The sequence below is a fragment of the Falco biarmicus genome, chromosome 15 (assembly GCF_023638135.1).
Source record: "Falco biarmicus isolate bFalBia1 chromosome 15, bFalBia1.pri, whole genome shotgun sequence".
Taxonomy (NCBI): Eukaryota; Metazoa; Chordata; class Aves; order Falconiformes; family Falconidae; genus Falco; species Falco biarmicus.
In genome coordinates this window covers 18,400,218-18,522,113 of record NC_079302.1, presented here as the reverse complement: position 1 = coordinate 18,522,113, position 121,896 = coordinate 18,400,218, and the positions used below count along the sequence as shown (strand labels likewise).

Genomic DNA, 121,896 nt, shown 5'->3' with positions numbered 1-121,896 from the left:
CATTCAGATAAGCCAGGAGAGTTATTTTGTAAACTCCCGTAGCTACACTAGTGTAATTAGCCTGCTCTGCAGATACCAGCATAACCGTGATGTTCCAGCAATGCACAGCTGGAAGTGTTGGTCAACTACAAAATTTGAAGTGTTGGTCAACTACAGCAGCGTAGACCCCACATTATGCTGGCACAGCTCCCTCATATTGAAGATAATTATGGGGTGTAACAGAACTCGATCAGAAACTGTTCATACAACTGAGTGTTAGTAACCTTCCCATTGCGAGTGATTTCATGCAATGCTGCACTGCAGATCCCTTTATACTAGCCACGTACACCAGGCACACTTCCTCTCGCTGCAGCTTAAATGCAGGCTTTAACAAGTAAACATTCATTCTGAAGGTGCGAGTACTGTCGTAAAGAGCAACAAATAAAAAATATATTACTAAATAACATGGCAGAAGGAATTTTTTCAGAGACGAGAGGTAACACAGGACAGCAATTTGCGTGGGACATCTTGTTAATAGTCTCACCTAATCACAGCCTGTTGCAAAACACCAGATACTGTTCCAAAACAGTTCAAAGGAGTGCAAGAAATTAAACACCAATACTGCGCCTAGATTCTCTGTTCCTTGGAAACAGTTACATCGAAAAATAGATCTAGTTATATTTCCATTTACAGACTAACAGGACTGGATTGTAAAATTACAAGACATGATTCCTCCTCTCCCCTCTCCTTTTTTTTTCCCTCCTTTTTTAATTCTGTGATGTTTCTAATAGACCTGCTAGAAATATACGTTAAAAATACTCGTAGGGATTCTGCAAGACTTCGAAGGAAAAAAGACACAGGGGAGAACATGAGAACAGAGCTCCTATGCATACGTGCATTTTTATCACCTGTGTACAGACTTGAGAAAGCAGCTCAGAAAGGACGATCGTGATCTGAAGACAAAATCCAGACTGGAATAACTACGGATACCACTCAAACACTCAGCTGCAATGACAAGTTAAAAGAAGTGGGCAGCTGACAAGCAGCAGGCTACTGACGTTCAGCAGACATGTCCGTGACCTGCATAAATACACAAAAAATAGCAATAGTAAGTGCATTGTACGTAATTAAAAGATTTAGCAAATGCATAGAAAGTAATGCAGCGTTTTAAAAAGAAAGATTCCAAAGGTACTTTGCTGCTTACCCTGGAACATGAGATGCGTCATTATTTCAAACTTTCAGACCAGAACCTAGACTGTATATTCCTTTCTAACCGTAACTACTGAATGGCTGGAACAACAGCTTGTTTGTAAGACAACAGAGTAACAGGAAATTCATTCCCAGAAAAATTATACATCAGTAAGGCATGGTCTTGGGGGAGGAGGGGCGTGGTGGTGGTGTTTACATGCTTGGCTTGAGTTTGTTTTTTTTTTCTTACTCTTTTTAAGGCCTGAAGAATAATTTCAGCATTAAAGCTTAACACTGGAAATTAACTTTTGCTGCTGAAAGATACATGTTTAATCCTAACACAGACAGCATTATTTTCACATACTGAGGCCAACATCATGGGTAGTCAAAGAATATGTTTAATAAAAAATAATTAAACTTCCATTTGCTCTATAGAACATCATAGAAAGTAATTCAATAAATTACAAATGACTTTTTAAGACGCTTGTTCAACTACAGAAAGCAAATTCAGACTACACAGAACACAACTGGCAAATATTGCAAATGTCCAAAAAAAACCTGGACTAAGACTTGGATCATGAAGCCTGAAACAAGGGATAGAAATACAAGGCAATAACAGCTAAAGTTCTTTTAGTAACTACCAACACACACTTTTATCATCACCTTGGATATCCTTTTAATTTTAACTTCAGTATTAGTGTAATTCTACTGAGGTTTCCTTATAACCCTTAACTTTATACAACCGTATTTGCATATAGTTTAGCTGACAGTGGGACATTTTCTCCCCTTCTGGTTCAAACCGATTAAAAATAAACCCAATATATTATGTTCAAGTCTACACCAGCCTTCATTACTTGAAACTGTAATTGCCTTATTACATAGAAAGAATTACTAGAATGGTAACCAAACTCACTTGACCATAATTAGGAAAATACTTTATTTCATAAATCTGATATAAATTAGGTTTTAGCCACAAGATTTAGGATTTGTTTTGTGGGGTAAGGGTGGGAACGATGGTATTGTTGACATACTCCATCAGCAAACTAATTTAATTACTGTTTGTAAAACTTTGGCTATTTCATAGATGCATCCTAGTTAAATAAAAGTGCTATATTACAAAGGGCAAAATATTAAATAATACCTTTTTTTTTTTTTATGGTGAAGAATTGCTACCCCCTTCTCTTGGCAGTTTTTCATTTTTACTATTGCTAAGACACTGCGTGAAGGGCCAAAAATCAGAATACTATTTGGGAAAATACATAACCAGCACAATCCAAATGGTAGTTGTACAGTTGTGTAATTACATGTAATACTGCTTCTAATCATGGGGCTAGTTATTTTGCACATAGAAACTTATATTTCATTGGTAAAGTTCTTGATAAAAAAACAACACAGTTGTTTTACTGTACAAGCAAGCAACAGAACTATATCAAAATATACAGTTTTTGTTTTTTATTTTTAAATTTATCCCTTTGTAAAGCTTTTTCAATGACTTCTACTAGTACCTGTGTCTATTTTCTCTTAACACTTGCCTATTCTTGGACCGCAAACGATGTAACAGAGGTCAACTGAAGTCAGTCAGTTCAGAACTTCTGTAAATGTGGATCTGGGCCTTTGACTGTGTCAGAGTAATAGCAGCTTAAGAAGAAGGAGGAATCATATCGCACATCAAATCTTCGACAGATTTCATATAGTAAAGGGTTCTAAGGATTTGGACTCGAACAGATGCCTTATGCCCTGTTACTGTGGTTTCTAGGAATAATTTGTCTTCCTTACTATTCAAAGTGCTTTTTCTTCAGTGGGTAACTCAGCATAATATATGAAGTGACATCCCAATAATGATTTTGAGTAATATTTAATATTTAGTCAGATTTAAATCTGCGGAGAAGTTTAAACTCAAAAGGAGTTCGAAACTATCGGTACTTTATTTACCATTATTAACTGGTAACTCCAGGAGGTTTTATGACATAAAACACAAATAGAAATCTACACAAACAAAGCAAACAAACAATTTTTACATGAAGTATGCAGTGTTGAAAGGTCTTTTCAGTGGCACTTTATGACAGTTTGCCTCTTCTGAGTCTTGGGGAAACTACTCCTCATTTTGGGACTTTTAATTCTGCAGAGGGAGCCCAAAACTTTGCAAGGTGTAAACTAAATAGATCTACATGGTGCCAAGTAGCATGAGATAAGACAGTTTTTGCTTTAATTTCCCCCTTACTGCCGTCAAAGAGAACAGCTGTAATAAGGGGGGGGAAAAAAACAACCCAACAGTCATATCTCAAATAACTCAGATTTTAACATGATATACAGGATGTCTTTAGAAAACAAAACAAAACCTGAAAACAAGTAATAGAAACCAATGTAAACGTCCTAAACTAACTCAGCTGAGGTAACAGGTAGCCAGTTCAATTGGCTGATTGGGAAAAAATTTATCTTCTTTTAAACACACTTGTACCTGAATTGGAAACAGCAGTGCATCACAACACTAGAGCATTTTCATGTAATTAAAGCAATGGATGGTGATGTAGATTCTACAGCTTTCATGACATTCATTAGCTGCCCAAATTATTGCTGAGTTTTGATCTGTAAATTATAAGTGTCAAGGAGGCTGTAAAACTATATTCAAATTAAATCAATAATATGCATAAAGTATTCTGTGTTCACTGCAAATATATTAAATATACAGCTCTTACTTGAGCATTATTTTCATAAAATTAACCCCCCAACAAAATTATAATGCCTTTTGTTGTAATTTTACACCATTGTGTATTTGATAGTACATACAAGTTCAGAAACTTATGAACTTCAAGAAATATTACATGCAAAACGTCTCTGAAAGCAGTTTGCACTTCTAAACAAATACTGAAATGTTCGGTCAGTAAATCATTGATGCACTCAACACTGGGTTATTTACAATGAAATAATTAAAGAATAAATTCAAAATCAGTTTATAATTTAAGTGCAGAGTCTGGGGTCAGTCTTCATCACTAGAATCTGAATCCTCAGATGAAGACGATGTACTATCAGATCCAGATGAAGCATCTGCTTTCTCTGAACCCTCATCTGTGCTGTTTTCGTTGTGAGAGCTTGGCTCTGTTCCCCCTTTGTCTTCCTGATCTCTAACCCGAGAATTTTCCTCCTTTTCTTCTGTGGGCTTGGCTGAGCCCGTGTCATTGCTTTCACTGTTCTGTACATCAAAAATATTAGACTGAGACAAAGCTGGGATATGAAGATTAAGGCCTGGAGTGAGAAGCATCCCTGGGTAAAGTATGTTGGACAAAAGTAATGGATTAAGAGAGAGAGGATTGGCAGCTGCAGCAGCCGAGGATGTTGAAGGAGAACTTGAAACAGAGTTTTCACCACCAGTATCCGTATTTTGGTCTTCTGTCCTTTCTTTCTTTGTATCTGCCTCTTTCGAATCGCTTCCCTTTTTCTCCTCTGAAATTGATTCTGCAGACTTTGTTAGAAGTCCTCCCATGCCCAGCAAGTTTGGTAATCCAGCCATCCCTGACAGCAGCATGGGGAACATGGCAGCCATGTTCTTAGCTTCTCCTCCAGTAGTTAAGCCAGCTGGCATTCCCATTAACCCTGCTGTTACTTGCAGCGACTGCAGGTTTTGCAGGTTTTGTTGTAAGGCCTGAAGACCAGGCAGATCCACTCCTGGAAGCAATCCGTTAGCTAGCAGAGGGTTAACTGACACGCTTGCAGCGGTGGCAGCTGCTGCAGCTGCTGTTGCCTTAGCAATCTCGCTTTTGGGGCGCCTTCCTCTCCGGCTTACTTCTTCCCGCACAACAGGTCCAGTGAGAATACGGTCAAACATACCTTCTGGAAGAAATCCCTGCAAGAGACACATCGGGTATTTTTAGTATTTTGAGAGCTCAAAGATGGAGAAGTAAAAGCCAACGTAACACCCAAGTGTACAGTAATGGTGTCAAAGATTATTCTGGTATGTTAGCACAGCAGCTTCATCTCCAGACAGCTCACTGCAATTTGTGGTGACTCCATGCCATCACATCTGACATGTCTAAAGACCCATTTCCACAGCGAGGTCTACTCAGGTGTTCTCTCGCACCCTTTGCTAACTTGTCCTTAGAGGTTTGTTTGCAGATCAAGCCAAACACAGCTAATTATAGGAGCAATCTCAATTTAAAACATAAACCAGCATTGCTTTGCAATACTACCACATTCCAATCATTGGACAGCTTAATTAAAAAAATTAGTTATTTAATTTAAATAGAAATGTGTGATTGCACCTAGACCAACGAGCTCTAAGCCCTTTTTATTGTTGCTAGTGTCTGTTAAACATCCTCGTACCTCACCTCACCCATAAACTTGACAATAAATAGTAAAGACTCAAGCTGTATTAAAACGAAACTGAGAGCACTTCTTTTTAGGGCTTGCACAGTATTACTTCACCTCTGTAAGCCCTCCTACCTAACAATGAAGAAAGAGTTACAATGGACCTAATATTCCCTTTGAAACACATTGTCTTGAAAATTCCTCTTAAAAATGGCAATCTTAAGATTGCAACTATTACTTATCTCCATACTACACCAGCCTTTTTTTCTCCAGCAGCTCTCTCTAATTTAAACTAGTCTAACACAACTAGAGGAATTCAGAACTCTTGCTCTGTTCTTCTGTCCTGCGGGTAACGACTAAATTCTAAAAGTAATTCTGCTATTATTTACACCTTTAATCACTGCAGCCTAATCCTATTCCTAGTCACCTATTTTTCTAACAGAGTGTCCCACAAGGGTATTGGAGAGCCTGGCATTTGGAACTTCACAGAAAGATTACAAATTCTGCTGACAGTGAACTAGGGAAAAAAAAATTAACTTGGTCATTTCTTTGCTAGAGGCTGAAGTGTAGCGCAAATATAATATACTTCTGAGAAGTTAATAGCAGGTGAGGAAACAGACTTCACATGAACCTTGACAAAACCACCCTCATTTCTGTTAGACACAGGGAACGGAAGAGTAACTGGGTTATCCAGAAACCATTCTTCATTATACAACACAACTTTTTAAGGTTCAAAATATTGTCCTTATCTTCGAGGCAAACAGGGAAAGAACTCAGAACCATACACCATGCTTGAACCAGCCACACTTAAAAGGAAAGAGATAACGGCTATACAATAATTCCCATAATGAAAATGCATACCTGCTGTTTTGTTGGAACTGTGGACAAAGCCTATCAAAAAACTTCCTTCTTTTAAATGTAATGAAGTACAAAGCTCAGACAGAACAAACCCTCAAACTCCCTGAGTGCATTTGCAACTAGTAAGAAGCTGACTCGGGACTACCAGGGTCTGTAATACTCTGTTGGTATTCCATACAGAAGGAGCACATGGGCAACGCTAAAGTTGTAGTGGAGACTATTATCCTTGTTCCCTCCACTGGAATCTCAACACTACTTTTTAGTGAGAATCTTTAACAAATAGAAAACAGACGTTTTAAGTAGTAGAAAATAGCTATATTAATTTTTTATTTACGTTTTGATTGAGGATACCTATTTCTTCAAGGCGCACATTGAAAGTGAATTAATTCAGAAGTAAAATGAATATTTAAAATTGTATTTATCTTCCTAACTTAACTTTAAGAATAAGGAAGTATTCTGGGGGCTAATACCTTTCTTAAAAATCTTCAAGGCTACATTTATGAGATGAAAACGTCACAGTATTACAGCACCTTCAAACAAATCTCTAATTTGGGGTTGCCAGCCACTGTTCCTCCCTTGCTCCAACTCACAGCTGTGCCAGCAAACCAGCTTAGGGAACTGAGCTGGCAGAAAGAAAAGCTAACATTGACTCACATTCCACACTTAATGCAGTACCCGAAATGAAAAGTGTGCCTGTTGGCACGCCTTTTTTTTCCCCTGTTTGCCTTCTTTGTTTTTAAAATACATTTCATGTCATGGTTATCTCGTTCTGCAAATACTCACAGACTGTTTTACAACTTCTCCCCATTCAGGAGCCACTCCATACTCTGGATTTTCTTTCAAGAACCTGCACAAATCCTTGAGAGGGGGAGCAAATGCACCCCCCACCTGAGAAGAAAAAGATAGAAGTCAGGAAATACTTCTCATTCAGTAAGAAAAAAAGGCAACATTCATACCTCACACTTTCACTTTTGCCTTTTATGTAAAACAATACAAATAAAAGCCTCACTTTAAACTATCAATGAGTATGACACGGGTTTTGACCGATTCCCGGTGAAGTTATGTGAAATATTCTTTGGTTTGTTTTAAGTCTACTAAACTCACACTCATCTATTAAACTCACGCTTTGCAACTTTCGTATTAGACATTCCTACTAATGTTTAATATCAGAGTTTATGAAGACATGCAATGAATGGAAGAGCAACCACATGAATAGCTAACGGTGGTCCAGGTATTACCGAGAAGGTTGTAACCACAAACCTGTTAAAACTTTTCCTTTATCTACTACATCAGTCCTATCATCTCAGTCAACTTCTAAAAACACTTCTATTAAAAGGCTCTGCTTCTTCTGTGAAATTATTTCTTGTATTTTCTTTCACACAAAAAAGGCCAAGTTAAGATGGCTAAACAGCATGTCCTAATAAAATCATATAAGCAGGAGAGTAAGCTCTCCGGTTAGTCAGAAGTATTACTCAGATCCAGAAGGAAAGAAGAAATGGTAGAAAGAAGGAAGGAGAAAGAATTCCAGTTTCTGTTCAACCTTCTCTATAAACAGCAACTTAAACTCACATTTTCCAGGCTACTTTTGGTCCCCTCACCCCCTGCTACTAAATGTGTAACTGAACTAAAAAAGACAATGAGACAAAATGAGTTTTGTCTGGAAACTGGTTATAAATGGGAAAAATGAGATTAATAAAGTAACAGAGTCTCAACTATGGTGTAGAAATCTGTTAAGAGGAAAAAAGCCATCATGAAAACATAGGCTTTAACAGCAAGCACAGATCAAATCTCTCACTCCTTGATCATCAACTTTGAAAAGATTCCTCAGGGCATGGATTACTGTAGAGCAGCCGAGGGTCTGTGTTTCAAGAGACTGGCAGCCACACAGGTTGCTCTTCAGAGCTGCTGTATCAACGCACCGAGGAGATTAAAGACTCTCAAATTCTGCCTCACTCTCCTCTATGGATGCACAAAGCTTCTGACCTTAATACAGTAGCACACAAAAAAAATAATCCCGCTTTCCTTGCAACTGCTCTGTAACAGAAGGACAAGCTAGCAGTATCACAAGACAAAATGCTCCACAGGTTGACACAATACCTCAGAGACTCCCACCGGACTGCTGTTCTGGTACTACACTGACATTCAAAGAGACCATCCCACACACCTGTCCAAATTTATTCAATAAACAACAGTAACGTTCTGCATGCTTTCCTTGAGCACTGCCTTTTAGCTTTTCCCAAGGCCTATTCAAACGCATTATTCCATTCCCAAACTTTAGGCAATTTGAATTCGGCACCTTATCTCCCATCTTCCACTGTCGGGACATTAGAAAAGAATTCCCCTGTTACACTACTGTTTCGCCTAGCAATGTGATTTACAACAGACACATGCTGCTGAACCACGACAGTCAAATGTCAGAGAACTCAAAAAAGAAAAAAGCAAAACAATGCAGTAGACAGGATTTAAGCAATTCCAATGGACAAGGTTCTACGCAAAATATAATTTTCATCATGTCAGAAGTAGTAGTTGGAAGACGTACACATTATTTAGAACTTCTGAGAATGTTGCTACTTTGATCACAATGACATATATTTCAGTGCCCATGCCTCCATATTAGTGGCATAAATATTGCCAAATATTGAGTGTTCCATTTTATCTGAACATAAACCACAGGGTAAGTTTCTAGCTGTATCTTACATATTTTCATAGTTGCAAAACACTGACTAGAAGATTATTGTTTACTTTCTTGCTGGGTGCCAAAACCTTACAAATGTTTCATTTGTGCGCAGTGTTTTAGCATGGGCAGTAGACAGACAGCAAGGGTAGTTCTTCATTTTGGGGAACATCAGAATGGCAACAGCATTATGAATACCTTTCGGGCGTTTCTTCTGTTTATGAGCTGAACACGTTCTTCACCAGTCAAACTATTGACATCCAGTTTGTTAGGGTTTCGACAACGGTGTCTTTTTTGTTTGGGCCTCCCATCATGCAGCTGCATCCTCTGTTATGAAGGAATTAAAAAGCCAATTATCCTTCTGACATAACTGTTTTAAAAATGGCGAGATATCTGTGCAATCTCTTGAGTCAGGCATTCATCTGAAGTAATCTTTGATTTCAGAAATATTTCAGTAACAATACTAATCACAACCACAGAAGCAGCCCAGCAAAAAGCACGAAATCCTCCGATTCCTCTAGCCATTGCTTTGTTTTAATAATTTTACAGTTTTCAACAGCGCTATACTTTTTCCAGGTATTATTATTTATATCTTTTTGAATACAAATCCAAATACATTCTATGAGAAATGTTTTGCTATTTAGCTAAAGCAGAGCTGAAAGGAATACTCACAGGAATACAAGCTCCTGAATCTTCCACATAGCCGGGATGTTCTTTAAGCCACCTTTCTAAATCTTTTCTTTTGGGGGCATCATCACCTGCAAGCCTTGTTCCATCTTTTAGGTTAATAACAGGAACTGGACTCTCTGCATCAAGCATGCCTTGGGACTGCGTGTAAGTGAGTGCTGGGTTTATTCCTGCAGCAACTTGACAGGAGTTAATACCTGGGTTAACCTGGAGAAATTCAAAACATTTGACTAAGTTCTCCACAGAAAAATTATTTTGTGTACCATACAACGAGGGACACAGTCCTGCAGATCATTACGCACGCTCAGGGACTCAGTGAGACTACTCATGCCTTGGACAGCTCTCCAAGGCACTGTACAATCAGGTCCCGTAAGAAACGTATGGGGAAGGATGTCCTGAAGTGTTGCTAGGTCAAATATCAAGGTTTTAATAATACATTGTTAATTACAGTTAATCAAAGCCACAATTAAACTTACTTTTTAAAAACAGTTACCAGTATTGTATCTATCTGGTGTTTAGTAGAACTCCACCAGTTCTCATTTGTGTAGTCAAACTCTCAGTTAACAGTCTCGGAAAAAACCCAAACCCAACAGCATTTTTTGTTGTATGTTGACATCTAGTTATGCTCAGTTAGGGGATTAATAGTAATCTGGACCTTATTTTTGCATACAAAAATGTAACTTTACTTACATGATTAGGCTGTTTATTTCTATTTATGAAGAGGACATCAACTCCCTCCACATTCTTCCTCCTTCCTCTTCTCTTTTTGACTGCAGGCTGACTGTCAACTATGATTCCATTGGCACTGGCTGTTAAGTGACTGGAAGTACCTAATTAATGATGTAATAAAATCAGCGTCAGATGCTTGAGCTGTTTATAACAAGAAACACGTCTGGAAATAAAATTAACTAGAATACTGCAAGTGCATTTAATTTCTACATGTAAATACTAACAGAAATTGCCTATTGTTTTATGACTGGTTTAAACACTATTAATACCAAGACTCTGAAAGCGACTCTACTACGAAAGTTTCCTATTGCTGCCCCCTACCCACTCCAAAGAAATCTGTACAGGGAGGTAGAGCTGCTAAAAACCACTGACACCACACACACACGTGAAGGCAGACATCCTTAAATAAATGTTTATAACAAGACCTTAATGCTGTGCTGCAACAAGAAAGTACAAAATGCAAGTGACAGGTAGTACTTTTTTTTTTAAAAGGAGATTGTCTCCTCCACTTACATATGCAGTCTCAGTGAACTGCAGCCATTTAATCAGTAGCTGGCCTGAATCAAGCACCCAATTCTAATTATTTCAAATGTTTTAATAGAAATTTTAACAAAAAAATTTGCTTTAGGCTCCTTTTTATTTGCCAGTGTACACTTACTCTTACCTTTTGTGAAAATAAGCTACGCATTTTTGGCTGCCAGCCAAAAATTGGTTCTAGATCCTCTACTGTTTCTTTGCGTGAAATGCAGGAAAGAATACGAAGAGTGCGAATTGACACAGGCATCATCCAGAACTCTTCATCTTTACTTATTAACTAGCCACACTAAGTTCTGAGTTAAACTGATTACTGTCAGGGTACAGTGATGCACTTTACAATTAGGAACACCTTCTTGTAAAGATATTCATAATGTCTAACAGCATCATTCTAATAACATTACAATAACTGACACTGTCAGAGAGTATTCATGTGGTCCAAGCTCATGCCTCAACCGGTGCCCAGTTTGCTAACACACTGGGAGAGAATTCCCCCAGACTGCAGTTTAGAGCAAACAACACTGCAGACATCTCTTTCCACTGCCTATCCACGTATCTACAGAGGTCAACAGAAGAACCCAGAAGATAAGATTTCATACCAACCCTTAGGCCCCCAGATATTTTACGTACCTGATTTGGGAAGTGATTTTGGGAAGTTGACAAGGCTGGTTTCTGAAGCATTCTGGAGTTCACGTAGCCGAGCCAGGTATTGCTGCTGTCCGAGTGCACCTTCGTCACTTTCAAATGGCCTTTTCTGAGACAGTCCCTGCTTCTGAAAAGTCAATTTCAAACCACCTTCCTGTTAAATAAATGCCAGGGTTAGAAGAGTCTCTTCTGAAGCAGAAATATGTACTTCATCATCAGGATTCTCACATACAGTTACTCCAGAAGAGTTGAGGAAGGATGAAAACCTTGTATTAGACCTTAAAAAAAAGTCTTGCTTCTCCTCCCTGTAAAAAACAAAATCTGAACAGAAGTTCCATAGAATTGCTTCTATGAATGTAAACTTTGATTATCTACTATCCTAACTGAAAAATCCAGACACTGAACAGGTGCTTACCTCCCTAATCCAGTCCTAAAGAAATGCCAAACCCAAATACAAGTGGAAATTTTGATGTATTTTTACATGCTACAGGTTTCAAACTACAGATAAGAAAAATGTTGGAAGCTTCCAGCCTGCACTTACTACTGTAACTCTTTAAAAGGCCAAGAAATAAGAAAGTGCTTGCTGGATACAACAGGCCGAAACATTTAGAAAAGTGCCAACCACCAGAAATACCCTTTTTTACTAACCAGATTTCTTAGAAACAGCATGAAACAGGCTGTCTGAGGAAGCTCCACAATGGCAAAATTTCAATTCAGAGAGAGAAATAACAATGATTCCTTCCAGTGGCTTATGTAAATCGGAAAAACAAACAAAAAACCACCCCCCCAAAAACAAACCCAAACCCCAAACACTCAATGCCCAGAAGCAGCAGACCCAAATACCCACAAACAAGTGTGTGAAGGAAGTGAGAGTGAGAGCAGGCAGCCACTTGCAGGTAAAGCATGCCGCACACCGCAATCGCAATCAGGTCCTAGGGCAATAAAAATAAACATACGTCATTGATTTTCACTGTAAACTCCTTTTCTCGTACATGCTTCTTCACCTTTGACATCTGCGGTGACTGATCATATTCTTCTTTAACACCTGCAAGAGGGGGTGTCGGTGCAGCGGGCTCGCTGTAATCTGCAGCTGCACCAGGGCTATCCAGAAGTTTGGTTGTGTAGAAAGATGCCACCGTATTGCTGTCATAGCTCCTTCTTGCTGAAGGCCATTTACCTTTCAACACTGTTTGACAAATACTGTCAAGCCGATTAATCATAACTCGATCCTAAAAAACAGAAAGTATCTCTGTAAGAATAATGCTTACCAACACCATACACATTACATTTAAACATTATGTTCTAATTCTAAAAAGAAAAAACAGCATTTTTCATCACTGGACTTGGACTGAAAAGATTTCTAAGTTCCTAGATTTGTACCAATTCCTTGTAAGAGCTTGTGAAAGGCACCTCTGTAACTAATTTCACCACCTGTAAGCAAATATGCAATCTCTCTCATCTATACAGGGTCTGGGGCCCACAACCACTTGAAACACACTATCTCACTGATTTTTAAAGGAAAGATATATGTTAACTACCAAAGTAGTATCTGAGGGTCTGGCTTTGACTCACTGGTAGCAGGTTCTGAACCTGTGAGAAGCACCACAACATATCTGACAAACGTAATTGAGAAAACTAAATCTACAGACTGTTACTCATATCTTGTTTTAGCTTTCGAAGCCGTATTTTTCCTCATTCGCATTCTTTAGACACCAAACACAGATTTGACTTCACACACCTGCATGACACACAGATCTCAAGCCCCAATAAATTCAACTAAGTACAAGCAGACCCCAGAAACATTTTCTGGTAATTTCAGAGTGCTAAAATTACCTGTTCTCTAAGCAAATTTTTTTTTTTTTGGTCAAGTTCAAGACTCTTCCCTGTATTTAAAAAAGTCCAATTTTGCACACTCTGAATGTAATCTGTCACAATCTGCCAAGCACCTGTGACATCAAAGTTAGGCTCCCCTTCTCAAAATGAACATTCAAAAACTATGAAAAGTGGTATTTAGATTTAAACGCACCTTCCAGGAGCAAAGGTAAAAATAACCAAAAGCTCCTGAGGATCAGATCCTACATCTGTTTTCCCTGCTTCATCACCTGTTTTGTCTCCTGCACTGCCTTCTTTTTCAGACTTTCCTCAACTGCTTGACCTTGAAAATTTTCTTCGTTACAAGCTTGTGATGTGACTCAAATTTGCAAGCTGACTTGCAACTCATGCCTGTTCCCCAGAAGATTATGAAATTATTCTTTTATTAAAATACCAGTGTTCATTGCTTTATATAGCATATGCCTAGCAACACACTAAATACGCTAGAAAGATGCTAAAATTGCTTTAGAACTATTGCAAAAACCCAAGCATTTAAGAAATCTGTCACAAAAATTAACAGCATGTGGGTTTTCCTGCTCTTAAAAAAAGAAAAGTCATACACTACAATAAGCGTAACACTGACTATAAAAGCAAGTACATTTGTCAGACCCAGAAAATGCTGCAGTCAGTCTCATTCTCCTTATATGTCAGGAAAGAAAACTATCCAAAAATATATCACAGTTACAGTTTACGTAGTGAACAGACATCCCAGCAATTTACAATTTTTGCTTCATCTTGTTAGTTAAGCTAGTTAGCTGGAAGTGTGAGAGACTGCTCCACGGTCTTCCATGCCATGTCAGCCACAGACATTCAGATATGACTAAAGATCTTCAAAATGGTATTTCAAGCAAGATGAATTTCCAGTCACTCAGTGTTACTATCTTTTCAAAGTATGCTTTAGAATTTCACTAGTTCACATACGGAGCCATATAGTTAAGTTTTAACGTAAAAGTTGTATTACACCAGTGCTTCGGCCAGCCTACACATTCACATGACTCAGGATTCTGCAACGTACCTGAAGGAGTCCTACTACTACTGCAAAAAGTTTTGTAGTATTTAGCTAACTAATTTCTTGCTCTATTTAATTTTTTACATTCTTTTGTAGTACTGTAAACAATTCTTCTCATGGACTTAAGAACATCCAAATACCTGATAAATTGTCCCATCTTCATCTTAAATACGCTTCCTTTCATCTCCTATGTGACCATCCTCCCTTTTACATACCACTGATGTATAAAATGCTGTCGTCATTCTACTATAATTTACCATAAACGAAACTTCTTTTCCCAAGATTTCCCCACAACTCAGTGGTATAGGTTTAACATTTTTAATCGAGTACTAAAGTCACAGCCCACCTTCCCCTACAACTTTTGTTTTCATAGTAGTGATATAAACTTGCCTTTGGCCAGTAGGATGCAGCCAACATGTATCCACCTTGCAGGAGATAACTGGAATTTGGAGTCCCATTGTTCATCTGGAAACTGTCCTGCGTCTCATCTTGTGTTGTACTCAGAGAGGCTACACTCTCTTCATCATATGCTTTTATATGTGGGGTTCCTTCTGCTAAATAAAACCACCAAAATCATTTGATGTCACAAACAAAAAGTTAAAACACTCAATGTAAGAGGTTCAGGTGAACGAAACACACAGAACAATGTTCAGAGGAAGCCCAAACACAAAGTTACACTGAAGAATTCATCTGATGGGCTTTTCAGGATGACCGCTGATCCTTCTCTAGACATGTAAATTCCACATGTATTCCCTTCACTATTTCGAGAGCTTAACATGTCATTTAGCTATTTCCAAACAGACATGCTTCAGAGTAATCTGATAAGACAGTCCTTACTTAGGCTCACAAAGGAAATAAGTGAAACAACATGCACTAAAATCTAGAAGTAAACTGAAATTAAAGGTGCCCATCTCCAGAACATGGCAAATCTATTGGGATACTACTACAAAAAAACCACCCCATTTCATTTACTGGATGGAATGCTGGATATTCCACATCTTGAACACATGTCTGCATGAGATAATTTTTCGAAATTTTAATCACAGAGGACTTTCTCCTACTTTCCAATGTCTCCTTTGACTGTCTTACACTCATTATTATTTTACTTTTGCTTCCATCCAGACAACAATGTAAACTTCATTATGACACGGCGAGATAGTCTGAAACTAAAGAAAAACCAACAGAAAACCACCAAACCCCAGAACAAACAAACAAAACCACCCCACTCCCCACCCCCCAAAAAAAAACCCAAACAAAAAAGCCAACCCGAAAACCATAAAACCAAAAAGGTGCTGCCTGAAAAGGTAAACACTACATCAGCACAGCGCGTATGAGGGACAACCGTCCAGAACTCCAATTTGTCCTTAACAATCGGTGTTTATCAAGTCATCTGATATAATTTAACTCTCCCTTTAAAAGACTATTCAAATGGGAAAAATATGCCAAAGGTTCACATTAACTGTACAACATATGAAATAAAACCTGGGCTTAAAATTAATATACAGAAAAGGCTAAGAGTTTTGCGGCATTTACCCATCTCTTCAACACCAACTCAGCAAAACAGCCACAAAAAGAAAGGCTGAGTGATTTATGAGATTTTTGCAATCTGAGCATGGCACTAATACTTGCCTGATCAGACTCAGCTGGCAGAAATAAAGCCTAATGTTTGGACTTGTAGCACATGTTATAATAGCCACTGTTTAGATCTAAATATTTACGCCATATCAGCATTCCTTTTCTCTCACTGTTTTAATGTTTGCATACAGCTGTTTCCCTCTGAAAGTGTCCTTCCACTGCTACAGGCAGCAGCATCTTAATCGTTTTGTTTAAGTGGTGTTTTTACTTGCCCAGTAACCATTTCCCAGCATATTAAACCCTATGGTTTCTGTTTGCCATTTCCACAGACAAGAGAATTTATCTGATCAACACAGTGCCTTTTCCCCTGAGGTACTGGGAAAAAAAACAGGTTTTTCACTTGTGCTGTAACCCCACTGCCTAACTTCATCCTCCTCCTTTTCTTACTACCATTTGTTTTCACACAGTAAAGGTATCTTTTCGCATTTTGAGTTTCAATGGGGCAAGAGTAGGGGACGCTTCATAGTATCAATAAAGAACGTATTAAATAAAGAGTGACTGGCTTTGTAAAAATTTTACATCACTTCACTAATCAGAGATTTCTGCTTCTACTTCAAAGCTTTCAAAAGTGTCTCTTTTGTTTAGTCCTATGCTCTACAATTGCCTCAGTCTTTTCTAAGCAGGTACATATTATAAAGTGTTTGAAAATTTCCCGTGCAAGTACACTGCTCGGCCACCTCCAATTTATAAGAAAAAGCCGTCTGCATTACCCTATAGCTTGGACAGAAGGAAGCTTGCAGATTTTGTGAAAGCACAGTGAGGAAGCTACAATGACAGGTGAGCAAGAGTGGAAAAAACAGAGAAACCAGGAGAATCTCTGTATTTTGGAAGAAAAAGAAACAGTAGTAGGGAAAGCACACAGAGCACACATATCCAGGGAACATTAGCTATTCAACTCTCCTCCCACGCATGAACCACACGCACAAGTAGGCTTGCTCACGGAACTGGTCTACAAATTTTAAGTACCTCATCCAGGGCACTGATATGAAGGAAACAAAATGCTGTATCCCTGAAATTCCTCCAACTCACTTGAAGAATCAAGCAAATGTGTTTAATTACTTATGCTGGACTTAATACCCTTTTTTAAGACATTTTTCCATTAAGAATGAACTTTTTCAGTTTAAAAGTTACACTACAGAAACAAGACTACACACATACCACGTTTTTGTGCCTCCTCTTCATCACTATCACTCTCTTCAGACGATGATGACGACGACGATGACGACGATGATGATGATGATGATGAGGAGGAAGATGCTGAAGAACAAGATGAAGATGATGAAGAGCTAGAGCCTGACCGAGAGTGTGAACAAGATGAGGAAGATGAAGAGGATGAAGAAGATGACCTGGAAGAACAGGATGATCTATCTGAGTCAGAGTCTGAGTCCGAGCTAGAGTCAGATCCCCTTTTGCTGACTCTCTGTTTTTTGGAAGCTGGGTTTGGAGTCAGAGGCTCTGTCCTTGCTGCCACCATGCGCCTGTCCGTGTCAGTCTTCACGTTGGGTTTGTGGTCTGCATTTTGTATTGGTGTGCCATTTTTTGGACTCAGAGGTTCAGATTTCATTATTGTCTGTGTCTCCTCTGTAGACATAGATTCCTCTTCAGAAGACTGAGGGTCCTCTTTCAGATTTTCATTTTTAGTTTTCGTGTCCTCAAAAACATTCACTTTAGCATCTGACAATCTTGACTGAGGTGTAAGAGGAGAAGCAGATAATGCCATCTGGTACTGATGCAAGAGTGGAGTAGAAGTCCTTGAGAGTGCCACTTTGTTTTGATTATAGTTCCTCTGCGCAGACATAAATGAGAGTTCAGGATCACGAAGAATATGATAATCTGTCCTGCTAACTCCATGCTTAGCAGCTCCAATAAGTAAATCCCTGTCATGCGTCCCACACTCCCACCAAACAGGTAAGTCTGGGTTCGGCTGGCACAGTTTTAGACGTTCAAACAACTGTGGGTGTCTAAGAGCCTGTTCTCTCACTTTCCTTAGGAGCTCAATGCGGTACAAAGTCCGAGAAGCACGCTCCTCTGTAATTGGCTGGATAAAAATGTTTGGGTCTACAAGTTCTGTATTAAAAACAAAACAGAGATAAGAATCTGGCAAAAAAAAAAACAACAAAAAACCCTCACTGCAAATCAATACTAGAAATAGATGGCTTTAATCAGTTAATGCATGTCTCCCCATTACAAACTTTCAATTTTACACTTAGGATGTTTCCTTATTTCCTTGTGTCATGTCTGTCCGCCCCCCGCACCCCCCTTATTGTTTTTTGGAACACATGAAAAAAAACGCTTTCTCAAGACAAGCACTGGCAACAGAAATTACAGATAAAACTAGAAGTAAAACCATTTACACCCACCTTCTTTTGAGGGGAGACGACAGACTCTCCGGCACATTGACATAAACGCATACAAGTACTTCTCTAAGCTCTCATCAGTTTTCTTATGTAGCCGAGCCATTGCCCTGAATTTGGTCCAATCAAACCGTCCCCTTTCAGGATCAAACACCACTCCAAATGTGGACACAACTCTGTAAAAGTCAGCTTCTTCTCTTCTCGTCCATCTTGATCAACAAATAAGAAAAAATGGAAATGCTGTCACTTTCCTCACTATTTCATGCAGCTAGCCATTATTATTTCTTCAGTATTTTTTATATAAGGACATTGATCAAAAATGTCTATTTGCATGCTGCACGTACCTTTGCTGTCTTTCAATCTTAGCAGCCATCTTTGGATTCAGAGCAGCTTCTTCATACGGAGGCTGCATCATACTAGTTTGTATTGGGAACGCTGGCTGGATCTGCTGGGCCTGCCTATTTTTACTTGTTCGTTGATACGCTGTTATTAGGCGGCGAAGACGTGTTGTTAAGGCAGACTGAGTGGGCCAATAGATTTTGTCACCTTCCATCATTTGTCCATCTGTATTAAAACAAAGTTACAGGGCAAAGAAAGAAATTAACCATTGCTGGTGCCCTACGGTTCTACACTACGCAATCTATATACATTTTAGCTGAGTCAGGAGAATTGGAACAACTCAAAATAGAATGAATTAGCTTGGATTTAAAGTTTTCTGTATTTACCTCCATCTGCTATTACTAGATCACCTGGCGATGAAACATCATCCTGTAGAGAAATGAAAGTGAAGCAAAATTTAAAAAGTAGCCCGCTCCACAAGATTTAGGTTAAGCCTGCATCTTGCAGGCAATTTTTAAGTATGACAAAGGAACAAAGTAACATATATCTTGCAGGCAATTTATAAGTATGACAAAGGAACAAAGTAACATATATTTTAGACCAGTGGCTAACAAGGCACACAACAGAATTAGACAAAAATTCCTTCCCATTCCCCCTTACTCACACAACTGCAGAAACACATGGAATAAGTTCTATCAGTTTAGAGAAACATAGAAAAATGAAGTAATTTGCGTAACAAAAAGGTGGAAGTATTACATCCTAGTTGTGTTAAAAAGAGCTATTAACAGTTGCCTACTATACCTCTATGTCATCTTTAAACATTGCTGGTGCCGGTTTATATTCTGGATCTTCTACATCCCTGTTAAAATTTCAACACAAAAGAACCCATCTTAGTAATATTTTAAAGTCCTTACATTCATTTCAATCAACCAAAACTCATTTAAATTTAGATAGATATATTGTATTTCATTTTCTATTTGAAATGAGGGAAATATTTCATGGCAGCTTTGGTTTGAATACTGCCCCCCCCTCCCCCCACCCCAATTCATTCTCTCTTTAAAAGATGCTCTTTATGACACAGCTGCTAACCTCACTGATGAAGCAATGAATAAAAGCTGTTCTCCCTTTCAGCAGTTATCAGTGATATTCAAATCGATCTGCTGGGGTCACCACTGCTTAGGTACGCGAGACTAATACACTAAGCTGACCGACCTGAAATAAAGTTAAATAGGTCTGTAGTACTCCGCCTCTGAAGGCTTTTGCACTTCAGTGCCTAAGTAATATTTCTGATACAGCAATACAAGGTGAAAGTTCTTGTTAACAAGCTGCTGCCTTTTTCCTTTAACTGTGAAATCCAAAACTTCAACGGTTCTGGTACACTGTTCCTAACTCTCTTCCACTCTGTGGGAGTAAAATCAAAGTAGTATTCTTCACAATGACATCAAACTAGTAGAAAAACTAGTTGAGAAGACAATAAAGGACAACATACAAATTCAGTCTCGTTTACTTTAAGGCTAAGAAACATTCGTGCCCACTTTTAAGTGCTCATACCCATCCATGTAATCATTTGCTCTCTGTTCAGCAGCAACTGCTTTTTCATCTGGCTTGCCAACCCTCTCCAAGAAGCACAGCGCTGGGTCTGCTCTGATAGTGTTGTATTTTTCATAACCTATAAAGGAAAAAAAAAAGAAGTGGCATAAACTCAACTTTCAGAGTAAGCTATAAAAAAAAAAAAAAATTGAGTGTAGGGTTTTTATATTGAGGGGTGGGGAACATACATATGCAGTCATCCATATTACTCACCATGTTTAAAAACTCCAATTAGAAGGGATTTATCTGCATCTGCATCCCACCACTCAGCAGGAACTTCAGAATGATCTGGCTCAGGGACCCAAACATCAATTTCACTAAGGAAAATCACCAACAGCACACCAACATCAATAATATTCAGAGGAAGAAATAAATTTTTGTTTTCTTTTTGTACAGTTGTACTTTATGTGGGTTTTGTAAACTTCTCTCTTCCGAGTACACATATACAAAAGCAGCAATACAAAACACCCAGACAGCTTGGTATTTTGCATTTGACAGAGACCAGCAACAGGGAAAGAATACGAAAGCAGTACTAGCATAGAACATCCTTCCCCTCTCAGTAAACTGCCAACTGCTAGCGGTTTGTGATTGCAAAACTTAGCAAACCAAAGATTATCTGCTTTTGTGTTTAACAGCACTAGATGCACTGCTCTTCCACAAATGTTTATAACACTTTCTGAATCAAATTAAAACTTTCTATCCATCAGAAGCTCCTGCAGCAGTGAATTTCCAAATGGCAATACCACCATTACAAAAAAAAAGTAATTTAAAAAATGGAATATGCAGCACATTAACCAAAACTGTGCACAAAGAGGCAGGAAAAACCTGCCAACTGGAACGCAAAGTATATAATTCTATCTTTCACTTGCTTTTTCAGACTACTTGATTTAAATCGTTGTTACTTTATATAGCTAGACTCATAAACAGGAATCAGGACTTCCTCGTGTCAAGTCAATACAAAGTGCCTAGCAGAAAGTACACAAAAACATTTTTCTCACAGCATAATTATAAAAATAATTGGTTTTAATATCTCTTTTTTAGGTCTAGGAAGATTTCTGAACTTTCATTTAACAGTTTACATTTAAAACAAACAAGGTAAAAAAACCTCTATAGTTCACCTGGCATCAATTCCATCAAACACCTTTTGGAATTCATTACCAATGACTTCTTGTTTTAAGTAATACAGCATTCTTACTCGAAGCAAGACTCTAAACAAAAAGAAAAAAAAGAAATACAAGTATTAGCACTCAAAGTTTTCAATAGTTGCGTGTGGGTTTGTCTTTTGTAGTATCACAAAGCTTTCACATCATTTTCCCAAAACATATTTCCTTCAGTTATAAGAGGAGAACCTCCAGTTCAGGTCACCCTTTTATTGCAATCACTTTTACAAATTGTTTCATTGCAAAAATTCTTTCAAATCCAAGACACAGACCAAGGCCAGCAGAACACTCCTCCCTAGCTTCATAAAACACTGCTAAGAACAAACTGCTACTCCCCATTTCCTACTTGGAAGATTCCCTTAGAATGAATCGAGCGGGCTGACAATGAACACTTTCCCCTTTCCATTCCTTCTCACTTAGCATTTGGTGCACGACCCCAATGGCTTCTCCACGCTTTATCTCAATTCTTGACTATAGCCGTAGCAAGTTTTCAAAGAGAATATAACAAGTTTTGCTATTGAAAAATATTTCATGGAAACCAAGCTCATTCATGGCTGCGAGTGAGCTTTCAACAAACTAGTAGCTCAGATTCTCAGAAGCCTAGAAAGTGCGCCAGGTAAACAGCATGTTAAGACAGAGGGGCAACTACTTTAGTGCTTTCAGTTCCTTTCCGAAGTTATTAAAGAGCTGGCTGCTACAAGGCTCCCCAAACATGCTAGTAATATCTCTCACTCTTTCTCTGTACAGACACAAACACTGTTGCTTTCAAAATAACAACAGAATTATTTTAAATGTGAAATACTCTGTCCACCTCATCCACCTCCTGATACCCTGCAATCTATTTATTCTAAACAAGTTAACACCATTAAAACTTGTTCCTTCATGGGGCGACAGTATTTGTAAGTCTAAGACAACGAGGAATCAGAAGAAAGAAGTATCTTTACACAAACATTGAAAGACATTCACACTTCAGCTACCGCTTACTTGTTGCAATGGTGTTTTATGTGCTTTTTGTATCCTTCATCTTGTAACAGATGTTCCGGGTTGTACTTTCGAAGCCATTCCGCTTTGTGTATATCAAAAGTGCTAGCCTGGGTCTTCACTTTTTTTCCTTTTCTTCCTCTGGGCACAGGGGCTGATAAGCCTATATAATTTAAAATATATTACAGTAACAGCAATAGGGAGGTATAGATCTCCATGATACTTATAGTTCCTATAGCCTATACCAGTATTGTGACCTGCAGTGCAGAAAAAAAATGCTAGCACCACAGCTGCTGGATCTGAGGTTTTTTTCTCTTTTGTCTCTTAGAGCACCTCTAGAGTACATTTTACCAGCTAAGGACAAAGCAGGAGATGGGGGGCAAATAAAGTAGTGTGTGTTGTCACCTACTACGGAACACAATAGGTTCTTAAAAACTGAAATGAAAAGAAAGCTTACACAGAGTATACCAATGCATTTGGGTAAGCCATCCAATACAAAGAAAAGCAGAAAAAAATGTTTCTTCTCCCATCAACTGAATTGCTATCTGAAATAAGTTCCATTTATTTTAGAGTAAGACTCATTCAGAGAGAATTTTTAGCTGTTTTCACCCCAGTACCACATGTGTATGTTTATTAATCTATTTAACTGCAGAAACATGTAACGCCTTACCAAGGTGATTCTGTAACTCTCGTGTCTGCCCATCCTCTGTTGGGGTAATAAGATCCCATATAAAACTTTTTATTTTCTCATCCCCTCTGTAGTGAACAAGACAATAAGCTAATAGAGCTCGGCAAATTATCTCCACATCCTGTTCGTTCAATTGTCTCTTGAAGCGACCGTGTGATAAAATTTCTCTCCATCGGCCCCACCTAGTCCAAAGCGAAACACAAATCAGCACTTAGAAGTGAAACACTTGGGTAGCCTGTCGGTTTCTGTTATACAAGGGAACTTCTCTGTAAAATATTTAGAATTCCGATTTTTTCCTTCAGCTTATGTTAAGGAGTAGGAACATGAAAGTAACATTTGCAACAGAATTCCACCTATTTAAAATGAGAGTTTTAAACAAAACCTGCCTGTTGTAAGAAAAAAAAAACAACAAACCACACACACACACAAAAAAAAACAAACCCTGCATGATTGTTCAAGCTTCTAAGACACAAAACTGACAGGAACTCGTACTGATAAGCACACAGTCATTTATCTTATAAGGTGGGCAGAGAAATCCTAAGATTTTACTTCCAAACCAACATACCTGATTTAAGTATGCTTAAAATAACTGCTTAGATTTTTCAGTTCCTGTTTGCACCTCATCGAAGCGCAAGACGTTTTGCTATTATGAACATCAAGTCACCTACCAAGCCTTTATATCACATGTTTATTTAAAGTTTTGAGACTGCCTGCAGCACTTAGGGTAACAATTTTGAGAGACTACTGTAATGCCCTTGTTAAATGCCAGTCTCCCTTAAAGAAAGGTTTTCACCTCTCCCCTCTCAAGTGTTTCTTCAATTTGCAAGTTGTTAGAAAAATTTATACAGGGTGCACGATAAATTCATGTACATTCATCTTCTAATAAAATTCTATATACACACACCATGTTATTGCCAATATAGCTAAAAGTTATGCCATAAATATAATTTAATACATAAAAAAGTAAGTGTTTTGTAACAAACTTCCTAGAATCAAGAAGGATGTATACAATACCCATAGACCAGTAAGTTTTTTTCCACCCGAAAGCACTCGGTTCTTCCATATCCATTGGAGCGGTCACAAGGTCTGCGGAGTTTTGGTTTATCGTCACCCTCGCTCTCCACTTCAGACAACTCGGCCAGCTCATCTTTTGTAGCACTAAAGGGCCGTGTTTGTTTCCTAATTCTTGGAGTATCAATAACCAGGCTGTTCTGCAAAGTTTCAAACAAATCAGAGAAACAGTTGATAAATTTTTCTTAAAGTAGACTGCTTCAGTACAGAAACCACAATTTCTGTCTAATGTCATAGGTTTTTGTAAAGACATCACCGTAAACATCCATAAAGGAAGTAAAACATGGTATTTAAGGCAACAAAAAATGGGTTTCATACCATGACGCTAGTACAGTAGTTACAAATGGTATCGAATACCTCATCTGAGCTGAGTATTTACACAGACCACGCTGCAGTCTCTCTGAGTAAAAAAGGAGCACTAAAACCTTTTTAGAAATGAACGCCATGAATGTCTTCAAGCACAGGGGACAACTTCCAGCATTATAAAATTGATACCATTCGTAGTCAGCTATATTGCAGCTTCCAGCCCAGGATTTACAGACAGAGAAACAGGGCAATCAGAACAATTACACACTTTCAACCATTTCCAGGTCTTCGACAAATATCAAAGACCCCCAAACTCTTTTGGGACAGCAGGGAGCTAAGGAGTACTAAAGCTAACCGCAGGCTGATTACTCATGCACAAACCAACCAGCACAAAAAGCCTGATTTGTTGAAATATTCATCCAAAAAAGCACCAGAAATCCTAGACCTGCCATTTCAGAATTAAACAGCAAGCACATACTTGAAAAAACATGCATTAAAAAAAGAGAAGTACTTACTCTACCACTGAGAGCATCTATATCTATTTCTGCTTTTTTGGCCCATTTCTGCCAGAAGTTGGGATCATCTAGTGAAATATCAGTCCTGTTTCCAGATGCAACAAAACTAGCCTGTAATAAATAAAACAAAATATTACCATCATCATATATCAAAAGTTTCTAGAGTGAGTTTGAATGTCTCAGTGCTGTGAAGCCTGCATAACCTTATTTAATCAAAAATCTCCCCAGCAGCTGTTAAGACTTTAGAAGTTACAGTGCAAAGCAACTCAAAAGTTCTCCTCCCACTTCATTTTTTAAGATCAGATCCATAATATATCAAAAAAATCTAACGAACTTTAATGCCCTATCAGGAGAGAAGAACACTAAGCAGCAAGATTCTTTGGCTTCTAAGTCTGAATCTAAATTACTTGAATAGGAGAAAATAGAATCTTTTGAAGCAGCTTATCAGCATTTGGGGATTTCATCTCATGCAAAAGCACTCGCTTGAGGGAAATTTCAAAGGAGTGTGTAAACTACCAACAATCAAAGCTTGAGAGCATGGAATAAGCTTAATTTCAGATGGCATTTAAAAAACCCTGATACACTGCTTTTGGGAATAGTGTAAGTGCGTACAAAAACTTCTTACTCCTCCGATAAAAAAACAGTGATGATGACCTTTAAAAGTCTATTTCTTATTTAAACCACAATCAGCAAGATGAGGGCCTAAATTAATGTATAATTAAGTAATATTTATGAATATTATTTAAAATATAGTAATATACATTTATATTAAGATTTTCCTTTTTCTTTACCTTTTTTTTAATTGTCACAACTGCATTCATAAAGTACCCATGTTCCAAGCTCAGTTATACTGTTTGATGTTTAAAAAAAAATTACGAATCAATTTTTTAATTTACCTGAATTGCTATTTGTTCAGATTCATATTTGCACATACTTTGGAAATTAAGGAGTCCAAATGTTTTTGTTCTGTTCTGTTCACCCAATTTTCCAGCACAGCTTTTTGGCTGTTATGATATTACTGTTTATCTCTTACCCTCCAAAACTTAAGAGCACGTCGGTCTAATGTTATTCTACACTATTACTCCTAAGACCTTACACTAATCTCAGCATCTCTCTACATATGTATATATACACACACACATACACTCCACCCCATGCTATTTTAGGAACTTTCTTATTTTGCTTTTCAAACTCTTACCAAAAAGCTCAAAGTTCAAACTATAACCTATGTGTAGGCATTTTCAGAGTAAGCCTGACAATTTTTAATCTTACTGTTTTACATAAATCTTCCCCTACCTCCAATATATCTGAATATAAAGGATCTACAAACAAAGCTGTTTTAATGTTCTTGGTTAATGCAGTCCATTGTATGGCCTTTTCTAAAGCAGCACACACCTATCACTCATCTTTCCTCAAGCATGCTCTTTGCATCTGGCTTTTACACAATCTGTACATGCAAATCTGATTTTGCTATGTGCATGTTAATATAAACAGATGTAAGAACCTCAAAATGTACTTAACATACATACACATTAAACAAAAGTAAACATAACTTAAAAAAAAAAAAAACAAAAACCAAAAATGCATAAGCTTTACAACATTCAATTACATTCACAGCTCTATACTGTCAAAGAACAACTTGCTGCTTCTGCACCTTGGCAAATGTGGAGCCCCTTCCTTCGGATTCAATTGTGATAGTTTTAGTACGACGCTGCAAAATTTGGTCAATGTCTTCCTCACAGAATTTAGAGCCTTCATCTTCTTCATCCATAATGGCACCATATGCACCTCTTCGAAGCAAGTCTTCTATTTCTTTTTTGGAGAGTTGCTGGATCTGAGACAATAAAATAGGTTTCAGACATATAAGAAAATAAATCCGCCAAAGTCTTTTCTGTTTCTCTTTCCCTTTCCAATGTTTCTGCAACCTGTGCTTTATAATTAATAAGCTTAAAATCTAGATTATTAAAAGCTAAGAGAAAAGTCTAGTTGACTGTCAAAGTAATTTGTTACATGGTTACAGTAAACATTTTTACAAGTATGGGTCTTTTTTTTTTTTTTTTTTTTTGGCTGTTCTCAACACTACGATGAACATAGCTTAAAAAATTTACCTGTTAATAACAGACATAAATCTCACCTTATATTAAAGTAACACATGATATTAATATGAGAAGATACAAGGAAACAAAGGTAAACTTTACTCATTGTTTTAACTTTGACATTAACTATCTTGGACCTTAAACAGGCAAGAAACAGTGAAAGATTTATCAGAGCAACTGACTACATTTAAAATTATGTCAACTATATTGTTAGTCCACACGTAAAACGTAAGAGATGCAAACAACAGAAAAATGGCAGCTTCTGTAATTTAAAATAGTTCCCACACAATTACAAGAAGAAAAGGAAAGATATTTCAAGAAATAAGTTTACATACGCCACCGACACTGTTTTCTCTTCCACTCATACTCTGTAAGACAGCCTTATCCAGTCCCAGTTTCAGACTTGCTCTGTCAAACATCTCTCTCTCGTAGGAGTTTCGCGTTATCAGCCTGTAAACCTTCACTGCCTTGTTCTGACCAATCCTGTGACAACGGGCTTGAGCCTTTTGGAGAAAGGGAGAATGGCAATAAGAACTTCGACTTATCTAGGAGAGAGATACTATTCTTTCAAGAAAGTATTTCTGCGGTAGCGCAATCTGAAAAACCACCATATGAATTCAAAAGGAAGTCAAGTCATATTTAAGTCAACAGAAGCTATCAGGCATTCCACATTGCGAACAGTTTTCTAAAAACAGTATAGTAAGTCACGTACAGATGAATGACCTGTGCTGAACGCTACTAAATGGTATTTCTCTTGCAGCAACACTCAATACAAACACATGCTAGCTTGTAAGTTATCTGCTCTCCAGACACAAATGGTGAAGTAGTTGTGACTAGGACAAATTCCTACATTTGATTAAATCACCGTTTCTTAATACATATTAATCCTTTTCTATAATCTTACGTTTTAGCTAAACAGCTCTATTTCGATAAACTGTTAGTCACTATATGCAAAATCTAACCCCTACTTTCATAGCGCCTTCAAAATCTTCAGGGTTTTATCAACTCACTGACTTAGTTTTCCTGTGTTGTGCTTTTATAATGTAACAAATGTGAAAGAGAAAGTTAGAACCCAACCAAACCCAGATGACCTCTCCTATCCAAGCAGAAGGTATTCATCAAAAACCATTTACATAGCCGCCTTAAGAAAACCTGAACCTTTTAAAACCATGCATGTTCAGAACACAGACAATATTCACAGTGACCAAATTTATATCAACCAGGTTTTCCTTCTTAGGCCCCACTATTAAGCTCAAAGGAACTTACCTGCAGATCATTTTGAGGATTCCAGTCAGAATCAAAAATTATGCATGTATCTGCTGCAGTCAAATTAATGCCCAAACCACCAGCTCTGGTGCACAGAAGGAAGACAAAGCGATCGGAATCTGGTTTGCTGAACCGGTCTATTGCAGCTTGTCTGAGATTCCCTCGTACTCGCCCATCAATTCGTTCATATAAGTATCTGGAAATTGTCACAGATAAACACACATAAATAATTCTTTGTTTCTTTTATTTTGTAATTTAAAGGGGGATTAGAACAGCTCTGCTTGCATGTTTATTCTTTACAGTGAATAAAAGCGATACAAGCTAGCTTTGATTATCAGTGGATAACATAACGAGGAATCATGACAGAACTTGCACATCTGTAGCATTAATACGCATCAAGAAGTCCCAACACCAGCATTTTAAGACAAGTGCTTCTGAACTTGGTCCACTAAAGCAAGCACCTGATTAAACGTATCAGGAAACATGTATGACCCTGACACTTAGTTGCATTAAGACATGCCATAACCTTAAAGTCACATGCCATCGCGCTTGGATCGCTGCCTAAAGGTCACAGAAGCAGGACAGTGTACTTCTGTGTTATATACCAAATTGTCTGAATGTGTTCAGGGGTAATCAAGTAACCAGCAGAAAGCAGTACTTGGTGAGCTGTCACTGGACAAACTGCATATTGATTCTGTCAAGATTAAGAGAAATGGAACAAAAATTACATGACAGCACCTCTAACAGTCTATCAAGGCATCAATGAATACAGGGCTTCCTTAACTGAAACCAGCAAATTTAAAAGCCTGAAGTAAAACTGTCATTTCAGTTACCTTTGACAACTACAAAGACGCCTATGAAACTTCTGACTTCAGGTGAAATGCTTAAAAAGGGAACAGATACTTTTGTACATTGTAAATGGAGTAAGATGCTGAACGTGTACCTACTAGCCAAAAAGCCTCACAACAGTTTTTCTTCTAATCAGCAATAAAATGTCACAGCAGACAATCCACAGGACCACAGGCATTTTGGCAGGCAGCCATCTCCTACAGCCATGAATTCTCCTAAGTATTAAGTCTAATCACGTGTGCACTCTAACATTTCTAATCAAACAGTAGCATAGACCAAATTTCAGCTTCTATAGATTTCAGAAAATTCCACCTGTAGATATGATGCAGTGGTCTATGTGTCGTACAACATTATAGAATAAGGAGTACATGCCATACTGGATTATCAAGTCCTACTACCAAGTTAAAATTAGTCTATTAAAACAAAACATATAAACTGTTGAGCTCTTGGTTCAAATTGATAGCTTTACGAAACAAAGCACATCGAAACACGGAAGTCATATAAAATTATCACAGAAAGAGGTATTATGCTCTACTAACAATTTTCAATATATATTTCATTATCTATTGCAGGAAGGCTTGACATTTTTACTATTGTTTTTACATGTTAACTCCGTATTGCTATGTAGTTCACTGCTAGATATACAGTACGTACATTCCAATAAATCAACTACTAAAACCACCGGAACCATGCTTTTTTATAGTTTTTCAGGTTGAAAAACTACTGATTGTAACCAAGTTTAAGGTTAGATTTTTATGGGCTACGGCTTTACACACAGTATTTATTCACGTGCTTAAATAAGCTCTCCGTTTCCGTGGAGTCAACAGTATAATCAAAGGGTAATATTACGTGTGACAGCAAGAGCCAATCTAAGGAGCTGCTTTATGGCTGGCAGTTCAGTTCTGCTGCAAAATTCAAAGCAGTAATAATTCAGGAAAGATAGGAAGCACCTTTTTATTTTTACATTACCAAAAAACAAACCTCCAGTCGTTTACCACTTTGTATTTATATTCTGCTCGGATTAAGGAGCTGCATTTCCCCTGTCTGCTCTGAGTTGAACAGATGTAAATAAAGAACATGTTCTATGCTTCCCAGAGTTTTGATCAGCAATGCCAAGATTGAAGTTACTTGGTTTCTGACAGGCAAGTATAAAAAGTACGTACATACAAGAATGCAATAGAAGAAGCATCAAACTCAAGGCATGTGGTTTACTCAACCACCTCTCTTTAGTTGCTCTCTGAAGTTTTTCATTTGTTGGTGAATAAATGATAAGCTATCACACAACACAGCAAGTCACACAGTGATTAGCGGAAAAAAAAAGTAAATCCTCTCTTTGGTATGTTGTAATCATTAATCCTGCAATAACATTCAAAGATATGCCTACTGAGAACCATGTACTATCGGAGGCAGAATATGCAGTATCTTACCTTTTATGTATAAGGTAATCCTCCAAAATATCAAGGCAGCGCACCATTTGAGAGAAGATAAGGACCTTGTGGCCTCCTGCTTTCATTTTTGGAAGAAGTTTATCAATAAGAACCAATTTACCAGCAGACTGGATCATTGCTTGCAGATGGAAGTCAGGCGCACTTGGGCTGTAAGTTTCTTTAAACTCTCCAAGGATCTTCTCTTCAGCACCTGGCAAAGAATGTATTTCTGTACCTATAGGTCTATCTACGAAACACCTCCATACACATACAAGACTAAGTTACTAAAACCAGTGCCTAGACACTAAATATCCCCCATTAACCACTGCTGGAGACAGAACTGAATGCTGGATGGATTTAAAGTCTAGCAAGAACACTTCTTTCTATGATCTCTGAAAACAAGTTTTTTAGCAGAACACCACAGAAAAAAACACCTAGAATGAGCAGAACCCCCGCCCCCACCCCCAGAATTGAAACCCCAAAAATACTATTTCTCAAGTGTTGTTCAACAAAAACAACTAAGAAACTCTTGAGTCCTTTTGTGTCTGTTACTTTAAATGGGTTGTACAGTCTTAAAAACAGTGTTTTGAAAGCCTTTTCTGAAAGTCCCACTACAACTGAAATCATTGCAAAAACTTTACGAGCTTAAAGGGTATTTTCTTGCAAGCAGGAAAAAACATCCAAGTTAGTTATAGCTAAGTGAGAAAAGCAACGAAGAATGACACAGACCATATCACTTGCAAAAAGCATTCATTTAAAAAGTTAGCTCTAGAAGTTTTTCATACTGCTTTTAAAGAGATCTAATGTTTCCATGAGGTAATTGCTTCTGAACATCCTGTGAAATCCTACAAAACAACGATTTCATGCTTCAGGCCGCAATTATGCAACTGCCTCACAACTCTGCCTTACATCTATCCAAAAAATGCTTCCACCTAATCTGATCCCTGGAAAGTCTGATGAAAAGTTACATATTTTAACTAAAAGTACAGAAGTAGTTAAAAAGTAGTACAAGAATCAGTCTTTATAAGTTATTTACCTTTGATGAGATAAGGGTGATTACAACACTTCCTGAGTTCCATCATAGTGTTAACCAGATTGGGTACATTTGCTTGCCCTGCTCCTTTGGATAAGAAAGCAAAATTTTTCTCCAAAATTGCTCGATAATATTTCTTCTGAATATTAGTTAGTTCTACTTCAATTATAGTTTCCTCCTTAGGAGCCAGCTTTTTTTCTACATCTTCCTTTAATCGTCTGAGCATCATGGGTTTCAGGATAGCTTGTAGTTTCTGAACCTAAATGAAACACAACAGTTTGTTGCAACATGAAAAATTAATAGCGTAGTTCATTTAAAAATTTTTGAACGCTGGATCACTCATCATTTTTTTTCCTATAATTACATAAAATGTTTTCCAGGTGGGATACAGCCTTATTTTTAACCCCAAATTACTGAAGAATTTTTTCACGTACTCCAAAACAACAACAATAAAGGAGCTTTTTTACTAAGACTTGTGTTTACAAAGCCAGTAAATGCCACTTTTTATTATTCTCACTGTTTACCTGCCAAATTTAAAAAGCCAACCCCAAAAAAGTTAAAATTATTCTTTAACATAAAGTATCATATTTAAAAGACTTCTACTGCCTGTACAGTTTAGAGAAACTGCATGACTAAAGAACTCACAGGGGCTATGTGGGGTGTGAAGAGGAGGGTGGGGGGATTGATTAACTGTTACTATCCAAAACAAGGTTTTCCTTCAAGGAAGTTACTCTTACACACTGAAGCTCAAAGGGAACTTAGCATGCAATACCTGTTCCTCTGTTTTAAGGTCTCCAAATTCTTGCATGAACGTAGATTCAGCAGGAAAACGCAACGGTTCAAGAAAATGAAGGAGGCTAAATAATTCTTCTACTGTGTTCTGCAGCGGGGTACCTGTTAACAGCACTTTATGCTCCTGTAAAAGGAAACAAAACTCACATGACCTATGTGCACACATCCGCAAAAATCTGTGTTAGGTCTGAGCATCATAACCTGAAAGTACCAGTTCTGTGTGTCACTAAGCACACATGTAATACGGATGAACAGACTTATAAAAGAACAACAGTAAGTATCTTCTGCTAGCTTGTCTTTAAATTCTGGTCTTCCTGTATCTGTAATGAGGAAGTGACTGAACACTTCAACAATGACTGTAATATCCACACGTGTGAATTCACACATCCTCTCTATAGTGTGGAAAATATACAGTAGCCATGCATCAGAAAGCAAGTAAGACAATTTCAGAGAACACGTAGCAACAAGTGTATCAAAATAATAAAGAAATCAAAAAAACAATGCAAAACTAGTCATGGTGCATTTTGTATTAATGCACCAAAAGCATCAATATCCACGGTAGTATCCACTTTTTAAAAGCTTGCACTCTATCAAATGAAAGCTTAACTATGGGACTAGACAATAACTCTGTTTTAAATTCTGCTACTTGCTTGCTTTTATTGTAAAATAATTTGTTTAAAAAACTTTCCAGATTTTTAAAGATTAATTAGTGCACAAAAACTATTCTGGTGTAATAAATCAAATTTTAAATGAAATCGTCATCACAATCAAACTAAACTATAGACTAGTATCACCAAAAATAGATTCTGCTTGTAGCTGGAACTTGCCACGTTTTATTTAATCAACAACATACCAGCTATACATAAAATTGAAGAGACTATTAGGAATAGATACCTCCTGAGAAAGAATGCTCGAGAGGTCTTTTTTGGCAGGTAAAACAAATTTGTAATTTATTACCATATGGTACTTAACTAGAATCCAACACAAAGTGAAATATAGTTACTCACAAGGTTCATTAATTTTAGTCCTTCCAAGAGTTTGCAATTTTTGTTCTTCAGTCTGTGAGCTTCATCAATAATAACGCACCGCCATTCAATTGCATTTAACTCTGGACACCCACCAAGAATCATTTCAAAGGTTGTGATAATGGCTTGGAATCTGTAGGTACCTCGAACAATACGTCCCTAGAGATTAATCAACACAAAAAGATCTGTTACATTACCTTGAATCTACTCTATTAAAAGATATTGTTGCTGATATTTTATCCAGAGCCAGACGTCAGATTTTACATTACAAATGTGTTGGGATGACAAAACAATTTATTGTATCTCTATAACATCGTAACTGATACTAGTGAGTAACTACCCATAGCCACAAATCCAATACTGTCTAGCCAACAGTGAAATTTTAACCTCTTCTAAATTACAGATATAACTATCTAATAAAACTATTTCAAAAGGTACATGTAGATTGCATCACATTTTTAACTCTGGGAAAATCTGAAAGACTGACAGGAAAAACCCTACAGTCGATCAATCCAAACATACGATGGGAACATTTAGCACTTGTACAGTAACGCAGTAAAAATATCACCTGAGAATGAAGTGAACCCTTTTTGTACAGCTTACTCTACTCCGCTGGTCTGACAGAGAGAACGCGTAAGGCCTTCACTAAGGCAGTATACAGTAACTGACTAGAGAAACAAGATATCATTTTAATATTTAGCACTACTTAAAAAAGAAGTTTTTCGCCTTAATGATTTTGTAGAAGTACCATGACAGTCTAGAAATACTTTGTTGTTGCGGAGCATATAGAAAAGGCAAAAAACTCATTTTAAAAAAAGGCAGCGCTCAAGGTTTTTTCAAGTAATTTAATGTGAAGTATTCAGACAGAAAAGCACTGTACACGGACAAAGCTAGTTTACACGAAGAGAAGGAAATCGACAGCTACATAAAGGTAACATAAAGCTTAATCGGCTGTACTTTTGTTCTCACTGCTCTTCAAATTCAGGACCCAACAGCAACCATCTGTGTACACTTTAATCTCCGCATGAGTATCAGCGTCACTGCTATTCAACTACAAAATTACTCAGCATACCGAAACAACACAGAGCTTGCCGCAACCACTTTCATAAAATCTACTCAGTAAGCATATGTTAAAGACTCTTAATATGTACAAAGCCTAAAAACGCACATCACAGGATGTAAAATGATTTTCATTCAGACATACATACAGATAACGGAAAGTATACTTTTCATTACTACTACCTGAAACAGGTTTCGGGTAAGTTATTACAATCAAGTGACATTACACTACCTGGGAGTCCCTGAAGTACATTTCATACTGCTGAATCATCTGCCGGCTGATCATACTTCCATGATACACAACAACATTGAGGTCAGTCCACGTGCGAAATTCTCTTTCCCAGTTTGTTATAGTGGAAAGCGGAGCTATGATCAGAAAAGGCCCTCTTATACCAGCCAGGAGGATTTCATAGAGAAATGTAATTGACTGAATGGTTTTGCCAAGACCCATTTCATCCGCTAAAATGCAATTTCGTCTGAAAGTAAAATACAGTTCTTTATCAGCATCAAAAAAGTACAGACGCTAAAGCTGTTACTCAAACGCACAATTTATAAAAATGAACCTCAAATACACTCACAGAAAACAATAGTCAAAATTAAGGCCCTGTAAAAGATGCTTGCAAAAGCTCCTTGGTTATGGTGAAACAATGTACTCAGTACACAAAACCACAAGCTTTCAATCATGGTTTGCACTGGCTAAACCTGAGAATTACATGTTCCATGAGGAAAATATTCCAGAAATATTCTTTTGGAGCTACATCTGCCCTAATTAAAGGAATTCATCAGATTTCCTACATGTAACGCTCACCTTGACAAAACTGCTAGAAGTTAATGAAGATTCCTTAAAAGTCACAAAGTACCCCAGCTACACTCATGTAAAAGGAGTGCATTACAGCACCGCTGACCAGTTTCCCCTCATTTCCAAAACTGAAACAGACGCATATAACAAATCACTACATGGAGTACCGCTGGGCGCTCTCCCTTAGCCATACATTCCAGCCCTTGGGCTCTGTTTGCACAGGCGGTCACACAGCTACACAGTGCTTGACTGAGAATGCAAACAGTATTTTTGCAGATCGTGAAACTGTATGTGAAAATCATATGCTCACTGATGTAACCCCTATTAAGGACAGGCAACTGGTATTTTGGAAGTAAAGAAAGCAGGAAGATTCATGAATAGAAATCCAATTCAGATACAGCAAATAGATCATTCTGGAAAAAATATCTTTAGGATCATCACATTCCCGTTAATTCGCCATAGCACTGATGAACATAAGTTAACTTCAGCTTAGAATGTAGAAAACAGAATTATTTACTAGCCTTGTTTTTGAAGAGAGGTAACTTTATTTGAAATACATACTAATGCTAGAAATCATTTTCAAAGACTCAAGGTGTTTCCCAGTTGTTCCAAAAATTCTAAAAGCTTGCACTTTAGTGGAAATTGCTTTTTTGTTTTAATTTCCTCATAGCTATTGAATATTTCTTTTCAGTAAGGTTAGTTTTGTCCTTTTAAGATTTGTTTTTTGTTATTCTTGTGGATAAAAACATACTACTTGTATACCCAGAGAAATTTGTTTTTTCCAGTTACACCCTTTTAGCTATAAGCACAGAAGGTAAGATAAATTTAGTTTAAATAGTATTCATTCCCAGTAACAGTGATTCACTCCATATGGTTTAAAATTTTCATTAGAAAACATTCCATGCATATACCTATTGTACCAGTTGAACAGGAGCCAGTTAAGTCCTTCCAGTTGATATTCCCTGAGCTGATTGCCATTTTTATATTCCCTGGACTGTTCTATCTTCTTCCAGGAGTTTGGAGGTGGTCGGTCCTTTGAGGGAAAAATTAATACATGTGCAAGTTGGTACATGTCTTGTTTTTCTGAAACCTTTTAACCCACTATTTCCCGAGTGTAACAATTTAGATTTAGAATGTAAATATTCAACCTTAAAACTGGGAAGGTATCACTGTTAACATTACTTACTAATTACTAGTCTGTGGAAACTTGATTTTTTAATTTATTTGTATATTTATTTATATTTTTAAAATTAATTTAAGACTGTATTATAATAACAATTAAATGATTTGTAAAACTAAGAATACAAATAGTTTAGCACTGGTGATTTTAAACACTAATTCATTTATACAAGAAAGTTCAAGAATATAAAAAGTTTCACTTTGAAAGCTCTAGGAAAGCTGTCCTACAACCAGACTAAACCACGTACTGGGACTACTAAAATCCCCAGAGTCTTAAGTATATCTGGATGCTGATGCTATCCTCCTGAAGCCATTTGGGTAATCTGCACTGAATTACTGTGATCTTGCCCTTTCCCTTCAGCACTTGCAGAACCTGGTCACTGCTGATCACTTGATCTTACAGCCAATTCAAGAAGCATGCGGCAAGACTACAAAGAAGTAAGACTTGTGAGCGGTTTAGTTCCCTGAATCAATTTCACCAAGGGATCAGATGAAAGACAGTATCAGCAAGTGCAGGATCATGATACAAAGGACATGACAAAACACACTGTAACAGTATCAAGGCATATCATCTTAATGTCCCTAGCAAGCTAAAGGAAAGCTGAAAGGCTACCTATCACAAAAAACCAAACCAACCAAACAACACGCACACCACCCCACCACCCCCCACTTGCCAAGCCTGGAGACTAAACAGGCTAGACACGAGCTTAACAGGCAGCTTAACAGAGAAATCATGAAGTTTTTGGCTGATACTAGATAGGATTCCAGCAGAAAACATCTCTTATGGTTAGCTTTTGCATCCCAATGTGGACAAACTCGCACATTGAAGTATTTTTAGTAAGAGCTTTTCTGGTCAGCTATACATAGCGTCCCGTCCCCCCTCTGCATTTCTCAGTATTTATAAAAGCCTGCATTCACTCTAGACTCACATGGCCTTATCTGGTAACTCTGAATTTTAGATTTGAATTATACATCTCTGCATTGCCAACATCAGCATCACCTGACACCAGGTCCTTCAGCAGCAGCAGTAGCTGTCCCTCCCCAGCAGCTGTGGCTTCCCCCCCCTCACCCAAAGCAACCATCTGTCCACTCCCCCACACCAGGAGCAGCCATGCTCCTGCTCGCACGGCTGCAGTCAGCAAATACTTTCTTGCAGTTGCTGAAGCTTGGAACAAAAAATACTTGCTGCTGATGCTAAGATGACCGTCAGTTGTACAGCTGCACTTTAATCATCTTCTTCCTCTCAAAGCCAAACACGGTAACAGAGAGGTATAAAAGCCCTTTTTCCCACATGCCAAAATAGCAGGATTTTAAATAAATACTAGAGAAATGAACTTCATATCATATGAAGGTGTTAATTGTGACTACTGTCGTGATCTGTAGATGGAAAACCCATTAAAATAAAAACCAAAGCTTACAAATTAAAAGTTATGTAAAATAAGTAAGTTAGAAGAAGTGTTGTATTATACCACACAGGACACATGTCTTACTCTGACAATGACATTTAGGACTTTAAAATAGAACTAATTTTTTTTTCTCCTGCTCTGCGAGACAGAAGATTGATAATTTAAAGAGAAAACGCATTTCCTTATTACACGTGTTTTTCTTCCTTTCAGTTAGCCCTTTATGACAAGAAGAAAAATAAAAGCAGGAAGTAATTATGGAATCCGTTTGACAGATCTCATTTGCCAATTTCCTTCAGTGCTGAAGTACAAGACCTAACTCTGTTCTCTGTAAAAGGATGTTTATACTTTATTCTGTTTTCTCCTCGCCTTAATGGTGTTTAGATTCTGCGATAGCTAGTTTCAGTGCGTTCTCATCTTTCCGTTAGAAACTCAGAAAGTTAAAGCACTTCATATTTTTCTTAAGTATAAATTATTTCTTTTAAAGTAACAAATTAGATGAGAGTATTTATCTATGCCTACCTGAAAAAACATTATTCCTAGATAACAAGGCACACAGATCCTTTACAGTGAATGCCAATGAGCCTTATGTTTAACACAAGTTTAAAGTTGGGAAAATCAAATCCAATTTGCCAAGACAGACAAGTAAATTAGGTATAATTTTACCAATCTCCTTGAGTCAGGCCTGGAAGCTTGCAATTGTTCAAATTCTTCTATTTTTGCTTGATCTACATCTTCTTTCAGCTCCCACGTACTGTCTTCATATGGCAACGAACACCACTTTACTAAATAGTAAATAACAGGCTGCAGAAGAAAATTCTGAATGTTATCAGCTTTTAATTTAGTGTACAGACTGCTAATATGCCTTACTATTTGAGCAGCTAGCTCACATGAGAACTGGAAACAAAAGCACATTTCTCCTATCTTTTAAAACGTTTGGTGCAGATTCTTGCTGTCTACCTAACTTATCCTTGGCTTCTCATACTCTGCCATTTGTGGTAGGCCCCTGGAGTACTTTTTTTAATCCCACTTGCCCACAAGTACATCTTAGTTTTAGGAAAAATAAATTGCTACATTTGTGATGTTTGCGGAAACAGGGCGGGGAGGGTGGAAGTAACTGCAGCGGTTAACTACAGGGGTGCTACCCAGAACATTTGCTCCACTCTCCAAATCAGGTTACCTGACTCTACAACCAAGACCCTGAGAGAGTTCCTCAACAGGTCTGCTAGGCGACCTATAGAAAAATTTAGGAAAAGTCTCAAAAGATGGAACCAACGCAGATTACTGTAGAATCAGTAAATAAATATTTAAAAACCAAATAAAATGTCATCTTTCAAAAAGCTGGGGGCAAACCTTATGACATCACCACACTTCTTCAAAAGGCGTTATGACAAATCTGCTGCATACAATGAAAAGTAATTTTAACCCTCAACCCTGCTTTAGGAAGATTAAAGCAGAATTCACTGGGTAAGTCTGCTCATTTTGTTATCTAGAAAAACAGAGTAAGTATCATAGCTATTCCAACAGCCTTAATCAACTACTTTGTCAGCTCTCTGCCTGCTTCAGACTCTTTTTTGCATATTGGCAATTTATTTGCTTTTCTGTTTTTTTTTTTTAATTTATTTATTATTATTTTTATTTTCTAATGTCATGGGTTTGTTCTATAATAGCATTCCAGAAGAGGTACTTCAAGTTAAAAAAAAGTTTCGATAAATACAGAGGAAAAGGTCCACTTGTGGCTGTCAAAACACCTCTCAATCACTGGTTGCCTAAAGCCTAGGGACAGAGTTAGAGAGGAAGAGGCAGTCACCACTGCCCTGCCTTCAGCTGTGACCCCTTCTCACTGTCAGAGGTAAGGACAGTAGATGCAATCAGTCTCTTGTTGGAACTCACAAGGCAATTATCAGACCTCATATTTATGGTTAGTAACTACCTAAGCTTTCTCTATGATGACCTATTAATACTCATAATATAAGCCACTGAACTCTGATTTCTATTTCAAAATAGATGTCTAGCATAGGAAATAAGATCGTCATGTCCCATAAAAAAATGTTGCTGAAGCTTAAAATCATTAAGGCAGTACTCTGAAATCTGCTAAAATGATGATTACCAAACAGTGCTTGGAGATGTATCTTCTTGATTTGCTTTAAGATTTATTTACCTCACCAGTGTCCTTATCTTCACAAAGAGATACTTCTAATACCCGATCTACTTCAACATAGTCAGGATTAAAAGGTTCTTCTTCCATCTGCAATGCAAGATTAATAAAGTCAGTAAAGAGGCAAAAAAATGCTGGTATATGCTGACACTTGGTGTCATCGTAAACAAAATTAATTTGGCAGCTGGAAACTACTGAGGCTTTTGCACACATCTTAAAATCCCTCAACCCCCACAGCCTTTTTTAAAAAATTATTTATTTGGGGTTTTTTTTGGCAACAGGCACCAAAGAGGGATCTGACATGAGAATAGAAAATGCAGTCATTTAGGGATGAATTGCTGTTTTGGGAAAGCCATATAGTAGTGAAACTAGTGATACTAACATCATCTTTCCCTCCTTACCCCTTTGAAGTAGTTACCCAAACAATCCCAATTTTAAACCGTGCAGGTCAGGTTAGTTCAGCTACTCCAGAAGACTCGCTCTTAAAATTACATTAAACAACCAATCCCCTGCCATAATCAACCCCTCAACCCCCGACAGCTCATTCTTACTTCTCAACATTCAGTTGTTCTATTTAAAAGCAAACTATTAATCACAACTTTACAAGGAAAATAAAGCTTATTTAATTGTGTATCTCATACTCACATCTGCAAAAAAGTGAGCTCTTTGTGCTTGCCTTAGTTTGAATCGTTTTATTTTCTGCTGGATTCTTTTATCCTTTAAAAGCTGTTGTTCTGTGGCCCACTCACAGTGGAGGTAAGAGCTAAATTTACAAAGATTAACATTAACGTGCTAGTGAAAGCAAAAGCTTACTATTTTTAATATACAGTTAATCCAGTATATTTTATAAACCAGAATTTCACTCAAAAAGAACATTTTATCATTTAAGACAGAATTCACTATAAAGATCAAAGATTTATTCCTCAAAAAAATCGTCTCACAGCATCTAGTTAAGGCAGAATTTTTTGGCTAGGACCTCTATGGATTCACTGATTTCCTTTATGTGTCCTAACGAGAGAAACAAGTGTATTTAAAGTAAGCTTAAATAAATGAAGTTTTAATCAAGTTTAAAATCTGACACCTCTATCAGAAAATACCCAGAGATATGAAGTACCGAATATACACCGGAGCTAACTTTTTCATGTACTTCAGGTGAACATTTCTTGACAAGTACTGCTGAACTATACAGCTGAGCCCATTAAAAGATCAGTGAGGAGCGTCAGAGCCCATGGCAAAAAGGAACATGCCATCAGACTGGACTGGGAGAGAACACAGCAAGTCAAAGGAAGGAGGAAGCATGAGCACCGGTACCTACACCACCTGACTGCACCCCACGTGAGCCTTTCTGAAGTTAGACTGGTTTGACAGAAGTACATATTTCTTCCTCACACTCCCTTTTTAATATGTTTTCATCACTCTTTATGCTTTCTAAAGATATGGTAGAAAAAAAGAGCAGCTGCTGCTGGGTATTACTCATTCTCGGATGAAAAGACAGACTTTACCCTTTCAGAAAACAAGGGCTAAATGGTCTCCAGAAACATGTGAACCCAGAGTCTCAAAAAAACCCAACCCAAACCACCACATTTATTAGCAAGAATCTAATGAAATTACTCACATATGTAAAATTAGAAATGTACTGGCACTTTCAACATCAAGAAGCAGGTAGTGACAGAAAAATAGGTATGACATTTTAAATAGGAAAATATGGAAAAAGCTCTTCTTCGTTCTTTATTTCCTGCTTCAGATGTAAAAATAATTTCCATTGCTAAAAGTTTTGTTCTTTTTAAAATGGTACAGCTGACTCCTACATCAAGCTCTCCTCAATGTATGATCCTGTAAATCTAATTTAGGTTCACAAAATAGCTCTGATCTAAATTCATGAAATTATAACTAGCCTCAGACATGTAGCCGCTGCTGAATTTAATAAAATATATCTTCTCTAAAAATTCTGTTCTTTTGGCAATAACAGCTGTCAGTTTATTGGCCAGTGCTGGTTTCACAATACTGATAATTTTAAAGTTACTACTAACAACATAATGTAGATTCTTAGCAATTTTAAGATTAAATCTGTAAAGAAAAATTTCAAAAAGATGACAAAATCTGATTATAAGTCACCTTCAAACAATATCAAACTTTAGCACGTGCTTATGGTACTTATCATTTCAGTCAACACCTCCAATGAAACTTTTAATACTTACTAGTTCTTATATTTCACAAAGAACTCTTCTGTTTCTACTGTCATCCCAGCAGATATCTAGGAAAGGAAATTCACAGGAAACATCAAATAATAAATACAAATCCCTTTTTTCAAATAAGCAACTTCGATTCATGACAATCACTTACTTCTTTCTTTATTACCCTGGAGGATAAGATCTTGTCTACAATTGCTGCATCTTCTTCACTTGGATTTTCCTATAAATGCAGGAAAAGACTTCAGTCACACTAAATTCCCTCTCTTCAAAGTTATCAGGCTTAAAACGAGATGCCCTGGTTAACCCCAGCTTGGGTTAAACCACACAGAAGAAAACAGTATCATTATAAATTGTAGTAAATACCCTCTCTCCAAACTCATCAGGCTTAAAACCTTCAAACACCAGCAGCTGGTTAAAAGATCAACAATAAAGGCAAATTTGACCTCTACCAGCAGCACTCTTTTTTTAACAGTCTGGGAGTAAAATTTAAAATGCAGGTCTATATTCAGAGCGAAATACATGCAAAAGTACAGCAAGTCTGGCACTTCCAAAGAGCATCAGATGCAATGCTCACCTGCAAAACACACTTACAGAGCAATGGTGACTCTGATGCCTGCCAGACACAGACTCCCTGTGAATGCCCCGCTGAGTTGATGCGATACAGTGAACATACCCAGAATCTCGTTATACAGATAGGGAGAAATAAGAACTTTGGCAGATTGGTTAAAACAAACAAACAAACCCCAAAACCAAAACAAAGCAAAACCAACATATGTAGAACTCAATTCAACAGATTTACTCTGAACACAGCTAACAAACGTGCTGTGGAGTCAGGTAGACAAGGTCATGCTCGGGTATTCCAGCAGGGCTTAGGTGTGACACTGATAGGGGATTACTTGGCTCCACCGAGAGCGAAGCTGTGGTTCCAGAGATCAAGAGTCCATGTTTAAAAGGTTGCTTGCAATAAAAAAAATCACCTTTTCCCTCTTGTCTTGATTTGTTCCCAATCACACTATCTTTCTCCTTCCAACTTTGTCACCCTTCAAACTTCTCACGAACACTTTTTTTCCTGTTTCTTTCCTGCCACTTCGTTTACCTAGAATGGCTCAACAGCAAGTTTGAGTACCAGAGCTGGCACAAGTTAAATAGTGAAGTGCAAACCTGAAGGGGGGTAAAAAGGAATGAGTATCCTTTTTAAAAATCTCAGTAAGCAGAGACCCCCATAGGGTCATTTAATGTTATACTTCTGAAAGTCATCTTTTTATCAGCATACAGGTTTTCCATATGCCTACAGAGCGTAGTGCATTATTTGAGACATACCTAGCCTTAGCCTCATCCTTCAGCTAATGACTGTTTATAACAGAAAAGAAAACACAGTAGTAAGCAATTTCTTCCAGTTTTCAAGATCTTAGCAAGGTGTCACATTAAATGAACCGCGGCTTAGTAATAACAATGTATTCCTTCCAAATTAGGAGCTTTATTCACTGAACTCCATGAGAGAAATGAGAAGGTCCCACTACAGACCAAGCCAGTTTTCACTTACCACAAATAACTGTAAAGGCTGTTCAGCAGGTAAAGGGGCAGAATTCTTTTTGATTTTCACAGACACTTTAGCTTCTTCTTCCGACTGTTTTCCTTCTCCTTCTTCAGCATATTTTTTCCTTTTAACTTGACGATTTGATCTTCTCTTCTGCATGCAGGCGAATAAAACCAGAAGCGTCACCAAAAATTTCCTCTAACATGAACTGCAAGTGCTGGGAAACTATAAGCAACACTTACATGTAAAACCGAAGGCCAACGTTTGATAGAAAACATGAAGCATGTGAATCACAAAGGGACAGAAGTAGCCACATACTATTCTAGATAAATTAATTTCTTTTTTTCTGTTTCATATAAACATTTGCTACTTTTATTTTTAGAGTTTGAAAGCAAGCCTAGAACAATATTTTCAGGGTATAGAAGCAAAGCGGGCATATAACAGATCTCCCATAAGCATCAGTATTTCAACAGCAGTTCCATAATGCAATGTAACAGCAGTGTGTTACCATTCTATTAAAGATACAAAATATGCTGAAGCGTCTCTACTGTGCAACAGTCCTATAAATAAAAAAAATTATGAAGATTTTCATTAGATCCCATTGGTCAGATTGGTGATGAAGCCTGATTTGATGGCTAATAAAGCCTGTTGCTTTGTTAATGTATTTGTTTTCTCCTCCACCTTAATCAAGCTTGTTTAACAGCAGCGTTTGGCTTACTTTGTGGTTTCTCTCTCCCATCTTCCACTCCTGTTTCTGCAAGAATCTGAGGATAACAAGTTCCAGTTGCAGAAATAATGTTCAGTCTAAGAAAGTAATTCCTTCTCACTCACTGTTTAAGTTTCAAATACTTGGATTATTAAGATATTGCATATCCTTTCCACCCCTCAGTACCATTATACAGGACACTGCGTATTTAACCATAAGGTTAATTTGTAAATCCATTAGACAGATAATGACAGAAGAATCAAACTATTCAGCCAATATTTGAAAGCACTGCAATCTGCTTTAGAGAACAAAGATAAAATCACCTAAGTAAAATAGTCTCTATAAAATAAATTAATTATATTGAACAACACAGCAAGACGTATTTTTGTTTAGGAAAAGCCACTTAATACACTTACTGTGGTGCAATACACCACAGTAATGAGTTGGGAGAAGAAGAAGAAGAAGTTGTGAACAGAACAAACCCCAAAATCCTGCGGTCATTATATCTGCTCCGCTGAAACCAGTAAGTAACAGTAAGATTGCAGCACAGGAACTTTCTTCCTGACTGTTAACTTCAGCACTTGGTCTGGCTGGTATCTGGTAAAAGACCTAGCTATGCTGTAAGTATTTTAGTTAAGTATAGTAGAAACATTTTAAGTTTTTTAGTAAGGTAGAGTAGAAATACCACATACAGAGTAAAAAACAAAGGATAGGCATCACCATTCATCTGGAGAAGCTACATATATGAAACTACTCAAATGGATTTTCACAGTAACGTAGCCAGATTAGGTATTTTTCAGTAAAAAGTTGACTGTATGCAGGGTGGGGTGTTAGCATAAAAAGAAACTTCAGATTTAAACAGGCACATTAATGTGACATAGAATGTCACATTATAGTCAAGTCAACAGTTTGCTGACAAGGGGTAGATTTTATGTATTTATTTTTAAAGTGTCAGCTAATAGGAGCAATGCAAAATGATGTATGAATTCGGAAAAGAAGGATTAAGAACCACGCTAAAGTTTTACTCATAAGCATTGGTTGGATTTTTCAAAACCTAACGAGGCATTAATTGGCATTTTCAATCCTTCTCAGTGTGTCTTTTCTTAAAATACGAAGTGATGAACAAGACATCAACAGACACGTTCTCCGACATATAAATACATAACCCGAGTCGTCTGAAAAAAAACCAAAACCAACAAACTTCCCCTGAGCCTAGAAGAATGGTCATAAACAAATGCTCTAAGGCACAGAAGAAAGTAGCACCACACATTTTTCCTAGAAATAAATCAACGTATTTAAGGAAGACACTTACTGTGAAACTAAGCATACAAAATGAATTAGGGAACGAGAAAGACCTAAAATTGCCCTGCGGAGCTTAGAAATAGACACCTATTTGCAGTACGAAAAGAACATCACTAAAATGTTCAAAAACTAAAGAGAGAATGAACTCATGACTAATACAACTTTTGTCTTTCCTGTTACGCTTCTCCCAAACTCCTCTTAGACAGGGCAGTGCTGTGTCACGCTGCTGAAAGTTTTTCTAACCCGTGCCACCCCTTACTATCTCTGCTCTCTGTTCCCTTCACACCGGGATCATGCATTTTATGATACTCCCTGTTCTCCTCACACTAGAACTGAAGACGACCCTCGTCATGCTAAAAATCAAATATCAAAAAACCCAAAGACAATGAGAAAAAACAAAATACCTTTAAGTCTTTTGAACTATATCTGTTGGCCTACAAATCTATACCTATCTGATTACTGAACACTATTGATAAGTTACAGTACTTCAGAACCAGCAAAACTGCCATCACCTCCTTCAGCGTACTAAACGGACATTCTATACCAAGACAAATTCCCTGGGAAATAAATAATTTCACATTCCTTTCCAGGTAACCTTCATCTAAGACAAACTATCATTTAAGTTAATAAAAAGTCATTCTGAAAAATTGCTTCTGATCTTCCCCCCCCTCCCAGCATTATCACCAGTGAAATACTAAAGGTCAACTCAGTATCTCGTAACTGTTTTCTGACATTGTCATCAAATAAGGCAATTCATTTTTACTCAACACCACCTTATTTCAAATATTGATTCCATCTCTGTGGATGACACCGCCACAGGATAAAAACCTGTGCACTTCCAGCGTATAACCTTACTTTTAATGGAGTTTGCCCTAAAGTAAAGTTGTAATTCTGCTCCTAAGATACACATAAACAGGATATTATCTCTTATGAACAGTTCATACTTCTTTGCGGATAAGTTTTGTAAACAATTAGCTATGCTACTATTATACCAGGGCAATTATGAAAAAACTGCAGAAAGAGTTACAAGTGAGATACTCCTCGAGGGAATGATTCTACCACTTCATCTCTTGATCTGGCACTTCCTTCAGAAGTATTCCACACGCAACTAGAGCCTATCAGCATATTGATCATCGCTGCCTTCAAATCCAAGATTACACGAAACCAATTCTTTCAGTTTCTACAGAAGCAGAACCCAGAAAAAACAGGAAAGCTTGAAACAAGCCTTTTAAATGTTCTCAAAGAGCCAGTTTCACTGCTAAGTGCCCATACCATTAGGCAATCTTTGCATTTTCCTCGTAAAGTCAGCCCAAGTAAGGATCAGGTCTAACTCAAGGTCAGCTCAATAGATAAGCACCTGCAGTCTCAAATCTATGGAACTCTGCACTGAAATGGAACAGGTACCAGCGGGGCGTTGACGTCCCTTTACAGAAAGGGGACTCAACCTGTAGGATTTTCTGATTTTCAACTGGGAAAAGCTGCTGATAATGTACGATAATGAAAATGATAATACCTATGAGAGACAGACAGCAGTGAGAGAATAACTGTCACAGCGTCACAAGGAGTGTAACTACTTGGAGAGATGGGAAAAAAAGAGACCTGTAGAAGTAACAACACGTACAAATTTAAAAGGGAAAAATTCTGACTACTTACCTGTGAGTCTTCATCTTTCAATGGCCGCTGTGTAGTCTGCTTAGCATCAGACAATTCATCTGAAGATTCATTTTTTCTTTTCTGCTTCTTACCCAGTGTGATGATTAGCTTTCTGTTAGGGAAAAAACCCAACATCAAAGTAAATGCCGTATACTAGTCTACTTAATTTCAAGATTAAAAGTAATGCTGCATCGATTAGCAACTCCCATGTTTTTCTTAATACAAAACTCAGGAAGCACCGCTGACTGAAGAAGGAAAAATGTACCTCCGAACAAAAAGGTACAACTGTACAGTAGACAGTATTTTCTACTACCGCTACTGAGTTTCTCTACAGTGAAGCAGTTACCTTACTATTGCAAACTCCTCTGCATCATACGTATTTTAAATCTATACATGACTAAGACAGATGCAAAATCCAATATTTAACCGACAACGGTAAACTATACAAAATTAGCATAAATACCATGTGCAGATGATGACATTAAGTGATTTATCATAAAACCCCCACTATTATGAAATGTATCTTCTCTTATTTTTACATAAAAAAGTTAGCTATAGACAATGATCCAAAATCATTCAAAGCTGTCTGACATGCAAAATGTTTATGTTTAAATAAATCACTCAGTGGTAAAAATGCATGAATCCTTTTTGCCTCTAAAAGAAAGAAGTAAAGAAGCAGCTGTATTCAAACTCCAGTAGTTTTATCTGTAAGAAATCCTAGAACATCTCAGAATATGTTAAGAAACAATATTATCTTGGATAAATTCATTAAATTCTAATGAAAAAGCACCAATTATTTCGTTGTTCAGATTTAAAGGTCACGCTGTAAATCACAGTATCAAATCATTTGACTTGTTTTTAACTAAAGGGTGTCAAAATATTTATTTTTTCCTATTTGAAATGTGCCAAATACTCCTCTTTAAATATGTTTTCAGCGGCATCATTGCAGAATGATGACAAACTATCCAGTAAAATCCACAGATAAAGAGCTGTCCTAAAATATATATTTTGTATAGTATCAATCATCAAAACTGTGTAACAGAAAATAAGGTAACTGTTCCAGCATACAAGCCTCTTCTGCTATTTTACAGAACGCAAGACTTCACACAGACAATAAAACTTATTTTACATCCAATACATTGGCCACCTGAAAAACTGCTGATGAGAAGGTAGTGGTTGTAACACTTGTATCTCATTTGCTTGTCTTTGCAAGTGTCCCAAGTGAGAGAACTGTCACATATGTACCAGGTCCAAAGTAACAGACCGCACAGGAAATGAAAATCTTAAGAATTACCAAAACACTATGGATAGTTTAAGCAACATGGCTTACAAAGTATCACAGGCATATTTTAAGAAGCAATGAACTTTTTCATTGGTTTTTAGTATGTAATCACTAGGCACCTTCAGTGGAAAGGTAAAAAAAAAAAAAAAACCAAAAAAACAACCCACCAAAGAAACCAAAGAAAACATTTTCCACTGCTGTATTTTTCTAGTATGAACTGAATGACACTGACGAATGCATGTTGAAATTAAGCTGCAGTAAGCATAATCACAGATCTGCTTGTTCACAGAGCTGCTGACTGAGAAGAAAAGACTGGTCCTCAAGTCACTGCTTTTCATTAGGTGTTTTCAGCTTAATTATTACTTAGAAAACATGTTTATAATTGCAGAAAATAATTTCAACATGGAACACACTGGCTTTCCTACTGTCTTCAAGAGTAGTATGGGAGCTTTTTTCTCCTCACATTTCAACCTCTGATTTGGATTCTTTTTTCCTTCTTTAAGACTGTTGGATGCTAGGGTATTTGTCCAAGATAACTCTTCCTGGTGATGGACTTGGATAAAGCACTTTTCCCATTTTCATCTCACTTTGTTTCATAGAAATTAAGTGTTACATTAGCACTTGTCAGCTAATATGTCAAATTAGCTAATATATTCCAAAGTGATGCAGACAAGGCGCACTGTGATTGAACTTCTGAGCTTGTTAAATGGAACTGTAGATATAAAATTTAACATGGATTTAAAGGGAAAGCCAATAAAACTTTTGAGCGAGAATACCTTCGAAGACCAGCAAATTTGTGAAACAGCAGCTATCCCACAAAGATCCTGGTTTGCATCTTTTGAGTTTGGGGAAAATATTAAGAAGTATCATGTATGTTTTCCCTGCTCTTAAATTCTTCCCATTGCATCCACTTCTGGCCTTTGCTAAAGAGAGGATACTAGCCTAGATGAAACTCTGGTCTCAACTGGGTATGTGCTCTTCTAAACTTTATCCATATGTTATTAAGTGCAACAAGCTGTGCTGATCTCTACCCATCCCTTGCTGATCTTTTAATTGAAATAACTGGACATAGAGTATATTCAATCCAGTGAACTCACATACCATAATGTGTAAATAATTATTTTTTGACCACTAAGATTCCAAGTCTTCTCTGATATGGAGCAAAAGCATTAAAGGCCTGATGGATGTATGGTATGTAGAGATGATAGTGAATGTGATACACATATTGATTTTTAAATGAACAACAAGACTACTAACAACAAAGAAAAAAGGATAACTACACGTTCTTTCATTAAATAAGTGTTGAGATACAAGTCAAGCTGGAACAGGTCTCTGGAGGACATCTGGTCCCTACTCAAAGCCAACTTCAGAGTTCTTTTATGTTGCTCAGTCCAATCCAGTTCTTATTTCCAAGGCTGACACGTCCCTCGGAAACCCATTCCAAATTTTGATCCTCTTTGTGTAAAATGGCAGAATAAAATGTTTCACATAAATGCATGTTGCTATATTAAGCATTTATATCCATGCAACCACAGTTCAGCCTCATTTCATGCACTACTGCCTAATATTTTAGACTCAAGTTCCTTTTGGATTCAAAAAGCCCATGGCCACGACTATTTTACTATGAGTTGTAGTGGCATCCATCAAATAACAGAGGATTTTAAGGACATTCTGGTATAGAATATAGGTTTATTTTATGATTAGACTGCTCTCTAGTTACACCTTCCCCTGCACATGTTTTCCTCTTCTCCTCTGTAGTTGTAGTCCCTCCCTCGTGTTCAACTCCTGCTCTGCCCCTGCAGTCTTACACATAATGTTCGACTTCTCTGTCAGCTTTTGTGTCTTATCTTCATCTTGTGTTGCCTACTCCCTGTACTTCTCTTCACAAGCATCCTCCTGAATATTTTTTTTTTTAACATCTTCTCTACATGTTGCAGATCAGAATGTTTCCTCCTTTATACAGATACGGTGCCAATGTGAGGAATAAATGCACAGTTTCACTTCTTTCTGATCCAGTGCCCAGAATCACAATGCTCCTTGCTATCAAAGTTTCTGAACGACAGTATGGTGCTAAAGTCACGCGTTTTTATTAGTAAAAATGCAATCTGCTCATATTTTGGCCCAAAACCTCTAAAAAATCTGCTATGTGAAAACAATGATTTTCAGAAGCTTGTAAACTGGATCAGTTCTGTGAAAATTTTTCATTGAGAGCACAAGTTCTCTTGCCAGTTTATAAATTTCTGCATGAAAGCACGAAGATCCTTGGCTAAAATCCCTTTTCCACCCCGAAACAAACTGTTCTGAACAGAAACTATCTATTCTGTTTCTATGAAAAGGAAACGGCACACTGCAGACACAGAATAAATAGTATCACTAGACTCCATTCCAATTTCACCTTCTCTTGCCTTTTCAAATTTAAAATGCATCTTATTACATAACATCTAGAAATACTTTAATGATTAGACAGCATAAGATTCCTTATATATGTATTTCCTCCTAGAAGGAGAAACTAAAGATCTTGAGAAGCTTATACCAATGGAAAAAATTTAAAAGAAGCTGTCTTATGAGCCATTATTACTTCTGACCCTTAGCATAAGGCTCTTAACGTGGTTTAGATCCATAAAACTGCAAGACATTAAGTACCAGCAAGACCACCAGGAACCACTACTTGAGAAGCATTGCAACTTTTTCTTATAAATTAAGAACCACTAAGAATCTGCTCCCTTCCCACCCTTCCATTTGATAGCAGAGAATGTGATGGAAGAATTGTCAGTACTTTGAAGAGCTTTTAAATTCCAAAGAACGGTTTTCAAAACCTTCCAAATAGTAAACATGGGGAAGTATTAGAAAGTAAAGAAAACCAGCAAATATTTATTAGGCTTGTAAAGAAATAGTAAGTATTGTTGGCCTTCAATGCATGCCTTTAATAAATCATTTCACTTCAATTTTCCCAAAGCAGAGAAACACCAAATAACTAATTATTAGCGTCCAAAGCCCTCCCCTGAATATTTGAATTTGCAGTCAAAGCACTGTGTTATATTACTAGCAACGGTCATCAACAGCATTTGTACGCTTTTAGCACTAAAAACTTAGCTAAGTCTTATCTATTCGCAAAATACAAAGCCAATTATTTTCTTGACAACACAGCGTATCCTCTTGGAATGAGAGTTAAACTAGTGATATAAAAACTGTTGCTCTTATTCTTTCAGCATATATTTAATACATAATACTAACACACTAAAATTAGCCACTATCTCCTCCAGTTATAGTTCAAATTAATAACTTTTGGATTGTGCACAGATTTTTAAAACACTCCTAGAGTCTTACTGGAACCAACAGCCATGAAGCTCAGACAACACTGGAATACGGATGTAAGAGAACAAACAAGCGTTTACTTATTTACTTGATAAGGCCACGCTATTTTGCATTCATATATTTTGCAGTAGAAACTTAAAAGACTCTGTAACTCAGACCCAACTTATGCATTAAAACTAGAACCTGGGAGCAGAGAGACCTTCACCAAGGAGTCACAGCTCAGTGCATGCAAAGATATCCCAGAAGGATGATCAAATTTGTAGTCTGTGTGCATTTTCTGATCATGACAGAAGTTTAAGATCTAACAGAACAAAAAGACTCAGTGAGCATCTCCTCCCTTTGTGCACAGGCCTATTAGCCCACATTTGCTTGACTTACATGAAACAAAAGACAACGCACGATGTCTGCCTTTAGGTAATTCACTTCTGAGTTCTGGCATTTAAATTTAAATGATAGAGGACCAGCATAACAGGTGAATCACTGGCTTTCCACACAGGTCCCCCCACCATGTCTCCTGCTGCTGAGTTCACAAAGGTTTCAAACCATCTTAACACCACCATATCAACAAACGATTGCATCAGGATTTTCTGTCAGGGTCTTAGGTCCTAAAAATGCTCTGTCTTGTAAACAATACATGCCATGAGAGACCTGCTTCAAGGCAACAAGGACATTTACTGATCTGAGTAGTGATTAAGATCACACAGGACTTGCTGCATTCATTACTGCCTAAAGTAAGGGTTAATTAAAAAAAAAATTAAAATAATCTACCATTGGTCTTCTAGCACATGAAATAATACAGCTATTTCTGATAACCAGAAACGGTTCTGAACTTAAGGACTACCACCCTGAATCAAACATCTGTAAAAAATTCTTAGGATTGGGGGATTTATTTATTTAAACTATGCAGTAATAAAAAAAAAAAATCCTATCCTAAATGCAGTCTACTGATACTGTCCTTTACATCACCAATGCAGAACTGCTGCTTTTCATCAGGGCCATGATATTTAATTTTATGTTTGAGTAGGTGGGAATACATTGAGAGCTATAAAACCTAAATGCCAATCTACTTTTTTGAACAACAGAATGTTCACAAACTCATAATTCTTCTATCCTTCATATGAAGTGTTAAGAAGTAGATTTTTTTCGTTTAAATATGCATGACCTTACATGGAAGAAACAGAATTATAACCAGTTAGAAAAAGCTTATAAATGGAAACAAATGCTATGCAAAAATATTAAGGGCTTAAATGATTCCTAAACATCAATGCACATAGCCAGGCTCTGAAAAGTGGTTCTGCAGTTCTCAGAAATACTGTCAAGTAAGTTACCTTTGAAGATTTAACTTGATCAGTATATCAACACATAAAGCAAACTGGTTACTTAATTTGGTAACAGTAAATATATTATACATGCATTCTTCTAATAATTTGTCATAAGTTTACAATGTTCTTGGTAATAACAGAATTCAGTCGTTTACCTTCACCAATGCTTACAGTACAGAAACTTTACTAATTACTGAATCCAGTTCTAAACCATCTGACTGAAACTAACAAGCATTATTTCTTTGACTTCAAGAGGTCAGAGGATTAAAAAAAAGCTTAATGCCCACCTTTAGAAAGGAACTACAGCCTGCCTAAAAAGAAACTGCTAGTAATTTATAACTAGCAATGGTAAACTGTAAAGAATCATGCTGTAATTTTTTTCAGTACACTTACATCTCAATAGAATCACTAAGGAAAATGTAAACACTTAACATGAAGCCGCCGAACACATACCAATTATGTTTAATAAAAAAAAAGCCAGGGGATGATGACACACACACACGACACTGACGGATGACAGGATGGGATGACTTAAAAAAAATCATCCTGTCGCCTGTATCCCCTAAATTCAGAAACAGCAGCGAAAACTCATCTTGATCCTAGATGAGGCCTACTCAATTTCAGTGAAAACTGCATTACTTTTAAAAGCACACTTTTTTTTTTTTTTTTTCCTTTTCCTACTGCCGGCTACAAGGTAATTTTACTTATCAAGGTCTGTTCAGCAACTACTGTTAAAGCTAGAGATCAAGGATGTAGAACCTATCATTTTCACAGACTGACAACTGTGTAACTCTGCAAATTCTCCTCAAAAGCAATGCAGGAGGTGCTACACAGGACATGCTACAGAGACAGGACCCTTCTAAGATCCCAGTGAGGTCTGCAATCACCAAGAGCTTGCTGAGTGCTGGATTAGAGAAGGTATAATTGTGCCCATATTGGATAGGCTATGTTTGATGCTAGCAGTGATGTCAAAGATCAGATCAAAGCCAGTCTCCAAACACTTCCCAAAACTAAAAAAAAAAAAATAATAATAAATGCATTTCTCAGCAGTTCCTGCTCTTTCAACTCTATACTAGCCTACAATCAAACAGGAATCACCTGAAACATGCTTCTGCCCAGATCTTCCCAAACACATGTAACTCCGCACCACCTCCCGCACCAGCGTGGCTCTCAGAATCCACACTGAATCGGGACAGCTAACCATTACTGCAAGTTAAAGGTGTCTGCTATGGAGAACACTGAAAAGAAAGATACTCATCTGGGATGGACATATCACAGCGAAATGGAAAGACAAAGGCTTGTTCTTTTTTTATTACAGATCTTTATTGGCTGTAAGGTTTTACTCATGATGTTACTGCTTGTAGAAGAATTACAGTTGAGAACAGTTTATAACTGTTGGAAATTGTTTATTTATCTTTTTTTACTGTCTTGCGAGTTTCTTTTTGTGCTTAAATGCAAACAATATCATAAATACAACCTGACTATTTTTTTAGTTGTTCTCTTTATTCAGTAAAGAAGAAAAAAAAAAGTAATTTTTTATTCCAATTTTGAACCAATCTCAAAAATCCTTAATTCCAGAGAAAACAAGAAATTTTCATAGAATTGATATCCTCCCCTTCCCCTTGCCCAATACAACACTTGGGTTCTAAAGGTATTATTTTATCATGGCAACATTTTCTTCCAAGATTTAGCCCGGGTTTGTTTCAAGGCAGAGAAAACCAATGTAGCAACCCACACATTTAAAATCCCAATCCTATTCTGACATAATAATTTCCAGGATGTGCTTAGACTCGTTAAGAAGTATTTTCTTAAGCATGTAAGATAGGAAGAAATCTTTAGAAGCATTGTTGAACCTTCTAAGACCCTTACTATTTACTGGATTTAATTTTGTTCTTCTCTAAATAAAACAAATGTTATTAATTACACATTTTTTTTAACCAGTTGTGAAATGACAAGCATAGCCACTCCATAGTAAATGCTCTTATATAAGATCAATAGATACATCTGCATAGAGTCTGGTAAGATTACCCTTTAAAAAAAAATAATCAAGGCCTTCCTGCAATTACGGCTCTTCAAAACCACTGTAGCAGATGTTGCTGCTAAACAGTTCGTATTTTACGTATTTATATAAATAACAAAAAACAGTGATAACCCAACATAACAACAGACAAGCTGTCTGGATGCCTCAAAGCATTTGATTTACTGCTGCCCACCAAAATACGCAGAAATTCTAAAACATCTGTAGCATGTGGCTCTAGAAGACTCTCTTCACTGCCCTTTTCACTGCCCTTTAATAGGATGACTGCTAAAATCTTTAGAGACATGTCCCACGTAGCTAAAGCAATACTGGGCAGCATGATAAACAGAACGCTGACTAGAGCATTAGTTGATTAAACTGGTAAATAATGGGGAGGCAAATCTGCACAGCTCAATGCAAAATTATGAAACGTTGACCATGCATAATTATATGGGAGTCACTCTACCAGCTTCACTGTGCTTTGGTTCAAGCACAAATACCACGATTAAAAACACAGTTCGAGAAACATCTCTTTCTCAGCTGGCACCGTCTCATGAAATCTTGAAAACTGATCCTAACTGATGTGCACAGCTAAGTGTTTCATGAACACAGAAAACTGAACGCAGAAATATAAATTGACGGTAACAGTTTATTTCACTTTTCTGATTAAAACCAGTAAATGTATTGTGGGAACTATGTAGTTAAGCATAAGGACGATACTTTGGCAAGTTTTGTTAATTATCCAAAAGAATGAATAAAAAGGACACTAAAGGCAATTCACATAAAGCTTCAGGAAACCAACACAAGCTAAACAAGAGTGTGTAAGCTTTCCGATTAGACAGACCCACCAAATGTCTGTTACAGAACAGAAGTAAATTCAGAAACACAAAAGTGAAATCAGCTTTGGAAGTACACATCCAAAATCCCAATTGAAACACGACGGAGGAAAAAAAGGAAGTACTATACAGTGTGCTAAGCAGTGCTGTAAGCAGCACTCAATGCTAGCCCACAACCAGGAGGGAAAAAAATTAAAACCATGAAAGTTCACGACAAGAATGAAGTTGAGTTTAAAGCAGTAACCTTTACACTACAGCATAACTTCTCCAGGAAGTTGTTTACTTTGAACATATAAGAAAAACACTGATCTTGAGGAGGAAAAAAAAAAAAAAAAAAAAAGAAAAAGAAAAAGCAGAGAAACGGGCTGATTAAAAGAACATTCATTTCTGCTCCGTATACATTAGGATATACATATGTATATGAGACATTTAAATTTGGAGAGATATGCCAGTTAATATTTCCGTTACCGCAAAAAGAGCATGTTCATAAAAAATAAAAATCAGACTGTAGCGAAGATTTCCATTCCAAGTTCTGACTGACATACTTAACATCATCAATTACACACTTTCCTTTAAAGGTATACAGGAGAACTGGGTTAGCTCTTGAGCCAGAAGTTGGGCCACCTACTGAATCCCTTGGAGCAAGCACCTTAAACCAAGGTATCCACCCAGCTTGACCCAACTGAGTCTGCAAAATTTTTAAGAGGACAGATTAAAATGATATGACTGAAGATTACCAAGTGCTTACAACGCAAATTTCCCAATATGCACTTCACTCTTGATACATGCGGTATCTGTAAGAATACTCACTTGCTAACAAGTTCATTAAGCTTCCAGTTCCTCCCTGTGCAGTTTATCATGCACACTGTATTAATGCCAAAACCGATAAAATACAGCATTTATAATATCAGATAAACTTAATTTGGAGTCGGAACCGATTACAACACTAGATGAAAGATACTGTGGCCTTGTCTCTGCCTCAAAGCAAGTACAGAATATTTCAGATTATGAGTTTAAAATAATTCCTTTCAAAAGGACAGTCCTACAATCATTCTATCCAAACAGAAAACAGGGCATTCTTGTTCCTGAATGAGAGAGTCCACACATGGACTTAATCAAGAAGATTTTTGTGTAGGCAGGCAGCAGAGAACATTTTATTATCAGTAAGCAGTTTTCACTTTAATCAAGGATTTAGAGTTCAAAGAGAAGTAAGAAAACACTTCATTCTACTTACCCAATTTTTGTTTTCTCTTTAATTTTGGATGAGGAACCAGTTTTCGGCTTTTTGCTCTCTTTGTCCTTTGGTTTGGATTTAACTTTTCTACCCTTCTTCTCCTCTTTTCCTTCAGCTGAAACACTGGGGAAGTTTTCAGGACTCATTACCCGTGGAATGTTTCTCTCTCCTCTCTCTTTTGCTTTTGCAATCGCTTCGGATATTATGCGATTTGCCTTCTCTTGTTTACTTTCTGAGTCTGCTTTTTTCTTCTGCTTCTTTTCAGACATTGCCCTCACCTGGGTATTCTGCAACTTAGTACATGATCCTGAACCATCAGTCTTCTTGGAAGAAGGAGGCTGTAGCGGAAGACAAAAAGTAAATAAAATCACCTTATTTTAAGAATGTAAGCACTTCTTGAAAGAAAAAGTACAAATATTTTTCATGTGGGTATGCATTTCTAAAAAAATTAAAGCGGCAGGGACTCACGCAGACGCAAAAAAGAAGGAATTCTGTTTATACCACAGAATGGCGTGGGTTTCAGAATAACTGCATCAATTCTGGTTTTGAATAACCAATCCACGTACTGGAAAAAAAAAATCTGCAAAAAATATCTAAAAATTCTCTCAGCGTTCCTTCCACCTCTGCAGTTAAGAGAAACCAATGCTTAACCTTTCCGGCATTCCCATACGTTCGGCACAGTCTCCAACATCTCCCATACATGTCCTTCTCTTAAAAGGCGAAAAAGCAAAGAACTCCCGAAGGTAACGGCATCAGTGTTTGACCTTTGTAAGATACCGGGACCACAGTTACCTTAGAGCAGAGGAAGGATCTGCCAGACTAACTCAGTGCTACACTGAACAGATGCTCGAACAAAATCGAGATAAAAACCCAAAAAAACAGAACCCCCAAAAAACAACAAACAAACCATAAAACCAAAAGGAAAATCACGCAGCTGTACATTCATAAAAAGATCAGAAAGAGGTGTTTCTTTTATTTAGAGCAGTAAGGTCAGTGTCTTACAAAACGTGACTCGCTTTTATTGGGAGGTTTTTAATCACTGTTTCGTCGAGGCGGAGAGTTGTTTACACTAGGAAGGCAATACCCAGATTATCTGCCTCTCCTTCCAGCAGGCTAGGAGACATGTTTTTGCTTCCCTCCCCTCCCCCCTTCCCCTCCGAGGAATGGCAAGAATTTCCTATTCAAACAGACAAAAAGCCCAGCAGATAACAGTTACGTTACGTTCTCACCCGTAAATGCGCCTCTGCCTACAGCACGAAGAAAAGCCACCGGGAATTTCCACACACATTTTCTGGCCAAAGCCCGGGCACTTCCCCGGGCACCTTTTCTCTACGCGCCTCACCGGGGGCTGCCGCGCGGCGGGCGGGACCGCTCGCTGAAATGCCACCTGAAGGCCTGCAGGCTCCAGCGAGTCACCCGGCCCCGGGAACACGGCAACGAGCTCAAGATGGCGATGCAGCACGGCTCCCGCCGCAGCAGCCAGTAATAAGGAAGGTTATTCAATCCCATTAGCCTTTTAGCCCAAAGAACCCCTCCTCCTCCCACTCATTCAGGCTTTCACTTACCCTTCCTCTTGGCCTCTTCACTGAAGACATTTCTGGCGTCAGACAAAGGCTTGCCCTCTGCTTTTTCAGCACCCCAGGCAGTGCTCAAGAGAAAAGCATTGAAAGAAGATTGCTAAATGGCCTATTTAGGGAGCCGCAGCCGAGGTACGCGCAAGCCTCCACAAACACGCGTTGCGATTTACCAACATCGCCCTGCCCGGGCGCGCCGAGCCGCCGATCCCGCCGCCCGCCCGGGCCCGGCCCGCCCGCCTCCCCGCCACGGCGGGGCTCACCGGGGCTGGCAGGGCGCGGACCGCCAGATTCCGACAAAGCACCCGAAGAAACGAATGCACAAAGCATCAAAATGCATCGGCGTGAATATTAGAGATGTCGTTAAAAATACCGACTCCTTCTGCGGAAGTAGGCCAGCAGATGGTGCTACCCGTTATTATTCCATTAGACTCTGCAGTTTAACCCCCGACGGGCTGCTCTTCCCTACATGTGGCCCGGGCATTAACCCTTGCTGCCCCGCTCCCGCGGCCCAGGCTGGCTGGCAGGGGGAGCCGTGGGAACGGGGGGCTTTGTGCCCTGCATTCACCCCGACTGTGCACCCCCACTTCTCGCAACGGGCGGCGGGGGCCCTGCCTGAGCCCTGAGTCTGCACCCTCAAACATACCTGCCTCCCCAACATACCTTTTTTTAATTTTTTTTTTTTTTAACACTGACTTCATTACTATAAGCTAACCGCGAAGGTGTATATATATATATATATATATGTATATATATTCCATATTCTCCCCCAGCAAAGGGGAGCGCCCCCCGGTGTGACCCCTCTGCCCCGCGCAGGGCTCCTTGCCATCGGTGCCTCCTCACCGACAGCCACCGGCTGCACAGCAAACTCCGCTCCGAGGTCGGCTTAAAGTGCTGTGTTAAAATATCAGACAAGTTTTTAAATATGGGTTGTCAACAGCTCAAATAAAACCAAAAAAGAAGGCATGATCGGTCTTTTTGACGGGTTATTGAAATAAAGCCAAGGTGCTTTTGACAGCGTAGCTCTGTCCTAGCAATACCTTTTATTCTCAGAAGCCCGCTACAAGAGAATAAAGATCAGAATTTTATGTGTTTTGCTTCATATATATTTATACATTTATTCTGTGATCTATATGTGTTTTTCCATAGAAAATTTACAATGTTGCAAAGACTCTGAGATTGTTGATTAGGCCTTACACTTCATCAGAATTTCACTTCTGTTTAATTTAAAAATGTACCCATTGAAAACACTATTGGTACTAATAGGTGACATAGATTCCTTTCTTAACAATACTGCTTAAATTCAAAGATATTTCCACAAATATTTGGCTTAATTACAGGGACAATTATTAAGTTTTAATTTTACTTTTGAGAACTCTAGCCAAGATGCTTCTCCATTATAGTTACAGTAGCTATAACAAATTGCAGTGGTTTATCTTTAGGGTTATTTTTTCATAACTCAGTAAAAATGCTAAATAATGTACCATTTTGCATTTTGCGATCAGCCAAACAAAACCAATATTCCTAATGTACTCTTGGTCTAATTTCAGCTCTAAGCCAAATGCTACTAAAGCCAGTAAGGTTAGAGGATTTTTAAAAGAAATTGGTATGTCCTTCCACATTCCTGGACCAGAAACAAACAAAAATTGCCTAATAATTAAGTGGGCGATATAGAAATGGTGGCTTTTTCGTAATTCTTTTGTAATAATCTTCCTACATATTTTATTCCTTTAAAGCAAAGTTTCTTAGGCTACTTCTCCTCAGAGCTCAAAGCTGCTTCCCAAGTTACTCCTCAACAACTTCTACTACTTCCTTACTGTAGAATTGTGAGTATGCTGGGCTACTCTATGTTTTAATTCGTCAGGCTGACCCTCTGCTTCTTGCTCTATACTACTGCTTCTGTTTATGTCTCCTGCACTGCGCAAACAGTAAGCTATTTGTTTAAAAAAACCCCACAAACAAGATTATTTTTTTTTAATTGTGCTATGACATTTTTAACCATGTGGAAATCACATTCATATGAAGATGCAGGAAGGCACCAGCCAGCCATTCTAAGCTAAATAAAGCTGCCACGAAACCTTCATCAAGGAAGCCACTGTTGTCACAAAAATCAAAACTGGAAATTAACACTAGCGTTTTGAGATTAGACTAACCAGAAATATGCTTGCACGACAGAGGACGATATCCAAGTGTCTGCAGCAACCAAAGCAACAAATATCCTCTAATTCAGCAGAGGTCTTTTATTCTGATGATCATTTCATGCTTCCAAAAAAATGTGTGGCTATAAAATAATTAAGCAGTTATAAACCATCATGCACACTGAAAGCAATTTCAAACGCTACGTAGCATCTACGACAAAAAGGACAAAGCCTTTTGCCATGCCAAAAATACCCCTCCCCCTTACTGAGAGGGGATGCAGATCAAGCATCCTAAAGGAGACCATATCCTTTCGCCAACCGCTTACAAAGCCATTCCATCTATCAGCATTAAGAAATAAATTCTTAACTGACCAACATACAGGAGGAGGTGGAAAGGAAAACCCTGAGGCAGCCACATATTTAAAAACTAAAGATCTTATTTGGAAAAATAGCTTTTTATTTTTCATGGTTGCAAAGACAATGAACCAAATATAAATGAACATAAGCCAATGCAATGTTGTCTTGAGTCTGCACGCAGAGGTATCTGCTGCTGCTAACAGCTTTGCCAAGCAGCAGCCGAGTGCGATGAACAAGCCTTCCGTCAGTTCGCCACTGCTCCCCGCAATCCTGTGGGCAGCAGGGAAACTGGCAGGAATCACATCAAATCCATGCTACTGCTGCCGCCTGCAAAAGCCATTAGCAGCAGCAGGTACAGGCCGCACTGCTGTCCGCACAGAAGCGCTAGCCCTAAAAAATACTGAGGGTGGAACAGATAAGACAACAGCTGTAGACCTCCCCACATATGCCCTTATTCACAGCAGCCAGGGGAGCATCTTCTCAGCAGCCTTCAAAAGAATTTGACATGCTGTCTTGCAGCAGTAGAAGGAACACCACACGCCTGAATGGTATCTTAATTAAACTGACGTAAAAACAATCCAGTTACCAGACAATATTGAGAGGCAGAATCATGACAGCAGTCTTCCCAACAGCTAGCAGTACTCTGCTGAGCTGGCTTTTCATAGAAAGGCATTTCTTCAACATTTTGTTGTGGTTTGCATAGGACGTGCATTCGAAGGCCTCTACTGGCGTAACAGTATTTCTCACAGCAAGGACACAAAACTGTCCTCAATGCTTGCAGACACTGGGGTTTTTCCCCCCTCAAAGGCCTAAACCCATTTTAATTTGCTCCACAATAACCAATAGTTTCTTCACATCCTCTGCATATCACTACAAAGGAAGCCCCAGCAAGGTGGCAAGTTTAACATAGAGAAAGCTTCTACCTCCCAGAAAACCCTCCCAAATCCTGCCTTACCAGTTCCATAAGGAAAACACTGCTTCACTGTAAGAACACCTTTCTTGCAGTAAGTATGGCCATTCACGATAGACAAATATTACTTCCAATTCTGCCTGTGCGCAGAATCTTTAAGACTAAGTATCTCTCCTGAGTTGCATCCATTCTCTATATGCTCCAAGGACTGGTAATGTCCTTCCCTGCAATTTTCGTTGAGTCACACTGTCATGATTTACTTAGACAAAACACACTTTTAAAATTATTTTCACCCAACTACTCACCCAACCCAAACAGCATCTACCACTAAGTAGTAAATTATGACCCTGACTAGTCTAAAACAATAGAAAGCTAAGGTTTACATTTGCAATGACTTGAATGATTCTTTTATTTTGTACTAGTACACACCTGCAAGAAGATGCACATATAAAGTACCATATGCCTCAAGAGCGTAACAATTTCTTGCTATTCCACCAAGCCCTTAGGAAAATCAAGATGACCTTGGCATCAACCACACTGAAAGCAGCTAAAATTAGCCACCTGGAAACCTGATCTTCAGGCATGACCACATCATCTTTGTCCGTGTTTATTACTACACAAGGAATCCTTTTGTGCGTGTCAAGTCACCAAAAGAGCATCAGTATCACAACTCTAACAACAAATAAATGAATCGTGTAACTAACAATAATCAATAGCTGGGGGGGGGGTGGGGTGGGTGTGTGCGTCCAAATTAGCGTCTCATTTTTTCTCATTACAATCACATCAAAATTTGAAAACTGCTGTTACTTTTCAGCTGCTACAGTGAAAAATTTCGAAGGAATATCCATCCATCATTTGAATTATAAATTGTATTTAGGAATGCAATTTTGAAAAAAATTGCATGAACTCAGCTCAGTCACTTCTGAGTTCTATTCTAGTACTCTAGAACCCTTTTTCCTCTAGGATAGCCTGCATAAATAACTCTTCCAATGACTTTTTTTTAATGGCTGTTTCATAATTTAAAAAAACGTAGCTATAAAACACCCAAACAGGTATGAGCTCACACTCTTGACAGAGCCAATCTGTAGAAGATTCCTTACAGTATGACTGTGTGTCACCCCACATGGATGCAGAAAGGGAGCACCCTTTGTTGAATGGCAATCCCAGCAAAAGAAGTGGTTTTATTTAGATACAATCAAGTAAGATTTCTATGGTTAATCACACTACTTCTGCACAACCGATGGGAAGATCACCTAAACATGCAACAGGGTTTCTTTTCTCCAGAAAAAGTGCCTTCTTTTTTTTTTCCCTGTCAGAGTTCCTTCTGAATTCTGTTTTATTTTCTTGTTCAACAGTTGCCCACACCATCTGTTGGGATTGCTCTACAAAGCCAAGCGCACTGGCAAATGAAGATCCATGGGGTTCTATAACTTTTCCTTTCTCTCTGGTGCATATATGGAACTACTAAGAGAGACAATAAAGCACTCCAAATTGTGGTTTTTTCTATATGATGATAATACACTTCCTTCTTTTTCTTTCTTAGTATCATCGCTAATGAGTACCTCAGTGTTTAAGGGACACAGAATCTCAAAGACATACATATGTGAAACCTAACCTAAAAGAGACATGTTAGAGATTTAAAAAAAAAAAAAAAAAAAAAAAAAAAAGAAAAAGCATGGGCTGCAGGGGGGAAACCCACCTTTCCCATCTTCCCTATTTGTTATCTGTAATGTTGATAAATGAACGGCTAACAACTACAGCAATGTAGCCAGGCAACAGTTTTTATCTCTGTAATAGTCACTTCCAGAATGTAAATGTGGTTACGGTGATTTGTACCTTCCAAGACATTTAACGCCAACCTCATGACCGAATTTTAAATTTATGTGGAAATGAAAACATTAACATCAAGGTCAGCAACATTAAACTAGTCATGTTTCTAAGATGAAACAAGCACCTGCTTTACATGTCACACCCTTTCTACGTAGCTGTTCCTCATTCAAATGCTACAGAACCCAGTAATAATATCACTCATCATGTTTCACCACTTCTATAGCTAAGATGTCAGTTGTGATTAGTAGCTGCTTCTGAACCAGTAAGCCCCCGACTTACTGTATCTTTCACTGGGACAAATCAAGGCACTGTCCAATGTAACCAGAGGCTGCTAACCTGGGCATGCTGCAAAGGCAGCGTTAGATGTTACACAATGAGTCTACAGCACACATAAGCTTCCATTCGGAAGACTTTGTTTGAATACTTTTGGGGGGGGGGGCTCAGTGCCAAATATAGTTAGCTTGTGTTCCTGATTATTTAGCAATGGTACAAAACCTGTGGGCAACTTTCACTAATTCTTAAAGGAGGTACTGTGTAATGGAGCCTATTAAATTGCCAGGAAATGAAAGAAATCGAGAACTTCATTCTGCTTGCTCTGCCAAGCTACCGCATTGGGTGGTGTGTCAGTTTTCAGTGGCTTGGTGTTCTGGGCCCATCATGTACCCCCTTTTCTTTGGTTCTAGTCTGTAATGGTGAACACAGCTATCTGGAAAATGGCACACAATACTCATAAAAGCCACGTCCTCAGTGAAACTTCTGACGTGCTGTTTTTCACAAGCGAAACTAGTAACACTGAGTACTTGTCCTGATCTAAGCCTGATGCGGTGCCTATCTCTGTTCCACCCGTGGGGTGGGGTCCCCAACAGAAATGCTGCTGTGCTTAACATGAGAAAACTGTGAGCTCTGATATATGAAAAGTGTCACACCAGTCAACTGGCATTGTGGATGCTCAACAGATTTGAACTACTAGGCTCAGACCAACTTCAGAGTCACGCCATACCTCTACCTTTACAGATTTTCTAAAGCGTTTAACACCCGTCTTAAGGGTCAAACTGTTTTGGTAAAAAAGTTACACTACCCTGTTTCTTTTCTGCACTCTTGACCCATCTTACCTTACTATTTTCACAATTATTTGACTCCTTAAAACACAGAGTTGACTTAATTCTGTCCTCTATAAAAAGAAAGTCAGGTTTCAGTTCACTGTTGAAACAAGTCCTCTGTGTGCATCTAGACATTAATCTGTAAGATACTTCACTAAATACCTACAGGCAAGAAAAACACACAGATCTTTCTGATTTAAAAATACTAGTCATCGCAGTTCAAAACTCCCAGGTAAAGCCCTACAAATATATTGATCCACTGAAATCTCACATCAAAGACATTTTTAGAAGGTACAGGTAATAGCTCCTTCTGAAACATGCCCCCTGCTTTTACAATGAGAATATTTATTTAACAAGTAAAGCTGGATAGCTTCTGTAACCATGGGGAGTGGAATGCTGCAAAGCAGCAAAAGACAACACATCTTCCCAACTTTTTTTAAATGACCTTTTATACACAGAAAAATGTAACATTAATAGAAATGGCACTAATTTCTAGTCTTTCACAACCAAACAAATGTTGGTTAAAGTAATCTCTTACAGCAGTAAGTGGTACTTCAAGAACCTGCTGAATAACAATACTGGAGAAAATCTGAGTAAGCTGTTAACTGTTCTTTTCTGTAGGAAACTTTGCATTCCCTCACAAGATTAAATTCAGTTTATCTTTGCATTATATTTTGTATCTGAAGTAGGGTGACTCCCTGAACAGATATTAGATGTAAATAAAAAGGGCAGCGAGGGATGCTAAAAGTAATTTTTATTACATATAAAGATCTGAACTTTTCTTCAGATAAATGTACTGAAACACGTCTCTTTTTTGAATGCCTCTATGATTTCAAAAAGCAAGAAAACTTTTATTAAACTTGCGTCCTCCCTTAAAAAAAAAACCAAAACCAAAACAAACCCAGTAAGAAGATACTTTCTTTCCTTACTTCAAGACTAATCCAGGGAACACAAAACCACATCACAAAATGGAAGCAAACAACAGGAAATCCCTAGATGACTTTTGGCTGGAGTAAGTTAAGAGTTTTGTTCTCCCCCCTCCCCAAGGTAAGTCATCTTTTCAGATATTTTCCTGGGGTTATTTTCTGAGGCTTTGTAAAAGAGAAAAACAATATACAAATACATTATAAAACTGCAAGAACAAGCACCACACAAACAAATCATACGCACATGAAAATTTAATTATCCTGTAACAGAATGATTCAGTATTCCATCTTTCCGTTTGCAAACATCAGGTATCTTGAAAACATAACATAGAGCAACAAAATGTACCAAGCATAAGCTTCCTGTGGGCAAGATTTTCTATTCTTCCTGCTACTCTCTGCTGAATTTTTAAAAAGCGGATATAACAGCAACATGAATAAAGATGGCACACAAATGCCAGTATGAGTGTTGTTAACCACATCATTGCTCTTCAACTGTCTACAGAGCTCCGAATAGTAAGGTAGCAAAAGGAGCTCCCCAGACACCAGTGGACTTCTTCGTAATGCTCCTCAATCTAAATAATCCCTACGCCAATTAAACCCATGCCAGTCTACAAAATGCCACACATTTTGAAATTTAAAATCGCAGCACAGAGTAGTAGCCCATTTCCCACCCCTCCCCAGCTGTATGCTTCATCACTGGAGAGATAAGACATCTTCACGCAGTTATAGTCCAGATTAATTTACCCAAGTACAACATGCCACGGAGCTAAGTTTGTTCACTTCATCAAACCTCACTGGCTGCCCTGAGGAAACACGTTAGTAATACCTTCACCTGACCAGCCTCCTTCCCACGTTGCTTGATCTAAACCAAACCAGTTAAATACACTAAATGTGTCCGTCTGTCCATTCCCCGCCCCCCCCCCCCCCCCCCCCCCAAGTGACAGAACAGTTGTCCCTCATACAGCAAGGAACACTTCTGTCCCTTATTACAAAGCCAGTCTTTGATAATCATACATTCTTTGACTAAAGACTTTCTTGTAAAAGATTTCACTTTAAAATATTTAGCTAGGTTGCTTTTTAGCTCTCAGGTTACAGGTATACATGCACATAAAAATGGAACAGCTGTCAGCTGTGGTTTAATGTGGCTTGCTTTTAAAAACAAACCAAAAAAAAAGGCTATACAACCATGCCATACAAGTCAGCGCATCTGCGCTTCCAAGCTCCTAGTAATTCCTAACCCACTGAGCAAATTTGAGTGAAATTAGGAGTACAGAAATCTCAGAGATGTTCTTATCTTACTGAGTGAAATGGAACAAGTTCAATCCTTCTTTGACCTCTGAGAATCCACACAAGACATTACAATTACAGTAACCACAAGCTGCAAAATCCAACCCTTTGCCACTGCATAATTTCTTTTCCCTACTTCCATAAAGATTCTCATCTGACAGAGAAAACCTGAACAGAAGTTCTGCTAAAAGCTATTGCTAAACGGGCCTTCCTGTTACCTACCTCTTCTTCCCCCTTCCCTGAAGGCATTCAAGTGCATCAAAACCAGCAAACTGTGGAAATGCTGTAGGGACCCTTCTTGCTTGTATTTCTTCCAAAGATGTTTTGACTAAGTGGCCAAAATGCTGGTCTTTTACACCTCCTGCTCTGTTATCCTTGTTTTAAATTCACGTTTAGTAGTATCTGAAATTGCCTTCTAACATCTGTTTTTTTCCTTCATACTTCTGCATCTAAGCCTCTTAAATGTGCACCTACTGACAGGACTACAAGAAAATTATTGCATTATACAGATTGAGAAATGGCTCAATAAATACTTTTGAAAAAGGCAAATGCTGTGGAGTGTACTTGTCTTTTTATGACAATATTTAAACTGTTGTTCCTCTACTGAAGTATTAATTATCTATGCATAATATCATTCTGTAGTGTTAAATTGTGATTGAAAGGGAACTTTTCAATGTATAAATTAAAATGTATTAATTCTGAAGTTTTGAGAAAATTGTATATTCCCTGAAATGCAGGGTTTATCACTCTTCCCTCCTCCAAACAGTTTAATATAGGTTACTTAAAGTTTTAGGGTAATATATCCTGAAAAGAATCCACTTGGGTATTTCCACCCTGATTACTCAAGCCTGATTCAATTCTCTATGCACAATAAAAGCAAAACAAAAAGAGAGAAGACTGCTGTAAGAGTTTATAATTCTAACCATCAATTTCAGAACCTACCGCTTACTTTCTGCACTTTTTTCCTTTTGATATTCTAAAGCTCCTGTCCTGAAAGAAAGACAAATTCACAAGTTTGGTTGTCTGAAGTCTGTAAGACAATTCACACACTCAGGTTTAAAAGCAGAAACAAATCTTGCAGTATGATGGTCAAAGTAAAACTTCTGAAACATAATCTTTTTTACTGACACAAAGGAAGTTTGTAATGGCAAAGATGCTTTCAGAAACTGTCTGTCTGGACTATAATAATAGCACAGCTTACTTAAAGGCCTAATGAGTCACAAAATTAAGTTACCTACTAGCACTTTTCCAAAGCTGCAGGCATGATCAAAAAGCAAAACAAGGGGACACATAAAATCCAAGCTTGTGTTTCCTTGGAAGTACAGAATACTGGAATTCTGTAATCAGAGTGCTAAAAAATATAAATTCAAATCCGTAACAAAAAAACCAAGTGAAAGTCACCTGAAATAAAATTATACTCCATCCACAAAATAAGGCAAAAGAAAGAAATGTTTCACAAAGAATAGACTGAACTTTCCACTGCATCTTTTATTGATGTTTTATTAAGGTACATACTTTTTGTAAGTTGAAAAACTCATTTATCCACTAGAACTCTGTTACAAACTTCAGCTTAGTACAGAAGTATTATAAAGTGAAACTGTACCAAGCAGATACAGAGTAGGAGTTCACTAATGTAACTTTAAGGCATACCAGTTACGAAAGCAACATATACATATTCTGTATATGCAACAGTTGCCGATACTGACCTAAAGTGTCCAAGTGCTACTGTCACCCAGATAGCAAAGTAGTATCTATGTCAATGACCAGATACCAAAATAAATACAAACTGCAATGGACACCATGAGAACTAAAGAAACGATTTTACAGCTACAGGCATTTGAAAGCATACCATAGCTATCATCTGCATGTATAAAGTTACCTCACACCAAAAATTGGAAAGGGGAAACGGGGTAGAAAGATGTGCGCAAACTCAATCTAAATAAATTGAAGTTTTAAAAGCTGCTTTTTCCCCCCCTACATTATAGATTCATGAAATCATTTAGGTTGGAAAGGACCTTGGAGATCAAGTCCAACCGTTCACCCAGCACTGCCAAGTCTACCACTGAACCATGTCCCTAAGCACCACATCTATGTGGTTTTTAAACAACTCCAGGAATGGTGATTCCACTAGAAAGTCTTTCATGCTCAGGAAAACCTAGGAACTGGCAGAAGCAAGCGTGCAGCTTTTTCACCTGCCACTGTAAACTCCGGTGTGAGCTCACTGGAAAATACCAAGATACAGGACAATCTTTTCAACACAGTAGATACAGACAGAAGATTCTAAATAATGGTTTTATTTTAGAAGCTGCATAAAGCTTTAAAACATAAATAGCAGCTTGAATTGTGACTTTATTTTTATGGAAAACAGAACATCTGAAAAACCTATACATGCCATACGAACTAGAGGGCATGAAGCTGAATGTGTTGAGACAGCTTTTATCCAGCCTCTTAACTACACACCCAATAATTTAAATAACAGGCACTAATCACACTTACGGTCTTCAGTACATTTCCATATTACTTTAAAAGCATTCAGGTTTTTGCTACTGTCTTCTTTTCAAGTAGTCTTAAATCAAGTAATTTGGTTTACCTTTAGACAGAAATTATCATTTACACAAGATGTCTAAATCCTTAAAAATGCTGATTTTGATGTAAAACAACAAAGAATTGGCTGCAAGTGTGCAGAACAGAAAACAAAATTAAAAAAACCGCACAAATTAAACTCAAAAAAGAGCTGCCCTCTTCCCACTTCCCTGAGTTGACACCTGCCCACCCATGTTCTAAACGGCCACCACTTGTATGAGCCAAAGAAATTAATTTTGTCATGTTTTTTATTACCAAAAAGAACAACACACAAGGAGCTTTTTATTCACCTTAGTCCCAACATCCAAGATCAGCTTCAGCATGCCTATCCCAAGCACACTCAGCAACCAGCAAGGCAAAGGTCTCTTTCTGAAGAGAAAAAGCAATGGGACCTTAACGGTAGATGGTTTTTGTCAGAACTTCAATTGAAGTGTTCTTTCTACACCTCTCATGGGAGTGGCCTTGTAAGGAAACATGTTTATAATGAAACCCAAAATCTCTCTAATCTTTAGGAAGTTTTACTATTGTGACTATATTTCCTTACACTTCCCCCCCCCCCCCCCCCCCCCCCGCAAAACCTCTCTAGCTGTTTTTTGTCCCTCAGTCAGCAGACATTAGAGTTGTGAAGGGCTGTGAACTGCAGAACCATCCATGGTCTATTTTTTGTACTCTTCTGCTACTTAAGCTACTGGAGCGATGAAAATAAAGAGCAAGTAGGCAAGAACTATGCAGAACTCGCAAGAACCTGCCCACCTTTTGTCTCAACGCTTCGCTTCTGCAATTACCTACAGAAAGGAAAGCAGGGCTAGGTCAGAGAAACAACCATGGACTGAACAAAACAGAGACAGATTCTCTTTCACAACATGTTTTAACAGCATAACTTACCAAATTCTACTCAATTTTTGTAGTACATGAAGTGCAATGGTAAAATAAAAATCACCTAGAAGTGAACCACCTTATTCAGAGTATGAAGACTCCTGGAACAACATGCTGCAACTGATCATTGTCTTGGTCAGTACCAGTAAATGATTCTATGATAATATTGGCAGCCTCATCAGTAATTTTTTCTTTCTTTTAAAAATACCTATGCATTTTCACTGCTTGTTCAAGGCAGAACAATTGAATGTTGTGAAAGATGGCAAAAAAGGTATGACTTCATTTCACATTAATAGGAAAATACTGATAATGAACTATCTTTAAATCAAAAGAGATTGCATATTCAGAAAGGCTAGCATATAAAATCTCCACGTACAAGATTTTTATTCACTAGAAGCAGTTACGTTTAGAAGTTTACTCAATATTTGAACGTGGCCTTTCTTGTAGTATTCCTCAATACCTAACAGAGTAACCAAAATGTTTTCAATGTTTGTGATTTCAGTAAGACAAAAAAAAAAAAAAAGATCACTTGACACACATTAAAATATACTGACAGAAATGAAGAAAAGTATTTTTAACATCAACAGCTAAGAACTCACTAATATCATTAAAGCCAGTACCAACTGCACAGCCTATTTCCATTTTAATCAAAGGGGGACATACTTCTTCCACTTCAAACCAACTTAACTTATTTTTCATTTCAGCTTCTACTTCTATGTCAGAATCTCCAATATCAGACAGTACTTTAGCATATATGCAAGCCTAATGAAACCACTCCTGTTGCATCTCGTCTTCTCAATTAAATATTCCTGGCCAAAATCCTCCCACCAGAGTTGAGGAGGAAAACTAGAAGCCTATAGAAAATTGATTTATCAAAAAGAGGAGAAGTTTTGAAAATAGAGTTCAGAAGAAAGAGGATGCTACTGGGGACCAACAGGAGTCAATTTCAGGCAAAATAAAAAACCCAAAAGCAAAAGAACCCCAAAACATTTCTAGAGAAAGATCACAGCATGCAAGAGCTTCACTGGTATAACTATACAAAAAAACCAAACCAAACCACCACAACCCAACCAAAACCCAAAAACCCCCGAACAAAAAACCAACCCCAAAATCAAACTGCATGGAGCACGAACTTTTGGTAGGGATTAAACAGAAAAAGTTGCAAGACTGTTCTCTCAAAACATAAGCATAGCAATAATTTTAACAGAGTTAATCAGTAACTGCTATCAACATAGCGCATAACGACAGCCTGGTTAGAGCCCGCAGTGTGCTGCTGCCAAGGGCATCCTCAAGCACAGCCAGGAGCATGAGCACCTTCATACCTTTGTCCCAACAAGCAAGGCTGGGTGACCACTTCTGAAAATTCCCTGAAACCAGTCAAAGCCCGTACACATTTGCATTAAACTGTATTAGGCCAAAAGCACACCAGGCTGGCACCCTAAAATGTGCCTCTTGTCCAGTATCTGGAGCTGAACACATTGCATAACACTGCATGATGGCAGGTCAAAGAATCCTCCATAGAATGATATGAGTGACAACACACACGCATCAAAATAAATTTGCCTAATTGTTTTTAAAAATCGTTCTCACTAAACTCAAAGATAGTAAAACACATCCAATTTTGTCACTCATGTTCCTTAAATTAATTTACCTGACCTCCCTGTGACAACTTGTGTTTTGTAACAGCTGGTTGCTGCTTTTAGGACTTGCACGAACCAAAGCTCCTGCTGCAACAAAATCTGCGTATCAAGCTGAGCCATACCTGGGCCTCACGAGCAGCTGCTACAAAGATTTAACAAAGAAGAAAAACAACCCAAACGTACGGTGTATTGTGGTACTATTTCTCATCCTTCTGAAGTATAAAACCAGGTACTATAAGCCATAGCATGCTGCAAGTCATGAAAAGCACAACAGCTATGTTTTGCCAGTAAGTTTGCTTAAAATACTATTAAAGAACTGTCCTTCTGTGTGTGTGGTACTCAGCAAAAAAGAAGGCACAGTGAAACAATTGTTTTTAAGATTGCTCTTAGGATTCTTCCAAAAACCTATCAGTCAGAACTCTTTCTAAAACAATGTTTCAAACTATAAGGAAAAAAGAAACAAAACGCTCAGAATCAAAATACTTGCAGTATCTTCTTTAACACTAAGGCCAACTTCTCTCTTCTTTCCAACATACAAACTAAAACTGAAAAGCAAAGTCACGAATCTCTCTCAAAAGAGGCCTTCCTATCAATCCATGAAACCATAGTTCTGGTTTGCAATTCAATATGCTATTGAATTGCATTATGTGCACATACGTGATACGCTACTAACATTGAAATTACTTTCAAATACAGACCAACTCCTGAAAAGGCAGCATGTAAAAGATGGAAACAATTTATAAGATACAAATTAAAATGCTACCCTTCACAGCAAGACATCAAGGGAGCAAAAAACCTGAGTAAGTGCAAACACAAGCCAAATAACCCCCACAAAAGAAAACCTGCCACGTATGAAAGAAAAATCAATCTCTACTACAAATTACACAGCTTTCAAAAACGTAAGACTTGTCAACTACTTCTAGCCTAAAGCTACATTTCTACCTCCATTTATCAAACATATTCAAATCAACATAAGAATTCTCAGTCTCATCATCCTAGAAATCCACTCGTATTTATTAGCCTTAAGAGTTCCCAAATTCAACCCCTTCAACACACCTCATGGCAGACACTCTCTTTGAAATCCATGTCACTGGAAATTTATGCCAATTTTTTAACCTGATAATGAACAAAGAAAACAGTATCTCTCCAGATGTATGAGGCTGTTAGGTGGACAAAGTGTTGGAAATTATTTTTATATTTCTCTATATATTTAGAATTAACATAACAGCTAAATGAAATTGTAGAACCTGAGTGCACAAAGCACGCAAAGCATCTGCACAAAAGCCACATCAATTCCAAACGTACTTTCAGGTTCTTTGGCTTCAAAACCATACTGCTGGTTAACATCTTCACAAATTCTGCTTCTCTTTCAGTAATAACACTTCACTAGCACTTTATATAAAGTGTTGATTTTCTACAAAATGTCTCAAGATAAAGCTCTGGTCTAGAAGTTTTAGAGGCAATGGTATGTTTGAAGCCACTCAAAAATTCAAACTTTAGATAGTAGTGTTAGACAAAGGAGATTAGTGGTTACCAGTGCCAAGGTGCAGTCCCACAACGAACGCACTTGGATTCACTCTGCATTTGAGGCTGCAGTTCCGTGTACAATTACGCTGCCTCTACTGCAGAAAACTATGCTTCCCACTCCTTTCTCTCTCCCCACCACTGTTTCTATAGTACACAATTCTGTGCAACTAAGAGGAGAACTAAATCAGGAACTTTTATTCCTGAAAAACACCCTCGACAAAAAAATTAAAAGTTTCTCTGCACCCTAAATGAGCTTCCCAGTGCAGTTCATAGCACAAACGGTTGCATTAACAAAATACAAAGTGGAAGAATATGGAGCTTTTTTCCCCTTAAACTAATTATAGTTTAGGCATGTATTGAACTACAGCTTTAACAGTCTATAGTATAGGTTGCTGTCTTTAGAAGACAATTTCAGATGGGTTTTGTTTTCTGTTTCTCTGTAATTAGGTACCACTTCCAGACGCTAAGCTTGCACAACTAGATCAGCACTCTCACATTACTCAATTGTTTTATAGTTCTTCAGTGTTAGCAAGACACCTGCTCGCAAATAATTAATTCATTCCATCACACTTATTTTGCAATATAATTAAAAAAAAAAATTACTTATTTTTGTCAACTAGTCTCGCCTTGATGTCTTCAGGATTACTCCTGTAAGTTGACCTAGCCAGAAGCTTCCTTCCTATGCTTGCCATCTGTTAACTTCTTTTTACAAAAATGCTTCTCTTTTGGCATATTTTGAAGACAATTATTGCAGTCATTTAATGAATGTGCAATCATCTCAGGAAAAATTATATTCTCAAATTATAACAATCATTAAAACAGCCAGTACTTCACTTTGAAGAGGAAGCATACACAAGGAATTGGACAGCCTAATTATTTGTGTGATGAAGGTTGAACGAGACCTAGGAAAAGCATTAGTGAAAGCAAAAAACATTCAAAAAAAAAAGAATGATGAAATAATTTAACTCTACCCAATAGAAACGGTAATTACTAACCAACTCATAAAGCCTTTAAAACAGTAAAGCAGATCCCCTGGTGCATTTTCACTGTTCTTAAAAGACCAGCAATTTTTGTCTTTCCCTTACTATACAGCTGTATTATGAAAGGAAAACCAAGGCAAATGAAAAATGGAGAAATTAAAAGTTACAATAAATACTAATCCATAAATACGTTACCCACTAATCTCACAAACATGTACCTTCCTTTCCCCAGCCTATGCAATTTGAAATAAAATGTATTAAGTGCTTATATAAAACTTAGATAAAATATATACGAAAGGATATGCTGCATACACATTCAACTATAAATAAAGCTATCAAAATATTGCTATCTTCAATGATGAATATATCATTGGCAAAAAGCCACAGATTAGTAATATTATATACAGCTATAGATTAAAAGACTCAGTTCCCTCCAGGAACTGCACTACTCAAGCTCAGGGATGTTGCTCTAGTCCTCTCATTAACTCTGTGCATTTGACACAGCTTCGCCACTTTCACTCTCCCTTATTTGTGCAGGCCTTTCTGAAAATAATAGAAAGAATGCAAAAAAAACCCTGCAAACTATGGTACAAAGAAGGTCAGTGGAGGGATAATTTTTCTTCATTGTACATATATGATAAACCTATTAGGTGCTGGGAGATGACAACTGAATTCTGCTGCCTCACTGTGGCAGAGAATTTATTAAGCTCCGACAATGAAGGGAAAAACTGTTCTATAAGCACAGAGAACTAAATCCAGAGCATACAACCCTTAGAAATGTTTAAAAGAAAACTTCAAAGATTTACATTTATTAATGTGATGATGTCACCCATAAAATTAACCATCATTAAAGGAACAAGGAAAATATAAATACAGTGGATATGCTTAATGGGAGCTATTACCAGTACTATTAAGCTTTTTTAGAAAAAGAACAACGTTTTAGTGCTGTTTCAGTTTGAGGGTTAGTTTTTTGGGAGGTATGGTTTTTTGCATTTCAAGATTACAAGATGCAATTTTTAATGCCCAACCCAAACACAAATGCTAACTGGAACATTTCAGTTTCCAGATGATGCAAAGTAGGGTGAATTTTGAGAGATGTATTTTATTATGCTTAGTCCCACTGAAAACTGTCATCCACTGTTCCACAAGCAATATATATGTAACAGCATCAGCACTTCACAATCTTGTATTGTAACAACACTTAGGAACCATAACCTATAAACTCAGCATGTAAAACAGCCAGTCTCTTCTACAAGGGATTTATATATAGTTCATTACTTTAAAATATTTCTCATTACAGGCCCACTTAAAATTAAACTATACAGAATATAAGAAATACACTCTGAAAAATACTACATCCTTGACTTTTATATAACTTCCATAACTGCATATATCAAGTACTTGGCTTGCTATACCTCTCATAACTAGCTGAGAAAGCACATCACTGCTTACTGTGCATTTGTTCTCAGAAGAACATCACAGTGCGACATTTCATAAACGAGTAGAACAGCAACCAGTGGCAGAGTTAAGAGGTTTACAAGTGGAATAATCCAAGGGAAACTTGTCTACAATTAATTTAGATTTGATATCAAAGGGAGGAGAGGTGAAAGGCCTGTGACTGTTCAGGGCATGCATCTCAGCAGCACGCAGGCCTGGACTTCCATCAGGTGAAACTTAGTTCCATCTCTGATGATACATTCGTGTATGAGGTTATGCCATTCTGATACATACAGATGTCCCAGGGTAGAATTCCAAGCACGCCATCATCTACAACGTTCAGACTTTGCTAAACTTCCAACAAGGGCAAGACAAATTCTGCCCAAAAACACAGCGGCATCTGCTCATATAAAACAAGCGGTAGGAAAGGTCATGCTTGCAAGCATAAAAGCACTAGCATGTTTCAGGTAATTTGGGGAAGGAAAAAAAAAAAAAAAAAAAAAAGGTGAGATGTGAGATACTGGAATTCATGAACAATTATCAAGCTAGGTACCAAACTTTTAGTCACAAAAGGGAAAAAAAAAGATTCACCTGATTCAAGAACTAAGACTACCACCTTGTCCGATAGCACTGAAGGTTATTAATATTATTTTCCAGTTTAATCTCAACTACTCTGCTTTGATGTATGTAGCCAAGAGAGATTAAAATGCTTATTACAAAATAACATACACAGTGAGATAGTTGTAAACTTCTCTTAGGACAGTTTATACTTAGATTATCTTTCCAACTTCCTTTTTCTTCTGGACTAGCAGAACTGAATGTTGAAACCTGTATTTTTGTCATCTTTTTTCAACTTTATGAAAAGGCAATAATTTAGCTTTAGCAAACTCACAACAGTTTTAAGTGGAGTTAAAAAGATCAGATGTGTTATTATTAGTCAAAGCTGAGCCTACATGAATCTTCAGTGTGTTTCTCCACTTTACTTTCTGTTCTCAAACTAACTGATAAAAAATGCATGATGTAAAATTAAGAGGCACAATTTATTTACAATTATAATTTAATTGCAAGCAGGCATAGAAAGTATAATAGCAGCATAAGACATTCTAGATTGTTTTTAATTCTGCAGCATTATTACAATAAACAGATAGAAATTAATTTAAAAATTAATACAATCAAAAGAATAGCTGTACAAGTAAATATGTGATGAGTGTGCTTGCTTTCAAATAACGAAACAAGCATTTTAATCCTCTTTCTTAATTTTACATAACCTCTGCATAACTTTTAAAGATCTTTCCTTCTCTAATGTTGGGTCCATTCCAACAGCTACAATCCATTAACTATTTCATAAAATAAAAAGTTTTCCTTTCTGAAAAAACCTCAATCATTATCAAACTAAAAATGATGAAAATAATTAAATCCACTAGTAATTGTTTCCTCAGTGTGTACAAAAGCCAGCATGAAACACTGTCTTGTTAAACAATAAAAATTTCACCTTCACTATTACATATCAAAGTTATCAAAACCCCTTTCCCACTTAGCCTAAAGGCAACCAGTTTCAGTAAGACCAATATTCCCTCCTCATCCCTTACCCCACCTTTTGCTCTCAAGTTAAAAAGACACACATTTGTAAGAAGCTCAAACAGAACAAACTCATCTTGAACTTTAACTTCCACACAGTGATCAAAGAATAGAAGTGTGAATTAGGACTAAAACCCTTTTTAGCATTGCTAACAGACGAATGACAAATCTGAAACACTTCTGAACTTCAGTAACTGCCATACTTTTATGTTACATACACCACTGATTTAAAGAGGCTTCTACATTGTTTGCCTCTGTCACTCCCCCATCAACACACTCCTAACCACGGTTTGACAGCTACCATTTCACAAGCAGTTTCTGAAGGAAACATTAAACATCTGTCCTATTAGACAAGCTCAAGGTCAAAATCCAATTTATGCAATTTGTTGCATACCCTGAAATAATAAAAACCAAACCAAGCTGTTCTGCAACAGTTTTCTGTCTGTTTCATTTCAAAGTTCCAGGGAAAAAAACCTTAAAAAAGTTTAAATACTGTAAAGTTGCTTTGCTTTCACACCACAATAAAAAACAAAATCAAATGCCAAAAAGCTTTAACACTCTCCATAGGTCTCAGAACTTTCCTTCTACTCCTAGTTGCAAAACAAACTGCTAAAACTTATGTCAGCAAGATCAAAGTAAGTCTTAAAAGGTTCTGATGTATACAAGAGAAAAGTCACAGCACCAGAAGGTTTTATTAGACCTACTTTTCGCCGCCTAGCTTGATTCCCGCATGCTCCTCACAAACGAGACTAACCCCTGGATTTCTCGCCACCCCCACTTTTCCTGGAATCCACTTCCTCTTCACCCTTCCCCCTAAGTATGCTCATGGGAGACCAACAACCTCAGCGTTACTGTTCGCAACCCTGGGTTCTGCTGCTCCGCTTCCCGGCCCTGCTCCCTCGGCACTACTGTACGCACAGTAATAAAACAGGATCACATTTCACTAGTAGCTACTATACCATATGTCTTTAGGTTACAGAGGTAACTGACGAGAGTAGCTACTTGGGCTGTGCTCTCTTCTTCCCCCTCCCCAGTTAAAAAAAAAAAAAAAAAAAAGGAAATTTTTATCAAAACCAACAGATTGCATCTACCGCATCATTCTGTTAATCAAGCTGATCTCAAATCCGCAGCTGTGTACGTGTTCTGTCCTTATCACATCACGATTTCACAGAAAGCTTCCCTAGTAGGAACTGACAATTACACGTTCCATAAACATAAGCAAAATTTGTAATGGAGAAGCAAGATACTGAACCAAGACCAAAGATTAAACGTGTTAAACCCTTATCTCTACCCTAATGGCAAAATTAAAGGGGGAGGGGAATGTTACATTGCCTCCTTCACAGGCCAGTTTTCTGCAAACTAAGTAGAAGCAAGAACTGGCAATTAGGATCCTTTCCTTCCCAATAATTTTTTCCTCCAATAAGATACCATTCTATATTCTCAGGTAGAGAAAATATTGGTAGCAAGAATACAGAGAAGTAATACAGTTATTACAACCTTTTTAGAGCTGCCTGCATGTATATAATAGATGTCAAGTTGCCTCTATCTTGAAAGACGCAGATCGAAAACTGGAAAACATTTCTATTCCCACTCCTTTCCCAAACAGAAGCTTAATTCCGACCAGAATTTAAAACGGACGTTTTAAATGGAAGTTTCTACTTCCACTGTTCACATGTACATGGATTTCAACAGACAGTCTCGCGGTATTGGAAACCCTAGATAACCAGCAATAGCGAATGAATATGTGCCTTTATTATATAGAAGCTACAGCTCCTTCTGCCAAACCATCTAATTGAAGAAGTTTCAGTCATTCCTGTCAAATCAAATTTGGGCTAGAAGCTACCAAGCAGAGCCAAACTGTGATAATATTAAGGTATTAACTTACAGGTAATGCGGTTACTGATACCACTCTTCAGGCATTAACAAAAAAAGCTACTAAACCAGTCCCCAAAATCATAGCGATAGCTTTTAAGACTGATAAATTTTAAAAGCTGAAAGAATGATTATTTGTGCTTTTGGTTATTAAGTCTCTTCTATATTCAAGATCATTTTCTTTTGATTCAGGAATTTCTCAAGCTGAAAAATCAGCAAGAAACTCACATATGCTGAGGTTTCTAGCAGCTGTAATAAAACCATGATTTTTCTGGTTACAGCATTGTGAAAAAAGAATTTTACTTGCCCTATTTTCTTTGGTTTTGAAAAGTTCAGCTACTCTTATATGAGACAATCCACCAGCACCAGTCTACATTCCAATGTATTGACACTTACATACTTCCTATAAGAGAAGATGATGATACAAATTAAGATAAAGGTCAGCATTAATAAAAAAGGTGGCCTTAATAATCTCATTTTAAATGATCTGAAATTCCACTACCTTACATATGTTATGAGAGAGCACATGTAAGAAAACAGGCAGAAGGACCGAAGGATTGTGTTTCTGAACTCTTCAGTGCTCACACAATTTTAATTTCTCTCAGATAATCTGAAAAGCAAAGTTCATTTCTCTTGTATACCATTAAAAAAGCACAATATACATTTGGTGCTATCTTGTCCTCCATGCCGAGGGCTTTAATACTTGCAGTAGATGTGCACATTATACTACAAAAACTACAGTTGTTTGATTTAGCCAAAAATAACAAAATCAAACATACGCATAGCCTTTTATATGTTTTCTGTTATCACCAAACACATCAAAACCAACAACAAAAAAGCCTGTATTTTTAGCCAACAAGCATGAGCACAAAGATACCAAGCGAAGGACCACATAACAACAAAACCAGTGCAATTTTTGCAGGAAGCCAACTACCCAAGCCTTATTAAAGCTCTTAAAAATACGCTGCTGTGAGTACTTTAAAAGACAGTAACCCATAATATTTGCACCAAAATCATAAAACAACCAATTTTCTCTGCTGTACTTAGCAAACATAAGCAGCAGATGGACCAACACAATTTTCTCCCAATAAGTATTTCAGGTTATATAAATCTTGTCTTCTGCAATGGTAAGAAAACAATAGGAAAAAGGAAGGTCTGCATCAACAGGTCGGGGATTTTTCCCCCTAAACTAGCTGTTACTTAGATTTCTTCAGGGCCAAATAAACAACAGCTCAGAGACTTCCATTATCATGCTTTGGCAAAAGCACCAGTCACTATTACTCATTTCACCAGATCAACCAAACAGCTCAAACCCTCGGCCCCCCAAAACCCTACATACCTGTCCTTGTAAGGTTGCACGACTTCTGTCTTGCAGGTGCTGATTAGAAACGGAAGAATGCCAAGGATGGATCTGACTTTGAGACTGTGCCCGAACAAGATCAGATGACTGTGTCACTTCCTGTGGGGTTATGTGGTGTTCTAGGTCATGCTCTAAAACATGGCTTGTGCTATCCTGAACAAATGCAGAATCATCGAACTGTGGCAGAAGGTCTTCCTGAAGGAGGTCATCTGGGTCAAGTCCTGTAAATGGTTCATTATGAGTCTCGACTTGATGAAGTAAGTTCTCATCTAAAGATGTAAAACCGTTGCTTTCAATAGGGTCAGTGAAATGGCTTATCTGAGAAGCAGAACCAGTAGAAGCTGGAAAATTAATATTCACAGGAGAGAGTTTCGAACTACTGAAGTTGCCCTGAGGATGCGCAGAATGCAACATTTGAAAAGTATTTGAATTCAAAGGTGTATTAGGATTCAACATGTGCTCAGTTGTTTCTTGCTTGGTCCCTGTTTGAGATGTAAAGGCATCGCTTCCAGTGAAGTCAGAGATAGAGTGTGTCTGCTGGCTAGTAGAAAGAGCTGTTGTGGACTGGAGAAGGCTGGTAGGAGAAATGTGGTTATTAGAGTAAGAATAAGGAGATGAAAATTGTTGGCTGTTACTGACAGAACATGGAGTAATAGTTGGGGACTGTCCATCAAAATTTCCTTCTTGATTCCCACAAAAATGTATTGAAGCACTAGCAGTTTGAGAAAACTGTTGAACAGACAGAGGTTGCTGTGAAGCTGATGGATTAGAAACTGGAGATGGGTGGTTAACACTGACTCTGAGAGAAGTAGATACATTAACTTCCATGAAGTCTTTTGGCTGACTCAGAGCATCCTGCCCCGTGCTGTTTCTGCTTTGTTGCGACCGTAGCGAGGCACACTGATGCTGTGGTTCATTAGCCTGAAATAAGGCAAAGTCATGGTGTGCTACAAAGCTTTTGTTTTGCTGCATAGACTGAGAATGTCCTTGGTGAAAGGGGGACCCATTTTGATTTGAAACAGTTGTGGCAGTTTGATGACCCCACATAGGGCTACCATCAGCCACATCTGGAAACATCCCGTTAGACTGGTTTTGTGGATGAACTGGTGAACAACTGAATTGAGAGTGTGGTGATAAGACGTTGTCAGCTGAGCTGTTAAAAGACTGATTTACTGAATGAAGTTTCAGTGAATCATACTGATTCAGCTGATCAAACTCACTCATCTTTTGCTGATTTTGAGCATCTTGCACATGGTTCAATGAGTCTATGTGCAAAGGTTCAAATTCTGCACCCAAATTCAATTCATCAACAAGTGAAACAGGTCCAGGTTGAACAAAGGCATCATCTGACAAACCTTCTAAGGTCTCACTAAAAAGATTGGCATCATCAAAAAAATCCATCATAGGATCAGTCATCTTGATAGGTCTGTACTGCTTTTTCTCTCAACTCCAAATGGAGTCAATTTTGGCTCTCTGCAGTGAACAGAAACAAATGACATCCAGCGGTCACCACCTTATCCAAGGCATGCCAACATCCATTAGTGCTTCTGAAGAAACATTTGTCTTGAAGTGGTAAAGCATCCTGTGGAAGAGAAGGGGGAAGAAGGAAGAAAAAAAAAAAAAAAGAAAAAAAAAAAAAAGAGAAATTACTTTCACAACTCTCCTCATTGTTCCTTCCCCTCTCCAACACTTTTACAGATTTTTGATATATTGAATATAATGTTACAGTTTCATTAAACCACAAATCAGTTATTTTTGCTTATACTTGATGCCATGCGCAGCGTTTATCATTTTTGTACCTTCTGTCATGAAAGTAACATTTGATGCTTTAAATTAAATGGCTTCATTTTTTTCAGTGTGCTCTACTACCTAAGCACAATTTTAGATTGTTCTTTGCCATATTCATTAAAACTACCAAACTATAACATAATTGTGGTTTTAGTAGTCCAGAATTAAATTTTGTTTGTAGAGAGAAATCATGTAATACATAAACATACACAATAACTCTGTATGTTTAAACAGAAACTTAAGAGGTTATGAACTACATTTAAAAACAAAACTACCTTGACTACAGTAGGTAAAGCCGAGATACTCTGTTTCTTTGACTTAAGTTGCATTAAGTAATATTCTGGAAAACTGTATTTTATCTCATTTAAAAGACATAATAGAACTCTTATTTAGAGGAAGGACAAGAGGATGAACACAGTGGTACAGTCAAAGATAAACACAGGAAAAGAGCTACCTTTGGTTCAACAGCAGAGTTTACACGCTTACATAGTTTTGAAACACAAGTTGGTTTTCTTTTTTTATTCATAGTACCACTGAATGATCACCAAGGAATTAGTTTGCAATCAGAGATTTCAGGCAAGAGGAGCTGAAAAGGGTGTTTAGTTTAAGTTCAGCCTAAAAACTTGCACATTCAAAGTATAATCAAAAAGAATGGTAAATGAATAGTAATTTGTGTGTGTGATCATTTACCTGCCCAGATAACTAGTAAAACTCTAGAACAGAGGAGCAATCGCTTTAAATGAGCACATTCATGGAATAATCATTCCTCTATCCTGTCAATACATATAGCTAAATACTATTAAAAGAAAAAAAGGAAAGAAAACAGCCATAGCTTTTCTGACCCTACTACTAAAGCTCACCTTCATGCGCTCCTCCTCCATTTCAACTGCAATTCTTCATTAATGAATTCTCCTAAGTATAGGGTCTTTCCAGAAATGGATACCCTGGCAATGTAAAATATTTTCTGATGGACAAGGTTCATGTTGAACCTATTAAGTACAAAGTAGCCTCTGACAAGCTGAAGAAAACCTGTTCTACTTGTACTCATAGTTCACTGAAAGTGCTGTGACCATAGTCAGAATAAAGCCTAACCTCAACTAATAAACCTAATAAACCTTGTTGAGGGTTTGGGTATATAAAACTTGTGGTCTACACAGAAGGAGGACAGGTGGATCCTGTATCACACTGAAAGACAATAACTGGTGACTTTATCAAGTATGAATTGGTATCAGTCTTAATTACGATGAGTACAGAGGACAGGCATGCTATAAAAAAGGCACAGAAGCTTAGGAAGGTGACAGCTTAGCACAGCAAAGTAGCTGTCGATTCCAGATGATACATATACAACTTACCAGTTAAAGTTAGACCCTCCTGAAGTACCAAGTTAAAGGAAACACTGACATAAATTAGACTCCATTACCTTCTAACACTGATTAAGTTCTCTGCTTATCAGAGATAACTTTGATTTATCTCCGATAATAATCTGATTATCAGAGATAATAAGTCAACAGAACGATGACGTTCCCTGTATCAAACACCTTCCAACAAATGATAAAACAGCATCAGAATCCAGGCAGATGATGTTTTAGGTTTTCGTAGCATTTCTAATAATCTCTCATCTTAGCACATTTCAACTCAAAAGATTTTTATTTTTTTTGCATTTGGGGGAGAGCTGTTTTAGCTAACAGAAGACAACCAAGTCAGATTAAGTACAAGGCAAGAATATCATAGATACAGAACAAATGATCTAATTAAAGAAACCCCTAACTGGGGCAAGATAGATGGAAATCATGGTAGCCACGTGAAAAATGTCATGTTCAATGCTACTGAAGACTCTGCTGTTAAAAACTCAAATTTTAAGCCTGTATCAATAAAAGTTTACATGTTGAGACCAAGTACAAATAGCTCAGCAGACTGCATGAAGCTCCTTGGTTATGCGGAGAGATATAACTATATTTCACTGTGATTTATAAGGATGGCTATTTAACTTGTGCTAACTTGATAAAACAGGGGAGGGGGAGAGAAAGATTTCTTCCATCTTTAGAGATACAGATACAATAGTATGTACCATTTTTTTTTCTATTTTTTTGTTAAGTTGGGCGGGTGTTGGTGTTTTGTTTTTACATACAGTGACATATGGGCCAGCTACTCTATGGTAATTAACTACCATACACAGTCTTGACTTTAACTACATAGTACCCTAGAACTGTTGAACAGGACTAAAACAGCCCCGCATAAAAAAAAAAAACCAAACATACCAGACAATCTCATAATGCTTAATTGAATGTGTATGGTAAAAAAAATGGGAAAAAAGCACGCATAACAGCTGGCACGACTGCAGTTGCAAAACTGTAGAACCGAGCTTGCCTCACAGAGATTTGCTTCTTTGCTCAAAGCCCAAGAAATACAAGGATACTGCTGCAGATAGCCTGGACACAACTCTCTTTCAAAGACACATTTTTTGACCAGAGAAGTACTTTTATCCCTAGCCTTTTTCTTCAGTGACTACAAAAATCCATCATGTTTTTTCAGCCCAAAGAAAAGCATAACGTGGAAATTCAAAGATATACGATTTGGAGAAACTAGCCTTTCACATGCAGTTATCTTCCAAATTTACTGAGCAATTCTCCTTTTTGTTTCTCTCTGCTATACTTGGATATGAAACCATTAGATGCTCAGCTTGCAAGTTGTAAAGACATATAAAATCAAGTTGTCATGCATTTCTGAACTTAACTGGAATACAAGTACTATGTTTCTGTTCCTTCCTTAAAAAAAACAAACCCAACCTCCTCACATGCAACTTAGTGAAACAAAAAAGTTCTGACATGAGAACTTTTCACGTGATCTCTGTAAGCAACTCTTCCTCATGTCCTTACTCCCTCTTATACAGAAAATGATAGCAGCTACAATTATGTTTTAGCACACTTTCATCCAGGCTTCTCCTTCCCCAAACAGCTCTGTGATACCAATTCAAACTTTGGACATGCTTCCTGCCAGCTGGCAGAAAAGCATTCAAGGGAAGAAACGTTTTGAAGACGTTCTTCTATTGGACTTCACAACTACAAGTCCAACAATGCAATCCCAGCCAGTGTTTTATAGTCCAGTTCCAAAATCCTTCTCATGGAAGATAAGCTCCTATTGGAGCTGCATTTTCATCAGAATGGGGAGACTAGTTTTGAATTCCTACTCAGTAAACCAAGCTACAATAAAAGAAGCAGAATGTGTCTTTAAAAAAAAAAAAAAAAGAAAAAAAGAGGGGGAGAGAGGAAAAAGAGCTCTTCCTTAAAGAGGAAAGATCTCTGTTTTGTGAAAACTAAGTATTTCACTGCAAGCAATCACTGTTACGGTAAGCAATTCCATTTTACAGCAATCTAAAGCTTGATTTCTCTTGGTAAATAGATTTTGACATCTTCATGCACTCTGACATTGAGAATTTGTGATGAAGTTACACTTCTTGTGAAAAATTAATACTTTGCATTTTTAAATTCTCTACTATTATTGTATACTGATTTAATATTAAACTTTACCCAGCCTAAAGTTAGCAAGATCATTCTACAAAATCAATGTCTAAGTACTGCTTGGACCAATTTTAATCAATGAAATGAACACCATAGCAAAGGTACAACCTGACAAGCAATTAGAAGGCTACAATAATTGTACTTGAATTTAAGACGTTACTGCCCCCTATCAGCTAGAACAGCTTCACCAACATTTACCAACTATAGGACACTTGGCAAATTTAGAATGTTCTGCAGTGGGTTTTGTTTTGTTTTCTAAATATAATGGAACCCAGAGGCATTCAGCAGTGTTTCCTACTAGTATTCAGTTTCTCCCTTTGTATTTTAAACTCTCAACTTTGTACCAATCAAGCTGATTTTATATAAAAAACTACCCAACAGTAACTACTACTGCCTAATGGCTACATAACAGAATCATGTATCAGACTCACTATTCTGAAAAAAAAGCCATTTCTTTAAAAAAATAATATGAAGTTTTCTAAAATTAATTACCAGGAAACATCAACAGTATCAGCCAAGTTAAGCTCAAACACATTTCAAGGTTTGTCATATTCAGATATGCTAAAACATCTAGAATTGAAACAGTAAATCTTTTCAGATTGCCAACTGTTTGTCTTGAACAAAGCACAGCATTTTCTTCAAGAAGTACTGAAGTTATTCTGCAAACATGCTTGAATCATAACAGAACATCTCCCAGCTCTTGGTTTGCCTGTTTGGTCACTATTCAATAAACTAAACACCTACACTTTCTTTAATCTACTAGTTCTTAACATTAAGAGACCTATTTTAAATTAAAGATTTAAACCAAATAATGTCGTATTCGATATGGTCTAAAAGTATCTTTTAAATTACAAACAGAATTTAAAGCAATGAACTACAGTTGTTCATCTTAATCTGCAAAATCAGCTGTCTCTTAGTACTACATTTTAATTTTTTTAAACTTTAAGATCTTTTTCAAATTAAACTTACCAAGTTCAAAACCACTTAGAAATGAAATTGGCTACACTCAGCACAGTTTGCTTCCTTTCCTCAAGTGTGTGTGCAACACACATGAATCAATACCAGAACCAGGTTAGGAAACTGAGGTTTCAAGTTAACATGGTTAATGCAACTCCTTGCAAGAGGGTAGAGTGGGGTGGGGAGCGAAGCTTTCTCCATGTCGGTTGTCCATCACAGTTTAGTAACAACCATATATTCTTGTGAGAAAGAAAGAAGAAAAAGAAACAGGCAGTGTGAAAGTCTGAAAGAGATGATCCCCTTTTATACTATGTTAGAGTGCAGTAGATCTGAGTTGTAAGAAGAAAAGATGTAGTTACAGACACAACCAAGAACAGAAATAAAGAGCATAGTACAAGAATTAAAGACCAGGACAAAAGGAATAGAAGATTTATTTTACAGAATACATCAAACAAGAATGAACAGATAAGAAACCAGAATGGAACAAAGACATGAAATTTTGCTTTTTTTTTTTTTTTAAAAAAAAAAAGTGGGAATACCAGTAAAAGACAAGATAATAAAACCCACTGATATATTTTATTTCATTAATTGCATTGTTGATTACTTTTGATGAAGTGACAACAGAAAACAAGCTACTCTAGTTATAAGCAAGTAAATCAGGTAAAGATTCAGCACATTACCATCATATCCACGCTTCTGTATTTTGACAGACTAAGTATCGGTGCTTCACAAGACTGATGCGTGACAGTTGCATAGATGAGAAGTCAGTGACTTTGATGGCCATTTTTCGCAAAAGAAGTCGAAACAATGGCTACTCAGACAAACAAATAGAAGCTATCTCAGAAAGTAGCGAGGGACAAGTCAGTAGACAGAAGGGATTAAAACTGAATGCATAAAAGCATGACATAGCAAAAATCCAGACTACAGGTGAAGGACATACAAGGGGTAAACACAGTTGTAACTAGGGAAGAGTTTGACATTATATGCATGCAAAGTGTTTAGGGTTTGTGGTTTGGTTGGGGTTTTTTGGGGTTGTGTGGGGTGTGTGGTGTTTCTGGTTTTTGTTTTGGTTTGGGTTTTTTTCAGGAAAGCAATGCCACCAGGAATAACAGACTTGCTTTCAAACAAGAAAATCATTCTATTTGCCAAGTTCTATGCAAGCATGACAGGTTTGTGGCTTTGTATGATCTGCCCATCTATTAGCAGATGGAACATTGTGTCAAAGAAGGTAGACAACACAGCATGCTAAAAAACATACTCAAAAACCTGATCACTTCCGCACAATATTTGGAAATGACAGAGACATTCCCTCCTCTATATTAAAAGACAATTCCACTATCGTTATTTATCAGATTTAATTATACTAAAGCTTTGGCTGAGTTCAAAAAGCTGCAGTAAATTAAATAATACAGAAGTTACTTCCCACCGATGTGCCAATATAAATGATATTCTATTAGAGATTTAAAGATCAATGTACATGTTAAATTTGAAATGCACAGAGGGACAGCACAATTTCCTCAAAATCCCAGAAACACAGATTAAAAAAAGAACATTTAGACATTTAGTAGAGATGAACTCTTCTATTTCCTGACAGAAATGAATAAGTAAGTCTTTGCACAAGAATGCCATGGTGTCTATAGCTAAATATGGATTGAAAAAGATGCATTTTCTCTGTATCACTGAAATTAGGAAAAAACGTGTTTGGGTAGCCTGTTTCATTAAATAATAAAAATACTCATATCCAATTATATATATATAAAATATACATTATTTTATTTTAAAATTACTTTTCACTGGTAGGCATTTATAATTATTTTTGAGTTATGAGCCATCACTTCACTAAAATCGTACACGCAACATACTGGTTTCATTTAGAATTCTATTCTGCTACAGAGTTTACAGACATCATAGTAAATACTCAAAAGATAACTCAAGTACTTTGCATTTTCATTTGAAGATTAGAAAAAGAAAGATTTGAAACTGATAGTCTTAAATTCTCAGGACTAGGTTCCAGTCCACAGCTACAGTTCCAGATCTGAGTAAGAGCACAGAACTGGAGCAAATGGGACTGTGTGTGTTTGTCGCCATAATTCATCGTAGTCTGTTCTCATACCTAGACTGGTTTTGCTTGCACCAAACACCTCATGTAACTGTTTCCGCTCTACTCCCCAGACATGCACAAGCTCCCTTCTACCACCTCTCCTGCTTTCTTGCAGGTAGCCTCTGGAAAATAAATGCTAAAGTTTTACAGAATCAAAAAATATTCAGTAACTATCAACTGTTACGGTCATTCATTAAAGTTCAAGTTGATCAACATGACAAATGACACGTCACTTGTAAAGAAAATCTATCTTCCAGTACAACTAAAGACAAATTTCAACCGTTCTCAATGATGTTTGCCTTCACTGTGAACGGGACAGCTTCCTTCACTGACAACAGCTTTGCTCAAGCTGAACAGAGCAAAAACACACCAAAGAGAAAGTATATCACAGAACTCCCTGGGTAAAGCAGCATGGTATCGGAAAGCCCCACAGTAGATGTTTGGGCTGCTTAATAGACTTAGGAAATCCATTTTAACATTCATTTTTAACTCCAGGTCAATTTATAAAGTCTCAGAATGGTATTTCAGCAATTAGTGCTTAGTATTTGGAGAAAACAAATTCTGCAATGCATGAAGCAATTTGAGCCATTTTATTTAGAGATCTAAAAAATTAAAAAAACCTAAGCATTTAGAAAAAACCCTGCATACCTAGTGAGATTTTTGCAATTGTTTTGTTTCTACTGTCTTGAAGTGGGGGTGTGTAATACCACAAATTTTCTTCAGATTAAACATAGTTAATCATAGATAAACATGAAAAAACCCACATTTTTTTAATTGTTCAAAATTCAGATCCATTCCTTTCATTGCTTACCAGGACAGAGTTTTTTTTCCCAAAACTTCAATTCGAAAAGATGTACAGCAAGATTCACAATTAAAGCCTGTAGAACTGTTGCATACATCAGAAAAGGAATCTCAAATCACATATGAATTTTTATATTATTTACTTATATATCACCAAGCTGTTTCTCTATCTGTAATACCAAGTTAGAATTATTTAGTTAGAGCACTGACACTTCAGACACATGAATTCCTAACTTTAATAATTAGCCTAGCTCAAAAGTAATGAGCTAGCACAGGCACCTAAAGAACCCCACACTTTTACAAAGTATCTGTTTAATCTGTAAGACAAAAAAATAAGTTGCTGAAATCTTCTAAATTAAAAACGTATCAGAAAATATTTGAAGAAAAGGCTCTAAGCAGAGATAAAAAATATTCTTACCCATGAATATAGAACACATCTCTTTAATGAAGAATTAAGCAGCTCAGAGATGGCCTTTAAATCCAGATGGATACCTCATCATCAGAGATCTGAAAATGAAACATGGTAAACAAGTCACACAAAAACCAACCTCAGAAGTATACGTTCAAACACAATACTCTATGAACTCAAAAATTTAACAGATAGCATAAAAACAAGGACACCAGGATACACAATCGGTAGTAGCCATGATTTCAGAAATGTCTGATAAATAGCTAAGCTCACTTTGTAGGACAACTGAAATACAACCCAGCCCTACAAACCTCTAAGGTTGAAGGGTAGAGTCTGTGCCAGAACACTAAAAGTTTTAGGGCAACTTTAAGACACTGTATGATGACAAGGAAAAAAAATAAAATTAAAAAAAAGGGTTCTGAGGTTAGGTTTTAAACCTGTCAATACAAAAAGCCCCGTACACATTATCTTTTAACAGCACTATGCCATTACATAGTGACAGATGTACTTGCCAACAGGCACTGACACTGCCTTTCTAGAATGACAGTTTTATCCTACTCCTTGCCTTGACACTAGGTAGAGGAGCTCAACTGCAAGAGGGTCTCAATCTTTCTGAAAGAGGCTTCAAAACATTACACAGTTTAAGGGAAAATGTGCAAGGGATGAAAGTAAAGATTTCCAGGGCCTGTGTGTAAAAGTCTCAAAGCAAACAAAAACACCCTCTAACATTAAAAGACAGAGAAAGTTTGCATATGAACCTACATTCTATACCAATGTGTTCCTCCATAAACAATAATACCCTTTCAAAAAAATAATAATTCCTTTCATGGCACAGAGCATCCTCCAATTCTCATAAATACACATTCCCCTCTCCCTAAGTACAGTTTATTGGTGACAAACTCTTGAACACCTTTGCAGGACTATTAATAAAGTTGAACCTTTAATCTTGATTAAAAGATAAGACAATATGTATTACTCCATTAAGAAGCAGATTTTACTTCTCCACACATATTTGAGACAATGTTTTAACATATGTGAAAGATATCAATTGCTTATAACAGCTATCAAAAGCCTGCAATGTTCCAGTAAAAAAATTTTATTTGGTACTAATTTAGCACAGAAAATACTCCACTTATCCTCCTTTTGTAATTCAGTAACTTCAAGATTTATTCCGAGGTTGCTAAACTGTCTCTGCATTAACAGAACACTTAAATAATGTGCAGAATTTTTTTCCTGAAATTTATAAACAATAAGCATGTACCCAAACCCATACTTAGGCAAAGGTTGCTAATACTTCCATCTGTGCCACCTATGTGAAGCGATACAAATTTGGTATCGGAAACACCAGAAAACATCCTCTAGTTGTTCTCTTTTTCTATACTAGAACTCTGACGAAGCAAATAGAGCTCTCATCATGCAAAAGTCCTCTTAGCATTTAAAAATTTGAATCAAGTTTGAAATTATTTAACTGTCAGGTTTTATGCAGCATTTTAACATGTTTCAATAGCTAAACATCTGTTAATTTAAAAGTTCTTTGTTGACTAAACAAAGTTATAGCATAAAGGTTTTACAATATATATGTTAACTGAATTGAGGCATTCAAAAATTATTTTTATTTGAAAAAAAGAAAAATTAGAAACTTGCAATTGGGTAACTTATCCTAGCTGTAAGAGTTCAGCAGTAAAATAAAAAACATAATTCACCTGTAACTACCTTACAGTACAAGTACTATTTTAAGTTCTTTAAGATCCTCCCTCAATTGGACTTTTCGTGAATCCTCGAAGTAAAGAGAAAAAATACGTTTCTTACTCTTTAGGACAGTGTCCACTTGCTTGAACAGCTTCCAATATGGAGACAATTGCGGAGTACTTAATAGTTTGAAAAATCCTATGTTGAAAAGAAGAAAAACACAAATGTAACTAAATATACATTCATCAGATCTACAATACATTATTCTAAATGTAAAATACAAGAAATACTTCAGACAGCAGAAGAATCACTGATTATACTAAGTGCCAAAGAGAAATCTACACAAAGGGAACTTAAAGCTTTCTTAAGCAGCAAAGTGGGACCTATCTCCACAGATTCTCAAATAAGCTGTACTGCATGTAAACTTTTAATTACATATACACACACACACATATAATATAGATGCATGTATATGTATCTGGTAATCGTGATATGGTAAAAAAGAAGTTCTGTAAAGTCATCTTCTTTGGAAGAGTCTTAACGCTTGCTTTTAAATCTCAAATTGGTAAAATTTACTGAAATACACTAAAGCTTACACTTTGTTAAATAGAACCAGTACCAAATTTGTTATAAGCGTGCATAAACACATACTAAGCTACCTTAGGAAGTTTTTCAAAACCTTATCTTCCACAGCCCCAACAATATAGTATCTTCATAAGATACTGAAAGAAAAATACACATTTCCCTAAGTGCACATCGATTTCCTTATGTTCTTGATGGAATCCTAAAGAATTACTATTACTAACAAAAAATTCTGAACAATAGTAATAGTTTTCATTTTGGACACTGAAACTCAGACTTTTATTCAATGCTAGCAGAACAAGAAATAAACTATTAATTCCAATAAGTTTAGAATAACCACTTTACCCCAATTTCTTTTTTTTAAAACATCATGTAAATTTAAAACTATGTTTTGTACAAAATCCTTGTGTACTTTCATGTCTCCAGTCCTTGCAGATACCTTGCATAAAATTTAACAGCACCAGTTTAAGAAGTTTTTAATTTCAACTACCTGCTTCATCTCTCTGCCAAAGGTTATTGCCCTTAAAGCACAGCCTGCAGAACACAACATGTAGGTGTGCATCAGCTGCTTCAGCATATAGTCTCCCAATTTAGTTTTAAGCCTTTCTCTTGTTTCTTTTAACAAGCCCATATAACTTGGCATCAAAACAGCTGAGGTGGATACATACATGCTATTTTGTCACTTCTATTTTGTAGGCCTTAATTGCAATAAAGGGACAATAACAACCGAGAGAACGAGAACATCCTAAATTGCTACAATTGGTTGTGTGCTAGAAAGGTACCAAAGTTTGGTTAATCTTCTTGAAAAGAATTAAGTTTATCCCCAAGTCAGTTTATTTTAATAAAAATAACTGTTAAGCAGTTCAGGGCTTTGGCCACAACACTACTGAAGGTTTATGAGCAGCTCGTTCTGCTCTTCAAACACCACTGCCTTTTGCTTCTCCAAAGCGTACCTGTGAAGACTTTCATAAATTTCAGGACTTCAGCAAGTTACTGCTTGTTTTTCTAAGACTGATAATTCCCCCATGTTCTTTTCTTCAGGTTTGAATATCACTAAAAACTTTTTTGTTTAAGAGATCTGCCCATAGATCTTAGCTTATCTGTACAAAATATGAATGCCTCTTTTTACCCTCTTTAATTGTCAAAAGGGTTAGAATAACATATTCATTGTAACTTATTTGTTATTTACAGCTTACTTCTGGTCACTAGGAAGACTGTTACACAAGCTTACTTATACATTATTTCTTTTCAAAAATCCTCTTGGTGCTGCTCAGATTTCTGATTTGAGTATTACAGGGTTTCTATAGTTTTGTCATAAGTTTCAGCATTGCACCTTAAATTACATCTACAACATACGTTTCTGAAATCTGGTATCTTTCCTGAGTAACTACGTTGGCATTTTAAGACCTAGAGAATCATTTGCATTGAAAACTAGAAAAGAAAAAAAAAAAAAAAAAAAAGTGCCTTCTCATTTTCACGTGGCCTAAACCAAGATTTCATTACAAAACATCAGAGACAAAAGACTTCACAGCATAGCCCTCTTTCAATTCACAATCACACAGTACACTAACTTCCAATAATTCTCATGTTCTAGCCTGATAAGGATCTTTGTGAACTGCTGCAAGTTAATAATCCAGAAATACAAACTAGAACAATGCACAGAATCACGTTTATTTTACAGATGCCTATGGATCACGATCTACAAGTACAGGCCAACAGTTGTGAAGACACTGACAGACAGAAGTCCCCTCTGTGAAAAAAGGAGCACAATTTCAAATCTTGACACAAGCGGATTAGGGTACCATGATAGTACTCTACTGAACAGCACAGATTCAGACTCCCCACTCCATTAGCCAGCATAAGGAGTTTCATCTGTAACTGAAGTCTATACCTCTCAGAGAGAGGCTGCATACATTTGTTCTGTTTAAAAAAACCCAACTATTTCCAAGGAGATTCGATATGAAAGTTTCTCAGAAAAGTTCCTCCCAAGCACATGTTAAGGAAGGGATGAGTTTGTGATTTGTTCACTATCCTCCTCTTAAATTAGGCAATCAACTGAACCTGGTAATAACTCAAGCAAAACAGTATTTTTCATCTTGTTTCATGGTTTCCAGCACACACAAGACATGCTCCTCAATTCACCCGCAACAGATAGAGACTCCAGGCAACTTCTACTGTAACATCAAGACTCTGCCACAGGAGTCTCACAAAGTGGACTTTTTTAAGAGACCTTCCCAGGGGAAGGGACAATACTCATCTGTCCCTCAAGGGAATCTATTAATTATTTCTTAAAACTTACCTAAAAATCTAGCTCCGAAGCTAAATTTTAGTTTAGCTTCTGAAAACCAGAAAAAACAAATACTTTCAAAAACTACATGCTGAAACCAGCAACATCATAGTATATGGAATCAGGCCCACTGTCACACCTAACACAATTTTTAATGTTGGCGGAAGCCACTAACTACAATGGCTTTATTACGTGGTAACGGAAAACAAAAATATATCCTACTTAATTCTCAGATTTCTTCTGACATATGGAATATCAGATGGGTAGATTTTCATGCCATTATACAGATGTAATCTTTCTGAAGCTTAAAACTTTCTTCATTAGGGAGTCAGGGATCAAATGTAATAATATAATTTCCTCTTCAAAAGCCATTTGCAGAATAGATTTTGGAGGAATTACTGAATTTTAGTGACCAGTTTAAGAGTGAACCAACCTTTTAATACTGTTCATGCAATACAAGAAAAAGCACCCAAGAATGCATTGCAGAAGGAAATAATTTGCTAACCAGAGTTACTACATTTTCTAATATGACTCAGTTAAAGAACACAGTCAAAATTACTATTTGTCTTCAAAAAAAGGATGGGAAGATTTTTCCATCTTCCTGCAAATGTTAGCTGTTGATTTAAAACTAGAACAAAAGCATGTATCTTGAAAAAAGAAAGATGCATGTACACTGGCAGCTTAAAGACAGCAATATTTGGTATCTCTTTGGTAACCTGTATGAATAAAGTTGAAGATCAACACTTCTGCTCACAGACAGATGTCATAACACACCAATATCTTTCTGCTGAGTTCTGAATATAAAAAAAAAAAATTGTTCCCTTATAACTTGTTTCTTGCACCTTGGTAAGTGAATATAATGTAAAGCAGCACTGAAAAGTGGAGCTGTGTTCCAAGGTGCTGCCAAAAGCAGCCACTTAGTTGATCACTAAAGCTCGTTCCATCTGAATATTACTATAGATACGTTTTGATAGTACTACCGAGATGCCAAAGTTTCTGAAGTCAAGCTACAGCTTCAAGAACCACACTGCTAAAAAACGTTTGACTTTGAGTTGGTCTTCTGCAAGTTTTCAACACTGTTACTCAAAACCACGGTGATTGTAAAGCACATTATACTTTCCTCATGTCACAGTTTAGAAAAAAAATACTGCTTAAAAAAAGATTTCTCCTCCCTGCACTACTGAAAATAACAAAGTCACATGTTCAGCCTGTGTGACTTTTGGCCAGCTCGCTCTCACATTTATGAATTGGCCAGATGGACAAAATATGAGAATCCTGCTATTCCTTCAGCCAAAGCATGAGCTGCAAACTCTTTCCAGTGGCTGTTGTATCAGCAAAAGGATGACTCCTTAGCATCATAGTTTCTTTTGCGGAAGGCGTAAGAGGATACTTTATTAACAGCCTAAAATATTTCCAATAATCCTAACTATCAATTCTTGAACGTTTGACTAAATAAACAGATGGTTTCTCCATTACCCATTTATTTGCGCACAGTTACCCGGAATTCCTGAAGCACCGTTTCTAACTACAGGAAGAGCACTAGAAAACAGAATGAAAGCGCACAACATGAGCCCAAGAAAGTGTGAGATTTCTAAGTGTTCATTAAGCTCACAGCTCTACAGTTTGATAGAGCAGAGACCGTTAATAGGACAAATACAGCTAAGTCAGTGGAAGAATATAAAGCATCCACAAAGCCAGTTTGGTTAGAAAAGAGGCTGAGTGCTAAGGGCTACCCGATTTCAGTTAAACACAGAAAAATATTTCAACTGGATGATTTATGAACATAAGAACCAAACATTACCGAGAATTTATTTCATATATAGTGGTGGCAAGAAGTAGAATACTGCAATCCAGTGATGAATAGGATCATGCTATTTGACTCCACCAGATTCAACTTATCCTAAATTGTATGAAAAGTATCAAAGACAGCCAAAGATGCAGTGTTTGGACACTTATTTCTACAAGACTGATATCAAAGAATAAAATGCACTGTAAGGAACTGGATCCATAAAACATATAACTGTCCAGCTTACCTGTACTTTTGAAGTGTTTGAAGGATACATATACTCTAATTATAAGAAAAATTTGTACTGTAAAATTGTAACACACTAAAAAAATAATATCTTTCAACTATTTCTGTAAAACAAGTAAGAACAAAAGTGCATCTATTTACTTCATGGGCTGTACAAACAAGGTAATTTTAAAGCAGCATGTCAATGTTTTTGTTTTAAGCTGCCTGCATCACTAACTTGTCTCTCACTGAAAGAAACCAATGAACAATGCTTGTTTTAGGGCCTCTATAGTCTCTTGGTAGTGGTTCATCTTTTAGATAACATCACTAAAAATACTTTTTAAAAACCACACAGTGCTTTCATCAACATTTCTCCATGACTGAGGTCCTGGACTAATTTTCAAGAGCATTTAGCACCAGCAGCTCATGTGAAATGAGTAGGTGCTGAGAATCCTCAAAATTCTTGAAAAATTGTAAGACTTAAAATTCCAGTTCTTTTTACAGTAAAAACGACAGCTTTACTCAGAGTGAAGTTAATACATCTTCATCATGAAGAGCAGCATAAATTCTTATAAACAGAACTACTTGGTTAAACACAAACAAGTAAGTTCGCACAAAGCAAACCAGCGCAGAAGTACTGTATCTACTTACGTGCCCGCCCTTATCATCTTATATACGCTAAGTAAATTGGTGTAGCTTACATAGCAATGGGGAAGAAAAAGAGAAAGCTACTTTGTATTTACTTTAAGGTTAGAGAGTTCACAATGGGCAGCAATCACAGAGTTCTTGGTATCTGAAGTTCACATCCTACCTTACTTCCCACTAACTTCTCTGTGCACCCTTGATTTATATGTAGAGCCTGGCACATGGATCCCAAGACTGGTTAACTTCAAGAACACGTATGTTAACTTTTGCTCTTTGGTTTACAACAACTGGGCACTGAAGCCATTGGCTCTTTGGAAGCCTCATCTGCCAGATACAGAAACAATGAAAGTCATCATGCTATAGTTGGGGGTGTGCAAAAACTTTGTGAGCTGGCAAAACTAAAAGATACTACATTGCTACTCTTTCTTTAACAACAAATAAAGTATAAGATAGGAAGAGTTATTCATTTTAAAGTATTTACCTTGCGAAAGGAACTAGTGAAATGTTGATCTATGCACCAATAAATTAAAACTCAAGAGCCAGGCTAAAAATCCAGATCTTGCCCAAAGATGACCAAATGTTAATATTTTGCCTTGAAGACTAAACCTATTTCTATATTTGCATACAAATGATTACATGTAAAACAAGGTGAAATAACTGTTCTACCTCACACCTGCCAAATGGGAACTTGATGGTGTCAAATGACACAGGTTTAAAGAACAGATGCAGAGAGCTCTTAGGACTGAGGGCCTAGTTTTCCTGAGAGGAGGTTTACTTGTTATGGCTGCTTCTTACAAAGTCTCAAAAAAGACACAAGAGGAGAACTAGAAACCTTAGCCTTTCACAGATTGTTATTTTGTCCTCCATGAGCACCCATTATAACACTGACGGGTTCAGATCTCTTCTACGTGAGGGAGGGAGGCTGAGTTGTATTTTCTCACCCTGCTGAAGTTAAACAACATTCATCAACCGGAGGAAGTTTTTAGTTGCTAAAGATTCAAGGTGCTTACAACACAAAGACAGTGAGGAGCACAAACTGTTTCTTACGGATGGAAAGCGTACGCATCGACCTCGATGTCAAAGCTATACAGCCAAAGAGAGGATTCGGACTCTCTCCACCTGGTTTTTATTCCTGTTCACAAAAATGTGCGTGTGAGGAGGGAATGAAGAGGTGTTAACATTTCACCGCTTCACACCTCAGTAGGAAATAGCTTAATTTCTCCACCTCACCAGAATAAAGACGCATGCCACCACTCCACCCAGCACTACACGCAAACAGCACAGAGCTAGCCTCAAAACCCTCCCCTGGCCATCCCTGAAGGAAGCCAGCTTGCGGCCCCTACCTGGAAAATGCCAGCCCATAAACTCCAGCCTCACACTTTTGTGGCCAAGTCCAACCTCCACCAATGGAACCCGCAGCCACATGCCACCGGTTCTCCTCACCCCAGCCATGCTCCGGCGCAGAGGGCCGGCAGGCGGCATGCCCATCTCCATCTCTCCCATCTCCACCCCTCCCTTCCAGCTCCTCTCCCCAGCTCCCACGTTTTCTGCTGTCGTGGATCCAAGCCAGCGGGCTGCCAAACTCAGCTCCCACCGCTTTGCTCGCCCTGGCAAATTACTGTGTTTCCTCCCTCTGCCCACCTCTGTTACCCTGCGTAGTGAGAAACCAGGTCTGACATTAATGCTTTTCTGCCTGGGAGGGAGCCACACTCCCCCCACCCCCACACAGCCCCCTTCCCAGAGCAGAATATCCGGGGGGGCTGGGGGTATTCCCACCCTACCCCCCTCCAGCCACCCCTCTCTCTCGCTGAGGGCTGAGGAACCTCTGACCTCCGCCTCCCCACAGCCCCTTCCCTCGGCCCTGCCATCTTCTTACCTGAGCGAGACCGGGGGTAGGTCACGCCGCCCCTCCGGGTGGGCCCGATCCCTCCCCTCCAAACTTTGCCCCCACCCGCCGCCCGCGGGGCAGGGGGGCCGGGGTCCGCATCCCCGGGCACCGCCGCCCGCCCCGCCGCCTCCACCCTGCCCCGCTCCACCCCCGCCGCCCCCGGGAGCGGCTCGTCGGGCCGCCACCCCCCCCTTCTCCTCCCACCACCGTCGGCGAGCTGCGAGGGACCGGCGAGCAGCCCCGCGCCCGCCGGCCCCGCCGCCGCCGCTGTCGGCGAGGGGCGGAAGCGGGTCGCGGCGGCGCGGCGGGCAGAGCCCGGGCGGCCGGCGGAGCCCAGGCGGCGGGGCAGAGCCCGGGCGGCGAGCAGGCCGCGCCGCGCCGGCCCCCGGCGGCGGGGCGGGAGGGGGGGGAGCGGCTGACGGGGCGCCGGGGCCAGCCGGTGTCTCCGACACCTGGAGCGCGGCCTGCACCGGAGGTGGCGAGGAGCAGCCCGTCCCTTCGCACGTACTCACCGCCGGGTTCGCCATTACGCGGCGGCGGCCGCCCGGCAGGAGGCACACGCGCGGGGAAGCAGAGAGGAGATGCCCCGCGCCTGACAGCTCCCCGCCGGGGCGGCCTTGGGCAGACGCGGCGGCTCAGAGGCGGCGGCGACGGCTTCCCCTCCCCCCCCCCGGGGATTCCCCCCGCCCCCCCCCGGCGTGCAGGGAGCCGCTGGCCGAGAGCGGCACTTACCGGGTGGCAGGGTGGCTGGCGCAGGCCGGGAGAGGCGGGCGGGCGGCGGCGGAGCGGGCGAGGGCGGCGCGGCGTGACTCGCTCTCCTCCCCCCGCCGCCCACTGCGCAGGCAGGGCGGGAGGGGCGCCCGGGCTGTGGGCGAAGTTTCACTCGCTCCGCGCCGCGACCCCACCGGCCCCAGCGAACCCGCGGGGACGGGCCGGGGGGCGCATTTGCATATTTGTCACCCCCGCGCTGATTGGCCGCCCGCGCGGGGGCCGCCGCGCGCTGACACGGCGCCTCGGGAAGGGGGGGGGGAGCGGGGTGTGAGCGGCGGCGGCGGCGCGGGGCGGGGCGGGGCGGGGGGGCGGCGGCGGCGCGGGGCCGGCGGGGCCCGGGAGCGGGGGGAGCGGAGGAGGAGGAGTGAGGCCGCGGGCAGGGGAAGGGGTGTGCGCGGGGAGGAGTGTGCGCGGGGGGCGGAGAGGGAAAACGGGAGCGTGCGAATTTCCTTCCCGAGACACCTTCGGCTCACGCCGCAGCCCCCGCGGGAGGGGGCACCCCGAGCGGGGCGGGGGCAGCCGCCGCGGAGCCGATAAAATGGTGCGTGCGCGGCGGCGGGCCGAGCCCATCCAATATGGCCCCCTTCGCCGGCAGAAGCCAATCCCGGCCGCCTTTACTCCGCAGGCCCCGGCAGAGGCCGGGCCCGGGAGGGTGGGCAGGCCCCGCAGATGAGCGACGGCCGGCCGGCGGGGCAGACCGGGGCGAGGTGCCCGCGGAACTCCGGCGCGGCCCCGCGGGGCGCTCAGGCAGCCGCTGCCGGCGGTTTCCTCACGGCGGGCGGCCCAGCGCCCGAGGGAGCGCCGAGCCCGCCTGGCCGCCGGCGCTGCAGCCGCGGCGTTACCTCACGGGAGCGGGGCTCCCGCGGCGGCCAGCGCGCAGACCGGCCCTCGCTGCGTTAAAATACTCGTGCTCGTGGGGCACCACCGCCGGCTGGCCGAGCCCCCTCCCTGGGGAGAGCGTGCGCCACCGGGGTTCCGCTGTGTGTGACCTACGGGTGGCACCACCGGCTTCTGCGGCGGATGCCGGGTGCTCCCGGCGGGGAGAGCGGGAGGATCCTCGCCTCGGGGAGGGACGCGGGGGTGGGCGCCCCGCAGGGCCAGCGCCGCCTCGGGCGCGCCCTGCCAGCCTCCTGCGGCTGGGTCGCTCCAACGTGCTGACCGGGCACACGCGTTCCTACAAAGGCTTTACTGTCCCATTATATATATATATATATTTTTTTTTTCAACCATACAAAGCAAGAGTGCGTTAAAAGGTAAGTTTTGTTTTCAAGATCAAAATGTAGCAGTTCACAAAGCACTTCTACATTGGTATTAAAGAATCTTGAAGGGCAGAGTTGTTAGCGCACACGTTTCCCCGTGGCAGGAGACGATACGAAAAAGCTGGAGGAGTGAGTTTCAAGTTTCTAGCGTGGTTGGAAGGAGCATCACTCAAGCATTTGTTTAACCTACAGTGGCATGTAAACAGGAGAAAAAAAAGCTGTTTAGGTGAGCCCTTACATAACTGGCTGCATTGACCGAAGGAGCAAGTAAAGAATTTGAGGAATACAAGAGAATTCCTCCTTACCTACACTTGGATGTTGTGCCTGGGAGGACTGTATGCACAGTAGTTGGGAAGAATCTCACCCTAAGGCTTCCTTCTGTAGCCTGCTAGCAGGGAACTGGGGATATACTTATTGTTCTCTCCAACCTGTTGCTTCTGTATTTAGAATATCTTTCAAGAGAAGAGTTTGTCATTATACCCAGTATCAGGCTTCTTGTGTGTCTTACATGCTTAATTATATATTTTAATACATTAATTGATTCCAGGGCTTCCAAACAGCTCAGCTGGGCTTCCGTAGATGCAAGTGGAAGGTAGGTTCTTAGCGTTCGTTCAGAAGACAAGCCTTTAAGCAAGCTACTCAAAGGTTCTAGCTTTACAGCACCTTTGCCGTTCTCCCTAACTCTCAATTTCTTCATGGCTAAAACTTTAATCTTGTTGTCAGGCTGTTCAGAAAAGTTACTGTTAACAGTTACACTGAAGTTTCTGTTACTTTCTTCTTTTAGCCAGCCCCATAGATTTTCCTTCTTTTTAATTTCCCTTTCTCTCACTAACAATTGAGAACAACTTCAAAAAATGAACATGCCTGATTCATGTCTCCGTTCTTCTAACTTTCACAGAAAAAGGAGCAAGTACTTTGTGAAAAAAAGGCAGCCTTCACCCTTTCATTAGAATTAGCCAGGCAATTGTAGTACTTCCTTAATAAAGCTATCAACACTATTGTAACATTGTGAAGGGCTCTCAGCTGTAGATAGTGTGAATGGTAATGTCATAAGTTGAGAGCACAGGCTTAGAATCATAAATCACATGAATGACTGAAAATAGGATCATGCGACTGGTTATTCGGTTGCTCAAAAGGACATTGAATCTCATGAACACTTAATGTCTGGATGGGTCCTCTCAGAATTTAGAAAACAAAACAAACCAGGTTTCTTAAATGTACAGAATGAAATATTGATTTTTGTTTTGGGCTTCATTTTCTTAAATGTGCCGGTACCTCAGCAGTTTTGGAGATAGCTTTTGCACAGTGTTAAACTTCTATCAAAACTTCTGCCACTTTATATCATCACCCTGAAAGCCTACTATTGTTTCAAACAATCGTAATTTTACTGGGTTTAAACTTCTGCCACTTTATATCACCACCCTGAAATTCTACTATTATTTCAAACAATAGTGCTTTTAGCAGGCTTTATACGTGTTATGAGAGCTTCGTTTTCTCAGCGCCACTGCTTAACAATATAATTACATTGCCTTGATCCATCATAGCTTACAGATGACTCTTCTAAAATGTTGGGTTTGGTAAGAGTGGAAGAATACTTTGTCCCTCCTTTATTTTCCAGAAGTGTTTTTCTTCAGATATCCCACGTATGACGGAGTTAGGATATGTGCATTTTTTGTGTTCTGGACTCTCACAGAACTACAGCAACTTATTCAGACTTAGGATTTACCACGTGCGTGCCTTGTAGCGCATTGTAATCTATAGAGGGAGAAGTCCTGTGGTGTACTCAGAACAAGGGCACTCATCCTTTTTTCTGTGAGTGTGGGATAAAGTTTTCTAAGAAAGAATAACAGAGGAAGTCAGTTGCTGCACTTACCTGGTTTCCTGTACTCTGGTTGTCTGTGGAAGTTGCTGCAGGGGTGTTGAGGTCAGGGCTGCAAATATAGGTTGGAAAAGACCTTTAAGGTCATCGAGTCCAACCATTGACCTAGCACAGCCAGGTCCACCACTAAACCACGTCCCTAAGTGCCACATCTACACATCTTTTAAATGCCTCTGGGGATGGTGACTCAGCCACTTCCCTGGCCAGCCTGTTCCAGTGCTTGACAACCCTTTCAGTGAAGAAGTTTTTCCAAATACCCAATATAAACCTCCCCTGGCACAACTTGAAGCCATTCCCTCTTGTCCTATGGCTTAGTTACGTGGGAGAAGAGACTGACACCCACCTCCCTACGACCTCCTTTCAGGTACTTGTAGAGAGCGGTAAAGTTCACATGCGACTGATTCAGCTGCTGAGATTCCACTGTTGCCAAGTGACTGCTTTGATCCTTCTCAGTAGCTGCTCTGTGTGACGGGAAAGGAAAGAGCAGCTGTCTGCACAGATTGCTGCTATTAGAGCAACTCTTTATATGTCTTTGTAGACAGGCTCTAAAAGCCTAGTAGGAATGTGTGATGCAGGTGAGGACTTGTAGTGCCATGCAAACCGAGCCCTTGCTGAGGTGTTTTGGCTGTTTGGTGCATTGCCTCTGCAACCTGCAGCATGAATAGGGAACAAAATGCTTTCTCTAGATGGCTTTTGGAGCCATTAACGAGTCTGCAAGGGGAGGGTAAGATCTCGTCCTTTTTTTTCCCCTCTGATTATATTCAAGTCATGGGTTCCCATACAGGTCAGACTGGGGAGCTCTGCTCGTTTCGCCGTGCTGTTGGCTAGCAGTTCGTAGGTCTCTTTGATCTGGATATATACTGGAACTCCCTCAAGGAGCAGCTATGCTGTGCACCTGCAGATGTGAAACGCTGCAGATGCAAAGTAAGTACAAGGAAGCAGATGGTTTCTCTCATGGCCTTGCAGAGACAGATGCAAACCAGGGTATGGTTATAAATCTGTTTAGATTAGGACAAAATTTACTTCTTTTGAGCCTATGTGTGGGAGCAATGGCATCCCGGTGTATGGATCAGAAAGAGAAGCTGGGATTCTGTATATAAACCTTTCATATTGTGATAAACCACGACAAATAAAAATCTGATTGCTAATTTAATGTGCGAGTAATCTCCTTTGTAAGTTGGAAGTCTCTTGGCAGCTAGAATATTTTACTCACAGGATGGTATGTCCTAAAAATTTACCTGGCAGCTGGATACCGCTGATTTAAATTGAGTAAACCTGCAGTTAGGGTATCAAAATGCTGATTTCTAAACCGGCTTCCACTGTTGGTTCCTCAAACACCTGCATCTGTAGTTTGATTGTCTGCCACAAGGAGAGCCACAAGAACCCCTGCTAATTGATCAAATCATGATAGCACTAAAATGAAGTCTGCCGTGAAACAGGCAGTGAGAAAGGAGAACATACTCAATCTGAGCTTCCTGGAAAAGTATTCTTGTACTAAATCATGTTTTCTTTAAGAAATTTAGAAAGCGTATTTTCTAGGGGATTGCTGGTAATAAGCAATTTTAGGTTTTGGCAAAGGTTTGCTGCGTTGTCTTTTGAGACATCAAGTTCATGTCTTGATAGACTGAGGCCAGTTTGTGAATCTGGGTGCTAAGACTGCAGATTTGTGAACTGAGGTTTAAAGTCTGGCGTGTAAAAATCACATTCAAAGAAAAAAGGTGATACAGGACCTCTTCTAGGCACATGTGTTAGGAAGAAAGTAGCCCTTTAAGACCAGAATTAGGGCCTTCGGTGACCAGGTGGAGCACACAGCTGAAGGTCATCAGACTCTCTTTTGGGCTACATAAGAAAACCCTGAAGCGTTGTTGCAGATTTTTTGTACGGTGGTTGAATGTGGAGGAGTTCTTAAGAAAGAAGGGGAAGTAACAGAAGTAGAAATAGTAGGTAAGAGGTTTTATTAAAGTAGAAACATGTTGGAGATTTTAGGCTGTTTCTAGGGGAAGCCTGGAAGTGGCTTGAGTGATCTGGTAATAGGTTGAGTAATTTTGAATTGTGTTAGTAAGAAAGATGCTGAATGTGAATACGGTAGTTTGGATTTTTCAAAAATGTGTCTTTCCTGGTTTTATCTTTAATTTTCTGTTGTTTGTTCTGTAGAAACTGAATGGATATGTTATTGCTTCATTTTTGAACATAGAGCTTAGAGTGAGTGTAGTATTCTCTTTGAACTTTTGTGTTGCTAAATACTTTTTACTAGGTTTCATTTACTGTAGGACTAACTATCTGTGTTTATTGTCCCTGGGCTGGCTTCAAAGGTAGCTGGAGATGGGAACTGCTTGAATTTAGGAAATTTCTAGAATATCCTTGAGTAAGGACTAAGTAGTTCTTATGAGGAGGAGAAAGGAGAGGGGTAGTATTTAAGGGAGTTGAAGTAAACTGTATTTTTTTTATGATTATTTTTTTTTTTAATGAGAAGACCTTTTCTGTAGGTGTCTGGCTCCTGACTGTAAGATGGTGACAGGTCTCTTCCTAGAACTGAATTCTCTTCTTTGCTGTGGTTTTCCTTTGCTTTTCTCTTTGATAGTGGAACGTTCAAAGAGCTATTTTTAGGTGTTGTGAGACAAGACTGTCTACTGGAAGGGATATTTGAGTAGTTACAGCCACAGGGTTTTCTTTCAAAAAAACGGATGAGGGTTAGTGGCAACTTCTACTCCCTGGTGAAGGCTTTTGATGCTTTTAGTCATGTGAAAGTGGTAAGGGTATACTATCAGAAAATCAGATAAGTGTTAAAGATTCAAAGTCTCTGGTGAAAGTATGGTAAGGAGTGGGAAGAAGGGGCAGTATCATTGTGGAGCTTTATCTGATTCTGAATACGAGATAGGGAAACACTTCAGGCAAATCAGAAAGGAGGTTTAGAAACTCTTCAGGTCATTTGTAAAAAATGTGACAGTAAGTTACTAGTTTGTCAGCTGCTGTATTCTGGGACTGTAGTAGGGAAGGAACTCTGCTGAAGGAAAACCAAAGTTGCAGTCAAGAACAGTTGCACTATAGCTAGGGTTACTAATCATAATCAATAGGCTCATTAGGTTACTAATCATAATCCATGTGGGACTTGCCTGCGTAGCTCTACTAAACTTCTTAGGGTTTTAGCTTCAGGATGGTTTTCAGTCCAAAACTAAAGCCGGACAGTATTCCGGCCCCTTGAACTTGTCAGAAAGCACAGTAACTCATGTGTGCTGGTATGATCGATGCACTGGGTTCTCCTAGGCACCTCTGGAAATACTGCTTTAGGTAATATGGACATTCATATTAGTATGCACAGCATCATCAATTGTGAGCAGCGTGTGAAGTAAATCCCTTAAATGTTAAATTTTAATGCATTACTTTGGTGTGGAATGCTGTTTGTTTCCTGACTTTATACGAAGTGTACTGCCACAAAAGAGGCAACAAACTGTTAATTATCTTATGCTTTACTCTTATTGCCCATTTACTCTTTATGTAATAATAAGCTGTTGAAATAAACCCTGGAAATTGACTTGTTACTTGCAGCGCAGCGTGCATGTATTGCCTTGTGAGAGCCCTGCCATCACAGATAGGTGTCTGGAGGGTTTGGGTTTGATACCCTAGTTTTACGTGAGGCATTCATTTATCTGATGTGGCCTGGTAAAGCAGACCGTGACTGGGCAGTATGAACGGGTGCTCGAAACCAGCAATACAAGACTACACTGCTGATTACAAAGTGTAGAAAGCTTCTGCTGCCCTCGTGTGGTCTTTCTATAGATACGTTTTTGCTCTGAAGGTGCTAGAACATTAATTTTCATTTAAAACTGATTTTTTTTTTTTTTTTTTTAGCTTCCAGTAAAGATGCCCTTGCTCTGGTCAGTAAGAGCTAATGTCACAGGATATGGAGTGTTTTTCTATGTGAAATCTCTAGCTTTGTGGATGACAGGAGAGCAGAGGATGTCACTCACCTCAACTTTTGCAAAGCTTTTCGCAGCACCTCCTGCAGTATTCATGTGTCCAAGTTAGGACTTCATATTCTGAATGGGTGGATAATAAGATGACTGGAAAACTGGATGACAGGGCCTGGAGGGTCTTGAATACTCTGTACAAATGCCAGTAACAGATAGAATACCACACTGGTCTGTATTGAGGCTAGCGCTGTTTAGCATCTTTATCATTTGCTCAGAGGAGTTTGCAGGTGAGATGAAAATGGGGGAGGACCAGTTGAAAAGACTACCATTGCAGGCAGGCTGGAAGACTGGCAGGAACCTGCTTTCCCGAAGCTTGTTTTCTAATACCAGATCTCTAGACTGTCTTCAGAAATCTCCTGTGCTATCTTGAACATGTTCAGGGATTTGTTTTGTAAATCTAAACAATGTAATGTGCCAAACCAACTAGCCAGCTTTTTGTCTGACAAGAAACGTGGATTAGTATTGGTTGCTTTACAAAGCTTGTAATGAAGCTGTAAAGCAGTGATTCAATCTCTTGTCAGTCTTGGCATAAGTAAGTAAACCTCAAATTTGCACTGAGGTAATAGCCAAGCAATCATGAACCTGAAAATGAGGATGTGTTCATTATGATTCTGTATTGTCAACTTGCAGTATAACTCAACTGCTTTTAGACCAATTTAAAAAAATCATGTTAATTTTTTTGGTGTCAGTCATGCATAGCATTTCTGAAGGGAACCCTCCTCCCCTTGCTTTTATCTTGGTAAGTGTAGAAGCAAGATCTGCAGTTCAAGACCTATGTAAAATAGATTTGGTACTGCGTGAACTTCATCAGTACCATATAGCTTGTGCAGATTGTTGCCTTGTGAGTTCCTATGGTATGAGTAACTGCTGATGTTACTGCCTTCTGTAAACTTTGTACTTAAGCACTTAAAATATATGCGCTGCAGTAATCAACCCCGATCATCTGCTCTAGGCCAGAAATCTTGCTGGTCTGTGTGGTACGCCTTCAGAGTGACTGTGTGTGACTGCGGTGCCTGCCATACAATTTTCAGTAGGGTTCTGATTGTAAAATCTCTAAGCCAAAGAAGTTCTACATCTATGTGCCCTGAAGTATCTTTGAGGTAAACCGCGTGGGATTCAGCAGTCATTTGGCTAAAGTGGTTTATGCAACCCCTAGTAAAGCTGGAGTATTGTGAAAGCCACGCAAGCTGCTGCCGTTCTGCACATCTACAGCACTGGAACTGCCCGGGAGGGAGCTGCTGGCGGAACAGATGTGGCTGCCTGCCAGTGGGCTTGGGAAGTCATAGGAGAGAGGTTTTGTTTCATCGGGGGTTTGCAGCAATTTGGACCCGTGTGCCTAAATTCAGTTGAAATAATTCTTTGGATCTGGGCCTAAACAAATGAAGTTCCTTTGGACCTTGACTCTCTGGGCTGAAGTCAAATATTTAACATCTGCTTACAAGTGATTAGTTAATGTGCTAAGATGAACTTTCAGAGACATTAGTTCTGGTTTGGCATTTCTTGTGTTGAGCTTCATTTCTGTGAAACTTCTTTACAGTTGTGAAGTGCAGCTTAGCCTACAGGTGATTGTTTCTGTTCAATGGTTGACTATAGCTGCATATGGTAAACCAGATCTGTGTGAGGGAAATGAGAGAAATTTCAGACTTTTAGCTAAATATTTGTTGGCAGATATCACACCGTTACTTTTAAGAAAGTTAGGTCTAACATGTACCTCCTAGGCAGCAGAATCAATTGTACAGCACTGTTTCTGGTGCCATAAAACTTAATAAACTTTCAGATATTGGTAACTGATCTTGTATTTTTTAATGTTGTGGAATACAAAAATTGACCTTGGGTTCTCAGAGATTTAAACTGCTGACTTCTAGGTAAACTTCTAACTGTAGTTCACTACACATGACATCTTAAATATTTGTTCTATCCAACTAGCCATGCATTACCTGTACAGACTTTTATCACAGTCTTCCAACTGTTCCCCATAGACATGTAGGAATTAGGACTGCATTTTGGCTGTACTGCGTTTGATTCTTCAACTGCCTTACTGCTTTTACCCTCTCTAATACAGATCCTTTTCCTCCTTTTTTTTTTTAATTTCTACCAATAGTTACCTTTACCTCCTTGTCAGTCTAGTTATTTAATGCTTAAATTGTAGGTAGGCATGTTTTGAGTGTGTGTGTGCCCGCATGCATATGGATTTGTGGTTTTTTTCAGTAGCACTTCATAAAAAAGGATTGTGACTCATGCTAATGACTCCAAGAAACTGGTTTTTGGTTTCTCCTATTTAGAAGTTAGTAATAAAAAAATTAGTCCATTTTCCTTTTTACGAAGTTCAGTGGAATTTAAATATTCTTTTTTCTTTTAATATGAACATCTTTATCAGTTTCAGGACAGTTAGCTGGAGGAGGTGTGTGTGTATGTATGTAAAATAATTTTCTAACAAGTGCCACACTCCTGCTTAAGAAAAGGCAGTTTGTTGTGCAAATGCTGGCCAACCCTCACAATATCAACGCTAAAACTACTTCGGCAAAAATGAGATTTGACTGCTCACAAGAGGGCACTGCGACTTTACTTGTGCACACCTTACTGTGAGCCAGGAGATCTAGCAACAGAAAGGCAAATAATCTTGTCAGTCTCCAACATAATTAGTTTTGAAACCAAGCTCTTACCAGTCAAGACTGCCAGCTCTTTTTTTTTTTTTTAAACAAACAAATTAAATTATTGACAGTAACGCAGAAATTTGAGTCAAGAGCTTTGAAATGGGTCCTTTTGTCGGCTTCAGGGTTACAGTACTGTAGCTGGTGATGACTGAGTAAGGCAAGCTACATCAAGAAATCTGTGATCTCATGTAAAAAAAAATAAAAGGAAAGACTGTCTGACCATAATGAACTAATTTATTTACTTATCAAAGCCTTAAGTGTCATGAGACAGCTCAGTAGGCAAGTCATCGTAAGAGGAGTATTCACTTAGTAAAGATTAATTATAGCCTCCAGCATATCAAGTTTATTATGTCCAATAAGTATGGCAAACAGCTGGAGGAACATGTTTGTCTTTACACTTGATAGCATTCTCTTGCTTCAAAGTCTGACTCCTGAAAGAATAATTAGTTGTTGTGGGTGAATTGTTCCTAATTCTGCAAACTGTTTTTTTGGTATGTATTTAATTTTGTGCTTTCAGTAAAAAAAAATTGGGAACGATACTGAAGTTGTCAGTATATAACTTCTAAAATAGTGCCTGAACTCTAAAGCACAGTGCTATTTTTGTATTGATAACTTCTAATTCACACATTTTTTTTAAACTTTTGATGTAGAATGCTTTTTCTCAGTGGAAATATGAAAGACTAGCAACCCACAAATGGTTGGACTTTTAGGGTCTACCTGCTGAAGAAATTATTTACAACAAGGTGGTTTTACTTTTTGTCATAACAGCTCTTTCAGTTCTGAAATTACTTCCCATTGAATGACATAGAAACTCCTGAACTCTTAAGTTACGAAACAGCATATATCACTGAATAGACTAGGCAGGTTTGGAACCAAACTGTATGAATAGCTAAAGGGGTCGTAAAACTCTACTGAGGAAAATCTGTATTCTATAGTTTCATTGTATGCTTTTGAAAAGCATATATACTGTAGGGTTATGACCTGTGTTGGAGGGAGATGACTCGTAAAAGCTATAGAGACATCCAAACACACACCGAGAAAAAAAGGTTACTGACGAAGTGAATAAGAAATAGCGTAAGGTGCTTCAGTAGCAGAGTAAGGAAAGCTTCTGATAGCAAAATGAATTTAGGATTTCATAAGCAGGATTTAGCTCAAGAGTTTAAATGTGCTGTTTATGCAGTGCTCTGAAGGTAATGTCAAAATAGAAGATAATATTTGGTTTAAACAATAAGAATTTCATATTGGTAAGAGGTAGGGACAACTGTTTTGTGTTTTGGAAGTTAAGCAAACTGAGCTGTCAAGACGGACTTTTTGATGCAGTTTTGAAATAGGGGGAGAGCAATTTTTCTTAAATCAGAATGTCTAGATAAATAATGCATCAAGAACAAACCTCACCCAGGCACCCAGTGACTGTTATTTGTTTGTTTTAATGTTGTCTAACTGCTGTCCATGGCACATGAGTGTGACTTAATAAATTTGATATGCTCCTATGTGGCAGGGATAAATTGCAGCTGTGCATTGCAGTACACTTGCAAATCTGAGTGGTGGCACTGCTGTGATCCAACTTGAACATACTAACCAGTCTGAAGACCTTACTCCGTAACTTACTCCTTATGAAGAGCTACTAAGTCATGATTAACAGTCGGTTGTCTGAGGACTGGAATCTTAATTCCAGCTAATGAGCCTAATTTCACATGCTCTAGATCCGGCAGTTCTGCTTCAGCAACATGTCCAGTGGTGCTGTTCGGCTTGGACTCTTGCTGTGCTGACCCGTGTTGAAATGGACCGTTTCAAAGTGGTGCTGGAAAGAACTTTAAACAACAAATTCTTTCAGAAGCCCTTTACTTTGTCATTTTGGCTGTTAAACCCTTCCACTTGCAGCAAGAATCTCTAAGCCTTGTTAGCTGAAGCATTTCGTTCTTAACTAGACCTGATAGACAACCTTTTTTATCCCCTTTATGAGAAATGGTCTTTAAAGCTGAAATAGCAAAACTTTGAGTATTTTCTGTATCCAGCTTTCTTGTTAGTGATAATATTAGGATGTACTTATTGGAACACAAGAAAGAAAACACTTCCCCTATGAGACTATCTACCCCAAAAGAGAACCCGACAACAGAAAGTATTTAATAAAAGGCTAAAATGCCTTACTTTGACTGCATTAATAGAAGAGCCTTAAGAAAAAAAACCACCAACCCACTAAACCCATTGTCAGTACATTTTTCCTGATGCAGTTTGTCTTTAGGACTAAAACATTTATTTGAAGCTCTGTGTTGACAATGTATTGCTGAGGTTAGTGGTTTTCTGTTTCAAGCCATAAATGGCCCTAGAGGGCTTAGGAGCTGCTGTATTTGACAAGCTTGGGGATAAAAATAGTGCAGTTGCCTGAACTTGTTCACAGATGTTTAAATATTGCTGTATTCATTTGATTGATTTAACTCTGGGTTGAAGGGCTAATATACATTTTATGTCCCTATATGTTCCACGTGCCTTTCCCTGGCAGTCACTAGGCCAGCTCTCTCATCTTGCGTACTGCTTCCAATTCTGTCTCGACAGATTATCTGGTGTGGGTGTTTTCTGCTGAGAAATGATCACTCAAGATGATCTCTGTTACTGTATGGGACAGCTCAGTGTCTGAGGCAGGCCTGAAAGGGTGGTGGTGGCTCTACTTATTTGGGATACAGACAGTCTCATTTTTGTAGTCCTAAACCATGCGTTGTGTTGTGTTTCCGTGCAAATGAATTCTCAGGAATGCTTGGTCTCCTAGTGTCTGGTGACTTTCTCCAATACCAATTCCCCAAAACTGCCCCTTTACCTGTCTTGGCAGCTATTCTTACCAGCTTGTTTTCTCTGTTTTCAGTAGCTTTGCCTGTTTTCCCTTTTGAGTTGTTTATTCACCTCTGTTTTGGAAGCACCTTCCTGCCTCTTGAAATTGATTCGGAGGGAATTGCGAGGTGCGTTTTGCTTGGCTCAAAGAGCAAATAGCCGTGAACAGACTGTCTGCCAAAATCAGGTTCCACTGCCTTTTGGGAAGAGCATTTTGGCCATGGCACATTTTCTTAGCGTGTGTGACACGGCTTTTGCAGAACTACCAGGGTACCTTTCCTCATCTGTAAGGTGGCTTATTTGGTGTATAGGAGCTGCTAGCTAAACTCTAGACAAAAAGATCAAGGAGTTTCCCAGAAGGTGTTTCATTAAGTGAGAGCTGTGTGCTGGGACTTAAGTCTTCCGGTTTCTGTTGACAGAATTGAGTAATTGGACTCCATCTCATGAAGAAATGCATGAATTTGAGTGCAACTGATGGAGTTGATTTTGATTCTAGGTTTTTCTAGAAAGATAGGGTTTGGTTCTGCACAGCTGAAAGGATTGATTCACTGCATCAACAGTCTACTATAATGCTATTGGTTATGTTATGTAAAAACTTGCTAGGAGACACAAAATAAAAAAAGCTAATTCTCAATTGCCTGTGCACTCTCTGATTAAAGGAAAACTCCTTGTACCTTTCTGGTAGTACTGTGAAATCACTATTCAGAAGTTTATAGGTCAGCTGAGCTTTCTTCCCCCAGATGGTTTCTGGTTAAATTACTTCTCCGAGGTAATTGTCACTGTGGTGATAGAGTTTACATGTATTGTTGAAAAAATGAACAGTTGCTGTGGCCCTATTGCTTTTGAACTAGTGTTTGAAATGCCTTGCTCGATTTATTAGCTAGGGCTAGTCATGCTTCATAGTAACTGGAGACCCTTCCATCCTGGAATACACCGTTTATCACAGTCATGACCTGTCACACTGGAGGGCTTGGCAGGGGCAGCACTATTTGTCTGTGTATTTATCTGACACCTGGAGCATGTCACTAAAGCCCTGATGTCTCCCCGAACTTGTCATGGTTTCAGACTGAAAAGGCTTCTTATGTGGCCTTTGGCATCCAAATTGCAGATCTCTTTCAATATCTTCATTAGCAAAATTGTTACACGTTGTGTATGACTAGAATGGATCTATGTTGTAAATCTTCCAGTAGAAAGATAGAATGACAGGACAGTTTATTGTTTGGGTGGCTTTTTTTTTTAACTTGGTGATAAGATATGATTAGATACTGTTATAAAAAAACCCCCAACCTTCAGAATACAGTAAACCTGCACTGGCTTGTGGGTTGGCTTTCTACCTTTTCTGCTGTGCTGTTTCTGACTCCAGAGGTACTGGGTCAGGCTGTCGGTGCCGTCTATTGTATTTGGCTGGCAGATGCTTGTTGGCATGTGGAGGACTTCTAATCTCTGATGTCAGAATGGGATTCTTGCAAGATTTAGAACATGTATTCAGCAGAGTTTTATTGCTTAATATTCAAGAGAATGATTTAATAAGTACAAACTGATCAACAGCATCCAATAACACCAATTAGTTAATATCCAGTGCTTTATTTTAGTTGCACAAAGTTGAACACGAACTGTCAAACATTAAAAAAGGCACAGAAGTACTTTGCTACTTTGTATTCTTGTTCGTTTAAGTTGCCTTCTATTATGTTCAATTTTGCAGTACTTAAAGTACATTCACTTATTCTGTAGCTCCTGTAAATCTTCACACTTGAACTGTTGTAGCATCTTATTTGTATAATAGCACTATATATCTAATTTTCTTGTAAGGATTTGGGATCAATAGGTATAACTTGTGGGCAGCTGAAGCTTTTGAGCATGAAAGAACAAGAGCTATAACACCGTTGTGAAAACAGCTACACTGGGCAAAGTACAGTGGAATGTTATATGAGGGGAAAAATAGCAGTGGGTAGAAGATGTGATTGGATAAATGGATGTTCAGTCTCTCCTTCCTGTCTTTTATGAAGGAGTAAAAGAAAAAACCCTTCTGTTCAGAAAGGTATTGTGGACTATATTGATTTCAGTCTTTTTTTTCTTTTTTAACCTCCAGCTCGTTCATGAGTATGCTGGACTAACAGTGCTTTTCTAAATATCTAATGTATATCTAACATCTTTTTTTTTTACCAGTCTCATTGTCAGGTTTGAACCTGCATGTTTATTTCCAGCTACGTGAGCTGACCCCTTTGATTCAAAAGTTGCTCCTCATAGTGGTATTTAAGCCAATTTATTCTCTGTTCTAGCTTACCTATGGAAACAAAAACTTGAAAAAAATGAATGTTAAGGTATTGGTCTTGGAATTCATTTTTGAATATTTATTATCTGGATACTCATTTTTAATGTGTCTAATCTTGAAATAGGGGCAAAGGTACTACATTATTTTCTTCTGTGTGCTTCCAGCTCCTTAAATGTGCCCAAATTTGACTTTGCTGTTTGGAAGTGTAGTTAAATTGTGGTCCCAGTGAGTTTATGGCAAGTTACCTGATCTCGGCAGAATTAGCATTTCAGCCACTGTGTAGAAACCCTAGTTAAGTGAATGAATACATGATTCTGGATCTCAACGAAGACTCATAATACAGGTGATGTCCTTGATATGAAGAGTTCATGGATGGCATTAGCATTTGGATAATGGATAGCAGTGACTTAAACTCCAAAAAAGCTGATGAAAAGTTGAGCCCAGATAGCTCATGAGATCTGTCAGGAGTGGCTGATGTAGAACAGCTTAAGTTCTGATTCCAAGTTGATCAGCAAGAGCTGTTCGGCTTAAATAGCCGTGGTAACGTGAAGATACGGAACAGCAAAACTTTCAAAACATTATTTAAAACTTTGGTTCACAGTTTTGCGGTGTCATGACATCTTGGCTGGTATCGAATTTTGTGGCCTCGAGTTGTGACAGAATAGTGTTGCTAATTCTTTTATTACTGTTTCAGGTTTTTCATCTGGTGATGGCCATCTGACTGTTTAGGAATGCTGCTTCCAGACTACAAATTGTATGTTTGATATAGCTGCTCACATGAATGACTAAAGCTCAATAATCCCTGTAATAAGTTGAAATAACGGAGCACATGGAGACACAAATAAGCTTAGTTAGATAAGGTACCATGAAAAATACATTGAGACCAAATGTTAAAAGTTATGAATAGATCAAAATTGCGGAGTTGATCAGTTGTCTGTCCTAATGCTTAGTAAGTTATTACGTTAGTTCTGCAGATCGTTAACCCTACAGAGCATTTTAACACTGTTTTATAGGCAGTAACACAATAATTTTTGACTTAGCTAAGGTAACCAACCCAAAACTTACATAAGAAGAAAAACTGAAAAGCTGCTTGAGAATTGCATGCCTGCCTTGGAATGCAGGATTGGAATCCCTGGGTTGTGAATCTGTGATCTAAGGTCCTGCTACGAGATTTTGGGGACTTAGAATAGTTGGGTTTATGTGTTGGTGATTCCCACCCTGACATGGTAAACTTCCCAACTGTTTCATGAGCCATAGAAAAAGATGCACTTTCCCTTCGTTATCAGCCCATGCTTTAGTCTGACTTTTTCCACTCCAGGCTGCCTTCTTTCTCTTTCCCTTTTCATTGTTTATTCTGCCCCAAACATGATAGAACCTGTCTCTGTGCAGGCGCTATAGCAGGTAAAACTAATGTTTAGGTTGAAATCACGGTCTTTGTTCCATACTACCGGTTCATAAGTCTAAGACGTTTCCTTTCTGCATCATGTTAGAGGAAGGTATACTATTTGATTAGCTATTAAAACAGTCTGAAGTGGAAGTTATCTTACCTTAACAGCGTGTGTCTTGTTAAAATCTCTAATAGATACAACTATTCACTTCAAAATGTTTGTTCTTATGTCCCTTCCTATGCACTGATGTTATGTTTATCCTTTACCTGATGCATTATTGTAGGCATTGAGTGTTAAAGCAGTACTTGAACACTGAGTTTTTTAGACTGTTCTGCCATGCTGAACTGTGTAATAAACTGTTGATGCTCTGCTCTAATGTGGATTTTGGATTTGGAATATGTATGTTCTGGGATTCAGGACTTGGGAAAAATTCTAGTTGAAAAGCAAGGCATCTAGGATACAGAAGGGGAAGCTGGAAAAATAGAAAGACTCCTTTTAAATGAATTTTGTGTTCTTTTTTTAGTGTGTGTGTATGATGGACTTCTGTAAGTGAATAGTTCTGTACTTTGGCAGGAGGGGTGGGTAAGAAGAGCAGGTAAAGTAGCTTGATGTATCCTGTTATAATGAAAAGAACAGTCTTGTTTTGTTTGTCATGTTATTTTGTGAGGGTTCCCCACCAGTATACAGGACCTTGTTAGGTGCTACATTTTCTAATGGTTGTAGTAGTTAAGAGGATACTGTGATTTCTTTTCCTGCGATAAATTGTTTAACTTAAGGTCTAATTCTGTTTCTGATACTCAAGGACGCAGAAGACTCTTTGTACTAGTAGAGCTGTAACAAAGTTGTATGTGATCTGGTGGATAGAGAATACTTGTCAGATCATTAATGGAAATTATATTTGGTTTGCAATTCAGGCTAGGTAACAAGACTTCCAAGAAAACAGAAAACAAGTTATGGTAGATAATAATTTTATGTGGGAAATTTCTAGTGCGTGGGGTTTTGTGCAGAGGTAACCTTGTCTTCTGGAAGACTAGACAAAAGTTCAGAATTTCTGGGTCCTCTGTCATGTTATATTGTAGGCTTGCTCTTTCTGTGGTTTTTGGGGTTTTTTTTCTGCCTCACCTGGCAGATGGAAGAAATTTCTCATTGAACAATTTAGTGAGACACATTTCTTACTGATGTTAAAAAAAAGTATGCATGTCAAGCTTAGAGTGATGTAGCTCACTTCAGAATTCTAAAAGCTCAGTTCTTAAACTTAGTTCAAGTGAAGTTGTCAAGTACTATAATGTACTTAGTAGTTTGACAGACTTTTTTTTTTTTCTTTTCAGCCAGCCAAACACAGCTTGTGTTTCTAAAGAGAGAACAGATTGTCGTGGTTCCTTCTCCTTAGTGTACAGAAACACAGGCATATTTGACAGCAACAGAACAGCATGTTAAGATTGAGACAACCAAGATAGACATATATGGATGAGTTTTCTGTTGAGCTATTTACTGTCTTCCTCTTCTTAGGTTAATAAACAGCAAGTAGGCAATCCTTTGAGAGTATGCTGCTAAATTAATCCTAGATATCTGCTAATTAAAAATAATTAGGAAATACTCTCTTTTCATATTGCTGTTTGGAGTTTAAACAAGACCGACTTGACATGAATTTAATAGTAAAATGCATTGAAGCTACTTATCTGAGGTGGGCAGACCACTTCCTGAAGAACCGTAATTAATACAAGTACAGAATGTTACCAGTCTAGTGTAGCCTTTCAAATAAAAAAAAAATATAAAATCTGGTTAAGAAATAGAGGGATGAGAGTATGTACTTCATGTGCCACTGAAAGTTTTAGCACTTTATTTGTATTTTCACTGGAAATGCAGAACACAGTAATGGGGAAAGAAGTAATATAGTACCCACAAATTGATTGTGTACCTGCAAAATAATTGCAGTTTATTCTTCTTAATTGGAAGTGCTTGATCGGGTGGATCTTGCTGTTGGTGATAGAAAACCCTTACTCAGTAGGAGGAAAACCATAAAAGTACTAGCGAAGTGCATGATAGGAGGCAAGTGTTCTGAACGTGTCAATGGGCCTTGTCGTTAGCGTGCAGTGCCGAGTGAACGCTGTCACTGGAGCGGCGTCCAGCTATGTTTTGGTTCATGGAAATGTTTTTCAGGCATGGTAAGGAAACAGTGTGCTGAGCCTGCTTGCTGTGGGAAGACGCAGATGTTTCTGATAAAGAATTTGTCCAGGCAGGGATTCAAATTGTTTGAAGATTGCTGGCTTTCCTTTAAGAAGTTTGAGTCTTCCTGCCCAAAACAAGTTGTAGGCCTAATAGCTTACTGTGTACTGTAGTTGTAGTATGAAATAAAGCCCTAATGTATTCCTGCACAAGCCACTGAAGTAGGTCGAAATATTTAAATGCCAGATTTCGCTTTCCAGTAGACCTCTATTTTTAGGGGTCACATCTACGGAGCCTTCTAATTCATTACCTGTAGTAATGAGCAAGAAAGTTTTCTGTTTAGCTGTTTGATGAGATGGTATAGAGGCTTGCCTTGTGTGTTAGGTAATTCCGTTTTGAGCAAGTATTGTTTATCTTTTCAGTTGCTGTAACTGCCAAAGACACTCAGTGTTTGAGCTAGGTACAATGTTAAATATTAGACTGAAGACCCTATATCATATGTAAACAAATTCCCCCCTTTTTATTTATAAAGACATTGGGGGATGTTCCTATGCTACTCAAATAAATGTGCACATATTAAATGAAAAAACATGAAGAAATGTTTAGAAGTCTTCAAGTTTGTGTTTCTTTTTTCATTACAGACTTGTAAAAACTAATATGGTCAATTAAAACATTCCACTGAAAAAAGTTGGGATGAAGACAAAAGCAATCCTGGTTCTCCAGACAAAGCGTGACCAGGGCCGTATATGTCACTGTAGGGTCTTTAAGAAATGGAGTCTACCTAGAGCTTTAAGAGTTGTAGAAGAGATGTGCTAGGTGAATGGGGAAGCTGACATTAATGTGTGGTATGTGACTTTTTAGGCTGGTCTCTTGCTCCTTGTAACTTTTCTCAGTCTATCCTAGGTAAATTGGGCCCAAAAATCTGTTTTAGTTCTCTTTTGTCTTCATAATAAAATTATTCAGCAAGATTCAAGGCATTGGTTGTACAATTATCACTTTATCATTTATTTGAACGTTGGCTGCTCTTCAGAGTCTGTGCTAGAAGGTATTCTCAATCTGCCCTTCAAGAGCATGGAATGTTTCTTCCATGACTGTGTTGTGTATCTGTAATTCATGTAGCTGACGCTCTCCTAGTTAACTGGCTTACTGGTCACTGTTCCTAGGCTTAAAATATTAGAATTTTAACACAGGAGTGCATAAGATAAGCCAGGAACTAACTAAAGAACACATCTCAATGTAGTTGAAGTGGTTTGAGGCATTCAGTTCCTGGAAGTCTGTTAGCTGCTTCCTAGTTCCTCAGCCAGATGAACCTGCCATGCCTGTGGCCCACATGGCTTATAAGCAGCATGTGTTGACTGTCATATTTAGACTTGGCATGTGACTGACTTGAGAGGAGGTTTTCTTCTGCCTTTAGGGCAGATAGGTGGAAGCTACTCCACTCAAACCTTAGGAGAGGCACAGTGAGCTGAGACTGCTTTGTAAATGAGATCTACTAGGTAGCCCTTAAACCTTGGAGATGATGGGCTAGTTATGACACTTATCAGGTGATTTCCCTTACTCTCATGGGAAATAAGGGTAAAAATATACTCAGTGAAGAGTATAAGATTAAGCACAATGTGCTTAGGAATATATTTCCATGTGGCGTTTTCTCTGCTGCTTTCAGGGTGCTTCTAGAAAAGTAGTTGGCAAGTAATAGTTGGTCCAACAAGCAGACCAAGGAAAGGAGTTGTGGTTTAGTTAGACGCATAGAAAGTGTCTCCATTTATTCAAAAACAGTGGTCTGCTGCATGGTTTAGAGTACTTTCTCATTTGTCTGGCTGTTGTGCACTCCCAATTTTGAAAAGGAAACACAGGATGGAAAAACTAGTACTGCTGTGGGAGCAATCATTTGCTGCAATTGAATGGAAGCCAGTCGTCGCTGTTAGTTTGTAGCACGTCAGTACATTGACTGCTGCCCAGACTCTAAAACCGTGTGCAACGAGACTAATAGGGAGAGGTCAGAAACTCTTGAGGGTGGGATGTAAGTACCATCAATAACACCTTAAGCCTTTTTCAGATACTCTTACATAAAAGTGGTTCTGTATTTATTGTCCAGTTCTAATACGTATGATACTCACTGTCTGAATTGCACTGAATCTTACTTAGGCTACTAATACGAGCAGGGCATTAGTACTTCAGCTGGATGATTTCTCATTTTGAACAAAGCTGTTTTGGAATGTTTCAGTATTCAGGGATGTAATGAAGAACCTCACAAAAAAATGCCTTCTCTTTCAGCAGAGGCAGTAAATATGTTTACATCGAGAGATGTTCCAAAGAAATACCTGACTGTTAAACCTGTGTTTGCCCACTATTGCAGACTGGGCTGAGCTAAAAGTGGAATGCAATGAGACCAAAATAGTCTGAAGTAGCAGGATAGTGTAATTATGTACCTCTTAAACATAGCCAGGGTTATCTTTGAGTGTGT

At 38.4% G+C, this 121,896-nt stretch overlaps 1 protein-coding gene across 9 annotated transcripts; it reads right to left on the bottom strand.

The window, feature by feature from the left end:
• Positions 1–1,547: 1,547 nt before the first annotated feature.
• CHD9 (chromodomain helicase DNA binding protein 9) lies at positions 1,548–101,219 on the bottom strand. Of its 9 annotated transcripts, XM_056360428.1 has the most exons (42): positions 100,982–101,218; positions 92,957–93,034; positions 91,157–91,245; positions 90,749–90,823; positions 81,553–83,155; positions 57,599–57,936; positions 47,593–47,704; positions 43,938–44,084; positions 42,546–42,614; positions 42,401–42,456; positions 40,848–40,965; positions 40,206–40,292; positions 38,711–38,848; positions 36,374–36,495; positions 34,896–35,139; positions 33,587–33,763; positions 32,560–32,703; positions 31,791–32,046; positions 30,755–30,965; positions 28,479–28,674; positions 27,548–27,715; positions 26,771–26,950; positions 25,117–25,227; positions 24,239–24,435; positions 23,207–23,406; positions 22,540–22,699; positions 21,514–21,603; positions 20,609–20,712; positions 20,357–20,474; positions 19,607–19,664; positions 19,192–19,234; positions 18,811–19,030; positions 18,473–18,675; positions 17,271–18,179; positions 14,868–15,031; positions 12,553–12,825; positions 11,582–11,750; positions 10,379–10,518; positions 9,674–9,895; positions 9,200–9,328; positions 7,111–7,215; positions 1,548–5,008 (listed from the first exon to the last, which is right to left on the bottom strand). In XM_056360428.1, the coding sequence occupies exons 5-42, from the start codon at positions 82,987–82,989 to the stop codon at positions 4,145–4,147; spliced, it is 8,679 nt and encodes a 2,892-aa protein (XP_056216403.1). In that variant the 5' UTR covers positions 82,990–83,155; positions 90,749–90,823; positions 91,157–91,245; positions 92,957–93,034; positions 100,982–101,218; the 3' UTR covers positions 1,548–4,144. The 9 variants fall into 9 exon arrangements, with proteins under 9 accessions (XP_056216403.1, XP_056216404.1, XP_056216399.1 ...); XM_056360429.1 differs by lacking the exon at positions 90,749–90,823 and having other exon boundaries at positions 14,868–15,028; positions 100,982–101,219; XM_056360424.1 differs by lacking the exon at positions 90,749–90,823.
• Between the last annotated feature and the right edge of the window lie 20,677 nt (positions 101,220–121,896).

Bases quoted from the DNA above. Each gene is read 5' to 3' on its own strand.
- CHD9 (XM_056360428.1), bottom strand. From the start codon at position 82,989: ATGACTGATCCTATGATGGATTTTTTTGATGATGCCAATCTTTTTAGT. The intron at 40,293-40,847 runs GTGAGTATGAGA...CTTGCATTGCAG, and splicing joins GAGCTCACTTTTTTGCAGAT to ATGGAAGAAGAACCTTTTAA. The intron at 23,407-24,238 runs GTATTGTATACA...GCTTTGGACTAG, and splicing joins AAAAACTTACTGGTCTATGG to GTGGGGCCGATGGAGAGAAA.